The 120,256-nt window shown below is 41.4% G+C and overlaps 7 protein-coding genes and 2 non-coding genes across 10 annotated transcripts; 5 read left to right on the top strand and 4 right to left on the bottom strand.

The window, feature by feature from the left end:
- Positions 1-502: 502 nt before the first annotated feature.
- Positions 503-17,159, top strand: efcc1 (EF-hand and coiled-coil domain containing 1). Its single transcript, XM_056386819.1, has 8 exons — positions 503-1,611; positions 2,524-2,963; positions 11,703-11,851; positions 12,276-12,411; positions 13,901-14,057; positions 15,143-15,301; positions 15,849-15,918; positions 16,076-17,159. The coding sequence occupies exons 1-8, from the start codon at positions 934-936 to the stop codon at positions 16,207-16,209; spliced, it is 1,923 nt and encodes a 640-aa protein (XP_056242794.1). The 5' UTR covers positions 503-933; the 3' UTR covers positions 16,210-17,159.
- A 734-nt stretch (positions 17,160-17,893) lies between these two features.
- On the top strand, positions 17,894-29,182 carry cfap57 (cilia and flagella associated protein 57). Its single transcript, XM_056365365.1, has 21 exons — positions 17,894-18,348; positions 18,491-18,804; positions 18,884-19,143; positions 19,815-19,989; positions 20,076-20,228; positions 21,086-21,225; positions 21,860-22,025; positions 22,152-22,265; positions 22,356-22,568; positions 23,691-23,864; positions 24,007-24,168; positions 24,708-24,863; positions 25,147-25,240; positions 25,336-25,526; positions 25,626-25,799; positions 25,944-26,102; positions 27,231-27,374; positions 27,574-27,690; positions 28,096-28,230; positions 28,379-28,522; positions 28,731-29,182. Exons 1-21 carry the CDS (start codon positions 18,195-18,197, stop codon positions 28,902-28,904), a joined length of 3,513 nt encoding a protein of 1,170 aa, XP_056221340.1. The 5' UTR covers positions 17,894-18,194; the 3' UTR covers positions 28,905-29,182.
- Positions 29,183-31,315: 2,133 nt separating this feature from the next.
- On the bottom strand, positions 31,316-38,148 carry nuf2 (UF2 component of NDC80 kinetochore complex). Its single transcript, XM_056365376.1, has 13 exons — positions 37,935-38,148; positions 36,125-36,199; positions 35,804-35,880; positions 35,113-35,174; positions 34,924-35,021; positions 34,340-34,413; positions 33,295-33,388; positions 33,144-33,206; positions 32,882-33,019; positions 32,648-32,788; positions 31,969-32,144; positions 31,716-31,851; positions 31,316-31,604 (listed from the first exon to the last, which is right to left on the bottom strand). Exons 1-13 carry the CDS (start codon positions 38,055-38,057, stop codon positions 31,497-31,499), a joined length of 1,365 nt encoding a protein of 454 aa, XP_056221351.1. The 5' UTR covers positions 38,058-38,148; the 3' UTR covers positions 31,316-31,496.
- Positions 38,149-39,271: 1,123 nt separating this feature from the next.
- ap5b1 (adaptor related protein complex 5 subunit beta 1) lies at positions 39,272-43,885 on the top strand. Its single transcript, XM_056404339.1, has 3 exons — positions 39,272-39,543; positions 40,009-40,803; positions 41,480-43,885. Exons 1-3 carry the CDS (start codon positions 39,406-39,408, stop codon positions 43,406-43,408), a joined length of 2,862 nt encoding a protein of 953 aa, XP_056260314.1. The 5' UTR covers positions 39,272-39,405; the 3' UTR covers positions 43,409-43,885.
- An 879-nt stretch (positions 43,886-44,764) lies between these two features.
- On the bottom strand, positions 44,765-47,389 carry c2h1orf50 (chromosome 2 C1orf50 homolog). Its single transcript, XM_056404353.1, has 5 exons — positions 47,195-47,389; positions 46,622-46,737; positions 46,429-46,515; positions 45,959-46,090; positions 44,765-45,264 (listed from the first exon to the last, which is right to left on the bottom strand). Exons 1-5 carry the CDS (start codon positions 47,241-47,243, stop codon positions 45,079-45,081), a joined length of 570 nt encoding a protein of 189 aa, XP_056260328.1. The 5' UTR covers positions 47,244-47,389; the 3' UTR covers positions 44,765-45,078.
- A 932-nt stretch (positions 47,390-48,321) lies between these two features.
- Positions 48,322-62,774, top strand: p3h1 (prolyl 3-hydroxylase 1). Its single transcript, XM_056364944.1, has 15 exons — positions 48,322-49,997; positions 51,364-51,516; positions 51,821-52,010; positions 52,092-52,223; positions 53,996-54,135; positions 55,631-55,720; positions 55,829-55,881; positions 55,975-56,102; positions 56,494-56,621; positions 57,328-57,423; positions 57,611-57,761; positions 60,055-60,172; positions 60,272-60,347; positions 60,481-60,621; positions 61,839-62,774. Exons 1-15 carry the CDS (start codon positions 49,536-49,538, stop codon positions 62,340-62,342), a joined length of 2,562 nt encoding a protein of 853 aa, XP_056220919.1. The 5' UTR covers positions 48,322-49,535; the 3' UTR covers positions 62,343-62,774.
- A 1,898-nt stretch (positions 62,775-64,672) lies between these two features.
- On the bottom strand, positions 64,673-64,744 carry trnap-ugg (transfer RNA proline (anticodon UGG)). The gene has a single exon. It is a non-coding gene; the product is annotated as a tRNA-Pro (tRNA).
- Positions 64,745-65,963: 1,219 nt separating this feature from the next.
- Positions 65,964-66,035, bottom strand: trnap-ugg (transfer RNA proline (anticodon UGG)). The gene has a single exon. It is a non-coding gene; the product is annotated as a tRNA-Pro (tRNA).
- Positions 66,036-91,788: 25,753 nt separating this feature from the next.
- Positions 91,789-105,210, top strand: cldn19 (claudin 19). 2 transcript variants are annotated; one of them, XM_056399841.1, is made up of 5 exons: positions 91,789-92,568; positions 98,211-98,375; positions 98,724-98,808; positions 100,833-100,979; positions 103,680-105,210. In XM_056399841.1, the coding sequence occupies exons 1-5, from the start codon at positions 92,346-92,348 to the stop codon at positions 103,714-103,716; spliced, it is 657 nt and encodes a 218-aa protein (XP_056255816.1). In that variant the 5' UTR covers positions 91,789-92,345; the 3' UTR covers positions 103,717-105,210. The 2 variants fall into 2 exon arrangements, with proteins under 2 accessions (XP_056255816.1, XP_056255808.1); XM_056399833.1 differs by having other exon boundaries at positions 104,216-105,210.
- The last annotated feature ends 15,046 nt before the right edge of the window (positions 105,211-120,256 follow it).

The raw sequence follows: 120,256 nt of genomic DNA on the forward strand, positions 1-120,256 counted from the left end.
GAGTGCAGTGTTCTTAATAGGGTACTTTGAGCTCTTTAAGAGCTTTGTATAGGTTAGGAGAAGGATTTTAAATTCTAGTCTGGAGCCAGTGCAAAGAAGTTATGAAGTTAGTATGAAAGTTGCTATACAAATAAGGTTTATTATTATGATAATAATAATAATTATTAATATGGGAGAAATAGGATCTCTTTAGTTGTCAGTACATGTGCAGCAGCATTTTGGATCAGCTGGAGAGTTTTTCAGCATCTGTTTGAGGCAAGATGTGTCTGATCTTTGCAATGTAACATAGGTGAAAAAAAAAAGACAGTCCTTTAAGTTTGCATCATGTGGGAGTTAAAAGACATATCCTGGTCGAAGATAACTGAGATTTCAGATAACGAAGATTTCTCGTGGGGCTGCTGGAGCCCAGGACAGTGCCTTTACAGAGTAACTATTAGATAATGTGTGTCTGAGCTGTCTGGAGCCAAGTACAATAACTTCGGTTTTGCCTGAGTTTAATAGGAGAAAATTGCAGGTCATCCAGCTTGTGTTTTACCCCTACATACAGACCATGCTGTAAAAATTCTTTACTGAAAACAGTCTACCTCTGCTGCACACCCTATTAGTCTCTTGGGCATCTTACATCTTAACAAGGTTTAACCCAAGTGAATGACAAAAGTTTACACACCTGGTGGCAATTATACTCAGGCAAGCGGCAGAATGAGAGCGTTATAGTATGTGTATGTTACTGACTCATAGCTGGGACCCCTGGTTTTGGATTTTGGGGGCAGTGCTAAATTCAAATCTGCCCTGTCTTAACACACGCCTCGTTTAAGCTCCACCAGTCTGCCCCGAGTTTCTGCAGAGTGAATGAACACGAAACACACGGGATGCTGCAAGAAGAAACACGGTTACTCTTGTAAGTTTATGGAAATATGATGTTGCTCAGTAGAAATGATGGATGCGATAGACTCCACTGATCCATACAGCCGACCAGCGCGCAGGACACAATGGATCGTCAGCACTCTGGCTTACCATTACGGACTGGACCGGGGAGTGGAGAACGAAATTATAGTTTTGGCCACCGGGCTGGATCAGTATCTACAGGAGATTTTCCATCATATGGACTATCAAGGTGGAGGCAAAATCCCCTTGGAAGACTTTAACATCCTGTGTGAAGTTTTGGGACTGAACAAAGACTCGGAGGAAACAGAATGCGCCGGTGTTTTAGACAATTTACCCGGCGAGCTCACCTTCAGACACTTCCATGCCAAACTGTGCGGATACTTCAGCACCAAGGCGGGGTGTCAGTATGAGAATGGCCGGCTGCTGGTCGGGAAGGACAGCGAGCATATAGAGACTCAGATCCGCCTGAGAAGCCCTCTGAAGCGGCGAGAGAAGCTGCTGTCTGTGGGCGTGAGCGGCGGCTCCTGTCCCTCTGTGGAGGGACGGCACGCCTCCGGCTGTAGGGTCGGCTCCTGCACCAAGGAGTGCTATGAGGAGATAGTGGCACTGGAAGAAGCCGAGGACCGAATAACGAAACTGGAAGATGAGAATGCAAGTTTGAGGGAGCTGATTGAGGACATGCGAGCCGCACTTCAGAGCAGTGATGCACGCTGCCTGGCTCTGCAGGTGAGACTGCTGGTAATGCGGGTGTTTGCCAAAGTAGGAGGCATGGAGAGCTAAGTGGAAAACTCACTATAGATTTGAACGTGATTCTTGTCCATACATTTCTTAAATAGTAATATCATTTAGTTGGATCATACCAGCCCCCACAAAACAGATGTCATTAGGCACAATAGCAGTCCTTGTGTGAGGGAACTGCCGACTCCCCTCTCGCCAACCTGGTCTCAGGGGCATGTTCTTGCACAGGGCCCCAAGACAACCACTGCCATCAACAGTTGTTATTGATGTCTTGTAACTAAGCTATAAAGCGTTAATGAATGATTTACAACCATAGCCATTAGTTATAAGTTACAACCCCTTTGCAAACGGTGCCTCATTACAAGTGGTACAAGTTGTTCATGAATGGATTTTAGTCCAGATGCCCTGCGTCCCTTTACCAGAAGGTAAGTGGTCCAACAGTCCACTGGAGGAGTGCTGAACTACAGAAGTAACTAAAAGCACAAAGCAAGTGTCATTCTGGAGCATTACTTACAACTCATATACCCTTAATAAAAAGTGCCTTATTAGAAAGTGGCACTGAAACGAATGACCCCTTATTGATGCTTAACATTTACAGCTGCAGAATTCATGGTCTATGAGAAAGTGACTGTCACCAATGATGACTTACAACTGCTAACATCATAGCTGTTCAGAAGAGTTTATTATTGACTTGACTATTAATACTCATCAACAAGATATATTTTTCACAACCTGTTAGCCTAAAAACTGTTGGGTCACATTAATAAAGCCATGTGTTACTATGTACAAATCCTTAACACGAGGAGGTGCCAAATGCTGCACCTGCTTAGTCACATTTCAGTTCTTTTAGGTAATCTCTTGATCTAGTTCCCTCAGGTCACCTGTTAATCTTCTCCTCAGGTAGGACTATGGAAAAGCCACTCCAAACACAAACCAGAAGAAGGCTGTTTTGTTGCCCACCAGAAACAGGCTGCCCAGAAAAGTATGAGCAACAGCAACCTGAAAAGCAGCACCTACAGCAACCTGAAGGGCCTGCAGAGCATCATCCACGAGATAGAGCTGCTGCAGAGCTCCAGGGACCGACAGGTCGAGGAGGCTATGCTGTATAATCAGAGACTTGAGCAGGAGTTGTGGAGCTCTAAAGAGACTGTAGTCGCTCTGGAGGACTGCAACCGAACTCTCAAGAGGGAGCAGGTGGGCATGAGGAGGAAAGTGGAGGAGGCCCGGCAGGCGCTGTTCAGTGGGCTGGGTAAAGTCAAGGAATTGGAAGCCAAGGCCAGTCATGTGCCAACGCTGCAGAGACACATCCTCCAACTGGAATCAGAGCTCCTCTACTACAGGTAAAAAAAATGGGGGACCTCTGTGTTGTGTAGTATTTTAGCATCAGCAAAACACTACACAAATGTTTAGGCAACAGTATAACAACATCGTCACAGCTCAGAATGCAGACATTTGAATTGCCTTTTTGTTTCACTTAATTGATTTAGCCTCACATTGTGCTCGTAGTAGGTGAACTCTTGTTGGGAGGGGGAAGCTACAGTGGTGGATGCTAGGAGTAGTTAACCTAAAGGTGTCTTGTGGAGTTGTCTTGTAAACAAACAAATTTGGTTCTTGTATGCTAGCAGAAGAAGAAGACTTCTTCATTGCCTATTATTGGCACATTCCTAATTTTCTTGGTGTGTTACAGTTAATGTGCATAGTATGAAACCATTGCCTGCGTGTTCATGACCAAAACAGGGTTCCACTCATTAAACCATTAGCAGTAACAGTGGACAAAAACACCAGTAGTGCTTTTACATTGATAAAAGGAATATGTCATAAAGCTGTTATTCCTGAGCATTGAGTTACCACAATTTAAAGGCTACAGGTGCATCAATCTCATCCACACCTCTCACCAGCTTTCAGTTGCTATTCGCTTTCATGAATGTAGAAAAGCAGCTAGCTAGTCATGTAAAATAACGTCCACATTCTTAATCCCCACCACAAAGCCCATATGGTTGCTATTCCTCCAGCTGGTGGAAATAGCCTTCAGCGGGTACAATACCAGACCTATCTGTATTACCAAACAAGTCAGAGATGTTTGTGCTGATTCTGAGTCTGGGATCAGGCTAATGCTAGATGGCCACAGCCTAACCATGAAGACTTAAGTATGCTTGAAAGAAAGTGCTTGTTGGATCATGTCAACGTCTGAAACCACCAGTTCAACAGCTGATATGTTGCTACTATTTTTTGTAACTTTCATAAACCACCAATTCAACAGTCACTCCCAGCTTTATGCAGGTGTGAATGTAGGAAATATTTAACCTTTTCAATCAAGCTTTTCTTTTTCACAAAACTACTACTGTCACTTTTAGTGTGTTTAGTTCAACTAAATGCAACGCAATCAGTTTCTTTGAGGAGAGACTGTCCAAAAGTCTGTTCTGTTATTTCCATTTCTACAATTATTACAGAGAGTGATGGAGGAAGCAGTTTGACAGCAGGTTCTGAGTGTCATCGTTGAACCATTATTGCTCTTGCTTCTACACATGGTCAAGGATGCATCAGGTTAAACTAGTTTGTTTGAAACATGCATCGCAGGGCCATTAAGGACAGTGACCCAGTAATGGTCGAGTGGTGGTGGTGTAGTTGACAGTGGTGCTGGAGAGTTGCAGTCATGTCTTAAAATCCTGGCTACTGCCCTGCTGGAAAGTGAGACCACTGCAATTGCAACACAATGTTTGCAACTTGCGACTTTTTGGTATTGATTATTTTTTTATATTTATATAGAAAGGTTTCTTCAAATTTTCCTGTGATTTTAAATTGACATCATCAAAATAAATACTGTCCCATGGTCATACAGGGAGGGCATGGAGTAGACATAGCCTTTTTTTCCCACCACCGCATGAGGTCCAATCAGCTGTCTAACCCCGACCAAAACAATGTCTGGCTGTTCATTATGTCATGAAAAAAAACGGCTTGTTTTAGAAAGTTATTGCATTAGGGAGGCCTTTGTGGGTAGATGAACCATAATGAATTATAATTCCTCCTAGAATAAAATGACTCTGTTTACCTCTGGCTTCATGCCTGGAAAACTCTGCCATACTATTTATGATGTGGTTTACTATTCCAATTTTCAGCCTTGTTGTGTTTTAGTTTATTTAACAAGCATCGTGTGTGGCAGGTCTGTCCTGCCTGAGCTCCGCTACTGTTGGGAACTATTCATTTTGGTGGAAGTAAGGGTGTAATTGGACTTTTAAAGTACAAAGCCATTGGCTTAATGTTTATCTCTGTGTCTGTTGTCCCCGCTCCAACCATATAATCAGTGTCTGCAGGTCTGGCTTTCTTCGATAGCAGATGTCTCTGAATGGTTGTAACATCTACATGATGCTGTTATTATGGACTCTAAGCCACAGTCATGCACAACCAGACCCATATGATTGAAGTCCTCACTACTACCTGCCTGTAGGTGATTCTAAGTAACAAATTTAGCAGCCACAATACTCGTCCTTTTACCCTAAACTCCACTAATCTATGCAGACTGCGTTCCAAAGCCTTTTCACTGCCCTTCCATTGATACCCTAATGGCAAATAATTCAGCACCACAAAGGCTCTGACTTGTCAAGAGAGAGCTCCATTGAGTGAGAAGCTCAACAGACTGGCCTTTCTCATCAATCCCCACTCACTTCTTTCACTCCGCGCCCAAATGAACAATACCACATAGGCACCCCCGTCCTATGGATCTTAGCAACCAAGCTCCATGTATATTCCCACTGAAAGCCTCAACGCTTGTTCAGTCACATCTCATCCAAGGACACAGGAGAGAACACAGACGTTCCAGTTTAGGTTTTGTTCTTTCTTTTAGGCTACAATGCTTTTTTTGTCTTTCTTTACTGTGACTCTAACTTATCTTAGAAATTAAGTCATGACTCTTTCAACACACTGTCTCACTGTCAGATGTCTCAGATCATATGCGGTGGGTTTAAAGATGCAGTAATGTGTCTAGGGGTCTGTTGAAATGATTAACCGTAACTTTATCCCTGTGGCTTATTTCTAAACTGCTGTGACAAGTAATGAGATTAGCTTGGATGCTGCTGGATCTCAGAGATACAGGGCCGGGGGGGGGGGGGAGATCTGGCACTGCTTCTGTCCTGTGGATTCCACTCAAGCACAGTGATGATACAGATGGAGACCATCCATATGCATCCATATGATGTTGAAAGCACAAGTCCACTAACCTAAAACGACCATATAGGTTGTGTATCCCTACACCTCCTGAATTAGTGCCCTCTATAGTATCAGGCATGGTGGAGTTTCATCCTCATGGTTATAATAATAGACACACGGAGTGCACCAATGGCTGCATACCGGTGGCTACATACTGGTGGCCACATACCAGATCTTAATCGCCATGGTAACAATAATAAACACATGCTTAAGCTTATGGAACAGTTACAGTTTGGTTAGCTTTCAGCACAAGAACTACTTGGTTAGTTTTTGGGTTAAAATAAGTAAGGTTAGGGGAGGTTGTGGTTACAATAATAGATAGTCATAGATGAAGGAAACACACATTGACTGTTGGTTTCAACCAGGAAGTGAACAGCGGTCTCCCATGTCAAGGTTTTGTGTTTTGTCGACCCATCCATCCACCCCGACTTCCTCCCAACATCGAATTTGGTGCTCTCTATACAATTGCACCTTTCCTCTCGTCATAATTGCTATGGCCACTAGAGGTCGCTTAACAATAAAGCATAACTATGGGTCGTAATAAGCTGCTGCACAAAGAACAGTTTCCGGAAGCACTTGTAGTTTGAGCCCTAACCCAACAGGATTACCACCAACAACGATATATTGTTGATAATAATTTTTTTTTAATAATCTTGATTTTAAAGTAACACCTTTTCTAAATTTCTTGTTACTTATATGCCGACATATACACCACTACCAATATATCTTCAATATTTGTCAATATATTGGCGTGGCTGATTTCTTGATATAGTTTTTGTACTGTAAAGCTACACCCAGCTGTCAATTAGCGTAGCTGAAGACCGGTAACAGTTAGCCCAGCTCATTCCAAAAGTAACAAAATCTGTCTCTAGCACCTCTACTGCTCAGAAATAAACACTTTATATTTTGTCCAGCGCAAAAACCGAAGAGTAGAAACAACAAGTTGTGATTCCATGTGTTAACTGATAATCTGCAGAGGTGCTGGTAGGCAGGCTTTTGTTACTTTTGCAAATAGCCAGCCTCTTTCCCCATTTTCAGTATTGTGCTATGCTAAGCTAAGCTAACCGACTGTTGGCAGTAACTTCATATTTACTGCTTTTAATGGCCCCAAACTACACATCTGCAGGAAGTCTCAACAAGGAATCGATCACATATTTTTCCTGAAATGTGGAACTGTTCCTGTAACATGTGATCTGCATCTTGATTTCCTTTTTTGTGTTTTTTGTTGATGTACATTTTCCTCATCTTGAAAATCCGCTTTCAACTTTCCATCAACATCCCAGCACAAGTGAGTTTAAAAAAATGTGGTCGTCAGTATGAAACTTAAGATGTGTGGGTGTTGTTGCATAACGCCTGTGATTTCTTTGGATTGTGAGTGAGAACAGCAGAGGCTGAAGTTCAGATGGGAGCCGCGCCCTCAAGAGGAGTTGATTAGCACAGGAAAGTTTTTGTGTAACTGTGATCGTGTAAAAGTGTCACTTTTTGTTGTTTCTTTAAGTTGCAGAGAGTAAAGGGGAGTTTAAATCAGTCACTGGAGCCTTTAGAGGTCTGTGGGCCAGAGAGACTAGACAATAGGAAGCACAGCAAGAGGAACAAAAAGAAATGAGGGGGAGTAAAGCATACCATCTGGAGGAAGAAGCAAACACTCAACTGTTTGTTCATGAAATGACATTCATGTTTTTCATGCCCCTCAAGAGATGAATGGTTTCATTCAACTTTTCATCTTCTTTTTGAGCCCAAAAGAAAACATATAGAGTGGAGATACAAAATCGCTCATTAAAACATTTATAGAGTCCAGGGATTTCTAGAGAGCCCGCGAAGCACATGTGTCCTAAGTGTGCAATTTTAAAACTCACTTTTTGTTTTAACGGCACGCCTGCAGACTTATTCTCTGTATGCCTCTAACCCCTGGCCCTCTGAAGGCAGGCCTCAGGGGAGGCATAATCTCCTAGCCTTTTCATGCTCCCTGCATGGTGCCTGAGAGTGAAGGGAAGAGGAGGGTCTAGTAGACCATTTATCTGCCTCCGCACAAGAGCTGCAGCATTGTGTGGAGCAGGTGCTGCCACGACATTCCTACCCTTTAAATAATGTAGAAAGGACACACTCGTGGGATGTGTGGGACCCGTGGCGTTCTGCTGCTGCTGCCTTACTGTTTTTCTTGAACAGCCTTCAAAAACTCACATTGCCAAGTGGGCTCATTTTCACGTTGAACCACGGCCCTGCTCCCCCCCTCTCTGGTTTGAAGGTATGCTGACATCAGCAGAAATACATCACACACAAAATATCTTATAAACCTATGCCACCCACCCTTGTTGGACTTCTCTCGCTGTATATTGCCCTCTACTTTTAATACCCTCGTTTGTTTGACTTTGGGGGTTTCTTTGCACTTCGCTTGCAAAGGAAAGCTGAACCACCCTCTGTAAATGTTACAGGCATTGGTTTTGGATTAAGTCTTCATCTAATGCTATACAATAATCACATCCCTGTAGCTGCTTTACTTGTATCCCAGAACCACCTCATTGTACTTGAGAGAGGACTTGATTAATAACCGTCAGCTATGTAAACATGACCCCCTCACCTGTCTCCGTCATGCTACAGGGCACCAAAAAGAAATTTAAGTTCAAGCTCAAGTTTACAGCGTCCCCTCTTTTCTAACCTATTCAGAGAAAGGAGACTGTCATTGACCGATGACACCTGAAAGAGGAAACTGCTCTTTGGGGAGTGGAGGAGGGGGAGCAGTGATGGGGGGGCAGTGTGTTGATGGAAAGTTCACCTCAGTGCCGCACTGTGATAAACACAGGGACACCCAGAGGGAGGACTCTGGGTGTCCTGGCTGTAACAACATACAGCTGGAGTACCTCCCACAAGCCAAAAGAACATCTCTAGGCTTCTGCTAATAGGGCAGAATACAGGATCCTATTAATTAGAAATGCCCTGACATAGCACAATAGAGCTCTTCATGTATAATTTTACTCGTGTGTGTGTGTGTGTGTGTGTGTGTGTGTGTGTGTGTGTGTGTGTGTGTGCCTGTAGGGATGTTGTAATAATTAGGCCTCCATTATATAGGTTCCAAAATGCTTCCACATATATTTAACTATACCACTGCAGTTTCGCTGCCAAGAATTTAAACGTCAAGCCAATTATACACTGATCTAATTATCAGATGGCTTTTCCTTCATTGTGAAGAATAGCGTCCTATGTCACACCATATAGAGGATTCAGGAAATGTTCAGGGATTCCTTGAAAGGTCTGTTTCAAGTTTAGAGCAAAATTTGTACGGCTAAATTCTGCCTTGATTGTACACCTAGCTGCTTTATGACCTAATGCAGACAATAACTGTTTCACTGTTCTTCAGCTTATGAACAGGACAAAAGACAAGCAGCACAAAATGCTAAATGTTCCTCAAGGTGTGATATTTAAAGCAGCACTAATCAGTTTATTTATTTATCTATTTATTTTTCCATTTATTTTTATGTCAGTTGTGACATATTTACATTATAAAATCTTTATGGCTAATGTTTTAGCAGTTGAATGTCTATTTACTAGTCCAGCAAACACAGAGCAGCATTATCTTTCATTTGAAGTTGTGTATCTGTCCAGTTACTGTACATGTAAGTGCAGGATTCACTCTCCTTTTGGCTTTGTTTGGTCTCCACGGACTGCTGAAAAAATATTGGGTTTTCAGCTGCTAAACATTTGACTGTCTTCATATGCCAGGCTCCAACTGTGTCCGTTTACTGTATGGTGCTGAGCAGGTAGCATGGATTTTTTTGCTGAAAGCAGCTGCTGCAAATGTGTTTCAAGAGAGCTGTAACTTAACTGTTATCCTTCAAATGTGCCATGAAACCAAAACAAGGAGCTAAGCAAAGCTAAAAAGCTTGGAGACACATTAGCATTCATCTGAAGGTTTTTGTTCACTGGCTAATATAACTGTATTCACTCTGCTTTGCTTTGTTATGGTCTCTGCCAACTCCTTAGAGGAAATATCTAGCTAAATGGTAAACTAGCGGAGTCACTAACTTTATCTGGCTGTAATTTGGTGCTGGGCAGGCAGTTTACATTGATCAGAGCTTTTCCATCGGAAACACCTGCCTGATGCTACTGGAAACATAGTTAATGAGACTGGATCAAAACAGTTTGGTTTTGGAATGACACTGTGAAGTCTGCAGTGTATTTCACTTTCTCCCTGTCTCAGCAAAATAAGTAAATGAATTAATATTTTCATTTTGGCAGGTCAAACTCTTCCCATGCTGCTTTTGCATTTGGTACATTGGCAAGAGCTCTGATGCCTGTCTAATGAAACACTGATCAAATTTTGTCTGTTCCTTGCTGCATCCCACAATCTGACCACCATCCAGGATGTCTGTCTGGACTACTTTCAGGTGTTTCTGCTCTTCCAGTTTGAATTCCCATACTCAGCACCACCACTCAACACTTCAGTGTAGCTCATCACTGTCTAACCATGTAATGGGAAACCCTCTTTAAACAGTATAAATCTCAACCGCAGTCAAAAACAATTCAGAACTAGTTTTTGGGTGAAAGTGGGGAGGTCATTCAGTTTACTAGCCTCAAAAGTAAGGGTCTTCTTTGTCTCTCAAGACACAAAGCCATTTTTAACCTTCTATGCATGTCAAAGGCCTGAACAAGAGGCTGTGGCCTTGCTACAGTATTTGCTGGACATAGGCTGCAGCCTCTCTCCAGCCACTGTCAATTAAAGTGCAATTAGTCACACCAAGAGCCTGCATTTGAAAAAGCCCTCCACCATTCCACAGTCCGACTGTTTCCACAGCAACCAGCAAAGTTTTGTGTGTGTTCACGTCCATACACCATCCCCATGTTGGTGCAACTGCAGCTGCTGGCTCTCATGAACTAACTCAGTCTTTCCTCCACCATGGCCCCCACTAACTTAAACACGACGCTCTGATTGATTGCCTGAAATCATGCTGCAATTATTGACCTTCAGTGAGGTCAGACATTTCTCTCCAGTTTTGCACAAAGAAATCTAAAGTGGTACACAGATGCAGAGTATAATGTTGTCTTACAGCATAGTGTGCCTCGTGCCAACAGGATATAAGCATGAGGGCTCCGTGACTTTTTTTCCTTTTTTTTCAGAGTCAGGCTGTTGAAAACCTTTTTGAGATTTTCTTTTTCTTTTTTTCTTTTTTTTCTTCGGCAAGACATCATCATCTGGAAACACTTATTCTGTGATTTACGAAGGCCCCCTATCGGATTTCCCCCAACACAAAAGAGCAGACAGCAGGAGAAACCTAGAAAATTCAAACCATTACAGAATTGATCCACACGAACTGTAGTCTCATTTTTTTCGGCATAAATGTTTGAATATGTCCATGACATAAAAAACATGACATATAGACTATAAATGTTACATATCTTTTCATCTGCACATAAAAAGATGTCTAACAGAGCTTAAAAAATGTTCATGTATAAAAAAAAAAGTTTTTGCTCCAATTTTGTACCATCCAGTGTGCGTTTACCTCACATCTTGCAAGCTAACTCTGACACAGTAATAGCGCCATTCTTCCATTGACCCACTTTACCGTAAAATGCCTTAAAGATACAATGTCTGGCTTCAATTACCCCACCCAGATTTGGCGTACAACATCACAGGCCTCTATAAAATTATCATGGCGGTTGTAGATGTGGCTTAATACATACTGCCTTGTGTTACTTGATATGTTCTCTTTGATGTTGGGAATTGGTTTGGACTGAACGTTTCTCATCTGTGCATATTTGAAGAGCAATTTTAGCCCCTTGGTCAGTGTCAGAGAAGATTCGCAGCAGCACAGACGGGGTCATGTATGTACAGAGAACCTGCAGTCAAACAGCTGTATTGAACTGACTGTGCTCCCTTTCAGGTCAGAGGTGTCAAAACTACAACTCCCAAGCAGTACCAGGGCAGAGCAGCAGCTGAGTGTTGGCAGCAGGTCGGGCCAGAGATGCTGCTTGGATTCTCAACACGACCGCTGCTCCCCAACAGGGCGTGCTGTGACGACCCCTGACAAAAGTGAGATGTCTTCTGACGTAGAATCCAGTTCTTCTCTTACTGGAGAATTATCAGAAACCTTTTTAACACATAATTATGTCGGCCAAAGACACTTTCGCAGCAGCTGATGAAACGGAAAGTTAATTTCCCCCCTTCCACAATTTTGCAGCCAGTCTTAGATCTGAATAGATAAACCTATGATCATGAGCCCACTTTTCTTCTCTTACACTGCTGGCAATGATGATAATAGTGCAGAACAGAGAAGTTCAGGAGATCCTTTGTTCCCACTGCCATCAGGCTATACAATACCTCAGCCAAAGGAAGTGGACTAATTAAATTTTTATTGTTTATTTATTATATTTAATTTTATTATTATCAACAATGAGCTAATGTACACATCAATTTTGCCTAGGGGGATAAATAAAGTATCTATCTATCTATCTAGTGGAGGAGCAGCTGTTTCGTTCGGTGGAGGGCCAGGCCGCCTCTGACGAGGAGGAGGACAAATGGACCGAAGACCAACAGAGGCAGGTGGACGAGGTGAAGAGGATCTTGACCAGGCTGTCCTGCTGTGGGGAAAGGTACAGCAAGCTAGTAACACTGTTGAACACTGTTTTGTAGTGTGCCTCAATTTACTGATGTATGATAAGATAGGTAACTCTTTATATTACTAATTTGAAAAAAATGAAACATGGAACAAGATAAAAATATGTTTTAAACCTACATTAGTCATTTTTAGCCACCTGGAGTCAGAAGAAGTCCAAAACAAGCTAATGTTGCTACAGCTAACTTGTTATGTCTAATTTGTTTGAAAAAATGGCCTGAAACCGGAGATCCACTAATATTCAACACATGTAAGAGTAAAGTTAGTCCAGAGAAGGATAGAGGCATGGTGGCAGACAACGGACAATATACAATCACACTGTAATAAGGGATCAAAGTAAACATTGGGACGTACTGCTGCTTGAAGAAGCATTTGCTATTAGCAGATATAAACCTTCCTTTAACAGTGGTTTAAAATAACTGAAGTTTTTGTGATGTTGTGAGCGCTGTTTGTTCACTTGTTCACTGGTGTTTATCTGCTGCTGTTTCCTTGTCACGTCTGCCAGCTCCTGATTATGGTTTTCAAATGTTGGTAGATGTTTCATTTTCTTCACCAGCTTTCTCTGTCTGCTGTTTGGTGCTGGTCAGAAAGTGATAAGTTATTACAACAGTTGCCTTCTGCTGTTGTAAACAAGGTTGATGAAAAAGAACCACGTAGTAAATGTGCCATAAAACCAAAGCAGTATGCTACAAGAGGCTAAAAAAGCTCCATGGCGCCAAAGCATCAGGTGAAATTTCTCTGTTTGTTATTCAAAGTAACCGCTTTCACATTACACATATCTATTTGATTTACCGTTAATATAAAAACTGATAATAAAAGGAGCATTCTATTTTAATCATTAGGAGTTTTACTTTTTGTTTTTGTGTGGTCCCTGTATGCGAAGGTGTATTTGAATTTTGCACAGGTATTGTGGTGTCTGTCACCAATCATGGAAAACAGTGATACAGAGATGTGTCTACAGAAATAGAAATACATTGTTACGAAGGTAACTATGACATTAATTATTCAGCCATTAAACTGTTTCTGTAACTATTTATCCTAAGTAGATTCACAGGGGTTACAGGTTATCTACAACAGTGCTGACACATACAGACAACCACATTCACACTCGTAGTCACACCTACAATCAAATAAATGATCAAATATGGTATTTTATTGTGAAAGTTTAACCAGGAATTGGTGTTGATTCTCAATCCAATACGCACTTGAAAAACATCTGAAATGTCTAAAAGTAAAGCAACAGACTAGCGACCAGGCTGATTTGTACTAGTGTGCTAGAATTTTGCTATGTATTACAAAATTTGAATAAGAACGAAATCCACAATAAAACACTGCCAGCTCAGACTTGTGCTGAGACAGAGTAGTGAGACGAATCATTCTCCTAACATTTGTCAAAGTCTTTAATCCAGCTGCTGTGGCTCTGAGCCTGATAGACTTCCTTTTTTCTCTTATGTATTCTTGACCAGGTGTGACGACAAGGCATTCAAGAAGCTAATGTCCAATTTCGGGAGCTCGAGGAGCGAGGAGAGCTGCAGCGCCGTGGTGGAGCTCCTGGAGAGGGTGACCAGGTTGCATAAGCAGCTGGAGCTTAAGGAGAGCCAGGCAGAGATAGACATGGACCAGGTACAAACCACCACAGACCTCCATCACACCAGGGTGGGCCACTGCAGTATCCTCTGCCCTGCTATGCTGGATACATTTGCACTGAGCTGTTCTCTCTGGACAGTGTTCTGCCTTGCTTTATATCATTAAGGCTTTTTGTGGCTATGTGTATGGTGTTAAACTAGATTACAGAGGACTGGGGAAGGTTGTTATGAAAGTGGAGGGCTTCAAAAGCAAAACCACAGCTATTGGCATGATCTTACAGCTTCCACCTAACCAAACCACCAGCAGCGGCTGCAGAGCCTCCCACTGCATATGCATGTGTGTGTATGCTTTTGTGTGTGCGTGTGTGTGTGTGTGTGTGTGTGTGTGTTTGCAGCTGTTTCTCACTGGAGCTGACCACAGAAACACTCCCCCTTGTCCCGTGCGACACTGAAGAATATCATAAATTAAAGCTGTCTCGTTACAGTTGAGTAGTATTTTCACAACACAGGAAGACAGGCAGAAGGGGAACTGTGACGTAATGTGTTCCCAGAACGTCTCAGCACTCAGACAGGAAAAGTGAAAACCAAACAAAGTCCTGACTGTGAGGCTTTGTTTATGTGCAGGATGTGTGGGGTGAGACCTTTGTCCTTCAATATGCTGTGACGTAAAGGTGCGCTGCAGGGATTTCCAACATTTTTGGCAGGCAAACCTACAAAATATGGGCTGAAAAATCACTTTCTAACCCCATCATTTGACATAAATTTACACTGGATATATTTAGATTGTATCAGGATGTTTAGCAGGCCTATAGGGCCTAATATTTCCAAGAGTGACAAATCCACCTGCTCTCGCAAGTTTTAGAGGATAAGGTTGTTGGTATTATATATTTTTCTTATTTTAAACAAATCCCAAAGACCAAAACCAGCAATAACTTGATCCTGTGTGTGTGTGTGTGTGTGTGTGTGTGTGTGTGTGTGTGTGTGTGTGTGTGTGTGTGTGTGTGTCAGTGTCTCTGACTGATGTATGTATCATGACTATCATGAACTATGACGCCTAGCCTTATTCCAGGCAGGAGGAGGTGACTGTCCTTTAGTTGGACTGACCTGTGTCGTGTGTTTCAGATGAAGGATTCTTTGGTCCAGGAGCTTCAGCAGAAGGCCGAGGAGACAGAGCTGCTTCAGATGGAGCTGCAAATGTTGGAGACGGAGAGGGTTCGTCTGTCACTGGTGGAGGAGAAACTTGTGGACATCCTGCAGCTCCTGCAGCAGCTCAGAGACCTGGTTAGTCACAGTTTCAGCCTAACTGCGCTATTGAGTCTTAAGAAGTCAGTTCTGATAGTACTATTGAACTGAAGGCTTTGTGATATTCAGCATGTTTTTACCATTCTCTAAAGTCCAAAAATATTGTTTTGATTTTTAACACAAGAAAAGTCTTGTGAACAGCACTTAGGCTGGAACTCAAAGTAATGAAAATCATTATGCTCCGTTGGCAGCTTAGAGAAAAATCCACCCACACTCCACTGGAGTGATTTTTCATCAGAGAGAAACACAGATTAAAAGTATTCACTAGCATTGCTCAAGGACCCACCTCCATATAGACATTAACTTATTGACACTGTGACTTCAAAAGTCCACTTTGACCTGTTGAATCAGCAAGCAGATGTCTTACCCACCAGAGAAATAATAACAGCTTGATTAACGATCTGAGAGCAAATTAATTTCACTTGAACATGTGTGAGTGCCTCTGCGGCTGTCAGAGTCAGACTGTCTGTTAAAGTGCCTGTTAATTGCCTGATAGCCATCTGAGAATAGCTCGCTCTTGTTACAGAACGTCTCGCGGAGGTCTCTCGGGAAAATCTTGCTCAGCACTTTGGAGTCTTGCAGCGACCCACAACACGGTTAGTGGAGCTCACATGCCCAATAAAATCAATGCAAGTCCTGTGAAATGTGATAATGAAAACTTACAGTTACTCAGGGCAGGGAATTAAATTAAGATCTCGCCGGGCCTTGTAACATGATTCCCACAGCGGTCACATCTGTTCTGTTTTTGAACAGGAAAAGCCCACATTCTGGAGGTGCTCAACGCTCTCTATCATGAACTGGCTGCCTGTGAGATTCTGTCGACTGGTGGACCTCTGGAGCGAACACAGAGTCAGCAGTCGCTGAATGCTCTCATCATCTCCTGCTAAACAAGACTGCCACCTGCTGGGATGCTGTTCTAACAGCCTGTCTAAAGATGCCGGAAACTTTACCAGTGGTCCAGAAACAGGCTGATTGATGTGTATAGTGTATTATATTGTAGCTTATATACTCCTCAGACCTTATCATCTATAAAGGAATATTAGTTTAGAATGTTAATTATTGTAGTGAAGGGCTTTATTACATATAAGGTAAATTCTTGCTTAAACGTGTTTTTTCAAGAGCTTTTATTGCACTTAACTCTTTCATGATCTATACGGATTTTTTTATTTTTCCACAACAGAGTTCTGAATGTGAAAATGTTGAAATAAGCTAAACTTTAAAGGGGCATGAAGTAGTCTGTGAAATGTATCAACTTCCACTTGGAATTATAACATGCCTGATAGGGCTTAAAGGAAGCTGCATCTCATTGTATGTGCTTCATTCATCGGCATCTCATGATAAAATGTATCATAACAGGTTTACAAGGCTTTGTCAGTACAAACACATCTTCAAAGCACATTAAGAAATGCAGCCTATTTTTGACAACACACAATTAGTGTTCTTTCAAGTCTTGGGATGCTGGTTTATTTATTAACATCAGTCATGTTGGGAAATGCTACTGCACCATCAATGTACATGCCTCCAGAACATTCTGTAGATGCCCTAACACTAACCCAGTGATGCTCACATAAAACAGCAAGAACTAAAACATAAATCTATGTCCCACACAAGTGCAACCATTCTATTACATTATTAAATGCATTGTCAACGATAATCTATGGTTACTGCCTCATACCTGTTTCTCCGTATAATAAAGCAGATTCACCTTTAATTAAGTATCATTTCTGACACACGAAACTTGGTCAGTTGCATTGTCATTGCTGTCTTGAAATGTGGGCCTTAAATACTAAACCACTCACTTGTCACTGAGTCATGCCATTAAAGCCTTTGAAGTATGCATTCTGTATCATTTTGATTTATTATTATGTCTGAAAATGAACTGTCTAACTGTCACTGCTGCCAAGTCAAACAACCTGCTCCTCCTCCATGTAGCAGGCATAAAAAAAAAAAAACAACCCAGGATCCAAAATGTTAGGTAGCCTATCACACCAAGGTACCACTTTACTGAAGCAACAATAGATATCTGTTCTCCAAACATCATAACTCTACTCTGTCCACTTGTCAGTGTAGAAGTTGGCCTGTTGTTTTAGTGATCATTTTAATTGCAGACTTTCATACACTGGTAAATAAATGTGGAATTCTAACTATGTTTTACCAAGCAAAACTGAAATGTCAACTCATGTGGTGTGTCCACTCAATTACAGACCTCTTAAAATTGACAGTTTTATCAGATTATTTTTATAATCTACTGTCAATTTTTTTAAGATGATTTTGTATGTAAAATCTTGATATGCAAAGTACTACTCACAAATAAAGTAAAAAGTATACTATTTCCCATATATAAATCAGCTGTATCATATGATAGTATTTGATAATACTCAATTAATAACAACAGTTCTTGATGCACTTTACTTCTGGTCAGAACGTTTCAGCCTTTCATTAGTTGGTGTCAGTGCCATTAATGAGAGTTGCGTCGCTAGGCAACCCTTGAAATCTCGCGATCTCGAGGCGTGCCTTTAGAAAGCAATGGACACCAGAAATTAGCAGGCAAACTATTTTACAGTTTGTGGGGTCAAGGTAAACGCGGGGGGAAGTTGTTGTTTCAATGATTTTGTGAAAATAACACGTATTGAGCACCAACGACGGCAGTGAACGGTAGATTGGGAACTTTAAATGAGTTTCCAGGTTCTCGCGGGATTTCCTGGGTTGCCTAGCGACGCGACTCTAATCATACTAGCGTACCCATCCCGGAGTGTTTAGTCAGTCTCATATACTCTTTTGAATTAATCTCCGTCGGTGAAATAGTCTTTTGTGTGGAGAGTTTTGTCGTTTTTAATCATTTTTAACTTAAAAAACTGTAAACACTGTAAAAATGACAGCAGTTGCTCAGTCCCATTTCATCTTCGGTTTACGGACGGGAGTGACAAACAATTTGTGTTTCTTCGATGAGCAAACTGTCGTTTTCCCCTGTGGAAACAACTGTGTGCGCTACAACACCGTCCAAAGATGTCAGAGGTTCATTCCAGGTAGGCTGATTGATTGCTGACTGTTCCACATCATGGTGTTACACTTACTTAACATTTTGTGTAAAACAAAGTACTACTTTTAATTATTATTTTTTATTTAGTTATTTAGTTATTCACCTATTGGTATTTCTCTTTGTCTCAGGCTCAGAGAAAAGCCAGGGCATGCGTGCTTTGGCCATCAGTGCCAATCGGCGTTACCTGGCAGTGTCAGAGTGTGGTGAGAAGGCCACCATAACAGTGTTCGACCTGCAGCATGAGCAGGGCAGAAAGAGGAAAGTTCTGACTGCAGGGGATATGCTTGTTCACGAGTTTGTATACATGGCTTTCTCCCCTGATTCCAAGTACCTGATAGGGCAAACAGGTGGTCCAGAGTGGATGCTGATCTTCTGGCTTTGGGAAAAACAGAAAGTCCTGGCATCGGTGAAGACCAGTAACTCAAATAATCCTGTTACCCGGGTGAGTCATTCATACTGTGCCAGACCAGCCTACAGCTGATGTATGTGCTTAATATACCATTTTAATGATGTTTCCTCAGGTCAGTTTCAACCCTTACAACAACATGCAGCTGTGTGTGAGTGGAACTGGTGTGTTCAAGTTGTTCCGCTACTCAGAGGGATCCCTGAAACAGAGCAGCTTCCCAAAGGTGGAGGCCATCAACTTCCTGTGTCATAACTGGATGTCAGCGGAGCGGGTGATTGCTGGGACTGACACAGGCAGGCTGTTGGTGTTTGAGTCTGGAGACCTGCGAAGAGAAATCAAGACAGCTTCTAAGGCAGCACAGGAGAAGTCTGACAGGTCAGCTGCTAACTGATAGATTGATAAACTATACTGTTCTACCAAATCCTACCAAAACACCTTACCCAACAATTAATTGATTCTACCAACAAACAGGGGTAGAATTGAGTCATTAATCTAATGACTTGCACCTCAACTTTGAAACACTAATGACTCATGACTTCTCATGGACTCTTTTGACTTGGAATGACTTATCATGTTATAAAAAAGAGAATACTGAAAACAATAATACATTTTCTTCACAGTGGATATATTTTTAATCACATTGACAGCGGACAATCATGTTGGCAGTGCCACATGGACTTGCTGTAGGGCTTCAAGCAAGACTTTACGTCACTTGTGACTTGGCAAACAATGACTATGTCCCACCTCTGCTAACAAGTGTATCTTATTCCTCTTCCCTACAAACTATTAACAACACACCACTGAACACACATGAATCAATCCCACATGCTGTACACTGTCTTGCCAATGCAAATACTCACTAGAGCACCAAATGTGTATTAATCCACTTCTCAAAATACTCCTCAACAAATGCACCATTTCCTCCTGTTTAAGTGATGTTTGTTAAAAACTATGTAGACCAGTTGTTATAGGGGGAAATTAATGAGCCTCAGATCTGTTTGTTTTTTGTGAAATTGCCATTTTTAAATGTTATTAAAACTGTGCAGGCAAGCAGAGACAAGGAAGATCAAAGACACTGACATGGAGGAAGCCCCAACTGTCTCTCGCATCACAGCCATCCTGTCCTACTCCAAGGGCTTTGTGTGTTCTATGGGTCCTGGCACTGTCTGTCTTTTTGAAAAGACAGAGGAAGACAGTTACAGAAAGAGCAGGGAGATACAGGTAAAGCCTTTTGCTTACAAGCAACAGTGACACTGTAGGCTCTCTGTATGTTTCTAAGTCATCATATGTGTATGCTTTTCTGTCAGATTCCACCAGACAAATACAGTAATGAGGTGACCCGGGCTGAATGCCAGGAGATTGACACCATGTGCATCAGTCCAGCAGAGGAAACTCTGGCCATCAGTACAGACCAAGGACAGCTGTACAGCCTCAGCCTGTCCTCTGTGGACATCAACAAGGTAGTACTGCCACCTCCACCAGCATCACCACTGACTGTTCAAACCAACAATAGTGCTACATTAAAAAAAGAGATTCGAGACAACAAGATCACTGCATTGACACAGCCTGGGTGCTAACGCTGAGGGCTCTGGCAAAAAATGCAGGGTTGTCCAGAAACATTTTCCAAATTGCAATCTGATGTCATCTGAGAAGGCACTTTTTTGGCCAAAATCAAATATGTACAATTCTGCGCACATTCTTGGTAGATTTATCTTTATTGTCCATGCAACCATTAAGTGTACTCATTTATCCTTTAGAGGATAGTGGGTGCTGGAGCTGATCCTAGCCGACGTTGGGTTCTTGCTTACTTTTTAACATGAATGAGGTCATTCTGTTTACCACATGATTGTCAAGACGGAAGAGTAAAACAATTGTCATCATTCCAGAGTTGCAAAATCTTGTCATGGTGTTGTAAAAAGGTATTCTTTGTTTTGGTGTTTGATAAACCTTGAAATTCATGGATCTGTAACCCAAACCCAAAAATACCTTCTTGGATTGTTTTTCATCCATGCCAATGCAGTCCCTTGTATTTTTTTAAGCCAGTGCCATTTGCTACCAGAATCCTCACAAGGTCACTACTAACACCACGCTTACCACCTCTACCACTATACTAACTAGTCATTTAATTTTCTAATAGTCACTTGTTTCTTTCTTTCCTTATTTTATTCTTCTGTGTTTTACATGCCAGTGTTTGCCTTCATTCTCTTGCATTTCCTCTGTGGCACTTTCTTTCCCACATGTTGTGGACATCAGGACAACATTCTCTTTATCTAGATAGTTAGCCTGTCCCTGAGATGTAAACTCTATAACCTTTTAGGAAGAACCACTACATTTTGAGTTCCTGTCCCAATCCTTCCACTCGAAGTCCATCACTGGTTTATCCATCTGCCTTCGGAAGCCCCTCGCAGCCACCAGCTCTCTGGACCACTCTGTCCGCATCTGGAATTACGAAACAAAGTAAGCCCATTCTTATTGTGTCCGGTGTTCACTTCATTTCTATAAACGTATAAATAAAGAGGGTTGCTGTATTTTACACAGCATGTTGACATTTTGTGAGGCACAGAAGCATCAGTGAGGAAGGAGAAGAAGGAATAATTTTACAACTGTGTGTGGGTGATGCTCTGCTTGTAGGAAGGTGTCTTATCAAGCCCTGTGTTTCTGCAGTGTACACCAGTTAAATTTAAGACTTTTCAAGGCATTTTTAATATAAAAAATACAATAGAATACAACAGATACATAGAATACAATTCAGTAGCTTTTTCAAGGTCAAGGAAACCATCAATTAAGGTCTACATATTCTGTGAATTTATTCACATCATTTATTCACTTCCCATATAAGAAGCAGAAAATTGTTGAATGAATTAATGAATTAAAATATAAATAGATAAATATTTTGTTAACTTAAGTTTTTGCTAAAATCGGCTCTTTCTCCTGACAAAAGTAAACTAATGTTACTGTTTATGACAGGTGAGCAAATATATTCATTTCAACACTTTTGTAAATTAACTTAAGTGTTTTTTCAGACTTTTCAAGACCCTGTATATGTATGTAAGACATGCCACTGTTTTTCTCCTTTGCTGTGACTTGTCAGAGTGTTGGAGCTGTACAAGGAGTTCCAGGAAGAGGCATACAGTGTGGCTCTGCACCCCACTGGCCTCTTCATCCTCGTGGGCTTTTCAGACAAACTCAGGCTGATGAACCTGGTTATCGATGACATTCGCTTCTTCAAGGAGTTCACTGTGCGGGGCTGCAGAGAGGTAGGGAATATGTGTGTGTGTGCTGATTGTGTGTTCACTCAGTAAATCTGAATTGCTGATAGTGCAGCTATATGATGCACTCTTTAGCTCTGACTGTCTCTTTCACCTCCTTCCTCCACACCCTAGTGTGCTTTCAGCCACGGTGGCCACTTGTTTGCGGCTGTCAATGGAAATGTCATTCACATCTACTCTGTCACCTCTTTTGAGAACATCCTCAATCTGAAGGGCCACAATGGAAAGGTGAGTCAGACATAAGAATGTATTCCACAGCAGACCAGTGGTCATATTTGTCATTAACTGGACAGCTTCTTCTCTTTTTTTTTTTGGCAGATCCGTGCCATTGAATGGAGCCTGGATGACAGCCGGCTGGTGTCATGCGGGATGGATGGTGCAGTGTACGAGTGGAACACACAGACTGGCAAGCGTGAGTCAGAGAGCGTCCTCAAGTCCTGTAGCTACACAGGTGTGGCCTTTTCTTCAGACTGCAAGACCATCCTGGCTGTGGGAACTGATCTCACACTGAAGGAGATCCAAGATTGTCAGGTCAGTAGGAACAACACACCACTGGATCTCTTATATTGAGGTTGCATAAATTATATTGAGTGGAACAGCGCAATGAGCTTAATATAATGTTCATGTACAGGGGCAAGAAAAGTAAGTGAACCCTTCAAATTACCTCCATTTATGTATTAATATATGAACAAACACAATATATTTTATCTAATAACATCCAAATCAATGTATTGTTCTTGTCCAAATTGATCACATCATTCAAACATTGACAGTTTAGGCTGGAAAAAGTATGTGAACCCCTCAGCTAATGGCAGTAACAGAAAAGCTAACTGTAGCCAGGAGTTAAAGTTGTTGTGGGCTGTGAGAAATATTGAGCTGAAAGATGAAAATCCTCTGTAGTGTTGAGGAAAACCACAGAGTTGGGTGGTAATTCACCTTAAACATTACACATAATCATTAGCTCCATTGTTAATACAAAAAAGTTAATAAGAGCAGCTTTAACAAGTTTGAAAACAAAAACAAACATATTTCTCAACATAATATTATTTTTTGACATTTAATTTAGCTTTTCCATGAAAAAGACAGGTTAGTTTTACCTCTTCAACAGAGTGAGAAAGTAAAAATCAGTTTGCTTGAAGTGTGTACTCAGCTAAAGGTATGTAACATGTGACAAGAGGTCATGAGTTGACCCTGCTTGTTTTAAAGAGCCAAAAAGGTTTGGGAACCAGTGGTACAGGCTGAATCACTGGCGGCTTAAATGAGTGTCAGACCTTTACGTTTTTCTGTTTGACTATAAACAATTCATACTCTTTTTATCGTTTGCCAAAAAATCTGCAACATCACATATTAAAATGCAAATAATGCAGTTCAGATTATTTATCTGTAAAAATGTATCCACTGCTATAACACAAAAAGGAATAAGGAATTTATTGCATCACTATTCCAGTTAAGTTGAATAGTTTTCAGATATATAAAGGCCAGAGCCTTCTTCAAATCTGCATGAATAATATATACTAAACTGTAAATATGTAATGTGTTCTATTTGTAATTTAAGAAAAATAATAATAATAAAAAAAAGCTGAATTCATTATTTTTATCATCAGTGTGCAGGATTGTATTTTCTATTGTAAATCTCAGTCACATGCTCCACAGGTGCTTAGGGAGGTTCCTGCTGATGAGGTAGCTCACACTGCTATCGCAGTGTCTCACTCTGGTAGAGTTGTCTTCACTGGGACATACAGTGGAACCATCAGGGCCATTAAATACCCACTACCCATCCAGAAGGACTGGATCATGTACCAGGCGCACTGTTGCCCAGTTACCAAGGTGGGTCTCAATGTTGTTGAACACTGTGTACAGAAGTATTTTATTTGAATATTGGACTATTTTGAGAACCAGAAATGATCTGTCATGTGAACCATTATATAACTAAGAGAAAATTCCACTGTCTAACCTTGTACATCCTCAGATGGTGATCACATATGATGATCAGTTCCTGCTGACAGTGTCTGAGGACGGTTGTATGTCGATGTGGAGGATCATTGATAAGGAGGGCCGAGGACTGAAGAGTAACAGGCAGATCATCCACACTGAAGAGATTCTTGTCACCAAGTCAGACCTGGAGGAGAGGGTCTGTGTGTTTGCATTAGGCCATTTTACTTGCAATAGATTCTCCGCATTTGGTCTAGAACAGAACATAATGTGATATATATATATGTATATATATATATATATATATATATATATATATATATATATACTATTCTTGATGGATGATACCATGACAGCCCATAGCTATGGCTACAGTCCCTGAAAGTACTGTTTGTTTCTCTAGTCAGCATCCAAATAATTGCTATTTGTCAGTAAGATAATATGTTAGCACCATTTTATCATTTTAAACACAGCATTTTTATTTTGTTAGGGGGACACCATTTTTCCCAGGTTACTGTTTTAAAACTGAAAGTTTGTGCCACCGATGGAAAATTTGTTGTGTATTTGTTTCTGTATTGTACAGACAAAAATGTGTAAATAGAGTTTCACCTCATGCTTGCCTCAGAGCTTGATAGGTAACATAGAAGTAGACAATAAATGCAGAGTAGTTGGTCCGTACCATACAGGGACATCCGACATAATCATCCGGTTCTACGTTCCTGTCTGTCTGTGTTGCAGACGCAGAACATGTTGGAGCTGAAGATGCGTCTGGAGGAGCTGCACATGGAGAACGAGTACCAGCTCCGCCTGAAGGACATGAACTACAACGAGAAGATGAAGGAGATTTCTGACAAGTTTACCCAGCAAATAGAATCTCTGCAAACTACACAACAGGTCCGCTGGCCGCAAACCTACCAGCTCTCCAAACATACCTCATAATGCATAATTTATTTTTTACAGTTCAAGGTCAGCTTCTCGACCAGAAACCACCATTGCCTGTATTTAAGTACTATGACTTCTTGTATTAACATTACCTAATTTCTTCATAATGGAATAAAAAAAAGAAATATATTTGCCTGCCTCTATTGAGTCAGCACAGTTGTTGCTTTTGCTTTTGGAATGACTTGTATAAGTTAAGGTCTTTATTGTGTGTTCACTATATGTACTGTTCCTATAGACCATGAAGACAGAGATGGAAAAGCAGGAGCGTGAGCACCAGGACAGTTCTGCAGAGGTCACTCTCAAACATTCCAAAGAACTGAAGGATTTAGGTAAGAGGAAGACTGGATCAGTGTCAGCACAATGCAGAGACAGTGCATCTTTCTTTCTACAATGATCAGTCTGTCTATCTGTTTATGATACACAGAGTTCTCATACAGCCAGAAGCTGATTGTGGAGCTTGAGAGGTACCAGGATCTTCAGCATAAATATCAAAAAATGCAGGAGGACTATGAGAAGCGGCTGAAGTCTGCAGAGGAGAGCAAAATCCAAGCCCTGGAGGAGCTGACACAGAACTCTGAGGCCAAGCTGCAGGAGAAGACTCATCTCCTGGCTCAGGTCAGTCAGCGAGAGCAGGAGGAGGAGGTGGCAGAGCTTTGGGTGGGGGATGAATTTGGAGGGGCACTTTGATTTTGTCATGCTTTTATTTTGACACAGTGTCAGGAGGACGCACAGCAGCAGACCCGTGAGTTTAAAGAATTCATAAGGCAGGTAGAGGAGGATGAGGAGAGGAAGATCCATGACATCCAAATCAAGTATGAGAAAAAACTAAAGACAGAAAAGGAGACCAACATAAGTCTGAAGGGAGAGACTGGTATCATGGCACAGAAGGTGGGAAAACTTCCTTTTATCAACAGGGTTTTACTTTTAATTGAGTCTGTCAGTGCATGGATTCCGTGGCTTCTTATTGCATCTACAGCGTAAAAAAATGAATCATCTTTCCTCGTCTTTTCACCCTGTTTGTGTCTCACTCAGTTCTCCAGTCTTCAGAGGCAGATCGATGACAGGTGCTCAGACATTAACCAGCTGAAGCAGGAGCGGCAGAGGCTGCTGGGATTGATCCGCTCCCTGGAGAGTGACATCGAGGACCTGAAGAGGCAGATCGCCGGACATGAGAAGACCAACCAGGACAAGGTGGCTGTGATCAGAGCTTCATCGTTTTTTATTACCAATTTTATTATTAGATTAGCAAATTTTGGTACAGACCCACGCCTTTTCTTTTCGTCTATATCCAAAATGTTTTACTTTAAAAAGAGTGTTTTGAACATTGAGCCTTTGACATGGGGACATAGTGAGATTTTCTACTGAGAAAATTAGTGGGGTCATTACTCTGCTAATGTGTGCAGACCTATAGCTTCTTACTGGATATACTGTATACCCAGTTTACCATTCATGGCTTTCTATATAAGAGTTTGAACCTCAAATGTGAATGCACAGGTTCATTGTAATCATAAAATTAAATTAAAGAGGAAATATGTATTTCCTGTTGCCCCCGAGCAAGTGGCTGGGTTCTTTGTGAAACTTTGTAAAACTTTGTGAATAGTTCTTTTCCTGAATTGAGATACTTGTTTGTGTTGAAGGGAACCGGGCTACAGTGTACTGTTACTCTGAACTGATTACATCACATGTAGACTACAGCTTGTTAGAGACACTAGGAACAGGCGTGCTGCTTCTTGTGTTTTTGTGTTTTTAGAGAGTGTATCAAGGTTTTTGTGTCTCATTTTATTTTTAGCTTCGAGTAAAATTGCCAACTCGTGTTAGGTTGAGTCCTGTTTTTGTTGTATTTTGTTTTTGATTTAAGCAGCATCCGCTTGCCCTGTTCCCATCCTTAGTTATTCTCACCCTTTGATTATCTTTGTTGTCTGCTTACTACCTAATGAATTTTGCTTAACCAATTCCCATAGGTCATGTTGCTTGCGAGCTGGGTTGTAACGTCTAGTACGGGTCGAGCTCTAGAACCCCAGGATACATTTCCCATAATGTAACCTAAAACCTGTCTTCACTAGGTCATTTCTGCCTGTCTTTCAAACTCCATGCCCACTGTTTGTAACCATACTTATAGTCCATACAATATAGTCACCAAGCACCAGGCCATGATAGTCATCAGATTTCTTTTTCAGAAAGTTCCTCCAGAGAAACAGATGACATTTTACAGCTGTGTGGTCCTCAGCAGGATGAGTGAACTGAACTTGATGTAGGAAAATTGTGTCCTTCTGTCGTGTCTTCCACTAACAATCCTTCCACACTCTCATGCTCGTGCAGGATAAAACCATCTCCGGCTTGAAGAAGAAGAACCAGGAACTGGAGAAGTTGAAGTTTGTATTTGAATTTCAGTTGGAGGAGTTGAAGACGCAGACTGAGCCTCAACAAGACGACATCAGTAAGAAGAATGAGAGGATCCATCAGGTCTGTCTGTGTGTGTGTGTGTGTGTGTGTGTGTGTGGTGGTGGGGGTGGTGGGGTGCCTTCGTCTGAAAGCTAAGAGCCCCAGCACTCTATAGATGGTACTCCAGCGTCATCTCAGAAAACTGATACGTGAAGTAGCAAATGAACATTGAATGTAAAACGTCTGTGCAGTGCTGACAGTGATGTGCTGTCTCTGACAGCTGGAGGAGGAGCTGGTGCAAACTGACAAGAGCAACACTCAGCTGAAGCTCACTGTCTCTGACCTGAGGCTCAAACTGAGGACCAGAGATAAAGAGATACACAAGGAGATGCAGAAGGTCAGCACATACCCAACACTTACCTTCTGCACTGCAGCCAATTCACATGATGACTATATGCTAACTTTTCACTTTTAATACACTTTGATGAGCTTACTTTTTTTTTTATATTGTCGACTGTTGCTTTCGTCTGCTGTCATAGAGCTGAAAGGCAGATGTGTGGCAGATGTTCACTTTGAGCTGTATTAGTTTGAACGCTTTTACATTAAAAAGGTTCACATTTTTCAAGTCTATCTTTAAAGAATACTGGCATGCCCATGTGCACATTGAAAGAGTCAGTTGACTGCTGCAGTTGTTCCTCCTGTGCATACTAACAACAAAGTTACAGTATTTTAAGATGAACATCTATTTAACGTCATTTTATTTTGAAAATGAAACATTATTTAACATAGTTTCTGTGGCCAGGTGAGCGATCTGGAGACACATCTTCAGCGGTTCAAGTCAGATCTCCATAACTGTGTTGGCTTCATGCAAGAGCCAAAGAAACTGAAGGACAGCATAAAGATGATCTATGCCCGCTATGTATCACAGACCGATGGGGTGAGTGGTTCATACAGCAAATCCATTGAGAGCTAGGTGCAGGCTGTCATTCCTAGGGGAGTAATTCTTATTTGTAGTATGCTCTACAGTCTTATATACACTGAAGAAATGCAGAGAATACGCAAACCATGAGTGTGCTGTTTCCAAGGTGGAGAAAAGCGGCGTAGAAGAAGATGTTCTGAGGGCATTCTGTCGCCAGCGTGAACACCTGGAGAAAACTGTTAATAGTCTGAAGACGAGACTGGCCAAATCCACTGAGGAACATGAGAAAGTCTATCTCAAGATCATGAAGGTAAATAATAACACTGACTGTAAATCTGATCTGATCCCTCTAGTCAAAGATTCACTTCTTTGTTTTCATAAAACAAACAGAAAGAATCTCCATGTGAAACGCGTAAATAGTTTCTAACCTCTCTACATGGTAAAGCTCATGAAGCATTGTTTATGTGGTGCAGATCTGAGTAATGTTCTAACTAACCGAGTGATTGTCGTCTCTGCAGGACAATGTAACTCTGATTACTGAAATCAATGAACTGCGAAAGGAGCTGCGTTTGGTGAGGACTCAGGTTAAGGATTACAAAGCTCAGCTGGCCATATACAAGAAATCCAACAAGTCCCGTCCCAACTCAGAGGAAGGACCAAAGAAGGAGCCCGAATATAAAGACGTCAATTAATTGACGTCTTTATAGGAGCCGCACAGGGACACATACTGAGAAGTTCCAAGTCTTTGGGATGAACGGCAACGTTTTTAACTACACAAAAGATTGAAATTTAGACAAGAGCATAGAAGCAAGCTTATTTTGTTAATTAGAAGAATACCAATTTGTTTTAGCACTTTCTGGAATGGAAATTTGGAAAGTTTTCTCAAAAAAACAGACAAAAACAACTCATCATTTTAACCTGATTTACTTTGAAGACAAGCTGGAATAAAACGAAAAGTTTGAGTGGTGAAGATATTCGTATTAAAACCAATGTTCTCCCCACACACCTGACACGAGCTCCATCAGCAGCTTCTCCTCAGCAGTGTGTTTGGTTGGTATGCACAGACATTTCACTGCACTCAGGAAGTCACATGACTGGATGCTTTGTTTGTCATGCTTGTTTTTCTTATCGATATGAAAGATAAGATTTTTAACTTCTTCCTTTGATGGAAATGAAGCCCTCTCATCAAGAACTGATGTAGGTGTAGTGGTCACAGCCAACCTGAAAATTGTATGTTATTATTTCTGAATATAGGAGGAGAGCCAAGTGGGGAACCATAAAAAAGAATAAATTTGTGAAAGAATAAGAAAATAAATGTGGAAATATAAAGAGGAATATATAAAAGAATTTAAAAAATGCTTTTACCTGTCCATCAACTGGCTTTGGGCGGGCTTTCCTGCCCAGGCTGAGTAGTCACTTCCTGCATGAATCCAGCTTTGGCGGGAGCTTTTTCGTACGAGCAACAGGAAGTATACATAGACTGCACATGCACTGTGTGCACAGCTTTCCTTTTCCCAACTCTGATTTTAAACTGCCACCACAGTCAGGCCGGGGACACACTGCCTGCCTTGTGTGTGTGTGTGGCTGTGGAACATCTTGGTTTGCATTTCAGTGCCCATGTTAACAGGTCAGAGCAGCCATACTGCCTGAGACGTCTCACACCTTGTGGCTGCAGCGCTTCATCTAGAGATGTGGAGTTCCCAGCCAAATAAACAAAGAAAGCATTTGTTGATGTCATATTGACATCATACCAGCAACATTACATAAAAGTGAAACTTTCCTTCCCTTGTAGTTTTGATGTTTGAGCTGAGCTGTACCTGAACATGTCACAGACATGACAAAAAAAAAAAAAAAACACTTTAGCAAGGGGAGACAATGGAGGCCACATGTACTATATAATAGCAGAAAGCCAATGTAAGCTGTAGTTATGTCAATAATTTAACAGGTGAAGGGCAGTTTTTCTCTCTTTTTCTCTGTGTCTTGCTCTGAACGAGGGTAAACAAAAGGCAAACACTGCGTCTACTTCCTGTTGATCACACTAAACGCTCCCATCAAGGCTGAATTCATGTGTGCAAGAATGGACCACTCAGGAGAGCCGGCCCAAAGCCAGTTGATTGGCAGCTTGGCCCTTCAAGGAATAGCAAAAACAATAGGTAAGAGCATTTCATTCTTTTATATATTTCTGGTCATTTATTATTATATAATTTATTATTTATATTTTTATCATTTATTCATTCTTTTCACGGCACTCCTATGACATACACAGACTCGGTGAAGGGGCAGAGACATGATTCAAAATTATCTACGTTTTTTTTATTGAATTATTCAAAAAGAACCTGGAAGACGTCACTGAAAAAGAGACACAGTTGGAAATTAAGAGTGGAAACCAGAAAGAGATATAAAAGAATCTTTATTACAAAAACTACGACCACTGCAATGATATTGAAATATTTTACAATTAGAAGTTTTAATATATATTTATGTACATCCAATTTTCAAAACAAACCAAAACTAAACCTAAGTGCATTGAGGCTGGTGAATGCAGCATAGCTCGATAGAATGACATCACCTCACTCACCTATATCCATGGATTGCTGCTTTTATCATATTTTTTCAACTGTTTTGTTGCATCAGTCAGTGAGAACTGTTTGTTTCTTTTGAACTACAGATGAGTGGGGATGTATCGACCTGAGTGAAACACTGGGGTGTTCCCTCAGATGCCTCCAAAGTTCGCAGATAACTTTGCTTTCAGAAATATCTGACTGTGGTTCAGCCTTTTCTCGCACTAGCTCTTCTTCTGCTGTGCTGCCAGCTCAATTCAATCTAACTGTAGTTCAATTACTTTTTCAAATGAGAGACCCTATGATCATCTTATCCTGTTTGGTTTGTGAACGCAGCATGGATCCATGTTGTTACAGTAGATCGAGGACAGTTGATTTAATGGTAAAATGTCAGGAATTCTACGATTCACTTGAAAAGTAGATCATGGACGTCTTCAAAACTTATCACGACATAAAATCATGAGATCGCTCACCCTTAGCAACAATGTTAACATATGGCTACTGTCTTCAACTCTTTAATAAAAGACGTTTTACTTTGAGAGGCATGGAAGCATGGGATTTATTAATTACTGAAAAAAAGAAGATGTAATTACATTAAAAATACAAACTTTATTTTGAACATTTTAAATAGTAATGGTGAGAAAGACAAAAGGTTAACACAATAAAAACATGACAGATGAGTAGTAACAGTAATATAAATTACAAAAATGAAAAATGATCCATTTAGAAGTTCGCGGACATCTTGACAGTGTCTTGTTTCAGGTCCACGATGTGCATCTCAATTCTCCTGTGCAGATCGTCCATTGAAGCTGACAGGGTGTCGTACAGAGCCTGGACACAGAGAGATTAAACACGTTAGTCTCAAACCACGGCTGAAACTATGTTAGAAGCTGCTGAGTGAAGCAGACGTGCAGGAGATGGATCTTCTCGTCCTGACTCTACCTGAGCTTTCTCTGTCTCTTTGCTGCAGATGTCTCTCAGGCTTTGGATCTTGGCCTTCAGCTGCTGCGTCTCCCTGGAGATCTCTTGGATTTTGTCGGCCATCTCTTCGCGCTTCTGATGGATTTGGTTACACTGCCTGGAGAACAGTTTAGGTTTTAAAACATTCATATCGTCAAATTGTTTCTGTAAATTCCTTGATATTATCATGGGGAGCAGTAATGAAGCATGCTGGATATATCATGGCGTTAAATACCCCAAAACATCTTGAACGTGCTGCTCCTTCATCTCTCTCTTCATCTGTCTCCGGATGCTTTGCTTGGACTCTTTGTCCAGCTTCATGCCCTGAGCTCGCTTCACCTGGCCTTCCTCCATGCACAGGTTCTTCAGCTCCTTCTGCTTCTTCTCATATTGAGCTGTCAGCTCCTGATACTGCACACACACACACACACACACACACACACACACACACACACACACACACACACACACAAGCTTACATTACGCACAATGACGAGCTGTGAAAGAAGGTGCCCAGTGTTTCCACCACAGACTTACCACCATTCTGTGTTTGGACAATGTTAATTTTGGCACCAGGTGAAAGCTGTGATGAATCACCAGGCCCTCTCTCACTGACATTAGTGATCTTAATTAGAATAAGTAAAATCACTTATTTAAAGGTTGTACGCTGAAGCCCAAATCTACACTCACACCAGTATCTTCTGTCTGATACAATTCTCCTGATCAGCAGATTTTGCGTTTTTAATGTTTATATATTCATTTTGAAGGTTAAACAGGATGCAAGTAAGACCATTACTCCTCCATGAAACAAACTGATCATAACAGTGCTCAGGCTGATACGGTTACTGATCGAAGGTTTTTTCTTTTTTGGGAAAAGCAGATCTAAATACAGAACACTTGTACACTGTTCCTACCGTCTCCTGTCTCTGCTTGGAGTTGTTCATGCTGCTCTCCAGGTCCTGCAGCAGGCTGAACATCTGCTGGATCTCGGCCTCGGTGTGAGTCACACTCTGCACCATGTTCTGCAGCTCCACCACACGCTCATCTGTTTCCGTCTGAAATCAACATCATCAAAAACTCATTACACCTGGTTGCGTGTGTCGCTTCAACCTCTATCAACACATCGTCCTCGTTTCTTCTCTACTGACAATGGAGTTCTTGATGTTCTTCACGTTCTCCCTCATCTTCTCCATCTGACTCTTCAGCTCCTCTGGAGACTCCACGATCTGAGACTTGAGTTTGGTGACGTCTTCCTTCAGGTTGCTGATGTCCACCTTCATCTGGGCCTGTCACACACACACAAACATACAACACAGCCGTGACTCTTACTGCCTGTGTTTTTAATTTCCTTTCTGAGGAGGTGGGATGTCACACCAGTAGTTATTAGATATTCAGGTGACAGTCACATACCAGTTTCTGAGACTTCTCTGCAATTTTGGTTTTCCACTCGGCGATGCAGTCATTCTTTGCATTCTGAAAGGAGAGAGGTTTATTTCACTTTGACTCGCAGCTCCCACGACAACAGGTTTAATTATTGTGACTGTGTTCCATCATCACTTACCACTTCCTGGTATTCATGCACAGTGGTGGTCTGCAGCTCAGAGAGAGCGGCCGCCAGCTCGTCTGCCTCAGCCTGCTGCTCTGGTGGGATGGTCCTGAACAGCGACAAGACAAATCTGTATCCATCTCACTGCACAGTGAAATACTATCATCTCTCATGTCAGTGGAGGACATGAACGTTTTTAATTCTTTATGACAATGTCTTTTTGTAACGTTTGGTTTTGTTAAATCAATTATTTTGAGTTTAATGCTGCAACTAACAATTATTTTCAGAGCTGCAGTAATTTTTCAAGCAAAAAGCTGAACATTTCCATGTTCCAGCTTCTCACATGTGAGGATTGGCTACTTCTTGTCATTCTCTGTGGAAATTAACTGACTGTCTTTGGGTTTTGGAAAAAAACAAAACAATTTGAAGATGTCTCCTTTGACATTATGACGTGTGACAGATATTTTTCACACTTTTAAAATTAAGAAAAGAAGAAAAATGTAATCATTCATGAAAATAGCTTTAAGTTACAAGTTGTAGGCCTAATTATTATTTTCATTGTCAGATAATCTGACAATTTATTTTTTTCTGATTACTATACTCTACGTTTAATCTAGAAAAATGTCATAGTAAAACTGATCTGTGTTCACTGAAAGTTCCCAGAGGACAGGGTGGTGTCTTAAAGCTTGTCCAACAACCGTCCAGCGCTCCAAAATATCACATTCAAAAAAATGTGGTTTACAAACAAACAAAGCTGCAAATCCTCACATTGTAGCAGCTTGAACCAGTCAGTGTCTAGCATGCTTGATTATTAAATGACTTGCATGATTAATTGATAATCAAAATGGTTTTCATTAAAATAATCAATTAATCACTCTGACACTTTCTGTCAAAAAAAATAATAAATGTTTTTCAGGTTATCAAAAATAAATAAATAAAAAAACATGAAGATAACAACTCATCTGTAGATAAGTGAAGATACATCAACACAGATTTTTACAGCCACACAGCAGCAAAACAAAGAAGGAAAATCACATCACACGTCACATCCAAGACTTACGTCAAAATCTCAATCTTCTTCTCTGCTTCTAAATTGCCTTTGTTGTAAGCCTGCAGCCTGTCCATGTCTGCCCTCTGACAACAGAGAGACTAACTGTTACAATATGTGACACACACCAGGATAATGTTGACCAACCTGTCAGCAGTCACAGAAACAAACTTGTTGAAGAAAATCCTTATCAAGTCACCAGCTGGCCAACAGTGTTCTTTATAAAAATCTAACAAGACTTAAGCAAGACATTCAGCACGAATGTGTAATCAAGAGATTTCTCTACATTATAGTCTGAACTGTGTCCACATCATTTTCATAAATCACATTAAAACAGTTTACCAAGATATTTCTATTTAATGTAGCTCTATTATATATTTAGAACTTTGATTATATCTTGGGATGTCACCTCCAACTGTTGATCATGGCGAGACTGTGTATCACTTCACCCGTGTGTGCATGTATGGCCTCGTGCACATGCACGAGATAAATAAAACAGGGACCCACCAATACAAAACAGGGAACCTTTAAACCGTTTACCCTCGAGAGACTAAACCCTTTCAGAGGTAAGCTATAAGCTAGCCTTCATTACATACAAATTTGGCCTGCTTCTCCAAGATCATGTCCATCCTCTGCTTCCTGAAGTGAAGAAAGTTCATGATTGCACTAAGAACAGTCAGAGTCCTCTGTTTTTCTGGAAAGAAACAGCAAGACCATTATCAAAGAAATGGTTACAAGTGGTTGTGGAGATCTTTGGAAAGATGAAAAAAGAAACATTTACTTACTCGGGGCTAGAAGGTCATTCAATGAGAAGTCATACACCAAGCACATAGGCAGAAACTGCCGCCTAAAAAGATGAGGAAGAATGTTGCTTTATAGCTCCGTTCCCAGAATTTAGAGCTCCTGTCTATTCCCAGAGTTAAAAAGACGTCTGCTGACTGCAGAGCCTTTTCTTATCAGGCCCCTCTGGAACAACCTCCCTACTGACATCAGACTGTCTGACTCCGTTCAGACTTTCAAATCTAAACTTAAAACATATTTTTATGCCTTAACTTTCAGTTAGTTTCTTATGCTTTAATAAACTCAGTCTCAATAAATCAGTAAACTCAGAACAGTATAGTCCAGGTTGTCCTGCCGACGAGATCACTGTAAACTTTCTGAATATCACTGCATCATTCCAACTGTTTGTTTTTTCCCTCAAGCACATGAAGCGCCCAGGCTGTGTGCCTCTCTCTCTCTCTCTCTCTCCCTTCTTCTTCTCTATCTCCTTCCTGTTCCTCTCCGCAGGTCCTCCCTCCTCCAGAGCTGCAGAGTCTGGATCTGCATCTGCAAACCACCCACTGCCCCATGATCCTGTTCAACACCTGCTGCTAAACCTGCTAGAATTTTATACAATTAGTAATGATAATTGTTAATGTTATTAGCTGTCATTACTACATTACGGTGTGATCCTGTATATCCAGGGTTAAAACTCACATGCGCATGTAGACGCTCATGATAGCAGTCGCCCCCTCATGATTCACTGGATACTGAATGTTCTCCAGAAGTGGAACCTGTTTGAAAACAAAAAGCGAATCAAGCTCTCAACTAAAAGCAAGGACAACATGTATGAGGTGATAACTCTGATGGTGATGACATTGACCACTACATTATAATCTTACATAAATATTAGGTGTGACATTTAAAATACCAGACAAGCAGGAACAGACAAGACTGTTTAGCATAAACTTGAATTGAACCGTTGTTTAGTGTAGTGGTAGAAAGGTCTGGATGTAAATTGGTAAAGTCAGTACTCACCATAGAGTGACACTCAGGTCTGAAACGATACAGGAGATGCAACACTCTCATGTACAGCGTTTGAACTGCCTCTGGCTGTAAGAGAGAGTAATCAAGGGTTAAGTTAATGGCCTATAGTTTATATGAGCAGAGAAGACTGATGGCTGCGAAACAAAGCATCTCCAATAAAGGCTGTTATCTCATCTAGTCCAGTTCTTTGTCTCACAAGTCTAGCTACAGCTGGTTCCCACCCAGTCTCCAAGGTGTGTAAACCGAAACATAATTAAAGGATAGCTTTACATTTTTCTTCACAGGCCTATATGTACATTGAAAGACTTGTTGCTATTATTCCTCCTGTTTATATTGGCTGTGTAATGATCCCTTACAACAAGATTCCAGTGTAAGAGATGGGGGACAAAGTGCAGAGTCCTTATTCTGTGGGACAGTAACAGTCTGAGTTTAGGACTGCAACTAACAATTACTGTCCTTATCGATTAATCTGCAGATTGTTTTATCAACAAAGTTATCAATTAAATGTTTTATTCAACCAACAGTCTAAACTATAGCTGCAACGATTAGTCGATTAATTGATTAGTCAATTAACACAAAATTAATCTGCAATGATTTTAATAACTGATCATTGGTTTTAGTTATTTTTCAAGCAAAAATTCAGAACATTTTCTGGTTAAAGCTTCTCAGGTGTGAGGATCTGCAGTTTTTGCTTGGTTATATTTGATATGATATTTGAATATTTTGGGGTTTTAAATAAAACCAGCAATTTCAATACATTTTGAGTTTCTCCAGACTCCTGTCGAATCTGCAGCACAGGACATAATTATTGATTTTATTCAGTTTTCACAACAGAGTTTCATTATGAAAAGCTCTTACTGTGAAGGGCTAAACTGGCTAACATAACACAAACTGCTGTCCTCACAAAAGAGCAAAACAAAGTCACAGGTTCGGTCCAGAAAATACAGACACCTCATACGAGCAGAACAATTCCTTAATTTTGTTTACTGTAAAATTGCTGTTGATGTTGTATTGACAATCTGTTGCTGTAGTGATTGTGGTCTAATGGCTTTCAAGCATCACAGTATTATTACTGTAATTTCAATGAGAGTGTTTACATGTGCATTTGTATCCTGATTTTGAGCCTTATCTTGTTTTTGATTATATTCAGGGTTTGATGTTTACATTGAACATGAGAAACCTGGTTATTCATATTCCTGTATGCATGATCATAACAGTATCCAGGTTTGTGATTGTCTGCCTGCAGCGGTGTCTTGATTTCTCACATCACTATGACATGGTTCAGAAACCTGGATAAGGTATTTCCATGCCACAGTATCCTGGTTTCTCCTCTAGGTAGTATAATCAGAGTTCACAAAATGGGGATATGGTCCAGGTTTCTGGAACAGGCATGAGTTGTTTACATACACAAAACAGAAGCAGGATATTCCAACAACCCAATCATAATCAGGATCCTAGTGTTTATGTAAACACACTCAATTATTAGTGACGGAAATAGGAAGTTTGTGTCTTGAATAAAAACTGTGGTAAACTAATGCAGTGACAAACAGGCACAATCATCATTTTTCATTGTAAAAACTGAACGAAAGCAGTTGTAAAATAATGTAACAGACCTCGGGAAAAAAATGTAAATATCTCCGTCAAAGGGCGCTATTCACTCCTACATGTATTATGTTACATGTCTTTGACTTTGTTAAGGAACAAAATAATGCAAATGTATCAACATTTTGAATGGGGTTTAGCATAGATGATGTCTCTTCATTATGGATCATGTCTGGAAGCAGCAGCCAACGGACGTTACCTTCGGGGCAGGAGTCAGGTCGCTCTTGGTGAAGTGTTTCGCTTCTTGGCCGATGAGAACTTCTGTCCGGTAAAAGTTCACTATCGCATCCGCTGTATAAACAGGGAAGGTGTTTTCACTCATTGTCGCAACGTTCGTACCGACTGAAAACAGACAAAACACACAAAAAAGATTTCGGTGTCAACGACGGGACAAAATTGGCGCCTTAAAAATACTTCCTTGTTGTCAGTGTTGACAGCGGGTCTGATTGGTCAGTTTGTCCTTCTTCTGTTGTCAGTGAAATGATACATGGCTCACCAGCGCCCTCTGTGCCCCCTACGAGAACTACTACACTACCCAAATACTACCAAAAAAAATACTATAATTAGAGTTATAAAGGTTTATCAGTTAGTTCCATCAAATATTTAAGTTAATTAAATATGTTTTATTAGTTATCATATATTTGAGGGGCAACTACCTGGACTCTTATTTTTCCTTTTGTTTTGAATATATGTCCAATTGTTTAAGTATTCTAGCTGCTGTACTCGTTGTATTAGCATGGTGATACTCAGTACTACAGTCCTGCTGAATCAGATTTGAAGGAAAAATATGATGAAAGAATGCTACAGAGGGGATGAAAACCATATCCCGGGTCCAGAATCCTTGATACATTTATTATGACAATGTACAAACTGAATTACCTTTTGGGCTGGATTGACTAATTTTATAATCTGTAAAAGTAAAAATAATCTCATATATTCAATAATAATATCGAATATAAAAATATCATTACATAGGATATTATGAAAATACTAATTATGAAATTGAATTCATTGTTAATTTGATGATCCTTTATGGTAAATTTCATATACATAAATGTAAAATCACCAACAAATTTATTTATTGGATTTTTAATGGAATTTAGAGATTATATTTAGACCCTTGACCTTATTAATACTAAAAAAAGTAATAAGACTGCACTCTTTAAAAAGGAATAATATGGTATCTATCTATCTATCTATCTATCTATCTATCTATCTATCTATCTATCTATCTATCTATCTATCATAGTTTTATTGTATTGTAGTTGGATTTTTGCCTTTTATATATTTTTTTCATTATATCCTCTTATTGCCATTATATTTATTTTTATATTTTTTTACTACTTGTATTTCTTTTACTATCATTACCATTGTAGCACATGTTTATATTGTATGTAAATTTGTATGTGTTTGGGAATGTTTTCCAATAAAGGTTGGAAAGAAAAAAAAACTATATCCCTGGTGTACCCGCCGGAGCAGCAGGGGGCGCTAATGTAACACTGCCAGCACTAAATACGCACGTGACACAACACGGAACTCACTTGCCTGTATACATGGATGGATGTTTGCAACAAGAGCTGTGTGCCATTTTCAAGTAAAACATTACTGTATGCAATGACTTCGGGGTGAGCCAATGAGCCATTAATCTGCATTTTGGGATTTGAGCGATAATGGCGGTGAACTGGGCCGAAAGGATCTCCGCTTTCTCCGTCAGCCCGTCTCGCTTCCTCTCCGGGACAACCGCCGAAGCTTTCCTGGCAGAGCTGCTCCGTGAGCTGCGAGATGACAGAGCCAGTTACAGTGTCAAGGTAAAAATAAATAAGTGAAGAAAACAATGCTGTAGGATTTCTTTTGCACTAGTCATCAGTCTACAAATGCACAACCCCTTACGAAATGCTGTACGTGTTAAAAAGTATAAGCTTCTCTATATGGATAATTGGTTGTTTACCCAGTCTTCCGTGTTAGTAAACGGAATCTCATTGGGTTTTGGGCTGTTGAACAGATCACCTTGGGCTCTGGGAAACTGAAAGGAGCATTTTCTCTGTAGTCTGACAATATTTTCTAAAATTATTACTATAAATTGAATAATTGTAACACAAACAAACACATATATGTGTGTACAGGCTAACCCAAATCACTCAGCAAAGAGGCTGTATTCATCATTGCTTTTCATTTTCTAGTTGTGTGTTAAAGTAATCCTGACTGGTGTTTCAGGTCTCTAGTGTTGTGAACACCGATGGGTCTTTAATTCTTATCTTTTACCTCCACCTCAGGTCCTCCTCTTGTCCCCACTATGCGAGTACACGACTCTGCTGTGTCCCTCAGACTCTGTGGGTGAGGAGACAGCTCTGGAGCTCATGTCAGTATTCGCCCAGTGTCCTCCCAAATCCGCACAGTTTCGTTGTCACCTCCTCCTGGCCCTCTCCTCCGTGCTCGTCTGCACTTCCTGTGTGAGCAGCCGTTCCCGTGCATCTCAAGATTTCCTGGACCTGCTCCTTCAGATATCCCAGGACACTGGTGACCTCCACGGTGATGGCGCTCTTCATTCTCTCCGGGTCACAGCTTGTGACTGTTTGCAGGAGCTGGAAGCCTGCTCTCCTGGTCTTCTCTCCCAGCATGTCGAGCTCTTGAGTGGGCTCAGGCAGAGAGAAACCTTCAGGTTACACCAGGCCTTTGCAGGACTTCATACTCTGGTGTTGAGAAATGCTGTGTATCAGCTCACCCAGGAGAAAGGAGCCGGTGCTGAGCAACTAAAAGCTCTTCTGGGAGGGAATACATCAGTTGCATGGGAAGCAGCCCAGGACTCAGGCCTGATGAATAACAAAGACTCAGCCATCCTGTCCTCTCTCATCCTGGGGCCCATGGGTTCAGTGCCCACCCTCCACACTGGGCCTGATTGTAAGGAGTTGCGTTCAGTCCTGTCCTCCCTCTTGGAGGAGTCCTACCTCCTCACTCCTTTCTGTCAAGCTGCACTTCTACACAGACTGACAGAGGTGGTTGCCATGGTGCCTGGTGTCCCTCCGGCCATATTCAGAGCTCAGCTGCTGCGACTGCTCGGCACAAGCAAGGTTTGTGTCAAATGTATAATTCACAATACATATTGTCAACATTTCTCATAGGGACTATTTCTATCTATCAATATAACTTTACTGTGTAAAACTGTCCATAATCTGTTCTGTGGATTATCCTGAGACAAAACACACATTGCCGTGCACACCAGAGTTTCATATTTCAAAAACACCAGCACTTAAAACTGAACTCTCTGCAGGGTCAGATCCCTCCACTGATAACATTTCTCTTTGTATTCGGGCAAACTGCCCTTTTGAGTAAATTTTTCTTTGTTGAGATAATATGTTTATAAGACTGGGCATCTCTGTAGCACCACAACTAATGGTGCTAACAATGTACAACAATGTGACACATTTTACCTTAATCAAAAAAATGACAGCTCCTTTGATTTGGATATTGCACTTGGCCATGTTACGATTCGATTAAAGTTAAAGTTAAAGCAACTGGTGAACCTGTTTGTAAAGCAGCGTTTGCTCTAATAAAAATGTCAGTCAATAATTGGCCCTTGTCTATCATGTCGTGAACAACTATGTTCTGATGAAGTGGTTTTACACCGATTATTTACACAATGTAAATGCATGAAAAATGAAAACTGGTTTTAACGTCTACATTTAGACAGTGGTGTGCAATGACAACTATGGATTCATTCATAAATCTTTGTCCGTATCTTTTCAGGTCTGTCTCCTCCACGCCACTCTCCTGATGAAGTGTGCGTTCACAGACAGCCTGTTCAGCGCAGAGGATGAAGCTTTCATCCTCAAACGTCTGGTCGTGCTCTCCCAGCATCCCCTGCTGAGTACGCCCGAGAAGCTTTTCTACATGGACTGTATCCTGCACTTCCCTGAGAACCGTCCCATAAACTGCGGCGACGGAGACGAGTCGCTCCCTGTGCTGATGACTCCCCGGCTGGCCTCGGCTCTAGTGCCCACCGTGTTCAACGACAGCGCCACCATGCTGGCCCGACTCAACCTGCTGTGTCTGGTCTACCTGGAGGAGGGAGAGGAAGTGGAAGGGGAAGAAGGGGAGGAGGGCAGGGGGTTGGCCTACCTTTACGAACACGTCAGCTCGCTGCTGCACATTGTGAAGAACGGAGGCAGCAGAGAGATCGTTGTGACCTTCTTCAGGGCCGCCTTCCTCTTCCTCTCGTACTTCTACCACATGGAGCGCTACTCTAACAGCCTGACTGAGAAGCTGTGTGAGCTTTACCTCCACCACACCCACCTAGCCCCGCACCTCATCAGCCTGGCCGACCAGACTCAGGACCGGCTCTCTGAGTCGAACTGGGCTGTGGAGCTCCTCAGAGAGCTGCAGAGAGTCATCACTAGTGCACCGCTTACCCAGCTCACCTTGCAAGACCTCGGCTGGCACCTCAAGATGCTGGCACGCGTGGCAGAGGAAGGAAAAATCCCCCAGCGCACCACCCTCAGCTTTTTGTCCAGTGTCATCACTCCATCGTCCTCCTCGCTGTGCGTGAGCGGTGACTGGCGCTTGGGGAACAGCATTCTGGGAGTTTGCCGCCGCCTGCTCATCCACCCCAGTCTGGACTCGCTGCTTATCCCTCTGGCTGACGTCCTGCAGCATCTTGCCTGCCGCTACGGAGACACAGACATCCAGGACCATGCCCGTCTTTACTACACCCTCCTCACCACGCTGTCCCGGGAGAAGCTGGCAGGGGTGTTGGCGCAGGGTGCGATCGAGGGGGGGCGTCAGGTCAAGAAGCGATCGCTGTCGAGCCTCATGGCCGAGAGCGAGGGGCTGACGGGCGTGCTTACCATTCACCAGATGGAGAAAGCCATATTCAGTGTGGTTGAGGTGAATTCAGAGCCACAGACAGATAAAGAAAGTGTCCCAAACCAGAATGAGACACAGAAATGTCCAGATGATGTGAACACAACACTGGAAGTCTACCGGAGTCAGTTCAGCAACCCTGCCTTCGCCTCAGAAATCACCTTAAGCTACCAGCTGGTTCACACTGAGGCTCATGACTCCCGCTTCGATCAGCTGTTCAGCATCCGCCTGCACTTCAGCCTCACAGATGAGCACTACGAAGAGCTGAGCGACATCAGTGTCCCCTGTCTGTTCAGAGAGCGACCGTCGCCAGTGGTGAAGCTGAGACTGAAGCCGAGGCGGCCACACCCCACCACCCTCCGCGCCAGCGCCCTCTTGACCACCCAGGATGGGCTCTCCTGGCACGCCCTCCTCCCGGACATCCACGTGGCCTTCCAGCAGGCCTTCATGCCTCTGCCTGCTCCGCCGGCCTGGGGACGAGGCGGCAAACTAAACCTGTTTGAGGGATTATGGGATGAATTCTGCTCAGAGAGTGAGGACTGCGCTACCAGCCTGTTCTGCTGCCAGCTGAAGGAGGCAGCTCTGATTTCTTTGGTGGAGAAACACTTCCTCCCCTACCTCATCTCAGACTTGTCCCATAAAGAAGAGTTTAAAGTGCTTCTCTTCCTCCCTCCACAGTCTCACATGCTGCTGAAAATCCGGTCTGAGGAAGACGCCGTGCACTTTGACATCGCCACAGACAACTGGCAGCTTTTGCCTCACCTGAGCTCTTATCTACTGACACTTACATCTTCACAGGAAGACACTCACAGCTGAGTGTGATGCATCTCACTGGCTTGTTTTTAAATTTAAAAAAAATAGCTGACTTTTAACAAAATCACTTAACCTGTCAGCACTTTAATACATTTAATTGTACTGAAAATTAAATAACCAAAGACAGTTGATTTAAAATAAAGTTATTGCACTTTAATTTTCTTAATCTGGAATTAAACAAATGTGTGAAATTAAAATGAAATATTTTGTAATTTATTTACCAAAATCTCATTGGTTACAATCTGCAAATAAAAGACAAAATAAATAATTTACTCTGGGTTGCACAGAATCTCCCTGACATAAGACTCAACAGAAGTATCTGCACCTTATCACTAAGGCTCCAAAAAAAAATCGAATTTATAATCCACATTAAAGGTGTCGTGGAATATTTGAACTAGTCAAATGTGTCTTCACAAGTAGGTCCCTGTTTTTTTTAAATTAATTAGTTAATTTTAAATCATACACATGGTTCATATTCTGCCGTAGTTATTCCACTGATCAACAGCCACTGGTGGATACACACCAACAAACAAGAACACACGAAGAAGATGTCTGCTAAGAATAAACATGGATGTAGGGATGGATGGTGATCTGGCAAAAAAGATCATCACACGATCTGCATAATGTTTCGCTCTAATTTTATTGTGAAAATCATGACTGAAAGTTGTATCTGTCTGCTGCTCTGGCGCGTCTTTCGGATGTTTGTCTACTTGCCGCTACTCTTCACTAACAATGCTGTGTTCTGTTTACTAAATGTGTCACAACCAATCTTACTTTTTGCTTAGTTCATATGGAGTATCCATTTGTACAGCACTGTTTATTTACAAGGTGCTATATGTGAGTGTTTTGATTTGAAAGTTCAGCTGCTGCCCCGGCTCGTCCCACCTTGGGTTGCTCTGCCTGCGGCAGGTCTGTGGACGGACTGTAAAAACTGCAGCTGGTGACAGTGGTTCTGTTCAGGTGGAGAACTGGTTCATGAGCTGCTACACCAAGCTACGCTGCAGAGCAGAACAAGGACTGCTGTCTCCCGGTGCAGTTAGCGGGCTAGCTGTTTAACAGTTAAGAATGAGCTGGTTAGCAGCAGTTGAAAATTTAATATCTAAATATAGCAGCTCTTAATGACGAGATCTGTACAATAAATCTGAAAATCAGATCATATGCTAAAGTAAGATCGTCATACATCCCTACATGGATGTAAACGATGCAGAATATAAAGGTCTAAAAAGAGGAAGGAAATGCGCTAAATTTATATTAACATATTAATGTGTACATTTAATTCATTTTGTTCCCAAGGATACACGCACTTTGTTCTGGTGAGAACTGAAAAATGACTTTGTTTAAAATAAAAACTCCACAGGGCAGCTTTAACTCTCATCATATGTTGGTGAGAACCAACTGAAGTATCTGAGCTTTTATTTGGTAAAAGTGCCCATGCACAGGTATACTGGAGCAGCCTACTTTATGTTTAGAAAAGTATCCTTAAGGTTGCAAGTATACAAACAAAAACTTGTAATGCATTAAACTCTTAAGGCAGTATATGAAAGTCAATGAAGCATTGTGACATTGTGATATCAGTGATTCCCATCCATGTCTGGATTCATCTCAGTTCAAACTGATGTCCATTAAGAATATAGTTAATCTCCACCATGAGTCCTTTATAAAATCCCAGTCCTTTAATCAGCGAGGCCCTTGAAGTTTGGTTCTGTGTAAGGTGGTAAGGCCGCCTGCTTGCTGAGAAGTTTGTCCATGATGGCGATCTCTGCGTCCCTCTTCTCCACCTCGTCTACGGGGGTCCACGACATGTCATGTTGGAGTTTGAATGCACCAACAAATGTGTGAGGGCAGCTTGGGCCCCATTCCTTCAGAGAACAGCGCAAAGAAGGTTATGTCATCATGAGGTTTGTGGCATTCAGTACAGACTAACAAATATTTTTTCTTAAATACATCAGTTTACAATCCCAAGTGCTTCCACAAATTCTAAACCGGAATATGTGCGTTGGCCTCTTTCTAACCAACTTTGGCACAAGTTCAGCACAGAAATTTTATTTTATTTTTTTCTGTTTTTCTAATTTTCACCTCATAAAATGATCTAAACGAATAAATATTCTGGGTTTGGCTGTAGAGAAAAACATCTAAAAGCCTTCCACTACAGCAACACTATGAAAAATGAACTATTCTCTGGTATGTTCCTGAATGACAACCCAGTTATTATCTCTATGACACTCCCCATGTCAGTTACAGCTGTCAAAATTCCATGACCTGTGTGTACCTGCAAAACAAACGTAGCTTAACTTTAACCAGCTAAATCCAACCTAAACTGCCTGTGTTTTGGCCACTAGCTCGCTATCAGCTCCTCCTCCTCAGTTAGATGAACTTTGAACACCACACTCCTCCAGCTCCGAACATTACGAACACATGCTTTCAGGTGTTAGGTTTGGCATTCACGTGTATTATCTCCCTGAGGCGATGTTAAGTAACTAGTACTGTGCTGGTGTTTCGTATAGCTTCCTGAGCATATAGGGTGACATAACAATGATCAGTATAATGCCCAACCTTAGGAGAGATAATGGAGAAGTATTTCTGTCCAGATTGCCGCTGGTAGAGGTAGTACATGTTGCCTGGTTTTTTCACTATGTTACAGGCAGCGTGGTGAAGGTCAGCATCTCTTTTAGCCTCTTCTAAAACCTGGAAATAGAGAAGAAAGTAAGTGTTTTGAACTGAAACTGTTTCTTTTTACTACTGTTTACTACGGTTACTGCACAGTCATGTCAGGATGAAAAAAACAGTCAGATCTGAACATTACCTAATGAGATTTTGCATTATGATCACATGAGCATGACGAATTTGGGGTCTGCTCCTCTTCAACAGATAAAAATCCATTACATATGGCTCAAACTTGCCCAGTTTTTGCATCCTGATATGATTAGCTGCAAAAAGCCTACAACAATATTCCATAAACAAGAAGTGACTTCAATATTTGGGGCGTTCAGTGTGTGAACTGGTGTGTAAACTGCTGTTCTTACCTTTCTCGCTTGTTCCTGTAGGTATCTGATCTGATCAGCGATGACTGTCAGTTTGTTGGAAGCGTTGGCTTTAATGAAATCATCTCCCTGACAAATGCAGTAAAAATATCAGGACTATTATATTCATCCTCATCACGAGGTGTGTACAGCTCAATAGTTTGTATATAACTAGGCATAAGACCACAGTCCACACCTTCTGTACTTGTACTGCCAGGGCCACCAGGTCCGTGGGATCTCCCACTCTGTGGGTCTGGTAGGAGCTGACCAGTTCCAGCCCGCTGGGGGTGCTGCTGCTCTCAACCAGAGTTACTGCAAAAACACACAGGCACGGTTACATCACATGCAACTGAACCACCCCAAGGAAGAGATGCCTCTGATGTAACAACTACAACTGCTGCTACTATTATTACTACTATACTATAATAGCAGATTCTACCACCATTACCTATTAACTAATAATTATTCATATATGACATAATAATGTAATGACTGAAATTACATACTTCTAAACACAACCCTCATGTTTGGAATAATATTAACAAAAAACAGTCTCCCTAGTTTTGTACAGTGTTTCAGCAACTACCAACATTAATAAAATCCACATCAATGCACCTCTGGTAAATACTGTTGACGACTTCGACTGCTCTATAATATCGTACTACAGCGTGAAGCTTTAGTCGTTACACCACAGCTCAAGTTGCCACTGGTTAACTGTGCGGTTTAACATGAGGTTTGCAGCAGGTCCCCCAGTGACTGTAAACGTTACCTGTGGTGGTTTTGTCAGGCTGACTGGGAAGGCTGACCGTCCTGTCCATGCTGTCGTCTCACAGTGTTCACTACTAACTAACTCTTCTCGTGTGTGTTATCCAATCTAACCCTCTCCGTCAACCAGCTGCTTTTGTAACCAGCTAAAATTTGACCAAAAATACCGGAGGCTTGACGGGGTCCTGAATCTCCGCCCATTTTGCCTGAAATGGTAGCTGTAATTGTGCCTGTATGAAAACGTTAATATTAGAAAATTGAAAAAAGTTAGAAGTTATATAAAGTTTATCTATGGTTACGAATTTATGTTTTAGACATGTTATTTTACATCCTGACTAATTTTCACATCAACGTCTCTATGATGTATTCTGTAATCATAACATGGATTTGTTTTCAGGCACACCGACACAAGCCCAACCTCGCCACAGAACATTTAAAAAACAAGATGTGTCACTCTTATAAAAACGATTTTAAGAAACAAACAGAAGTCGGGAAACTGTCACATTAAACAGTAGCTGTGCTGTGACATTTTAAATAAGAACAGCTTCAAATCACGCACAAATCCCCTGACTAATAAAATAGTAGACCTAAGAGCCAAACCTATAATTATCTTCTTGTTTTCACTTACTTACCCACTGAACGTGCTTCTCCCATAATCCATTGCGAGCGCACCTACACGTATTTTATTTCTGAAAAAACGCGAGTACTATAAGTCCGTAGACAGCACTCTTCATCCACTATCACCAAGACAACAAATGAGGGAATATGCTTTGGAAAAATGTTGTTGATCCTTAGACTTTCACACTTCCAGGATCTACGAGGAGCACTGAAACTATGATGAAGCAACACTTTACCAAGACACGTTATGTTGGGGTTTCCATTAACTTGCAACTCATCTCTGTGATACCCCCAAATATGCAGAGGGATCTTAAAATACACACTGAGATGTCAGTTTAGTCACACCCAGCTAATACCAATGCAGTCTAACACGAGAGCCCCTCAATGAGCCCTACCATCATGACGGTTATGATGTTCAGTTTTTGTTGAAACTGTGTTAAAGATGTGTTTAATTCAACTGTTGGATGGTGTGTTGTCAAGATGAATGAAAAGTGCCACCAACAGTACAGTACAATAGTCTGTGTGACTGGTGCAGAAGATACTACATTTTAAACAAATAACGAAAAACCTACTGAAAACAGAGGCACCGCAATTAAGCAAATGGAAGGACACAATTATTGATATTTATGAAATGGAGATAATAAATCACAGTATTAGAAATCTAGCAAACTCTTTGACATGAGATGGAAGAGTATCCATTAAACAAATATTATACAAAAATAATATTGTTAAAAAACAAATAAATACAGAGAGAGGAAAGAAAGGGGGTCGGGATAGGAAGAGGGGAGCAGAGGAAGGAGAAAGGAATAAGAACAGCTATATGTTTAAAATTAGTTAAACCTGTCTTATTCGTTAGGCTATTATATTTTTCTCTCTCTTTTATTTTACTTTACTACTTATATTTGCTTAATTAATTTATCTTCCTAAATGTACGTTTAATCTGTTAAAGTATGTGTATGTATGTGCCTGTATGTATGGGTATAAACTGTAGATATCATGGAGTTGGTAACTCCTTCTGTTGAGAAATAATCACTGTAAGGGAATGCAATTTAACAAATAGAATACAAAAAAAGACTATGCTCATCTTACACTTTTGTCTGTATGTAGCCACGGAAGTTCCTTATTTCATGCAAGTTCTAACAGGCCAATGCCTCATTACCATGTTAAATACAGTGTTTGTTCTGCTCTCATTCCAGGTTTGGGATATGTGAAGTGAACAAAGTGCCACGTCTGAGAATATACATCACACACCAGCTCTGAAAGAAGCAGCTGGTGTCACAGTTTGTCCTGTGGACTAAAATTATTTAGACAATCAATCAGATATTTAACAGTTTCTCCCCGAGTTTTGTCATAATGAACTTCTGTTGCAAATAAAACTTTCTTTTATCAGGGAATCCATTCGGAAACCAGTAAAACAGTTATTTAATATATTTAATAATAAACTTTTATTGTATTCTACACTAAGATCAATCGTAGCTTCACTTTCCTCAATACAGGCCCACAGTAGGAGCGTCCTATATGGCACTATAATGATTTCTCCAAGTGTAGGACTAAAGGGGGGGATGACGGGGTGGGTGGTGTTACCGGGGGCTCAACTGTTCAAACCCCACCTCCAGCCAAGTTACTGTCGGAGGAAGAGGAGAGTTTCACCCCTTCTCTCTCTACCGGTTCCTGTAGTCTCCGGTCCAGGCTCCTGACCCGCTGCAGAGCCCTGACATTTTACCGTCATGGAGCTCCGTTATGCGCTGCTGTTTCTGTGCCTTGTTCTGCCATTGTGCACATCGGACAATAATCTGAGCAGCCACTCGGTTTTGGAGCCGTATGATATCCTCTTCGACACGGCGGTGGAAGCCTACTACAGGGGGGACTGGTTGTCGGTTATCCTGAACATGGAGAGGGCGCTCAGGAACAAAGCTACGGTCCGCAATGTGAAGGCTCAGTGCCGGCTCAGCTGCGCCAACCAGTCCGCTTTCGGTGACCCATTGGCCGGCTTGGGAGTTCCCATACCGGGGGCCGGGTCTGTGGAGGACCTGGGCTTCTTCCAGAAAATCCTGAAACGGGCAGACTGCGTGAACTCCTGCGAGACTCAGAAACTCGGTCCGCCGAATCTGCATCTGGTCAGTGAAGAAATTGAGCTGGAGTTCAAGAAGAGGACCCCATATAACTACTTACAAGTCGCCTACTTCAAGGTATATAAGTGAGTGCAGTAGGCGGTGAGCTATAAGTGGAAAATGGTGCTGTAGAGTGATATAAATGTTTTGTCCCAGTGTAGCTGCAGAGTGAAAAACTTCAATACATTTTAATTACGATCTCATTCAATCTTTAAGTCAGAGCTGATGTGGAGCTGGAGACTGTAAATACCCCAACCCCCTAAAACCAAGACAGCCATGCCACGTCTTAAGGTGGAGTCAGCGTCTGTCTGTGCAGTCTGACGCGAGGATGTAGACTTTGGGTTTAAAGGCCCAAACCGCTGCTCTCTAAACGTTTGCATATAAAAAACAAAGTAAAGCTTTGCTGGCACACTTGAGTGACTTTTAATACGATGGAAAGTTGTTTGCAAACTGTTATAATCTCAAACTTCCAATTCTCTTTGTACTTTTCATTCACAGTTTTCTTGGATTGTTATGTTTGTATTGGAAAGTCCGACTCTCCGGCAGAAACCTGAAAGCAGCAACATAATGAAAAAAGCTGGTGCAGAGTTTTATACTAAAATCTGTGCATATGTAAGAAATAATGTCAAATATAGCCTCTATGTATTTCCTTAATAATTCCTGTCATAACTGTTCCTTCATGCTCAGTGAACAAAAAAAAAAGAAAAGAAAAAAAGATAGCACAAAATGACAACAACATATTGTCAGGTTTACAAAGCTGTTGATCAGCTGTTGACATTAGTATGGTCACTATATTTCTGACTTCTCCAAACTTTGGCCATAGCAGCTACTTCTGTGGATCAAGCCTACTGGATCAGTGGTTCTCAAAGTGGGGTTCACAGACCCCCAGGGTTCCTTGAGGGGATTCATTGGAGTTCCCAGCAAAAATGGGAATAATTTAACTTTGGTCAATGGTTTCAAACAACCTCTGTAATAAAACATCTAAAAGCAAATATCAGATCAGATGGGGGTCTGTGGTGTAATTTGTGTCAGTTTAGAGGATTTCATCAGCTAAAGAGCCAGATATTTCTCCTAGGAGTTTGTGGAGACCAAAACAGAGGTGAAATAATATGAATATTATATTCGCCAGATCTGCTGGATGTTGCTCCAGGACTGCTCGATGTTTAAATATCTGTAAGCTAACATGTGAGCAATTACAACTTTGTGCCAGTGTTGTGTTTATGGCCTGATCTGCTGCTCCTAATTGATAGAAAAATGAGCTCATTCGGCTTTACCTCAGTTGACTGTTTGAGAGGCACATAGAAGAAGAAACATTAGAAATGTGACCACACAGCAGTGAGCCTGTAACAGAAGATCAGAGTCTGTAGGCTTTCTCTTCCAGGTGGTTTGCTGATTAACAAAAGTGTAATGGGAGAGGATGAGATGAACTTGTGTGTTGTTTCAGATCAATAAGCTGGACAAGGCGGTGGCAGCGGCCAACACCTTCTTCCTGGCCAACCCGGACCACATGGAGATGAAACAGAACCTGGATTACTACAGGATGATGGCAGGAGTACAGGCAGAAGACTTCAAAGATCTGGAGGCCAGGCCCCACATGGTGAGAGCGAACTCTTTCTCTGAGGACTTTTATAGCATGTTGGCCTCTTGTCTGGCATGTTGATTATAATAATCACATTGTTGTGTTTCTTTTTGTCCATTTTACTTCAGAAATCTCCTGACATACCTGCTGTGTTATTACTACTGTTACAGTGAATAACACATCAAACAGAACCTGAATTGAAAGGTGTACATACCTGACTAACCTAATACAAGTAAACCCAGACTAATTCTGACTATTACCTAGAATAGAAACATGTTTATATCACATAGCTCCAGTAACAATACACATACTTTCTCCTCAGGCCGAGTTCCTGCTGGGGAAGAGTTACTACAGCGACGACTCGTTCGGTCTAGCGGCCGAACACTTTGAAGTGGCCATAGACGAGTACTTCACGGCCGATAAGGAGTGCAGAGCTCTGTGCGAGGGAGCCTACAACTACGACGGATACAACTACATGGAGTACAGCGCCGACCTGTTCCAGACCGTGACAGGTGAGACTGTACATCTTTGTTCTTAAGAACGTAGAGAATTGGGTGATTGATTTAATCTAAATGTGATTGTGTGTGTGTCAGACCACTACACGCAGGTCCTGGGCTGTAAGCAGCACTGCTCCGTGGAGCTGGCCTCTACAGCTGGTAGAGACAAGCCCTTCGAGGATTTCCTCCCCTCACAGTTCAACTACATGCAGTTCTCCTACTACAACAGTGAGTCTCACAGCACTCTCTTCTTCAGCGTGTGTTTTTGTCCAGTGCCTCTCAAGTTATAATATGTAACTTTTCCAGATTAAAATGTCTAAAAATGATCATGTGTCAACTCACGATCGACTTTTATTCAGTTTTAAACCACATTTTTAAGATACACCTTTTGCATTTTGTTAATTTTCAACCAGAGATTTTAACCAGATGAAGGATTCTAGTCATCGGACATCTGGATCTTTTTTGCTTTAATTATCCCAGTCAACATGTGGCGAACTGAATAGAATGTAGGACATAGTTTTGAAAAGCTCACACCTGTGTATTTAAGGTCCTGCAACTCACAGCGCATGTGAGGACAAAAACCAAACCATGAGGTCTTCTGAAGTTTCTGTAGACCTCTGCAATAAAATTGTGGTGAGACATAGATCAGGGCAAGAGTATAAAACCATTTCTAAAGCGTTCAGTGTTCCTAGGAGCATATTGGCTTCAATAATAGTGAAATGGAAGACGTTTGGAACGACCAGGACTCTTCCTAGAGTTGGCCGACCAGTCATATTGAGTAACCAGGCAAGAAGAGCCTTGGTCAGGGAGGTGACCAAGAACCCAATGGTCTCTCTAACAGAGCTTCAGAAGTCCTCTGAAGGAGAGATCTGCCGGAAGTACGACCATTTGAGCAGGGCTCCATCAATCAGGCCTTTATGGCAGAGCAGCTAGACGAAAGCCACTTTGAGTAAAAGACATACGACAGCCTTGCTGGAGTTTGCCAAACAGCATTTAAAGGACTGTGAGAGCATGAGAGAAAAGATTCTCTGGTCTGATGAGACAAAAATTGAACTCAAATTGGGCAGAACACCAAACACCAGGCACCGCTCATCACCTGGCTAATACCCATTTCTCACAGGCTACGTCATCCACATATTGGGAGTCCTGATGCAGGACTATTAAGATGATAATCTTGAAATATTGATATGATATTTGTGAAAGTTCAACTCCTTAAACACTAGATCATTGCTCTAGAGAGGAGTCACCACTCTGTTGGGCTTGCTTGCTCTGTTGGGAACACGGGCGCAAGAGACACAGAGAAACATCACAAATCCAACCAGGGAGCACAGACACTAAATACACACAAGGGAGGCAGTAACTGAACACAGAGGAAACACATTAGGGTGGGGCAAACAATCATGAAGGAGGGAAACACCTAGACCCAGCCCTAGACGGGAAGTAAAATATCCACAAGACACACAAGGGAAGTTATTTCAAAATAAAAACAGGATATCAACCAAAAGTCCAAACATAAAGAGTCCAAAAGCAAGCACACAAACCCTAGTCAAGCTCCATAAACACTCGATCTTACACTTCCCATAATCCATCTTGTCTCTGTGTTAGAGTCCCACTGTTTGGTAAACATCTACATCTTTCAAACCCCACACCCTCAGATTTGGTTTATACATTTGTTTCCTCCCAGAACAAGCAGAGATAACCCAGATGACACGATCAGGGTTATTTCTCAGGCCTCATAAAATTAATTGAAAATGCCAGAAGACATTATACAGCTGTTTTTGTTCATAGGCCGAGTTGTTCTCTCCTGGTAAGTAAACTCATCTGGATGTGTAAAATCAGTGGAATGAACAACTGTTTAAAGAAAGCACAGTGCTCTTGAGTTAATACGATGATAATAATGCCAGTTAAAAACCCAGTGACAAACACAACAAATTGTATATCAGTACAATAACTCTTTCACACCTGCTGATCTCCTTCTTGCTTTTGCCCCCTCTCTGCAGGTGAGAAGTACGAGCAGGCCATAGAGTGCGCTAAGACCTTCCTGTTGTTCCGTCCTAATGATGAGGTGATGAACCAGAACCTGGCTTATTATTCTGCTGTGTTGGGCGAAGACAAGGCAGGAACCATATCAGCCAGACAGGTACAGTAGGTCTCGCTCGCATCACAAGGAGTAGAGGCTTTCATCCAAAAGCACCGTACAGTTATTTCTAGCAGAGTGTTATCTTAATCCATAACGATCGGCAGCAAATCAGCCTGCACAACATGAGCTTAAAGAAAATATAGTCTCCATTATATCTCAAACATACTCAAGGGCACAAAAGAGATATTAAAAAAGCACTGATGGTAATCTAAAGTACATAAACGTTTGCTGCTGCTTTTTAAAGAAGCAATTGGTAAGATTTTTACTGCCCCAGGCGCTAAATGTCCATATTATACAGTATTTAGTGTGTATAGTACTGTGTTAATAGAACTGCCAATCAATACTAATGAATTAGCTTTCACAGCTGAACCCACTTTAAACCCATTCCCAGTTTTGGAATAAAAACATTTCAAGGGTGTAGGTGTGGGTGAGGCACAAAAAACCCCCAAAAAGACCCTGTTTATGCTTCTTCCTGGTTTTATATAGATTTATAGTTGCTGGTTATGGTGCTTTTGCAAAGTAATTGGAAATGCAGCATAAATTGCTTTATTATTAATTCATCAACCCTACTTAAAAACACATTTTGTTTAATTTATAGAAACCTTTAGACTTAAAATTAATATCAAACCTAATTTTTGTTACTTATCAAGGATCTGAAGGCATAGACATTCTGTAATTCTGGCATAGACAATTTTCACAGAAGTTATTTTCACATGTGACACTGAAAAAAGCACAGGTATAAACTAGGGCTGAACGACTAATCGAAACATTATCAACATCGCAATATGGCCACGTGCAGTAACGGAATTGCAAGAGCTGCAATTTCTTTGATAAAAGTAAAGTGTCTGACAGACCACAGATGAAGCATGGTGTTACAGAACGGTACGGTAGCTAATTCCATCAGGCTGCTTCAGGTGCAGGGCCTTGGTGCTGTGCCTGCCGGCTCACTGTCACACTGTCATGTCTTACTGGGACCCATGAATAGAACTGATCCATTGTTAATGTCATTAGTAAAACCTGTGCGTTTCTTCTTATGACAAGTCATGTCTGCTGTGAGAAAAAGTGCTATTTTAGGTCCCCGGTTTGTGTCTGGTCAGGTAACTCTTCATCTCTCTGTCCCCATGTTTCCTGCCATCTCTCCATTGTCAGCTTTCCAATTAAGTCGTAAAAAATCACCGTAAAAATAAAGAAAAAAGGTCTATTGTTATTGGCAGAGACAGCAACTGTGGAAAAAATCCACGTAGCACTCAGTGCTTCTTTTTAAAGCTTATTCCTCTGAACACATGAGAACATTTGAATGCGATCAAAGTTCACTGGTACCTGTGTAAAACCTTTTTAGCAATAACCTCAGCACATATAATATAAGAAATATAAACTTAGTTAAGTTATTTTGCCCTAATAACATATCTCATGTACATATAGTGGCTTTTTTGCAGACAGTAGTTTTCAACAGATGTAGTCAAGGTATAACTGATTTTCTTTTTTTGACCCCCAGGTGGTGAAACAGTACATTCAGCAGTCCATACTGGAGAAAGAGCTGCTTTACTTTGGATATGAAGCCTTTGGAATCACCTTTGTAGATCCAGTGAGTGAATGAATCATATATTCTCCATCACATTGAGCTCATTTAATGCTATGCTGAAATATAAAGAGTGGTATCGGACATTTTACGTTACTGTCGTTTTGTATTCAGGACACATGGACTCCTGAAGATGTCATGCCTAAGAAACTGAGAGACAAGCAGAAGTAAGATTTTAAGACACCGCCACAAACACATGTACAGGGCAATTATGAATGGGCAGTTAAAGTGATGTTATGGCCTTTCTGTTTCCCCCTCAGAGCTGACAGAGAGACTGCAGCGAGGATCACAGAGGAAATAGGAAACCTAATGAAGGAGATCGAGACTCTGGTTGAGGAGAAGAAGAAGGATTCGTCAGATATGGCCAAGATAATAGTGCCGCAGGAAGGTAAACATGTCACCCAGACGGCTAGTCAACCAAATGTTTGAAATGTTTATTCAAATGTTTAATTCAAAATGATTTGCTATGTATGGTTGTGGCGGCACAGACCTGATCAGTGGAGCGTAACTTGATCATCTGGATGGTGGTTTAATTTGAGACATAATCGATTGCTTATCTTTGGAATCCCGAATGTTGAATCTGAATTTTTAACGCGAATTTTGGGATCAGAAAAAAAATCAGATACATTATTTCAATGAAAAAAAATATCAGTGCTAGAAATTCACAGGCTTTACAATTTCAAAATCTGGTGAGACGGATTGCCCCATAAGGATAAGCGGTATGGATAATGGATGGATGCATGTATGGTTGACTCTTGACTGTGACCTACCTCCTCTAGGTGGTGCTGTGTTGTACGATGACATCAAAGTAACCATGACGTCCAAGCAGCTGAATGGCTCTCAGCGGGTGTTGCTGGATGGAGTGGTCAGTGATGACGAGTGCAGGGAGCTGCACCACCTATCCAATGTGAGTTATCAGTGTAGTGAAGTCGCTCACATGTTGTTGAGTTATCTTTACTGCCATTACTACAAAAGTTGTTAGGAAATTTCTTTTGTAGTGGAAGTTAAAACAAGATGGACAGGGCAACATACAAGACTGCAGACTGATAAAACCATCACATAGACAAACACTAAAGATACACAAAATACTACATGTAATTACAGAGAAGACAATTAGTTAATATCATGTACTTTAAAGTGCCAACACCTTGTTCACATCGTAACACAACACACCACAGTTCAAGGATACAGAATAAAGCCATCAACCCACAAAAGCATTTCGTCCATTTTTAGAAATGCCTCAGTGCTTCGGTGTCAGGAAACATCACCAGTTATATGGCGACTAATCTTGCATCCCTCTTAAACTTGCACTAAAATGAGCTAAACCATGGGAAAACACCATTACTTTCTAAGCTTAAACTTGAAAATTTTGAAGTTATCACAACAGTTCTGAGAGTCTCATGCCAAACAGTTGCAGACTATAAAAAGTTAGTTTTTAAATGTCACCAATGTTACAGTTGTTTTTAGATGTTTTTGCATATTTGTGTAATTTTAAAACATATGCCTTTCTTTCCCAAAATAAAAAAAGAAGCTCTATCATGTCACCGGATGTCTGGTTGTCTTCTACGTTTGTGTCGTCCGCTGTGTGTGTTGACGTTGTGAATATTTTCCAGGCAGCTGCTCTGATAGGAGATGGCTACAGGGGGAGCACTTCCCCCCACTCCCCCAGTGAGCTGTTCCAGGGAGTCACCGTCCTGAAGGCTGTCAAGGTCTGTAGCTCTCCTGTGTCTAAAGCTACTGTTTGGTCAAACCTGTGATGTCCTTATTACGAAACAGCCACAATGTCCACATGCCAGGGAGTGCAACTTTTCATGAACACAGTCACATTTGAGTACTTTCACCCTCGTTGGTGTCGTCCTTGTACCTGCTGGTGAACCGTGTTTCCACCTCCCGCAGCTCGGACAGGAGGGGAAGGTCCCGCTGAAGAGCGCTCGTCTGTTCTTCGACCTGAGCGAGAGGGTGAGGAAGGTGTTGGAGTCGTACTTCAGCCTGGAAACTCCGCTCTACTTCTCCTATTCCCACCTGGTCTGTCGCTCCGCCATTGACGGTGAGTCAGACGGTTATGATATGCTGGTGATACACTGCTCTTTATTAAAAAAATCAGTACTCCTGTGTCCTCAGTGATGGGAGGCTGCGGATTTATCTTTTCTGTTGGTTCATTCATAAACTGATCTGTCACATCTGTTAGATCTATCATTACAACAACTTAAGTATTTTCAGGTCTTTAAAATTGTTTTCTTTTAAACAGTAAAAACAAAACCTGAACATGAAAAATTTCCCAACTCTCTTCACCCACGCTCCACCCATCCAATAACCTGATGTGCCAGATGGTTTGTTACACAGAACCTTCAGGGAACACTTTGTCGGAAACTGTTTGGAAAAGGGCAGCTGCTTTTAAAAAATACTTGGCAGGTGATTGGATGAACCTTCTGACCATCTAAGCGCTGAAGAAGAAACACACCTTCCCGTGGTCTGAGGAGCTTTGAAAGCTAGGTAGCATGTCAGTAGATGATTGCTGTTGTCTTTGTAAGGAAAATTTGTGCATAAAAGTCATGAATAGGAATAACAAAGCTGTCTCTTCTTCGTAGCGGTCAGTAGTTCCGCCCTCATAGGAGGCTGATTGGTCTGAACCACTGTATTTCGACCACAAGTGAATAGAGTTTCGGAGCCTGGAAAGATGGATTCTCACTTGTGAGAAGTCCAGCTGCCTCACAAGGTTACCCATCCAAACAAATAAATAAAAATAATAGTGGGAAAAAGGATCTATTTGTGTGTAGCTAAACACCCAGCCACCCATTTTCTCTCTAGTAATCTCACTACTCCTGAACAGGGATAGGTTTAGTGTGGCAAATGGATGTAAATACCACTCTGCCTATGAATCCCAATTGCTGTTGCTATTGAGAAGACTCCAGCTAGAAATCATTGACTGATGTGAGTGAGGTACAGCTTAAAACATGTGACCTACAGTATAGTACATGTTGACTCGAAGGACGTGATGGCAGGTTTATTGTTTATCTTGCTGCAAACCAGGTTGTGTGATTTGCACTTTGTTGCCAAAACAGATGCTCAGTCAATGTGACATGCTCTCTTTTTTTATTGTAAAATAGATCTACATTACATTACCTCACAATAAATGTATGTTTGTAGGTGCGTGTGTATTTTGACTGAAAGTAAAGGCTGACAAGCTTTGACGATGCAAAGAAACCTAACAACTGCTTGTGTGCCCGGTGTATCCACCTTGTCTTTGTGATGATTATTTGGTTGCAAAAAAGTGGTCAAAATAGTGGACCTGAATTTGATCTCTTCCAAAGTTAAAGCTGCATTAGTTGATTTTTACAGGCCAAGAGGGGGCAGCATAACACACAACAGTCATATGTTATCACCTTATAAACATGTTGTGGTGAATGTGTTGACAAACAACTGCCTGTTAACACATCCAGCAGACACTGAGAATTAGCCATTTAGTGTTAGTATATATCATTATATATACTAGCATATATCATCGTTGTTATATATCATATTATATATAGCATTAGCATATACTATAAGTAGTAATTTGGAATTCTTTTTGCTCTAAAATATCAGACATTTTAGCATTTAAATCCTTTACTATCATCACCAGCTAGTTGCTAACTGCTGCTAGAAACAAGGCTGATAAAAGCAGAGTTGGTGTCTCTAGAACAAAAACATTGCATGTTAAAAAGCTCTGTGATAATTGTCTGTAGCTATGTCGCAATGAGTGATCCCAGTTCATGTTACACACAGTCATTTAGTCCATTGTCAGTGGAAAAAAAAAGATCAGCTTTAAAGGAGCTATTTATAAGTTTTGCTATTGCTACATGGCTAATGTTAGCATTAACAGCTGTTTACTTACCAGTCTAGGAGAAACGTTGTGAGTTGAGCATCAAACTTCGTTCCTTTACTCACCAACAGCTGTCTCCAGTGCTGGAAAGCAACTCCAATGTTAACTTGTCTCTATCTGGTCTTTTCTTCTACTGAAGTTAGCATGCTAACTATCTATCTCTCAGCTAGCGTCTAGTCACTTTCTAATAGCGACTCACTGTAGCCTCCAGTTTGCCCTGAAGACGCAGCACTGCTCAGAGGTCATATTATAACGTCTTGTCTTGTTAACGCAACCATGGCCGAAGCTCTTGTCAAGCGACAATCACCACCACCTACTCCCAACACGAAACCACATTGAGCGGCAGAGAAAACTAGCCCCTTTAAGAAATCATCCAATTTGACTTTGCACTTTTACAGTGCTCCTGGCAGGTGGTGGCGGTAGTTGTGTGATTATGGCCTAAAACGTTTCAGCTTCCCTCTGTATTGTTGTTATTTAGAGAAGCAGGAGGACCGTAAGGACCTGAGTCACCCTGTTCACGTGGACAACTGTCTGCTGGTGTCCGAGGTGAACGAGTGTATCAAGGAACCTCCTGCATACACACACAGAGACTACAGGTGAGCACATGCACACAAATACACTATGTCTAGTCTAACCATCAACCACACAACTGTGATAATGAGCACCCACATAACATCCTAATGTCCCCCCTGCAGTGCCATTCTTTATTTAAATGATGACTTTGAAGGAGGAGATTTCATTTTCGCTGAGATGGATGCCAAAACAGTCACGGTAAATATTCAACTGTTATTTCCACAATCTGCATTCAACACCACGTTACAATACTTATTATGTGTGAATAAAGGCAGCTGTACATTTCAAGCTTGTTTTATATTGCATGTTCTGTATTTTCGGACTTCTCCAGGCTGAGGTGCGTCCACAGTGTGGCCGTGTGGTCGGGTTCGGTGCAGGGAAAGAAAACCCCCACGGTGTCAGAGCTGTCACTAAGGGTCAGAGGTGTGCTGTAGCGCTGTGGTTCACACTGGATCCTGCTCACGAGGAAAAGGTACGGATGATCTCTGTAGATTAACATCAGTATTCTTTACCAGCAGCATCGATAAGTGTGTAAAGTCAGAAAATTTAACTCAATGTACTAATTGTTTTGCAGTAAACTCCAATTCAAATTTACATGCAATGTAATAATGTGCCACACTGCTTCCCCCCAGTATCTCGAAATATTGCTTCTACAATTGCTTCATTATTAATAGCTAAAGAGTTTACAGAAGACAGAAATTAAGAGGGTAGATTACCTAGTTAAACCTTTTTATATCTTAATGGAAAAATAATTTTCACAATAGCTGCCAATGAGGACATTATAAGTGGATTTAGCGTTTCCCAGATTTATGAAAAATGGAACAAAATGCTGAATTTTGAATAAAAAAAGTAAATAAATTGTCAAAAAAAATAAATTGGTAAATCAACTGAGCTCAGGCCCAGCTCTGTGTCTGCTGATGGAATTGAACACGGCAATATTTTGACCTATCCCAAAAAACGAAATAATGACAACAAATATGGATTAGGCCAGATGATGCAGCAGCCTTACATGTATGAAACCAGATATCCAACTGTGTGCCATAATGAAACCACAGGTTACATGGGTGGACTGCAGGAGAGAAAACTAAATTAATAGTATCTCAATTGCTCTATCAAAAAAGTTCGACTACCCTCCCTTCAGCAAAGAGAAACATTATAATACCCCCCCACCCCCCAGTGTATAGACTTGTCAGCACTGTCTCCTGCTTTGTTGCATTTTCAAAATGTAACAGCAGTCATATGGATTAGGGTTAAAGCAGCATTTTATCAGACCCATACAGCACAGTGTAACATGAAGTAAACTAACACAATCCTTGTCGTCACACAGTGCCTTTAATCTAAAATCTAACTTAATACACACAATGGATCATTGCTGCTGCAAAGAAATATAATGGTTTGTAATTGTAAAAGAAACACGGCTGCAGTTAATGATGTTTTATTTTTTGACTGGCAACAGGAATTCGAAAGAAATGAGCAACTGTTTTTCCTGCAGGAGAAGTTTTCTGGAAATACACACCTACAGTAGATAAAATGAAAAAAATTTAAATTACACAACCCCCCGCCCCCTCCTTGTGTTACTAATCGAGCATGAATAGACCTTTTGTGTTTGCCTCTGGTTCTGGTATTTTGATTCCTAATTGGATTATTATGCATTCTGTTTCTCCTCACATGTTTCCATTGGTTCTGTAGGAGAGAATCCAAGCTGCGGATATGCTGAAGATGTTTTCCACACCTGTGAATGCCGAGTTCAGTAAGAAGGAGGTGACAGACACCTCAGAGCCCCAACCAGTAACACCAGAGCCTCCATCAGATAAAAAACAAGACGATAAACCGGCAGAGCAGAAGCCGGATGCACCAGCCGACACACAGGCCGACAAACCGGCTGACACGCCGAAGGACAAAACAGAGAAGAAACCAGTCAGCAAAACAACAACTAAAGGCACTAAAGCCAAAGCTGCTCCGAAAGCAAAGGCCAAAGCTGGAGACCAGGCAAAGGACAAGACAGCAGACAAAGGCAAACCTGCTGCAAAAAAACAGACGGTTAAAACACAAGCCAAACAGGTAGACAAAAAGGACAAAAAACCAGCTGCAAAAAAGACAGTAAAAGTCGTTGCCAAGAAGGACTCCAAAAAAGCTAAAGCTGACGGCACGTCAGCCTCAGACTCTCAGATCGAGGACAAGGACGAGCTGTGATCAAACAGCACCTGGGACTGTGTATGTGCTGTCTGTTTTTCTGTTTGCTCCAAGGTCTTCTCTGTGGGTGGTTGAATGGAAATGGATTGAAAGTTACTAAAATGTTGTTTGCCTTTAAAGTTATTGGTTGTTGTGGATGATACCAAGGGACTGCTGTTTTACCCGGATTTCACTCACAGTTTTAATTGAGTACTTTTTTTTTATAGGTATATCCTTGTTGACAATCTGCAAAAGTGCCCAAATAACCGCCTTCGTTTGACATTCAAAGCTTTGTATCTGTATAGATGGGACATATTTTCATCTCGGTTTTCAACCTGAATTCCTTTTATTTTCTCTTATTTGTGATGCCATGATGTGAAAGCGCGGGTGGTCAAAAGAGGGGGGGCAGAAGTCAACTGTGTGAATCAATGAAATAAAAGTAATGTTTTTAAATTCTGCAGTTTTCAGACAGAAGCAAAATATCATGCAGCGCTCCAAGCTGACACTGGGTGGCAGCATGGAAGCACCAGTCATTTGTCACAAACCCACTGCTCATTTAACAAACCATAACAAATTCACTTTTGATTGAAATCCTCAGGTAGTGAACTCTGGTATTTGTGAAGTCCTGCTGCTGTCCCGCTGTGATTAGTTTTAAACCGGAAATATTCGAACCTCGAGTGCTCATTGTTTGTCACATCACTTGAACTTTGTCGAAGCAAAGCAGCTGTCTTTTTTATTAATCTTAGTGCCTGCAAGGAAAACTGGTCGAGTGTGTGCAGACTTTATTTACTTTTCAGTTTGCTACAGATTTGGTCCATTTTGTAATTTTGTGTGTGTACACACATATGAGAGAGAGAGAGAGAGAAAGAGAGAGAGAGACATTTACTCAAGCACTGTACTTTTAAGTCTTTGTATTTTACTTCAGTGTTCCCATTTCACTTCACCTCATTCTTAACAATTCTTACTTCTTCAACATTATCATTTGACAGCTGCAGACTAGATCATAGAAAGAATAGAAATTTCTATTGTCACCCAACAGTATAACATTGTGTCGTCCACTGGGTCATAGAATATAATTATTTTCTAACTTATTTAATACCTTTTAATTCTAAATACTAATCAACATTTAATCGCATTATTTTCATTTTTAAATAGGCTGTTGATTTCTCCCCAGTGATTATATGATCAGAGCTGACATTTAATATGCTTGGATGTATTCAGGTCCACTCACACATTAAGACACTGATCCCGGTCCGGTCAGATCTTGGTTTCTCAGGACTGAGTAGTCCTGTCGAGGAGTAGTACAACAGCGGACCAGACAGTGCTATTCTGGCTCTGAACTATGCAGGAAGACACCACACAGGCAGCAGATGTCCACAAGTTGACCTCTGATAGGATACGCTGTTCAGCCTATAAGAATGACACCTAAGTTTTCTTCTCTGACGGCGACGTCTCTTGTACAGCACCACACATCATAATATGGAAATATTCCAAAACTGACAACCAGTCAAAACCTTTTATTCCACACTTGTGTTGACATATAGCACATATTTCATATTAGGACTATCTATACAGCAAAGATACTACATCCAAACATGACTGTAAACCTAAGCAGCAAGTGAATAAGCCACATTGCAGGTGGAAGATCCGTTGCAAGGCCTTTGATGAAAGTTGTTAGTGGTGACAACTTTATCATGTGGGCTGGAGGTCTACATGGCTGCAGGAACAGTCTACATCGCACCTCTGCTGCTGCAGGCCGGCATGGGGGAAAGCTACGTGACCGTGGTGCTCGGTAAGTGAATGAACCATACACACTGGGTGACCATGGGTGAAAAGGTATGATGTTAACACTCATTATAGTATCAAGGAAACATTTTCCCTCTAAACTCCTTAGATCGTTGCATTGAAATAACTACTTGAAAGTCTCCAGTATTAAAATAAAAATAGGTATAATGGTGCTCCATCCCACCAGTGCAGTTCCAGAGACTTGGAAGAATCAACACCAAAGCAGATTGTACAGCATGTGGAGGGCCAATACCTTACTAAGACAGTTTGTGTTGTCTCTGCCAGTTTGTAGCATCCACATTACACCGAGGTAGTTGATGGGGCAGGTCTGCTTTGATATACTGCATTGTGATTTTCTTACATTGCCAATGACCATTGTTGTACAATTCCAAACAATGGGCTCGTCCAGGATTTGAACGCGGGACCTCTCACATCCTAAGCAAGAATCATACCTCTAGACCAATGGACTACACATATTGCATAATGTATGTTGCTTTGATGCACTGTATTTACAGACATTCCTTCTTATGTGTATGAATTGCTAATGTCATACTGTTCAAGATAATGGGCTCGTCCGGGATTTGAACCCGGGACCTCTCGCACCCAAAGCGAGAATCATACCCCTAGACCAACGAGCCACTTCTGCCTGAATTTTATCTCAAGTAAAAATCTCAAATTCTGAGCACACTTACTGCCGTAAAGCACTCAAAAGGCTTCAGAGAATGATGGTGAGCATTCAGTAGTATGATCTGGACAGAGTGTATGTACCTGGTTAGAAAAAAACAGAAGTTAATGGATGCAGGGCTTAAAGTTAAAAAAAAATCCTGAGCCTGAAATGTTGTTTTATTTTTGTTTTTTTTTTGCAGAATGTACAGATTCACTTCTCTTTAACAGCATGCGCTTTTCACCATTTATTTAAAAAATACTATATGTCAACAGTAACAGTGCAACAGCTCTAAAGAGCGAGCAACTTTGAAAAACTTCTGGATGATTGTAATTTTGAAAAAAAGATTTGCTCATATACAATATGTGCTTGGCACCATTTTCCCTCTATTCTCCATAAAAGTATGTGCAATGTAACAGACAACTGTAAACAATACTGCAATACTATAGCAACGTGTAAGTGTTTCCTTCTGAAAAACAGAAAATGGGAAATAAATAAATAACTAAGATTAAAAAAATACAGTAACATTGGAGTGCTTAAACAACTGGTAAGCTGAAGTTTAAAGTGAAATGAAGAAGGCCACTATCACTTATTTCTTCATTCTTTTTGGGATGTAAACAAGGAAGTTGTGAAGGACAGATCATGTTCAGCAATGAACGTGCACACATGTATTTTTGTATTTTTTACCGCTGGGGGCAGATAGCAGCTTCCTTGAGCACACCGTGCAGAAACAAGCACTCGGCTCCTTCAAGCTGCTGGATCCTACACTGCCAGAGTTGCCAAGACCCGCCCCTCTCTGCTTCTGATTGGCTAGTAAAGTTGGTTAGGTTCAGTGTCTGGTTAGGTTGAAGAGAGCTGTGTTCCTCTCACACCATTGGTAGGTGAACTTTATTACCTCGAACATGATAAAGTCACACAACAAATTCCCAAGTGTATTGACTTCATTTTTCATCTATTCTCTCACAGTGTTGTGCCGGAATCTTTAAGCCCTGTGGATGTAACTCCAGTTTTATGAGTATGTGTTTAACCAAAAGTGTAGCTATTAGCACGTATGAAATAGAAAAACATTAGATCCTAGTGTGTCAGGATAGGAAATGACCAAAGGACCCACTTGATATGTTTATATTTTCATCTGATATAGAGTTGCATTTGAGGAGTTTGTCAAAGGCTGTCAAAGTGTTTTTACAACTAATGGGCTCGTCCGGGATTTGAACCCGGGACCTCTCGCACCCAAAGCGAGAATCATACCCCTAGACCAACGAGCCGCTGGCCATGAACATCTAAAGAAAAATAACAAATTCTGAGCTGAGTTTTAAACTACGACATGAACCTTTTACACAGAGTGTGGTTGTGGTTATTTATTATCTTTCAGATGTCTATGAACTATTAGCATTTTCACTAAAGACACATTTCTGCTCCATTTCCGATTGTTTCATCTAAATATTTGAAGAACTATGTGAAGGCCTAAAAATGGAAAACAATGAGACTTTAACAAACAGTTAGAGGAGAGTCACAAATCTCTGTACAAGTCAGTGAAACACACAGGAGATTAGGAAGACTTTACCTAACAGCTTATAGAGGAAATAGAGCAGGCAATATTTACTAAGTGATGGGCTAATTTAATTATTATTGTTTAACTTTTATTAGTATGCACTATGAGCTAATGTGCACATGAATTTACCCTAGTGTCTATCTATCTATCTATCTATCTATCTATCTATCTATCTATCTATCTATCTATCTATCTATCTATCTATCTATCTATCTATCTGAAGTATCTCAAAAGTGGATGATACCCTGTTTGGGAGCCTAAAGTCAAGACCACCGGGCAAACCTGAAAACTCCACGGCCAAGTCTCAAGAAGGGGAGACTGTTCAAATCGTCACCAATGACAATATGAATGAAAGAAAATGCCAAATTGAGAGACAGCAGATTCGAGAGAACCAGGAGAGAAAGAACCTGGAAGACCTCAACGCCCAAGGAGCAGCGGGAGGAAGAGGTGAGAGCCAGTCTGAGGGGCCCAGCAAGAAAAAGCTGAAGACCACCAGGCAGAGCAGGAGGAGCTCCGTGCTTGTCAGAGACACGCACAAGAGGAAGCAGTGCTAAGGTCAACAGTCAGACAAAAGGAGGAGGAGGAGAAGCTACGTCAGAAAGTGCTGCGTAAGACCATCCACCAACAGCTGTGGGAACGAGGCCTCTCAGCCATGTCCAAACGCATAGAGAGCGTCGACGCAGCCGACCAGCTGATCATAGAAGACCAGCACAGACATACGCGCCTCAATGAGATGAAGGAGGAGATGCTGATGGGCTGAGGGCGATGGGAATCCCTGAGAAATACTGCAGGAAAGTGGCAGTGTTTCCAAGAACCTACACACAGAACCAACAGTGACAGGAACAGCAGAACCTGCCGATCAGGTACAAACAGACCACTGAGTCTGACCTGAGGCCAACCTGCCTCCCACCCATTACAAGATAACCCAAAGCCACCGTCTGCTAACCCCAGCATCTGCAGCATCATCACACACCCGCCTCACACCCATCTGCAAAGCTTTTACACTGAGGTCCAAGCACCAATGATCTGGACCAGCCTGATGCTCCCCGTCCTGTCATCCCCACTTCCTTTCCTTACCCTAACCCTTGAAATTATGCTAACTCTGTTCTGTATGCTCACACTCAAAGCCTCATGTGTTTAATATGAAAGGAGACCCTACCATTCCTGTGCTCTGAAAGACAGTACAGCAGGAAAAATGGCTGTAGTGCAGGGGCTCCACCAACATACATAGAGAGAGTTTTCATTAAATGAAGACTTGCATTTCAGAGCTCTGCCAGTGACTATCTGTTTTATTTTATTTTATGTGTTTAAAGACTAATTTAAGTGAATTTTAACAGGTAATTCTGCTGATGTGAAAACATTTTCTCATGTAAAGAACAAGAGATTTAATGCATTTCTAAGTATATTCCCTATGCAATTGGGATTCATTCCAAAGTAATTTTCAATTTGTTACCTTTATTTGAAAGTACAGTTATTTAGTGTATTATCGAAGTTTGCATTTAGAAAATTGGGCATCCCACATAATCTTCACAGTCTTTAAGGAAGACTTATTAGCAACTTTCCAGCTAAGCCTACTTTACGTTACATCCACACATAGTCTAATAGAAATCCAATTCAAACTCAACAGCTATACACTTTCTATGGACATTTAAGTTCTCAAAAGATGTCTGACACAAGCACTGAAACCTGCTATGAAAATGCCAAATCTGCCGCTCAACCTGAAGTTAGAGATGCTGAATCTACAGAGGTGGAAAGACTACGAAGAAGTGAGAAAACTAGAACCCTAATAGAAAAGGCTGAAGGGTGCACAACACAGGCACTAGGGTTGGGCATCTCTGGTGCAAAGGCCAATATGAAACGTATCTCGAAACACTGTCAACAATCCAATGTTATAAAGATACATATGCAGCAACTACCCACACAATACGATTCACACCCCCCAATCACGATGCAATGTGATTCAACACAGCGCGATTCAATGCTATACATTGTGATTGAATGATGCAAAGGAATAATATTCATATGTAGGAATAATGCTACACAATTCAATGAGTTTATTTAATAATCAACTAAAATTAAGACCTTTCACAAACTGGCCTTTTTTTTCACAAATTTGAAAGTGTTCTTTGACTGTCAGTTACTGTATTTGAACAAGTGGAGCTGTTAGCCAGTGTGGCATGGAAAAAATTTGCAATACTTTGCTGACTGTCACCACTCTGGGAGTAGTAGCCATTACTGAATCTGAACCCGAGGCAGGGGATGTCGGTTTACTGACAGAAGCCTCCACGGTCATACCACGTCTTCCCTTCAGGTGAGTTATAAAGTAACGTAGTGTAACGTAACGTAGGTCTAGTTTAAGAGGAATAAAAGTATAATAATATCAAATTATAGGGTCAGTCACATTTCTAAACAAATGAATAAAACGTAATAATGTAATAGATCAGATTTTATTGATGCAAACATTTAATAACTGATGCACCTCGATTTCTTACCAAAATTGCATTGATTCACAGCTGCTCTACCGATGCACTCACATCTTGCCCGTGCGTGTTCGTATGTCGATACAAATTGGTTAATCTTCCCATCCCTAGTGGGCACAGAATTGTCTATGAGAAGTGGTGTCCACCTCTGCCTCTAGGTCATTAGCTTGTTGAGGGGTGCTGTAGTTATCTCCCAGGAGCAACATCATGGCATTGACCTGGCGTTGTACGACTTCAGCCTGAGCAACAGACAGCGCTGCCTCATCATCGCCCCCCCTGTAGAGCCAGGCTCAGTTTCAACATCAGTGGCCACTTCCACAGTAGCACCGATTTTCAAGAATTACAGCGAGGGTTTAGTACAGAGGGGATCAGCGCTGGTTTGGTCACCCGTTCCTCCGTGTTAACCTGTGGTGACCAATATAGCCTAATTAATGTCATTATTAATTCATAACAGAACAGGCTATGTCAATAATAATACTTGAATAGGTATACAGTGGTATGAAAAAGTTTAGGCACCCCTCTGAGGCTGCATAATAATTTACTCCATCTTCACAGAAAATGATCACAGTGGCATGCCATTCATTTTCTAATAGAAGCTGAGTACAGGGGTATTTTCCAGACAAAGATTTTTAGTGTAGCAATATTAAGTTGTATGAAATTAAATCAGACGTGGAAAATAGGCTGTGCAAAAATTTGGGCATCCTTGTCATTTTTTTTTATTTGAATACCTGTAACTACTTAGCACTGATTAATTGGAACACAAAATTCGTTTGGTGAGATCATTAAGCCTTGAACTTCATAGACAGGTGCATCCAATCATGAGAAAAGGTATTTAAGGTGACAAATTGCAAGTTGTTCTTCTCTTTGACTCTCCTCTGAAGAGCGGCAACATGGGGGCCTCAAAACAACTCTCAAATGACCTGAAAACAAAGATTGTTCAACATTATGGTTTAGGGGAAGGCTACAAAAAGCTATCTCAGAGATTTCAGCTGTCAGTTTCCACTTTGAGGAACATAGTGAGGAAATGGAAGACCACAGGCACAGTTCTTGTTAAGGCCAGAAGTGGCAGGCCAAGAAAAATATCGGAGAGGCAAAGGCGAAGGATGGTGAGAACGGTCAAAGACAACCCACAGACCACCTAAGACCCAAAGACCTACAACATCATCTTGCTGCAGATGGTGCCACTGTGCATCGTTCAACAATTCAGCGCTCTTTGCACAAGGAGAAGCTGTATGGGAGAGTGATGCAGAAGAAGCCTTTTCTGCACACACGCCACAAACAGAGTCGCTTGAGGTATGCAAAAGCACATTTGGACAAGCCAGCTTCATTTTGGAATAAGGTGCTATGGACTGATCAAACAAAGATTGAGTTATTTGGTCATAACAAGGGGCATTATGCATGGCGGCGAAAGAACACAGCATTCCAAGAAAAACACTTGCTACCCACAGTAAGATTTGGTGGAGGTTCCATCATGCTGTGGGGCTGTGTGGCCAGTGCCGGTACTGGGAATCGTGTTAAAGTTGAGGGTCGCATGGATTCCACTCAATATCAGCAGTTTCTTGAGAATAATGTTCAAGAGTCAGTCACAAAGTTGAAGTTACACCGGGGCTGGATATTTCAACAAGACAACGACCCAAAACACTGCTCAAAATCTACTCAGGCATTCATGCAGAGGAACAAGTACAATGTTCTGGAATGGCTATCCAAGTCCCCAGACCTGAATATCATTGAAAATCTGTGGGATGATTTGAAGTGGGCTGTCCATGCCCGGCAAGCATCAAACCTAACTGAACTGGAGATGTTTTGTTGGGAGGAATGGTCCAAAATACCTTCATCCAGAATCCAGACACTCATTAGTGGCTATAGGAAGCGTGTAGAGGCTGTTATTTTTGCAAAAGGAGGCTTGACTGAATATTGATATGATTTTTCTGTTGGGGTGCCCAAATTTATGCACCTGTCTAATTTTGTTTTGATGCATATTGCACATTTTCTGTTAATCCAATAAACCTAATTTCACTGCTAAAATATTGCTGTGTCCATCAGTTATTTGATTGATCAAAATGAAATTGCTGATCCAAACATCCAATGATTTATAAATGAAAATAATGGAAATTGTCAGGGGTGCCTAAACTTTTTCATACCACTGTATATTAACTCAATAAATGAAATAGCCTATCCCTATGCGTGTCACTGTTCAGCCGTCATCCTTGGCTGGCATCAGGTGTGTGTTTAGGAGGCTGAGGGTGATGGGGTAAATGTTGGAAATTGACCTGTCCTTTTCTGTGGACATGGTGGTGGTCGCACATTTTAAGGTCTGCAACCCAGGCGTAATCTCCTCCTTATCTGCCAGTATTCATCTAGGATCGCGAGGGTTCTGGCTTCTTGCAGCTTTGTTACTGTTCGGTTGGACGGAACAGCTGTAACTTGTTTGGCTTCCAGTGCCTTGCATGCAGGGGTGCTGTAGCTGAAATGCCTGACAAGCTGCCCAGCTGCAACGATAACCCGATTCACAAACACATTAAATCCATCATTTACTGACAGCTGAAGTGTATGTGCAAAACAGGCAATTGAGTCCCAGTTCGCCTGCCCGGGAGAGTTAGCAGCCATGATGTTGCATGCATTGTCGTGGATACATGCAGATGCTTCCCCAGTAAGTCCCCAAGTCTCCACCGCATCAATTAGTTAAGCTGTGAGATTTTCAGCCGTGTGTTTGCCTGGCATACTGTGATAGTAGGACAGCCAATTTAACTTGGCAGTCCTCATCGATATAGTGGCATGTAATTGTCACGTAGTTCTCGGTTGGCAAAGCCGTCCAGCAGTCGGTCGTGAGAGCCACGAACTTAGTGCTAGGAAGTTGCTTTTTCAGCTTTTTTTCCTCTGCAAAATGGGCTTTAATTCGACAGGTAACTGTCTGTCTTGATGGGATTTGGTAATTAGGCTCAATATAGCCCAGTAGCTCCTGGAAACCCTCGCCAGAGACCACGCTGCTGGGCAAAATGTCTTTCTCCACCATTCAAGAGATTCTCTGAGTTATCCCCTCAAACTGCCTCGTATGGCATCTTCTCCCTACTAACACGGAGAGAAAGGTTTGTTGGCCTCCATCATCCGATGCTTGTGGATGTTGGCTTCGCAGGTGATATTGCATTGTGCTAGTAATACTGCTATAATACAATACTGCATTGCATAGAAACCAAAACACCCACAAAGTCAAACCCTTCAAGCAAAGACACTGTCTACCATCACCACACAGAGTAGAATCTGATCATGCGTCTTTTGCAAAAGAACAGGACATGTTCTCGCCAAGTGCAGAAAGTTCAGTGAATAGACAGTACAAGATCGCGTTCAGTTTGTGCAGGCTGAGAAGCTCTGCTTTGGAAGTTTGAAGACTGGTCATCACTCAAGAAGGTGTTGATAACAAAAGTACATGTGAAAACTGTCAGAACATCCAACATGTTTGCACGATGACAAGTTCAAAGAAAATCAAAAGCCACCAAAGAGAGACAACGACTCAACTGCCAGCAGTTGGTCCAGCTCTGGGCTTCATCCTTATACTGATAACTGACTCGGTTAGTGATACGACAAGGCCTTTTTGGTTGACATGCCCCTTTATTTGGAAGCATAGGATGCTGCAAATCATGCCGCAGGCCTGGTGCTTGGCTTATGTCCCCACAGCGCAAGCTTCCTGCAGTCTACAGTGTCTACTACAGCTGCACATACTTGCACCTTAAATTGTGCCCAAGGTAAAAATCAGTCAATTAAGATGTGAATGAGCTGCTGTCTGGATCAAAGACTTGTTTTGCAGTCACAAAGCAGGTGTATAATGAAATGTGTAATTGCAAAATTCAATACATTACAGTAGCGCTGGTGTCACAATTTAAACATCAATACATTTTAAATACAACAAAAATGATGTGCCTTAGTTCACAGAAGTAAAACATTAGAGTCTGTGGAACAAAGGAGCTTCAACAAAGTGGAATCTCAGCATCACAGAAAACACAAAACAGAACAAATTTGATCAAATGTGCAGATGTAACAGATTTGGTGAGAAAAACAAATATGATCCCTGCTCAGCGACCACAGTCCTGTTCTGTTAATGGATGAGGAACAAAATCCAAGGAGACATTCATCATCTATTGTATCAAGAGCCTTGTATTGAACAGTCGACTATTAATAAATAATGTGAGTTGTTTAGGAAGGTTTTATGAAACCTTCATGTGGAATTCTGAATAGTCACTAAGTTTACTCAAGAAAAGAAGAAAAAAAAAAGGTTTGCTGAGCTTATCATCTATGTCTTGTGTTTTTTTATCATCACACACTTTTGAAGCTGTACTTATTTATTATTTATTTATATAAGATGTACCGCGTACCATTTCAAAACTAACAAAAAAGATGACATGATGAGTTTGATGAGATTGTGGATTAGAGTGGGATCATAGGAGCGTCATTGTTGAATAACTCATTTTTATTTTGGATTTTGGATTCCTTCAGTGTCTCCTCCTCTACAAAACAAACACACCTGGTGATTAAAGCCCTTAAAATCACTGAATAAATCAATCTCGAGGATCAGTGTTTTTTCAGGTGCTCTTGGCTGGACACAGGAAGTCAGGAGGGGCAGCGAAAGAGGCTGTTTGCTCAACTTGAGATCTAGACGTCCCCAAATCCTTCATCTACTTAAAGGTTATAAAAAGTGACGGTCATGTGACTTGAAACAGTAAGAAAGTAGTCGGCTGGAAATGTTTTCATGTCCGGACATCCGACCAACAGCTGGCATTTATGGAGGCGAAAGTGGACTGGGCACCTTATGCACTTTCTACTTCCTGTTTTAGTTCATTTGACAGGATGTTTGTGTGTTGTTATCCAAAGTTCAGCTAATGAGCTGATAACACCCAGAGGTCTCTGCTGCAGGAAGGAAACCTGCAGCTTTAAAACCAGGTTATTCTCTGCCTGAGATCTATTAGCAGCTCAGTGATCTGAACTCCCAGAAACACTTTGTACTATATACACATACTGTGGTTATGATTTTCTATGTAATGTGTTATATGTTTGTCTGTCTATGCCAGGAGGTGCATGTATGTATGAAAACACAGTATACCACTTTTTTTTTTGGGTCAGGCTATTTTTTATGCACAAGGTCACAAACATAGACAAACTACTGTCACACTGTAAATAAGTCATGGTTAAAGTGTGAGGCCTGAGCTTTTTTGCTTGTTTTAAAGCTGATCTTACTTCATGTTGTTGTGCTGCATGTGCAGACTGTCACAGGGTTATACAGTTTGGAAATTCTCCTGATCAAGTTTTTTTTGGATCTGATCCTGAATCTTCGAGTCCATGTCATTTTAACCTCTGGTCTGGAGGTATTTTCACAATCCTCAAAGAATCTTCTAACCATCTGGATGAAAAAAATATTCCATCCTTTGCACAATAAAAAATTCTTTAAACCATTTCCCAAGTGTTGACTCTGTGTTATCCAGGTAGCCAGCTGCTATCATCTGATTCTGAAGCAAATGCAACTGAATATGTGTGAACAGAATATTTTTTCATCCAGATGTTAAAGAGTCTTCAGGGTTTCTGGAAATACCTTCAGAACAATAATAAGTGTTTTCAAATGACTGTCTCTGATTTTCAAACATTACCAATCTCTTGAAGACTCATCTCTTCAGAGAGCACCTCCTCTCCTATCACCCTAACATGCCTAAATAGTACTTACTATGCACTTTCAGTGCACTTCTTTACTCGATCTTCATGCACATGATAGATATAGTACTTAGTATTTACACCACGCTCTCCTTGTAGGTTTCCTAAAGCCAAAGGTAATGACTGTGAGTACATACAATCAGTTTACTTGTGAAGCTTCTGTCTTGTTGCAGGAATAGTTTAATATTTTGGGAAACACACTTATTTGCTCTTTCCCTGAGAGTTAGATGAGAAGATTGATATTAGTCTTAATTCTTTATGTGCAATACAACGGCTCCTGTTTCTGGTCTATATGCTAAGCTAACCATCTGCTACCTTCATATAGACATACGAGTGTTGATCTTATCCCAAAAAATGTTGAACTATTCCTTTAAAGTGGGTGAAAAGAAAGTTAGGTTAGTGTACTGTTGTTAAAAACTTTATTGGCTTGTGCCGAGATTGAGGTACGACAAGAAAGGCCATCCGCCGAAATCGACTGACGGTTGTAACAGTTATGTGGAATGTGTTGTGACCATTAAGCTTCGTGGCCCATCCTATCCCAAGACTCATTACGCACCAGTTATGAAAGCAAACAACAGAGAGCCAGAGGATTCAACTTTTAAATGTAAGTACCTCTGGCTGTAAACAGAGTCAATTATTAATCTTTGTATTGTATATTTTTAAGCCATGGGGTTTCAATCTTTATAAAAGTTTTCCAAAGACCAGAAAAGCATTTTCTTCTCTGGATGACGTGACCGCTGTGTACATGCACTGTACACGAACTGCATCTCGGGAACGAGGATGGTTGCTAGGTTGATGCAAACGCCGTACGGATGTACACAAGTTAATAGGAAAACTGAATAATTAACAACATAAAAGGGAGTCTTTATTTTCACACATCAAGATATTTTGTGATTTTGTGCAGCAGTTGTTGGTCACTTGTCAGCCTTTGTTCTCAAAAGTAATAGCTTTTTAATCTATATATTAACTGATATAGTAGCTGCGTAATGACTGATTCACTGATATGACTCTGTAAGTGATTTTTCATAACTACCCCCAGAAATCTTTTCTTCAGTTTATTTTAATTTGGTGAGTCATTTAGCTGATAGGTGATGGTTTCTGTCATCTGTGTGCCAGCAGCGTCTCCTCCTGACTGAAGTTCACCAGCCTGTTTTCTGCTCACAACAACCACATTCATTTAGTTAATGGCTTACACTGTCTCAGTGGTAAAATTATAACTCTGACCTCACGTCCACTGGGTTGACGGTGGTGGCCGGAGATGGTGCAACCTGCTCCCCTTCTCCCACCGGTCCCTGAGGGAATGAACCATCCTGGACGCCCCTCGTCGTCGTCTCTCAGACTCCCCACATCGTCATTGTGTGTTCAGTATACTGTATGCTAAATGTGCAGTGACATTTTTCCACATTTAAACTAAATCTTTCTTTAAAAAAAATTCCTTTTGATTTATTTCATCTTTTTCAATTCGAATATCTGGGACAGTAATGTATTTAATGAAAATACATGGGTTCTGTGACACCTACATATGTGGACATTGAAATTCTGCAGTGTTGTGGAAATCATATCAATATTCTATTGAACTCTCTCATAACAAAGAGCCACACCATGCAGTCTGGCAGAGAGTTGTCACAAATAAAAGAGCTTCACTTTTACAGTCTATTACTGTCTTTCACTCGCTGGGACTCTGTGAAAAACTGTCTTTTCAGTTTTTATTATTGTTATTCATATTTTCATTTTATGGTATTCTGTTTATTTACTTTTTAAAATAGTTAGGAAATAGGAAATAAATCTTTCATTCATTTGTTCTGTTTGTTCTTTCTTTCTTTCGTTCTTCGGTTGGAACAAACGTGGTGGTGTACCTCCCGCAAGCTGAGGTGTCAACACCATACCCCTGTGTTCTGACTCAAGGAAAAGACCATCAGGGCTTTTCTTCTTGAAAAATAAATATCTTTTCTAAATTCCAGAATAATTGTGTTGTACTTCATATACGTATGATTTGCATTTCTAAATCTTGGATATATTTTGTAATAGTAAAATCTGTAAAAAAAAGACTTATAATGCACATCTAGTAAACGTATATTTTAAGTCATTTTTCACAGATTTTTACTGTAACTAAACATGGAAATAATAACCTATTTACGAGGGAAAATTAACCCAACATTAGTTACTATGACCCAACATTTGGATAGAAATAAGCAACTAGTTTATGTGGTAGAACTAACCCAGCATTGCACTAAAAATGATCCAGGATTTGGATAAAATTTTTTATCCATCCTGCTGGATTAAATTGACACAGTGTGTAGTTGGTGCAATAGTTACCCAGCAGTGTTGTTAAAAAACTATCCCATAATGGGTAGTTCTTAACACAGCATTTTTTAGTGTGTAGAAGCCGTATTACTTGTCCATGAAGTCCACAAGCATAGCATTTGTGAACGTGCAGTGCCTGATCCAGATCCGCCGTTTGCTCGTTCTCATAGACCTGAGGCACGATGGGAGTGACACTACTGCACGTATTTAGTGGGCTGCATAACTTGGAAGTAACCTGGACTTTTTCAGATCTGGGATCCAGGTCTTATAGTACATCCATGTTTGCGATGCAACAGTAAGGGCCGGCACAGCCTGTGACACTGGGCGAAAATCTTCTATAGGCTAGACCGTCTCATTTTGGTTCGGCCTTCACGTACTACTACGGCCACAGAGGACCACACCTTCGGAGACCACGTCCCCCTAAAGATGCAGCCTCTGAATCGGAACACAGCTTGTGTCTGTCTGCTGTTTCATGCTGAGCAGGTGGCGTACACTGGGTTTGCAGAGTTTTTTTTCTGAAAAATGCTGCTGCTGCAATGACTCTGCTACCCTTTTTACACCATATTTAGAGTGTATAAGTAGGTTTTTTGAACGCATATAATCCCACCAAAAAGGCTGAGTTTGCCTGAGAGGACAGCCACAAGTCCAGGGAGCACAGTCGTTATACGCCGTTAGGAGCACGAGCACACACAGATTCAAGAGTGAGCTGTTAGCTGCTGTGCAGACTGGTAAAACAGATAAGTTGTGTCTCATCCCTGGGTTGGAGCTTCTGTAAGTGTCGGAGCCTCCGTGAGAGACACTTCGATCGGTGATTGAGTGGTTTTGAAACTTATTTTGGGGCTGCAGCTCACTCTTGCGTCCCCAAGTGCAGTGTAGCTGCGTTGTTTCTGGTGTAAGATGACTGTGTTGGGCAGGTGACAGGTGTGTCTGTGCTCTAAAAGACGTCAGAGCACGAAAAATAGATGAAAATTGGCGTGTGCGCGTGGTTGTGTTTAAATCAACGCCAAGCCATTTGACCTAGGAGTGAATGTCGATTATACCTTATCCCATTGCAGAGAAAAGCCTGATGTTAGTGGGTCTTAGCGGGTTTTTCGACCAGTGTGAGGCTTATGAGAGTGAGCCAAAACTAAAGTCACCATAAAGCTCCGTAAAACCAAGAGGCCCAACAGGTTCATGTTATAACTGTCTTTGTTCTGACATTGTCATTTGATATATTGTTATAAAAATATGGCTGCCTCTAGGTTTCAAGTGTCTCAGAAGAAAAAAGCTCAAATGAACAAAAGTCTTAAAAAATAAACATAATTTTAAGTATGAGAAATATACTGTACACATATTTTTGTATTTGTATAATGATCCTGTGACCCCTCATTTATTTTTGGTCCCCAGCCCCAGATTTGGAATCACTGGTCTAAATGCAATGGAGCAAAAAAGCATAAATTATCATCCGCATTTCAGCTTGAAGAGACATTAAAAGTCCAAGTCTGGATGATCCTATTCAAAGTGTAAGGAATATGTTATTATTTCTCACATAACCACATTTCTATTTATTGTGGGTAAACAGTCCATGGTCCCTTTATAAATGTCATCTGCTGCACTGCTATGGTGAAGTCGTGTGTAGGCTGCTATGACTCTGAGATATGTGATGTGATGTCTGTGTAGGTTTAGCATGTGGATGAAGTCATGCCAGCACAGAGAGGCCATCTGGACGCACACACACACACACACACACACACACACACACACACACACACACACACACACACACACACAAATGATTATAATAACTGTAGAGTAAGAGTGCGTGACTGCTTTGTTTCTCCCCAACATATAAAGCCCATGTACAGACTGCATGTGTGTGTGAGTGTGTGAGTCAAATGTTAAGTGAAACATTCCTTCAACTCTGTTCAAACACTGCAAATCTCCACACGACACCCACCCATCCACCAACACGAGTCCACACACACACAAATACACACACGCACATTAAACAAACAGAAATCCTGTCAAAGGATCAGACGCCATGTTGGTTTACATTCAGAAAATGCTACGTTTTAGTTTGACTGAGTTACTGTGATTAATGTGAACGGGTGATGGACTCAGTCGTCATACATAAACCAAATCTCAACCTCATACAGCACAGAAAACATGAACAGGACCCCTCTGCTTTGCTCCACTGTGTGTGTGTGTGTGTGTGTGTGTGTGTGTGTGTGTGTACTGTCAGTGCTTTCTTTGTATCTTCTTACTCTTGTTCGATTGAAAGGGGCAGAGACAAACACACAGGCCACTTTGTTTTTCTGTGTATTTGTGGCCTATGGATTTGACCATTGTTTCTCTAAAAGAGTGGGAGAGAAAGAAGGGGGGTTGGGGGGGGGGGGTGGTCAGAGTTTGAGAGTACAGTAGACAACGGAGGTCTAGTCAGTGATTGGTACAGCCATCTCTGACTGTTCTGTTCTGCCTACAGCCACAAAACATTTCCAATACAAGTCCGAATTTCTTCGTTTTTTCCTCTCTAAACACCCCAAAGTGTCGACTATGTGTGTATACGTGCGCGTGTCACATGGTTGGCTCTTGTTGCCGTGGAGACGGAGGTGGCAGGTTGGGGTCGGGCACAGCGGGGCACAGAGCTGAGATTAACTGTGACTGTGACTCTGGGGTGAGGAGAATAAAACAGCAGGCTATCAGGGACCGACGTGACCTCGGTCTCTCTGCTCCTCCGGCTACTGGCGGCACATCCAAAGGAAACTTTTCATTGTCCAAGATCAGTCTCTTCACTTATCTCTGGAAACCCATGCTCAGCGCTCTGGGAGATGTGTCTGTGTGTGTTCTTGTGTGGTATTGTGCCTTTACTGAAGTTTTTTTTTTTTTTTGCAGGAAGTGGGTTTTATTGATCCAGATTAATACAGTTTCATTGACAACTTTTAGTAATTGACCTTTAGATACCCCGACAATCATCAAACAGGCTCCCCCTCACTCTGTGACTGTGGGGTGTTACAGTACAAGACAAGGTCAAACTGTAGCTGTCAGTTCCATTGCTGCTGCCGGTCCATCTCAGGGCTGTCCGGCCTCTTGTCCAAAACCAACCTTGTGTTAGCAGGACAGAGGGGTGTATTGTTGTGGTGGCTGTTCTGACGGATGCCTGGCCGATGACTTCAGCTCCACCATGAACTGCCTCCTTATTCTCCTATAGGACTAGGATCACAGCCGTGCCGGTCTGGGCATGGGACCACAGCTGAGAGGGAAGCAGTGGTCCAGTAAGATGCTGGGCATGTATATCTGTGGAGGAAGACACATCTACAGTATAGATATGGCGTCTGTATGGGGTTAGAGGAAAAATACTTCCGTCCAGTTTTTGAAGGTTTTGCTTGTTTATACTCAATTATAATAAAATGCCTCAGCATACATTACTGCGAGCGGCCACTACTTTACACATATTAACAATTCGATTGGTAATTTCACATGTTTAATCCACTTTACATCACTATGTCTCAGGATAGAGGGTTTCCTGTTCTTTGTTGGGAAGCTCAGAGGCAAATTCCGTTATCTTTTGAAAATTGACTGGACTTCATTTGGCTTCCTTAATTTCAACAGCACTGTCTGCTAGTACCTGCACTACCTGACAATTATAAAATGACAATGACATTAATATATGAAATGAAATAAAAATAACTAAATGTTTTCTCTGATGCATTGCTGTTTGTATGAGGAAAGTTTCAAGCAGGGCAATATTTAAGTGGTGAGAATTTATATATACTGATTGGAACAAGGAATTTAGCTTAAAGAAACGTGGTAATATAGCTACTGTATAGCTACAGTATATCTATACCAGTATATGTGTATGTGTGTGTGTGTGTGTGTATGTGTGTATTACATATTATATGCATATTTATATATGTATATACGTGTCTTAGTAAGGTGTTGGGTCACCAGTTGGCATTGATTCTGGTGGTGAAGAGCACTGTGTAACACACTGGTTCAAAATCTCCCATAGATGTTCAATATTGTTGAGCTGTTGTCAAGGTGAAGGTCACAGCATATGATTCACATCATTTTCATACTCATCGACGTGATGAGTACCCTTTGGATGGAGGCATTGTCATCCTGGAAGAGACCACTCCCATCAGGATAGAAAAGGTTTTTGTTTTTTTTTCAACTTTATTTATTGTCATTTTGTTCAAGTTTACCAACATCTTACAACATGCAGCACACACGAACCCCTGTCCGCATACACACACCCATACATTAAGCAATAACCCAAACAGAAAAAACACCCCCCATTAAATATGACAATTATCAGACAGCCGTCAGTTGTCATTGTTCCTTCTTGACCATTTGGTTATTTGCGGTTGTCCATCATTTTCAATATGTCCACACACAAAAGGTAAGAATTACTCCACTGATCCTGAAGGCGAGTAACACCACGCCGTTTCCAGTTGTGTGTAACAACCCTCGTCTGTGAATATTTGACCTTAATCAGTACCAAGTTCAATAAACATGCCCCTCCACTGAGTAAGATAAACAAAGGGAGAACAAAGATAAAAAATTAATAAATAAACAAAAAATTAAATTTAGAGGCTACAAAAGCTTCATCATAGGAGAAAAGTTATTGCTCAGAACTACTTTGTACTGATTTGCATTGACCCCTCCCTCTGAGAGATCAAATGAACCAAAACCACAACATGATTACTACCTTGTGTACTTACTGACCTTACTGACCTACAGCTAAAGGGTCACACAGGAACATTTGAACATACATATCACAGGTGTACTCAGCCTGTGCAAATTTGAGAAAGAAATATTGTGTATTTCAAATGATCATAGTTCAACATAAAAGACAGGTTCACTGGTGTTTTTTTTAAACTTCTGAATGTAGAATTAGTTGTGGAGCTGGCCTGCAATTAAATTTGATAATGTTAGCATGTTCCAACCCTGTGTTTTAAAAGGAGACCATCCCCTGTGGTTTACATCTGGATCAGTGATCATGAGTTGTTCAACAGTGCAGGTGAGGATCTGGTAAAAGTCATGTTTCTGGCAGGGGATTAGCCTGAATGTTTGTTTAGCATTGTGTGGAGGAGCTAATGGGCCTGAATAAACCACAGCGCTAACGGCCCAATGACATTTTTATAAGGCCTCATAAAACAGGATGTAGAAATAATGATTCTTTATGAATTCCATGCACTCCACATTATCCCTTAAATGCGCAATTTCACTGTGATGGAAAGCAGAGGTCCAGCAATCATTGTGTGTGGAGGGTTCATATACTAAGTGAAATGTTAGCCTGTGAGAAGGCATTAGCTGCTCTTTGGGGAGCAAGATCACAGTGCTAGGGGGTTTTTCAGGGAGGTTAAAAGCCACATTGATATATAGCTACTCCACCTTATTTTCCTTCCTACCTATACCTCCCTCTTCAAATCTCCAGCTCTGAGCCCGTAGCTAGCTGGCCAGCACCCATAAGCTCCTGGGGGAACAGCAGTGATTCTTGGAGGCCCTTTTGTCCCGTCGAATGAAGACTTCTCCGCTGGTTGTTATGGTGAAGGCAGGCCGGCCGATGCTTGGCTCACTGCCACCTACTTACAGAGAGACAGATGGGAGAATAAACTCGGTGGGAGGGAAAGAAAGGAGAGGATCTAGAGAGATGAAAGTCATGTAGGAGAAGATGTTAGCGTGGGGACAGATGACAGAACAGCAGCATAAGAGGAAGAGGTGTTTTTTAACATGTGACAAAAGGTGCATGAGTTGGTGGGAAAGTCAGCAAAAAGCGGGAAGTGAACGAGACAGAGAGGGAGATTCTCCTTCACAAGACAGCAGGTACATGACACATTTTTGGAATAGCATCCAATAAAAAGGTGCTAAAGAGTGTGAGAAAGGTTTTGTAGACACTAGTAGCTAAATGCTTCGCTAACTGCCTCCGGCCAGTGTTAACACCTTGTCACTGGCAGGATGGAGCTGGCTGACATTTATCCACTTCTTTCAACTCAGGGGTTTTAGTCTGTTGTATTTAGGGGTTGTTCGTTTTTATCTTTGGTAAAATCTCCTGTACTTCACTGGACATTTTCACTTTGTCCTGTTTATTTTTGCTAAACATTTATATCATGCTAAATGGTGATTCTGCAATAAAAGTTCATTAAAATCAAATTTAATATATAGATTGAATTTTCTTATTTTCTGGACTCAACCATTAACTCACTTCTTCTGTTTCATCTCCTACAATTCCTCAAATCACAACGTAACCTCTCTCTTTTGCAGTTTTTGCAAGCTAACATAGTAGATCAGCAACTACATTTTATTTTTGCAAATTTGAAATTCTGAGAGATCTCTGGAAGCTCCACTCTGTTACTACGGATAGGACAGACCACTGTCAGCTGTGGAGTCATAGGAGTGCCATAAAAAAGAATAAATCTGTAAAAGAATAAGAAAATCTATGTGGAAATATAAAGAGAAATAAATAAAACTTTTGTTTTTACCAATTGCTTTTGCTTCTGTCATGTTGTTTTTGCTTTTACCTAAAAGCAATAGGTAAAAACACTTTTTTTAATTGTGTTATTTAAGTCTCTTTATATTTCAATTTTTTATTTACTTTTTTTTTTTTTTATTCATTTCTGTTTATATATTCACATTTATTTTCTCATTCTCTTACAGATTTATTCTTAATTTGGCACTCCTATGACTCAGTCATCCTCCCACTGGAGTGTTAAGCTGTGAGTGTTTACATCCACCACATAAAGCAGAGCTCCTGACCCAGGATTGGTGGACGAAGAGAAACGTGCTGGTTTCGAGCAGGTGGCACATATTTGAATTTAAGCAGTGAAGGATTTGACCTACTTCTCATGTGAAGAGAAGGAAAGTGAAGGTCAAGAGAGAGAGAGAGAGAGTGGGGTAATTTGGACATTCAAGATGGTAATAGGTCCTTAATCATTGGTGAAAAGTAACTAATTACATTTTCTCAGGTGCTATACGTAACATTGTTCTTTACTTTAACACTTCCACTATATGTTACTTTATACTTCTCCCTCACTGCATGGGAAATAATGTTGGCTACTCTCTGCTCCATACCATTCGTATACAAACATATGATGATGGTATAAAATATGATGCTTTGTTACACATTAATCTACTCAACAGCTTATAAAGGAGTCAGTATGAGCTTCACTTTCACCAGCTACAACCTTAAAATGCTTCTTATTGTGCATATTAATGCATTAGTACTAATAATAATACAATAGGCCATTGTGTCAGTGTCGTTCAGACCAACTTGAATTTAACTTTTGAACATGAGGCAAATTCATTTTCTGTCTGAATCTGAGACGCCTGAAAGAAATATAAACTGGAAATAAAGTTTCTGAATTTGCACACCTTGAAAGTGACAATATTACAGTACAGTGAATTCAGTGGTGTCTAAATTTCAACACTACGTATTCAGAAGAGATTACATTTCAAAATTTGGTATTTGGTTACTGATAAATAATTGTAATTATAATGGCATGGATTTGCTTCCATGCAAATGGAGGTCACAGGATCAAAGCCAATCCAGCTCTGAAAACTGAGTAAACTGTAAACTGTCGAGGAAGACCATGAGATGTGGTTGGGAGAGCTCGTCAGTAGACCTTACATTAAAAATAAGCATTTTTGGTTTAGGGTATGATACATCTTTTGAATAATTCAACCATCTCTAATTCCTCCTATGTTACCACCCTGCTGTAGATGTATGGACTAGCACACCAGGCAGCTGCTGCGCACAGCTGTAATCTTCTACACTTAGCTACATCTGCAGTCAGAAGCAGTTTGGACTTGTAAAATGATATTCTTATTTATATACTGTACCACTCATCAAAAGCATATTTGCTTGTTGTTGGTTTGATTTCTTGCTGCACTGAAGAAACTGTACTTGAACCTATGTTGAGTAAAAGTAGTAATAATACTGGCCTTGTGACATAGCTGTGAAGTGAGGGCTGAGGAGGCGGCATCAGAGGGTTGAGTGTGAAGATGGAGGGTATGTGACGGAGGTAGCGGTTCAAGGGGTGGAGGGCTGGAGCAGATCAGGGGTGAGGGGGCTGTTCAGTGTTTGGTTAAGGCCAGATGGCAGGAGAATGGCGTCTGTAGCCCCTGGTCTGTGTGCCGTGTAGCGAGGGCTGGGAGGAATGCTCGTCTTTTCTTTACTCTCTCTCAGTGAGTGGAGACTCAGAGGACTGCGATATAACAGTGGATTAAGTCCCACATTCCCTTTTTAATCTCTCTATAGTCACCCTCAGCTGTTCACCCTCAGGCCTCTGCTCCTCTACCTCCCACTGCCTGTCTGTTGATGTTGGGCTGGCATACAGCACACACACACACACACACACACACACACACACACACACACACACACACAACATGACCATAGACACGCACCATAACCCCATCACTCTGAAATTCTCACAGGTTTTGATCTCAAAATTCAGTGAAATGGGTTCAAGTAAAATTAAATGACTAAAAAAAACAGATACAATGTGTCAATTCTGTTAAATCAAAACCAAAAACCGGAGGTATTAAAAGAAATGATACTGTACACCTGCATGAAGTTGCTTGGCAACTGTTAGCGACATAACACAGATAAAGAATTAGCCACTTCTTGTGTAGCAGGAGTGGTGCGGCTAAAGTCACTCAGCTGATGCAAGCGTGGATTCAGAGCTCTGCCTGAACTAACACTATGCTCGTGTTTAACGCTTAATTAACAGGATTAACTAATCTGGCTAAACTGTTTGTTTTCAACCAGTATGATCAACTGGCTGCTTGGGTTTCTTGCCAGTCAGACTTTGTTGTAGCAACATCATCATGTCCCCACAATTACTTCCAACTGACACCAACTGATGGTCACCTGCATCCATTACAGCTGCCTTATGGAACTGACATTGCAAAGAAGGAGGACAGTTTTACACGTCAGATTATACTAACAGAATATTAGTAAAAGAAGCTGTTTCCTTGGTGCATTTACTGAAATCCAACATATTCTCCTAAATCCCTGAGAGTTTACCTCCAGCTGGGCCTATTCCAGGGGTACAGAGAGCTGCGCTGCTACAGAAGAGGTTTCTCAGGGGGGCCACTCCAGACAAGCGCTTTCTGTGGCCCCCGGTTAAAAGACGTTATTTTCCAGAGCCCTGGCTGAACCTTATGTTACAATAAAGCTCTTTCCAGCTCTAGATAAATGCACACCCATAAGAGGAGCCCTCTCTACCGCCACCAGCACTGTAGCACCTTTAAAAGGGGTCCTGCTCTCCTCTTTCTTTCTTTTTTTTTTTTTTTCTCCTCTCCCCCTTCATGCCCCTGATTTTCTTCAAGGGTCAGATCAGCACAGTGCTTTCAGGAATTCAAGGAACCGGATCGAGCCTGGTCATGCAGGTGCAGGAGATTTGGTTCCAGCAACTGTATGGTACAAGAGGAGGCGGGTAACAAGGTGCCAAGAGGCGGAGGACAGGAAGGGAATGAAGGAGTGAAGACAAAGACCTGCGAGAGAAAAGGCTGTAGTAGCAGATAGTTTATGTTTGTATTGTGGATAAAGAGAGGCAGACTGTGGGAAGATGGGCAGAGACAGATAAACTAATGTTCATCATTGAGAGTCAAAGCCAGTCAGTAAACCTCACTTTGTTACAGTTCACATCGTGGAAAAAAACCACGTCCATTTTTTTTAATCGATCAGTTTGAATCTTGAATCTCACACAATGTTCCTGAACCCCACACACAACTAATCTACATACGGCAATAATGTTTATACTCACGGCCCATTCGCTAACATTTTCCTCAGCTTTTAACCACAGATTACTGTCTTCTTCAGTGGATGGATGTAACTCCATCTTGCTGGCTGCTCATTCTCCTCGATGTACCGGTACGAGCGAACTCCATCCACAACTGTTCAAACTTCAAACACTACCCACACGGTCTAATCCTGAATGACATTGTAAAATTTATGTTATATTCATTTGCAGTCCCTTCACTGACTCTGGTGACAAGCTAGCGTGATTAGTAAGATTTGTCGTCACTGTAACTGTGAGGAAGTTGTGTACGGCTGCCTGACATCTATCCATGAGATAACCGGTGCTGTATCCAAAACGCTTCCTCACATTACTTCTCAGCTAGTTTGGTGCAGTGATATCTTTTGGCATGACTCACTGATTTCCTCCATTAAGAACAATAAGAGGCCAGTTCACTAACACACATCAGACTGACTGACCACATTTTATGAGAGCTCATTGACACAGTTAAGTTTTATTTGACCATTTTTTACGGATCAAATATTTTTCCCACATTAAAACAATAGTATGAATTTCAAACACAAAGTGACACCACTAGTACGACATGTACTGATGCAGTTATGTATAAAAGGACATAATTTCTGAGAAATGTGGTTTCATTCCTGCTGGGGTCAAACAGTGGCCTGCAGCAGGGCCACAGTATAAACTGTAAAAGTAGTATGGAGGAAAACAGAGGGAAAGGTCATGAAGGACAAAAGAAGAAATGGGGAACAAAGGGGAGGAGGAAGAGGAGGGAAAGCCTGCAAGGGCTAATTAGAGTGATAATAGGGTGCCAGAACATGCAGAGGTAACTGGAAGGGGTCGACGTGACGGTATATGGAGAAGAAGGAGGGGATGGTGGGGTGACAGGGAGGAGAGTGGTGGGAAAAGGACGTGGGCCTTCCCCACCCTGTGGCGATGCTGCGTAATGAAGGGTGGGTCTCTGCAGACTTAAAATCAGCAAAATATCCCATGGACCTGAGATCAGCCTCCGCAAGAATAAATATATTTTCTCAGGAATACAGATCTCATCTGTGTACATCTATCACACGGCTACTCATGCAGTCACGCAGACAGTGTGTATAATCTGCTTCTGTCCCTCCACGTCGATTCTAGTTACAGTAGGTCTATGGCGATGGGAACCCCTGGGAGGTCCTGTGTCGTTGGGAACTCTCGCCTCTTGTTAGCCACTACATGGGTACGGTCTTTGATCAGCTCAGCTGACTCTTAAGCTCAGCTTAGTGCGGCAGGGGTCTGGAAAATCTGGGGAGAGGGAGAGAGGTAAGAGGTGGGGAGAGACGATGGAGAGAGGGAGTAACTGATGGCACCCACTGAACCATGTATCCTCTGGTGAGGAACTGGAAGGAAGACGAGGAAGGAAAGATGGAAAGGTGATGGGGGGATAAACAGGTTGCAGGGATACTGGGTGGAGAGGATGGAGAAAGGAAGGGTCTCCTCCCACTCCTCCCCAGGCAGTTGCATGCTTCACGATCACCATCAGCAGAAGGTGCTGACCCAGTAGCTGAACCAAAGCCGCATGAAAGCAGGGTCAACCATGGTGAGTTTAGGAAACAGTGGAAGAGAAGAATTCATAGAATGCACTGGCTCTGTGTGTCACTAAATATTCAAGACATTCACAGAAAGTGCTCCCATCAACCTCTCACAGTGGTTTTAAGATTTAAGTATCCAAAATGACATAATCAGAGCAATTAGGACATCAATCAACAACAATAACCTAACCAAACATTTAACTCTCCAACAGTTTTTCTCCTCCACACTCTCCATGTTGTTTTTTGTGCGTTTGCTTTGGAGAAAAGACGCCCTGTTCAACTCCGTAATGAGCAGAGCCAACAGTCTCTTCAGGGGCACTTGAGCTCAACCAGAGGAGCTCTCCTCAGGGTGCAGCCATACATTATTCATTTCTGTGCTTAGTTAGCATTCATTCAGACGCAACCTTCTCATGTGGGCTCTCTGGGTGAAAAACATTAACAGGAGAGGTTTGACGTACTGTAATTAGTTGCTGGAGAATGCTACAAGGTCTCTGGGAATACTGCTAACTCATGTACAAGCTAGCATCCCAAGTGATATCAATTATATAGTATCTTCCAGATGTATGACTGTATACAAATTTGCTTCATGTGACATCAAAGTGAAGCTGCCTCACTGAATAATCCCTACGTGTTTCTTCAAAAAGACTAATCCACAACCTGCCTGTTGTGTTATGTAACCCCCCCCCCCCCCCAATACTGTTTACATGTCCACATGTGTCTCATGGTAACCCTGACAACACCAGCTAATCTGATAGGCCCCTGATGTCTTAATTGTGCGTGCTTGGGTATGAGGCTGTGCTAACCACATTTGCTGGTTTCCTGTCTGGGGAGAGTCATATCGAAGAGATAAGAGCTGAAAGCTGTGAAAGGGTGTATCCACACTGGTAATGGTGGTGGAGCCAGTACTGACAGTGCAGGGATCTCACACAAGTTGATGGACTATTTGAACTACAACATGTTCACCAGTTTACTTTTATTCAGTTAATTCGGAGGCAAGATTTCTTTTACCCAAATTTACAACTGTTTTGAACCCATGAAGTGAAAGAAACATGATGATTCAGAGACATGTTCTACTGAGTTATGTTTTAGTTTCAAATAAAAAAGAAGAATGCACTTTAAAGGTCCTATATAGTATAAAGGTAGATTTCCATGTGTTGGTTGATGATAGAGGTCTAGGTTCTATATTAATACAGTGAAAGTATCAAAGCCTCAGTCCACAGAGAAATGCACACAGCCTGTATTCAGAAACTGAGCCTTAAAACCAGCCATCAGGACTTCTGGAACTTTGTGATGTCACAACAAAGCAGTTACTCCATTCAGCCACACCCCAAGCCCCGCCCACCTGGACCCACCATCCAACCTTGCATGATTTGGTTTCTCTGAGTGTGTACCTGAAATGTGCTATATTTTTATTGAAAAAAAAATATAGAGAATAGTGAACCAATCAGAAGAGAGACTCCTCTCTTCTGATTGGCTCACTGACCTTGTTGTTACTAGAGCTCCAGAGCGAAGCCTGAGAAAGGAGATGTAGAACTACATTGAGATAGTTTTTGGTTCTTAAAACCACAAATATATCTTAAACACTTCAAATAAAACACTGGAAAAGAGGAAACAGGAACAATGAAATAAATCTGTGAGTGTTCTCGAAATATCAGGTCTGAGGTAGAAAAGACACCTTCATACTTCAGGGACACCTGGTATACCTGAAAAACCTGAAGAAGGTCTTTGACCGAAATTGAGCAAGTGAAGACCATGTGTGGGTGTCTGTTCAACCTCATAGTCTCCTTCACCTACGCACCTTTCACAAAGACTATTCAGGTGTTCAGGAGATTTTCTATTTCAGATCTGAGAATATGAATAATTTTACAAATGATCATATGCAGAACATGTCCTGTGCTGAGAAACACACATATATGTGTAATATCTGAAGGCAATAACAAACCGGTTTTACGACTGGCAGCTCTAAACCAACAAGCAGTGAGAGTTTGACATTCAAAACTTTGCTCATTTGAGTTTTTCACTTGAACTTGCACTGCTTTAACTCCACCAGTGGCAGTTTGTTGTTATGATTCAAAATCAGAAAGACCTCTAGAAGCCCTGTTGAAGCCCCCGCCCCACTCCACCCACTCCACCGGACCTGAGCACTTGTTTAGCTTCTCTTTCATCTCTCCTCGCCTCCCGGGCTCAGCTGACCTCTGTGCTCTGACCACAACTCACCCCATACGTTGAAGCCCCTCATTAGACACTGCGAACCTCATCACACAATGTTTGCACATATACGTACACCCTGAATATTCAAGGCTACGAGAAGAGTGTGGCGGAGAAAAGGTTAGAGGATTAAAAAAAACTGGGTTGGTTTGAATCTTGGTAAGACCTCCATGTATGGGTCTTTGTGTATGTGTGTGTGTGTGTGTGTGTGTGTGTGTGTGTGTGTGTGTGTAGCTTGTTGCTAGATAAGTGAGGTCACATGCATGTTCACATGGTGTTTTCTTGATGTTAGGGGAGATCAGGTTGAGGTTCAAGTTCAAGGCTGAATTGGTTTGAGACGTAGGAAAAGAAACAGAAACAGAAAACACAAAGAAACGAGTAAGAAAAACCGAAGGTGGAGAGAAATTACTGTGAATTACATCAGAACAATTCAGAAAACCACCAACACTCTCTTGCTTCCATATATCTGTCATTATGTTTTTATTTATTCTTATGAGAATTTACATTTTTTACAACCAAAGTCTGTTGAAGACAAACTGTGTGAGTTCAGGCGAGAACATGCTTGCTGTGTGGACAGGCTGTGTGTGAGTGTGTGTGTGTGCAAGGTGGGGGTGAGACATGTCTCTTACAGATGTGAGAAAACGACGACGTCTCTGAGAGAGAGTGTGTTGATGGTCTAATTGGCAGAATAGAATTATTGAGTTAGTCTGAAGTGAGGCTAATTTAATGAGCTGAGCTGAAGGAGAGCCGCGCAACTGTGGGAACGCTAGGTTTCTGCCCCCCCCCCCCCTTTCCACACCAACAAAAGCCTGGAGTGTGTCTGCGTTTACAGCTCGTAAGGATGTACAGTCGGGTGAACTCTCGCTCTCTCTCCCTTCATTTGTCGGGGGTTGCCATGGTGACGGGGGAGGCTTGCCTCAGCAGGCCCATAATTTCTAGAGAGCCTGTCTGGATGTGACACTTCCCTTTCAGGCGGCCATTGTTTGATGCTGATTTACGTGTGTTTGTTGCACTTTACCACCACCTTTCTCCACACCTCCAGCGGGGCGGCAAAGTTTTAAGGGATCAATGCATCCCATACCTGAACAAAGCAGCACGCTGAAGCTTTGTTGATGGGTTTGACTGAATGGTTAAGATACAGAGTCAAAATCCTTTCTTTTTTCAAGAAATGCTTGACCGTTTTTCATCAACAAACTCGTCATTCTGACTTTACCTTTTGCTCTTTTCCCCCCTGAGCCACAGCTTTTGCTTTTCCTTTCCTTCTCTGCTTGAAACAGTGCTTATTTTCGCAACAAGGCCATCCCTCTTCCCTCCTAGTGGGCGTTCCTACAAGACAGAAGAGTCCAATCACAGGCCAGCCCTTTCCCCCATCTCTTTGTGGTCAGCCTGTTAAGGACTTTTTGTGTTCACGTTTTTTTTTTTCTTTTTTTTTTTTTTTTTTCCTTTTACTTTTTTTTCTGCCACCCCTCACTGAGCCACTTGAGCCTGGAGCAGATGGAAAGATTGTAGTGGGGCGAAAGTAAGCGAGCAGCAGAGAGACAGAGAGAGAGAGAGAGAGAGAACTGGAAGAAGCCATGCAGAGAGTGAGGCAGCCCAGCGACGATGCTTGATGAGCTAAACCACTGACCACCTCCAAGATTTTCTTCCACTTTGACTGAGCCCAAGAGAGACCAAGAAATCAGACAGGACAGTCCTGAGGGGAGACGTCCACTCATCATCCCAACTCACGGGGCCAGAACAAGCCCAGGACGTGGAGAGAGAAAGAAAGAAAGAGTTAGAGACAAGGAGTAAGAGGGGAGATCTACAGATGAGAGTTAAAGCAGAGGGGCAGAAGGAGATGCTCAGAGGGACCAGACAGTGAAGGGAAAAGTCAAATAAGTAACAGGATTGCTGCAGGTGTGTCCACAAAGCCTGCACAAAGCGAGGGCCACAGCAGAGTCCCGCTGAACAAAAAGCTGTTGCCAGTAAAACAGAAGAGACAAAGAGAGAGGTCAGACAGACACAGAGAGACAGAAATAAGACGAGGATGGCCAACTCAGGTCTCCAGTTGTTGGGTTATTTCCTGGCGTTGGGCGGCTGGATCGGCATCATCTCCACCACAGCCTTACCCCAGTGGAAGCAGTCGTCGTACGCCGGCGATGCCATCATCACGGCTGTGGGTCTGTACGAGGGGCTGTGGATGAGCTGCGCCTCGCAGAGTACAGGACAGGTGCAGTGCAAGATCTTTGACTCCATGCTCTCGCTGGACAGTGAGTACAACGTTCGAGTTCGGTTCCACAAAGCCTGAAACTCTCTAACTTGTTCTTTCTCTCCTCACACTGATGAAATTCAAAGTATTTGGTACAATTTCTTTTTGAAGGATTATATGCTCATTCTGTGAATTCATGATTATTATCATATTTCAAACATGATATAACTAAGAAAGTATGCAAAATCCTCAGTGGGTTGAATACCTTATGGGGAAGCTGTGCAGTGACTATAACTGTGATTAAGTGATATTCACTGGCTAATTTGTCAGATGATGAAAAAGCACAATTAAAATTCAAGTAAGCCAATAATCCTCTCTTAATGCATCACCAAGGAAGGTTCTTCTAATTCTTTTAATCACACTATTTTTTTTTTTTTTTTTTACACTTTTTCTTTTTGGCTGCCTTCCTTTAATTTTCTTTAATAATAGTCTTTTTGATAAGAGAGTCGTGTGTGAGTTTTCATCAGCCACTTTCACTTAGTCTTCCCGAGTTTTCCCAAGAAGTGTCTCCGGTGTTGTGTGTCGTAGCTGGCCCATTCATATTAATCAGATCAGAGATCAGATAAGGAAAACAGCTCCCCGAGCCCCCTCCATGTGGGATGTATTGAATTCAGACTTCTCACTTCAAATGCTGCTGTTCACGTCTTTAATGAAGTTCAGTTCTGTCTCAAAAGTGTAAAACATCATGAAACGTAATGTGTGAGGAGTGGGAGGGGGTCAGGAATGTGGGGTTCAGACATAAATTAGCTCAGAATATGAGCCTCCTGTCATCTCCAATCTGTAAGCAGGACCCAGCGACTCATAATTAATGGCGCCCAGATTAAATGAATCCATTCATCTACTGCCTGCTTAAATCATCCTTTTATTCCTTCATTAGAGATTCTAATGAAAGGCTACGGGGGGGGGGGGCGGGCTCGGCCAGAAGCCATTCTCACTAAACGACTGAACACGCCAGTTTGTGTGTTTTTCTCTGTGGTCTGGGGCTGATGTGTTCGTGAATCCTGCTGTGGCACACTTACTCTCCTTGGACAAACAAATGAGGCACTTTGCAAACATTTTGGTGTCTTGGTTGACTCATTATATCAAAACATTTTCTGTGGTGTCCTGTGTGACAGGGTGGGGTGGGGGGAATGGGGGGGTGGGGTGGGGGGTCCGCGCTGATCTCCCATCTCCTTTGGTTCGTTGCAGCGATAAGAACAGCGTATTGTCCTTGCGGATGAATAGGGGCTGTGAGGAGAAGAAAAGGGCAGTGTTGAGCCAAACACCAGAGATATTCCCAGAATGTGCTCTGTCTTCCCCACACGCGCACATTGTTCCATTTGTCCATTAACACACCCAGTGAGTGCAGAGTCAGACTGGAGACCAACACTGAGGAAAACCTGTGCAAAGAGTTAAATACATGATCCTCTGAATCAACACTGAAGGGGAAAAGTCGTGACCGAGCATTCTTGATCAATCACAGGTTTATTCAGGCGTTTCCCCCAGACAGATTATGAAATGGAGCAGATCAGCATTCGGTCATGTGTCCGGGGTCCGAGAAATCTGAATCCTGATTGAACACCCCTATGGCGTTGGTTTGATCCAGTAGTGAGACTGGTTCCGAGTTGTGAGGGAACTCTCCTCTCCTGGCTACATTCACAGCGGGAGCAGCATGTGATAGTGGCTGTAATTGTTCACCAGACTGTGCTGCACTCTACAGATGCTGCCAAGCATCTGTAGAGTGGGAAACTGCTGCAGGTCTGCTGAGCTGAAAAAGGAGATGATGATGATGATGAGGAGGATAATATACGGTTGGGAGGACTGGATGGTAGTGCTGAAAGGACAGCTCTGGAAAAGCAGAAATGCATGATATTAAAAACACCTTGATTTGCACCTGCCAATCAGTTCTGTCACATTATATAATCACCTTAGTTTCACTTTAATGTTAAAGACATAGGTTATAGGGTTTTTTATAGATGACTTTGTGTCCGATACATTTTGGTAAAAGGGTATTTCTGCTTGCTGAATGCAGCTTGAGATTCAACAGGTCAATGTTAATTTAACAACATTACACTAATGTGTATCTCTCTTTATGCTCCTTATAGTTAATTGAACACTTTAGATACCTTGGATCAGCTGTCTAAAAGGCCTGATCTGCTCCATCAGTGGACAAGCATCAAATCAACACATAGTCTTCCTTGCAATACTCCCCTGACCCCCCCTCTCCTTCCTTTGGCACTAAGGCCCCCAAGCCCATTGGTTTCTACTGAAGATGAAAATCTTTAAATATCACTATTACATACCACCTTTTTTTTATTTTTTATTTTTTACAACAGGCTAAGTAATTAAAAAAGTAAAATAAAAAACAGCTAGGTGCTGTGGTTTTAGGTCAGGTGTCTGATGGCTGAATGGTTAGGGCGCATAACACCTAAATGCTCAAATGCCCTGAATCTTGGCCTGCTGGACCATCTGCTGCACGTCTCTCCCTGCATTTCCTGTCTGTCTCTATCAAATAAAGGCAAAAAATGGCAAAAAAATGTGTCAATCAAACACGAGTAAATAGTAATGCATTTGGTTGGGACTGTTTTCTGCCACAGATTGATACACATTCAGTCTGGTAGTGAGTGGTTCTGGCAGCAGGACGGTTTGTGTGGGATGGCCGTGTTCATTGATTCTTTCTCTAATAGTTGGACAGTGGATCTCTGTGGCACAGAGGATATATCAGGTTTTAACACTTGTTAGTCAGATAATCACTCATTGGTGATTTGGTCTTTTCTTGGGGTTTTGTTGATAATAAGAAAAATATAGAAAATAACCTGTTATCTTTTAAGACTGGAAAAGGATCCGTGATGAGTTGGGGCCCAGGCTCAGTCAGGATGAGTAGTGCCACCACAATGGTAAATATACACTGTAAAGTTACTGTCCTCCTATCCAATAAGAGAACGAGGGGTGTGATGTGTATCTGCTCACACAGTAAGCAATAACAGCACAGTCTTTCTGTCTGCCTCATCTTTTAGCTCTAAGAGTTTGATCTTGAGTCAATGTTGTTAGGATACTGTCCTTTGTACTTAAAAGTGGACTAACTAAGGGGAAGTTGGTTAAGGAAAATGTTATTTTTACTAATTGAATTGTGGTAATACAACAGAGAACATCATGTTAGTGTGTTTGTAATTTGAGCTTGTGGAGCTGGATGGGGAAAGGGCTGGAGATGTTAAATAATGTATAGTTTTATAGTTGAGTTGTGAGTGGGCAAACAGATATTACGTATGGAAGAATCACAAGTGATCTCACAATGGGACCTTACAGTGCCCACACACACACACACACACACACACACACACACACACACACACACACACACACACACACACTCATTGAAAGCTTGTGGCTGGCACTGCCAACCTTGGCATTGGAAAGAGAGGGCAGAGTGGGTGAGCGAGCCCTTCTGTCTCACTTTTAACCTCTCATTCACCCCAAAGGCCCCCATATGTCCTTCTGGTTTGTCACCGACTGAAACTGGTCAGAGTAGTGTTATTTAGCATGGGGGGGGGGGGGGGGCTAAACCCCCGCACACCCTCAGAAGAAAGGAGGAATGCTCAGAGTGGATGAAAGAATAAAAAAAAAAATCAAACCACCCTCTGTTGAAGACCATTCAGATACTCCATCAAAAGCAGCTCTGGAGCCATAAATCAGACTTCAAAGACTGTTCCATCCTCTTCCTCCCATCAAGAGTCCCCTCAGGTCAGCCTCTGAAATGGTACATCACTGCTGCGCCTTGAATGATGGGGTGTGTGTTTCTGTCACAATGACAAATGATGACTTTAGGTTCCTACTCAGACTGTTGCTCAATAAGAAGTGATTTTATTTTGTCAAACATGTACATTCACTTTCTATTCGATTCTATTCTATTCTAAAGTAGAGTAGTAAGAATGAAATTCTGACCCTTACAACAGACAAAAACTTAAAGGTCCACTTACTCAGTTACTTTAAAGGGCTTTGAGGACTATGAAGTGTGGTTGAAAGCTCCAGGAAAAAGCTAAACTGTTCTGAAGCATGAAGAAGTAGTTTGACAATAAATAAACAAATAAATAAAAACATAAACTCATTGTCCAGTAATTTTTTTTCCCCCTAGAACTACAAGATACATTTTACATCTTACGGAAAGTTGAATCTAGTTGAGCGTGAAAACAGCTTGAAAAAACTCTCATCAGCTGGAGTGTGAGATGCAGTTGAAAGCTAGACAGGACTAGTCATTGAGTTAAGACTATAAATTACCTACTGTGTTAACTATTCTATTTAGCTCAACTATTCTGTTCAATTCTGGTCTGATCTGTTTGAGTAAAAGTTCATCCTTTACTTTGAAAACCAGGAGGTATGTTGAAAGCTCTGGACATAAAGAGAATTAGTAAGTGGTCCTTGAGTTATGACTAACTATTACTTATATTAACTATTTCTATTTAGCCAAACTATTCTGTTCTGTTGTCATCTGATGTATTTGAGTGTGAATTCTTTCTTGACCTTGAAAACCAGGAGATATGGTTGTAAGCTCTGGACAAAAAAACAAACAAACAAACAAACAAACTAGTAAGTGGACCTTGAGTAAAGTTGTTACTCTTTTTTCTCCTATTCTTTTTGTTCTTTCTGCTCCAGTCTATTTGCTGCTGTTGCATTTGTGGCTTTGACATCATTTGATTCCTGCCTCCCTCCTCCGGTGTATAAACACTGGCTTACACTTCAAGTCAATGTTATTTGAAGCTAATGTCTGTGACCTTGTCTGTTACACCTGTATGAAAACCTCTGTTGTGTTTACTTTAATTACCATATTTGTCAGCTCTGTCAGATATCAGAATCAGGATGTTGGGAATTTGCATGTTTTCTCTCGCTGCTGGGATTTTGACAATCCCCTCGCCTGTTGTAAATAAGACACACTCCATCAGTATTTTGACAGTATCATTAAGTGCTTTTTGTGCTAACATGTGTGTGTGCGGCTGTGTTTGAGGCAGTAACGTCTGATCGCTGTGGCGACAGCCCCGTGAAAACAATCTTGCTTTGTGACAAAGCCACACTAATCCCACTGTGTGAACCATGTAAAGCAGGCCCTCCTACAGCTGCTGTGTGTGAGAGAGGGAGCTGTGTTTCATCTGTGCAGATATTGTGTACTCATACATATGTGTGTGTAAATATGTGTAAATATGTTCCTCCCACTAAGTTATGTGTGCGCCGAGGCCTGTGTGGGCAGCGCATTAGGCAAAACCACAGAGGAAGGATCTGGGGAAGATCTGGTGGATCATTTAAGGTCTCAAAACTTGGCCACGACGGTCGCTTGTGGACAATAAAAAGCTGGAATTGCTCTGCTCTGGAAAATGGGACAGTGGTGGACTCTCCTTAATGAGCTTTCTGTATAAATGCATGTCGTTACCAATCAATCCTTCATGGCGTGTGTAGCTTCATTCCTCTATAATTATCACTTCTATGTCTAGAAATGTCCGTTTTATTCCAGATGATGGACTGAAAGATTTGTTTTCTCATCTCCTCAACACTTTCCCTCCCTCTTTTTTCTTTTTTTTTTGTCCCTTACTTTCACTTCTTCTCTTGTATCTCATCCACCGCTCTGTGCGCCCCCTCTGCGGTCCCTGCCTCCTTCCTTTCCTCTTCTTTATCTAGTCCACATCCAGACATGTCGGGCCCTCATGGTGGTGTCGGTACTGCTGGGTTTTATGGGCATGATCATCAGCGTGGTGGGCATGAAGTGCACTAAGGTGGGAGATAACAACCCAACCACCAAGACTCGCATCGCAGTGACCGGAGGAGCTCTCTTCCTGCTCGCAGGTGTGATTTCTGCTGTGTGCTGTGAAGGTTTTGTTTAGCTTGCAACTAAAATTATACTGCAGTATGTCCTGCAATTAGTGCATTTAGCGAGATTGGTTTGACATTTTTCTGGCCTGAATCTTTCACCAGGAGTCTTCTGGGTAATAAGAGTTCCTGCTGTAAACAGGAAGTGGTCATTTCAGAGACATTAGCCACTGATCTCAGACAAACCATAACCGCAGGGGATCATATTAAGTAAACAAGGATTCCCCAGTTCATTTGTGTGCTGTTGTAGCTGCGGTGAACATTTGCAGGCTTAATTGGCACACATAACTCATTCAGTTGTTTGCATCTTTTCTCCTACCACAGGTCTATGTACACTGGTGTCCGTGTCCTGGTATGCCACTCAGGTGTCCTATCAGTTCTTCAACCCAAATACACCACCCAATGCCAGGTATGTGGCTCACCTGATGCCAAACTCTTCATCCTTTAATCACCACAGATGAGAGGTTATATTTATGCCTTTCCTCAAAAGCTGTCAGGAAACATTGTTATCAAGATTTAAACTGAAAAGTGATAAGCACATTTTTTATAATATGGTGTGATGGTAAATGTTACGCATTCTTATCAGCCTTCTGAGCCATCATCAGTATCAGTATTGGCTGAGAAAATCTCCTTTTTTGCATAGTCTACTGTGTATTTGACTAATTTGAGGAAGAATATTAAAATTTTGCCAGCTGCCTCATGCAATCCAAAAAACATCAAATTAATCACTGGAGGTTTGGTCTTTAAACTAATGTGTTTGAATAGCTACTGTCATATATATGATGTGGGATTGAGTTGCTAATGGGGAGATAACACTTTCAGTTTGATCTGTTACGCCACTGAGATGCTCCGCAAAAACTCCACAAACACATAAAAGTTCATAAAAAGTTTTCTGAAAAGAACAAATATCAGGCAGATTAAACAAATAATAGATGAAAAAGTTCAGCTTCATTTTGCATATAAGACCACAACAAAGTGTTTTGCAACTGTGTGATTTTTTTTTTTTTGAACTGATCTTGAAAAGAAGATGGGAAATGGAAACAGACAGAAAGGCGAGACGCCTGCCATCAAAACAATGACGATCTCAGTGTTTACAGAACAATTAAAAAGTTACTGAGGAAGTTTTCTTTCATTTCTCTCTCCCTCTCTCTCTCTCTCTCTCTCTCTCTCTCTCTCTTTCTCTCTCTGCTGCTTCCACTTCCTCTCAGTCTTCTTGTTCATTAACATATTTGACAACTTCAGCCCTGTTTCTTATTTTTAGACAAGTCAGAATCTGGCTGTGTAACATTTGTTCTACATTAAAAGTAATATTGACACTAGAAACAGCTGGTGATTGCTTGCTGTATAAATGAACTCTGTAGTTGCAACAGTTGCGAGGCTTGTGTTTGACGGTCAATGATGGTCAGTACCACATACATCCCAAACAAGGCCACTGGAAAATGGCCATTCGACTTCATGTTTGGCTACAGCCAAAGAACCAAAAACTAAATCAATAAAGTCAACATGTATTTCATAAAGCTAATGGCTGGTGAACATGGAAAATTTGAATTTGAACATTTTTCCAACAACTCCTTCAACCTGAACAAATATACAGGTCGTATGACCCATAGGAGTGTCTCCTCAAATAGCGCCCCTATGGTGGCACAATAATATACACACCGACTGTACCAAACAGCGGCGTACCTACCTTCGTCACCATGGTTACTATAATAGTGGCTTGGTTAGCTTTTGGAAACGATCTTGATTTGGGTTAAAATAATTACATCCTCAACATTAGACGATCTTTGTTGTCATGGTTACAATAATAAACACACGGACTGTACCAAACAGTGTCACCATGGTTACTATGGTTACTATAATAATGGCTTGGTTAGCTTTTGGAAAAGATCATGATTTGAGTAAAAATAATTTCTGCCTCAACATTAGACAATCTTTGTTGTCATGGTTACAATAATAACAACGTGGTTAACATTGTTGAATGGTCATGGATAATAGAAACAACATAAACTCCTACCTTCACACGGGAATCAAACACCGCTCTCCTGTGTCATATTCATCCATCCACCACCCCCTCCTGATGTGGCCTCTCTTTATACTACCTCACCGCACTTCTCCCTTTGTTACTCATCATAACTACTATGACCACCAGATGTTACCTATAGCAACAAAATGTAACTATTGGTCATAATAACCTGCTGCACAGATGACCTATGGGCTCATTTTTAAAAATAGGACAGTGTTCATTTTTCAGTTTTTGGGAATCCATCAGTTTCTGTACCTAACCATAAGATGAGGTTGTTTTGATCCATGCCGTTATTAGCTGTTTTGAACTACTGTGTTGGGACAAAATGTTGAAATGACTCTAGGTTATCTACCATTGATTAAAGCCTGAATACCTGTTCACATCCTCTTCCTCCTTTGCCTCCTCCACAGGTATGAGTTCGGCTCAGCTCTGTTCGTGGGCTGGGCGGCGGCCAGTCTCACGGTACTGGGCGGCTCCTTGCTGTGCTGCTCCTGCTCCAAAGATGACATGCGAGGACAGCAATATTACCGCCAATCACAGCCTTCCACAGCCAGGGAGTACGTGTAAACCCCACCCCCTTCCAGCAGCCACCCAAACAGAGAGCAGAGGACACACTTGGCACCCCCCCCCCTTTTTACTCAGATTATGCCTGTTAATACAAAACCAAAAGACTATCATGCATGCAATCATGTAGTACTCAGACACTGGGATCCATTTGCAGACACAAGGACTCACACATACCACATACAGTGTTACACACAGACACATTATCAACAAGTAAGATGCATTTTTGTGGCTAAAACAAACTACATACTTAAATTTGTGAACATACAACCTACATATTTGATGTCAATCATCCAGTTCACTGACATAACGATAAGCTTGTATTGTGAATGGAAACCTCTTGTGCTTTAATGTCATTATTTAATCTACTTTAAATTAACGTGGCTGATTAAATCTGACCCGAAAATCACTGAGTCATCCACTTTCTGAAAGACAAAATGTGTTTCTTGCTACAGCAGAACTACATTTCAAGTGAATCGAAAAGCAAAATAAAAGCTGCATCACGGCAGATACCCAGACAGAATGGACACTGAACTTAGCATGTCCTATGCTTCCTGGTTGGAGCTGCATCTGTGTTTTGCCTCCATATTGCATTGTGTACTCACACTCCACTGGTGCAGTTAGGTTGTGTAAAAACCGCTGTTCAAAAACATGGAAAGGTTACTGAGCAGCTCCTCTGCCTCTCCCTCAGGAACTCAGGTCATGATCAGAGATGACACTGATTCCTGCTGCTCAGAATAAACACAGAGGACGTGAGCTCAGTAGCTATAACCCTGATGAAGACTGCTTAGGTGTGATTAACCAAAATAACTGAGGATAAAGAAGCAGGTGTGTTAGGTGCTCTGTGTAATTAAGGCCTCAGGCGGCAATTTTGTAACAGCTGAGCAGCTTCCTCATTTTAAAAGAAGGTGTAGTTCCTGTTTTACGCAGCGGTCAGCTGACGAGAGCGACGTGCCGAGACACGATCTGAACTGCAGCAGTGGAGATAAACTGTTAGTGAAAGGCGTCTGCTGAGATTGTACTGAGTGTGAATGCTGTCGATGATCATTTCACCATTTTATTCAACACTGAGAGAAAGTGGAGGTTCTCTTTGACACATATCATCCCGCTACGTTTACTAACACCATTACTCCACATTCATACACACCGTCATAGACTCTCTGGTATAACCAAACCAATGTCTAAGATCTAAGCTGTTCTTCGCTCACAAGTATAATCTGACTGGGGATCATAAGCTAAGACGTTAGCACAGTATTACACATTACTTTACAGTGGACCGTAAGCTGACATGATGCAGTAAATAAACACAAATCATGTCGTATTTAACTTCACTGCAGTCGACACAGTTTGGTTTATTACACATAGTGACTCCATGGGGGTAAATGACAATAGGCATCTGCAGCAGTTTTAAAAATCTGCGCCATATAAGAGCCTGTAAAAGCTCAACAGCAGGTCTAAATTGGCTCTTGAGATCCCTGTTGATGCTCCCACGTGGCTTTGCTCTCATTTGTGTTTCTAAAAGAGCTGGTCCATCACTGTTCCAGATAATAAAGCCATTAACTTTTCTTAGAATAGGTCCCAGTCGCCCCGTTTCCCGGTCATACGGACTCACTTCTTGGTAGACACTTGTTTGTGGAGTGCTCTATTATTGTCAGATTGTGGGGGGTTGGGGGGTGTGGGTGGGTGGGTGGGTGGGGGGGGTTCTATAGGAAATTCCTTTTGCCCTTTAAATAAAGGGAAAGGTCAGGCGTCACTGGTATGTCAGTAGCAGCTGTGTTTTGAATGAGGATTGCTCAACAACAAGTCTGGTAGAACTACCTGTAAAGCTATGTCCAAAGATAAGAAAAATGTACATTTAAAAGAAGAGTTTGACATTTTGGGAATTTCACTTATTCACTGTGTTCCCAGCAGTTACATCCATTCATTAAGGGTACCATATTTTACACTTTTCCTGTGTTCTATTTGAAGTGTTGATCCATAAGAAGATATATTTTTGGTTTTAAGACCCAAAAACCATCTCAATGTAGTTTTACATCTCCTCTCTCGGGCTTCTCTCTGGAGCTCTAGTAACAACAGGTCGGTGAGGGAGCCTCTCCTCTGATTGGCTGACTGTTTTCTGTTAGCTTAGCATTGCATAAAGACTGCAAACAACGAGCCTGGCTCTTTCTAAAGATAAAATGTCAAAATTATTGAGCTATAGAGGAACTCATAGGTGGATTTTGTTACTTTTGGCTTCAGCTAAACCAGCTGCTACACTTTTTAAGCTAAGCTAAACTGAACTTCCCGTCTAATTATTGTCAAGAAAGTGAAAGTGAAAACAGTATTTCCCTAAATTTCAGTTTCTTCTTTAAATACAGCTGATGAACTAGCAGCTAACTTAAGTTCAGCCAGAGAAATCTGATGTAATATGTTGTTGTCACCATTACTAATACTAATACTCGTATTCGGTACATGTAATCTCTTTGATGTGTAGATTAGAAGCCAGCTGACATGTAGCATCACCTCCCACGCTCCTTCTCACTGACTTTCACTCCCTCTGCTAACATCTTTACAGTCATCAAGCATCTCACCGTCTTCCTAACACTTCATAGTTGTTGTGAGAATCTGAGAGGTCTCTTATTGTGTCTCTTATTTCCCCTCCTGTCCTCTAATCCTGTTCTTCTCCGACTGTCTTCTTCTCTCCTCTAATTCAGGGCAGAGTTGTTGAGTGAAACTAGTTTCCCTGACTGATCAGCCCTCGCCTTTTTATCGAGGACTGTCCGCCTGTCCAACCACTGTCTTCCCATTTTTTCCCCGTTACCTCTTAGACCCAAATTTGGACCTCTTGTAGCAGAACATTTCCCTTTTCCTCGGTACTACATCTGCACCTTATCAGTTATAATGGGAACTAAGATGCACTCTCTTCTCCCATTTTTCCCCCAACCTTCTGAGCCTTTTCTGTAAATATGGACTCTGATCAGATCTTTTCTTTAAGAAATGAGGTGGCCACCTCCATTTCAGCCTGTAAACACTCTATTGCACCTCCCACACCCACCCTCTGCCCCACTATCAGCTGAGAGTTAACAATGAGTTGAAACACTTTGTGGTTTTGTTTGTGCTGATTGATGACTTCACTTATATCCTATGACCTCTGGGTGTTTTTGTAAATGTGTCTCTTCTGGGTTTATTTTGTCTCCGCTGTGACTGTACTTTGACTGAAACGTGTCTTTTTTTCCCTTTTGAATTGCAGACCAAATGTTAAAAGTACCCCACCAGAGAAAAGGGAGCAGTACTTGTAGTTTGGGAGAGTCTTCTGGCCTTACCATGGTTTAGATTCTGTCAACAGACAAAAGCCTCTCACTGAGGAACTCAAAACAGACAGACACCACTAGAGAGAGAATTTACGAACAGCAACCTTTCAAGTATATTGTGGCAACATAAATTAGAGTCTTTGTTGAAATGAAATAAATTGTTTTGGGAGAATTAAATGAAATAGTTGTTTCAGGGGGGATTGAGAAAGATGATATGCTTGTCTTGTCTGTTTTGCTGACTTTGGGAGAGACAGTCATTCAGGGTATGTTTTCTATAACATGTTAAAATGCCCGGGTGTATGTACCACCTGCTCTATTCTTTTTTTTTTTTTTCTTTTTTCTTTTTTTTTTTTTACTACATATATAATATTTTACTACAGTGCCTTATAACACATGTTTGTTCACATGTATGTTTTTGACCACACAGATTCTTCATAGTCTCACGTCCCATCTGAGGGATGTGAGTCCATAGTTTCCTCTGCCAGCAGTTCTATTTACCTTTTTTTCTATTGTGGGATTTCTGAAAATGAATGTGAAGCTACTCTACAGTACCACTTAAGAAACAACAAACACATACATACGATAGATCTTCAGCATAATGCCTTATGCGCTCTTTGTAAGAAGCTGTGTGGCTGTTTCCAAGTAGCCTGGATTGAGGATATACCCAGTACATTCATTTTGTTTTGTTAAGTGCCAATATGATTTTGTGTGAATGACAGAGTCGTTGTATTTTTGACTCTAAAGGATGTACTGTACTGTGTGCTGTCTCCTATACTAAGGAACGCCTGTGTTCAAATGCCCTTCTGATGCCTGCATTTATTTACCATGCCATTCCTTTCTCTAATATTTACCTCCTCCATGTTGTGTATCATCTCATTTACAGTATACCCCTGTCTGTTTCTTTTAGAATAAAGTAAACAGCGACATAAAAATATTTTTGGCTGTGAGTCAGTGCTTCATCAGTTGTTTCCTGACTTTTTGCTCCCTCCACTCATTCCTCCTCTCCAGCTCAAATACTTCTTTTGCGCCCTGTTGTTCAATAATTGCAGATGTGGAATTCCACTTCTGCTCCACTGGACTGTGGTACATTCTCAGGGGTGGACTCAAAAAGTTAACTACCACTGCTACAGCTCACTACAACTCATGAGCTGGGAATGAAGGGTTAGCTTTTATCTGGATGGACACGGTTATGTGAACTTCACATCCCCACTAGTGAAATTGCTGTAAAAACTTTAAAAGAAACTTACAACAAAAAAAAAAAAAGATTATTAAAGGATCACTTCAGATTTTACTTAAAGTTTAGTTGAAAGTCCAACTGAAATTAAATAGCACCATGTTTTGTCTGGTACAGCATCTCCTCTGTAAATAACTAATCCTGTGTATCCAATAGGGGGGATTTTATATTTTCTAGCTATTATATGGTATCACAATGGCACCCTGTGGTTTTGCATTAAAGGTCCCATATTTTACATTTTTCCTGTGTTTTTCTTCTGATTGGCTGACTGTTTATTCACCTGCAGATTTCAGGTAAATAGAGAAACCAAATCTGGCAAGGTTGGATGGTGGGTCCAGGTGGGCGGGGCTTAGGGCATGGCTGAGAGCGGTGACATCATAAAGTAGCAGAAGTTCTGACAGCTCGTTTGTGAATACAGGCTGTGTGCATTTCTCTGTGGACTGAGGCTTTGATACTTTCACTGTATCAATATAGAACATAGACCTGCTTTATAATAGATTATCAGTAAGTCATGGAAATCTCACTTTGTACAATATGGGACCTTTAATTCAACAGAATGCTGTTTGCAGGTGTGTGGGAAACAAGGAAGACTCAGCTATTTGAGTCTGTATGTGTGAACAGGTGGTTACACCGGAGTCATAGGAAGGAATCTCCCCACGACAAGTATATAGAGAGGAAAGGATTACAGAGACCAGTAGCTTTGATATACATATGGATATATGTATTAAGAAAGACTTGCAACCTCTTCTTTAAGGAAACCACAAAAGCATTCAAATATCTTGAACATAAGGATGATTTGAATGCATCAAATCGATGTAAATCAGCTCAAGCAGATCATAGAAAGCCTGGGACATCAGTTTCAAAGCTGCTGTCATAGATGGAGAAAAGAGAGACAGACGGTCCATGAGTTTGTATACAGACTTAAAATAAGGCAGTTTGAGAAAAACGCACACTGAAGACAGCAGTGGTGGGAACAGAGTACGGACGTGAAATCTCACATACAGCTGACATGTAGAGATGCTCCTACACCATATGACTATACAGTCTGTTCCACAATACTACATACATACTAAGACTATCATGCAAAAACACATTTGCTCCAAATGGGATGCATATATAAAGAGGCATTTCACAACAATATGGCACATTCACAAAACTCCCATCAAAATTAAACACGTATATCAGCATCTGTCGCTTGTGTTTTTCCTGCTAAGATCAAGATGAAAATATGTTTTCCTGCTTCTTAAAAGAGATATGATATGAGATATCAAACTACTTGCACACACTATTATTATAATTGATACGAAGAGCAGAGGTTTCTGCCGTGATGAACTTGATGAACTGAAGCTTGCAGCAGAAACCAAATCGTTAGCAAACACAGGAATGTGTTTTCCCACTTCCCACTCTCTGATGGATGATGTGTTACACATGCGTTTGATTGGAACTTGCACATTGTGGTAATTTAGGAATGTGAGGTTGGAAACTCTGTCGTTGCTGAACTGTAAACACAATTACAACAATAAAACATGTTTTCATAGAGTCGCTTGTTATTCATATTGAAGGGGAAGCGAACATCAGCACTATATCAAACAGTAGCAGTGACTTCAACAACTATTCCAGTGATTGTCTACACCTAAAAATCACCAAAGATCTAATATTAGCATGTGGATAGAAGACTAATAAAGAAAATTTTGATGATTTTGTCTTGCAAAGCTTTAAATGTAAGTCTTGTAGTCTGAGGGAGACCGTGGTGACATGATGTCGCCGGTTTGTGCTGGCTGACTGTGAGCGAGTCTCGGTTGCGTCGCGATGTCATCACTGATACGAGACACGCTCCTGACTGCCAACACAGCTGAGGTCAGAGAGCAGAACACGCTTCCCACCATCAACCAGTACGAGAGCCCAAACTCAAATGTGATCCCCGGCGTCCCCAGAGTCACCTGTCAGAGAAGGGAGATGCGGTAATAATGAAGTAAGCGCATTATTTCTTACTTGCCTTAAAGGCATGAAAACTTTCTGTCTGTGATTTCCCACCTCCTTCTCTCTGCGATGGTATTATTAGAAATTCAGTGAGTGTGACGAAACACAACGTCTACCTTGATTTCTTGGTTTTTTAAAACTTCTTTGTGAGCACCATTAACTCTGTGCTACAGGCTTGTATCCACTCGCTCTCTGAGACCTTCTCTGTGAATTCCTCTGCCTGCTGGCAACACTTGTTAGTGTCTGTAACTGGTCCGCAGCGCTTTCAACTTATTCTAGCTCGACTTGGCAGGTTTGTCTCTCAGCTCCACAGTGTGTCTGCCAGCAAAACACTCACACACAGCTGATTCAGGAGCTGAGGACGGGATTTTATGTAGAATAACTCATAAATTGTAGAAACCAGAACTTATCACGACTTCATTGTTGCACTTAAAATCCCTTAAGCATGTGTTAATTGATTTGTTGGGCAAGGTTTGAAGGTGTGTTTCTGTTCAGCCGAAGTGTTCCCAGGGAATACCAAAAACTGATGAACCCCGCTTGGACGCGCTTGCATGGATGTATTAGAATGCATCCATATGCACTTGTTGTTCAATCCTTTGTGACTTTTGAAGTTAAGAGCATTGATCAACAAGTGCGTCCCAGCTGGGATCCTCACTTTTTTTTGTGTCTCCTGGAAACACTTCTGTTGTTGTCTGCGCTACTTGCAGCGTTTTTTTGTATTTGGTTGTGTGCAGCACGTGTGTTGTCAAATTGATGAAGATGTTTCCTGAATTTGTTTGTGTTATGTCTATTTGCATGTGTTTTCTTAAGTTGCAGTGCATTGAGCTCTCATGGCCACCGTAGCTAAATGCTCTATGTTCACCAGGTAGTTGCTAACGGCATCTTTTTGCTGCTGGGCCAGAGTTTCATCATTAAAAACTGTTACCTGTTCTATCTGGAAACAACGCTGATTTGAGCAGTGAGAGCGTACCGAGATATTTAAATTGAAGGCTCTGAAACCAAAACGATGAGCTAAATATGCTAACTCTTTAGAACCGAGAGGAACTCTAGAGCCAAGTGATACTCCCTCTATGAGTGACACCATTTTACATTAGCCACACAATCATAGAACAGCCTATAAAGTCATCATGTTAGCTTTGTTAAATGTTAGCTTGTTAGCATGGAGCCATACAGGAAGTGTTAGAGTTTGAATAATATAACATGATGGAGACGTTTGTGTCTTTTCCTGCATATGTTTGAAACGACTAACAAGTCTGTTCTCTGAAAATGATTAGCATTTAGCATGACTAGCATTATTCCTATTGTCGCTAATAGATATGAAAGAGAAGCTGCTCAGGTGTTGTAACTAATGTGCAGTAAGTATATCTGATTAGTGTGGCATTACAACACATTAATGCAGAGTTAATGATGTAGTATTGATTCAATCACTTTTTATTGTTTTGTTTCAGGTTTTTAGTTTCATTAGCAATGATTTACACCTGAAACTCCCACAAATGAGGTTAAGAGAATAAACTCAGTCTAGTCTTGATTATTTTATCACACATAGTTACATTCTAGTTCAATTTAAGACAACATTAAATAAATGGGTTTAAATAAAAATGTTGCCACAGCATTAACATGCCCATAACAAGCATCTCGAAAGAAAAGCAATGGGATTTGATTTGTTTGCTAATACAATTAGAATTGTCAGTAAAATATTGAAATATTATGAGTAATTCAGATCTTTAACAAAGAGTGTGATAAATGGCTACAGTACAGTATAAAAATAAATATGAGCTCAGTGGCAGCTCGACAGGAAATGAAGGTGTTGGTTGGACAACAGTGGGTCATATTCTGACAAAATATGAGCGACACATTATGAATGAAAGTCAGTTTTCATCTTGGCTGCAGTGAGGGGAGGAATTTAAAACCTCATATGATCTCTCAGTGTTGCTGAGTCGGGTAATGAAACCTACTTCCTGTCTGTATCTGGTGTAAGTCGTCACCCCGTACCACAGCAGGCCCACTGCACCACACACACCTGAAAGACACACACACACACACACACACACACACACACGTTTTAAACCGACCCACAGATACGGCAAGAGTCAGAAATCGAGAGTTATGAGCGTAACTGACAACACACTTAATTACGTGGAGACGTGTTTGAACCAGAGAATGATATGAATCTAAAGTAGTCCAAAACCCAAACCGCAAACCAAACAAACTGCTTCTGGCTGGAAATGATTAGGGCTGTTATTGAGTGTAATGAGCGGCAGTGCCAACCTCCACACAGACAGAGGGCGCCAGAGACCTGCAGCAGCCTGCCCTGAGCTGGCACACTGGGAATCATTGTTGTACACCCCAGGCTGGGGATCATAATGAGGACGGAAAGCAAAGACAGCACACACATCCCCACCGACGCTAGTCTCATAGCCAGCATGTCAGCTGTGGAAGGAAAGACAAGAAAAACACACACTGTCAATATGTGGACCCCCTTACCCACAGGACTCAGAGGGATCAGCTGTGTTGGTCATGAAACATCATGTTCTTTCATTCAGTTTTCATGCTTTTTTTTTTTCATTCTAAAATGATCATTGTTGATAGATATGATCTGTTTATTCATACAGTAATAAAAGCATTTAACTTTAGGGACAAACTGTACCAGTAAACTTTTCACTGTTGTGTGTCTCTGCTGGACTCTCAAGCAGCTGCAGCCTCAACACAAACGGCCCACAGCTAAACAAACTGCCAAAGAGACATCCAGAGAGCTGCCTTGATGAGAGGAGGCTGATTTGTGGTGTAATGGGCTTCACAAATTGCTGCACGGACATACGTGTTTTGGAATCCAACATGGCCTAAGAAAATGTAATTCGAAAACATAAAAAGTCTGAAGGGGTTGCTGCAACATTTGAACATATTTGATATCAGAATATTCTCTATATCATTGCTATTAATAATAAATATAATAATAATAATGTAATTGGCACAATCAGATGGTTCTCTTCTGTCTTTTAAGATTATCTAGATTTTGTATGGTTTGTTTGGAGCAAATATTCAAATGAACAAAGTGAGCTGCTGAAGACTTGTTTCCCCCGTTTCCCGCACGACCGTCACCAAGTGTTTGCCGTTTAACCTCCACAATAGATTATAATTTCTGGTTTTTCCTATGTGTGCCATGCATTTAATAACCTCACATACATTTGTTTATTTATTTATTCATTTTGAAATTACTCTGTCTTTTACGCGTGTGAATCAACTATGTCGTTGTTTTACGGCTTAAGTTTTTGTCGAACATAAGACAGAGATAAGTGGCTAACCAGTGTAAAATAACACAACGCAGCTGCGCTAATCGCTCACACAGCGTACATTTGAATAAAGTGACTAAGTCCTGCAGCAGCAATCATTAGACGCCTCTGCAGTGATATTTGTGGAAGATAATATGACTGCTATGGATGTGTTATTGTACCTGGCAGATGCTCCATGTAAGACACTGACACGTCACAGGTCCTCAGACCCACCAGGCTGTCATGAACACACTCTCCCCACAGGCCTCGACAACGCAAGCTCAGACCCACGGAGGTCAGCTGGTCTTTAGCTCCTTGCTGGATCAGGAGACACATGAGGGGAAAAAGTGATAAGGTTTAGGTAGGGAAACCTTCCATGAGTGGTGTATACACCACACGCTAAAGCACAAAGCTCATCGGTGCATCACTGCAGTCACACAGACTACACAGTAGTGCAGCCTAGTGGTTACTGTACACTCTCTACATACCAGGATTAGCACTGATTGCAGATATACTGTATGTGTGCGTATGAGAGCAGACACATGTTCCTACCCTCCAACAGTCCTTTCCAGCAGCAGCGATTAGCAGCAGCAAGCTTGTCAGCGCTATCAGCAGCCCCAGGACCTCAGTATGTCCTCTGCTCATCCTGTCCTCTAGTCAGCTGGTGGGAAAAAAAACATTAACAACTTTCTTCATAAAAAATAATAACTACATGAAAAGTGACTTTGCAAATGCTGAACAAGTGCAGGTGATTTCTGGAAAGGCAGATGTTTCAGTGACAAAGAGAAGCAGTTGTACGCTCAGATGGAGTTTGCAGCATTAGGGAAATAATGAGTTTTAAATGGAGTTAATGACCCGTACACTCAAGACACCTCATCAGCACATATTTAGATCCTTTACCCAAGTATAAGTCATTCTGAAAAATCCTTCATTAAAAGTGAAAGATCTTTATTCAAAATCACGTGGAAATAAAAGTACATTAACTATTATCAGCAAAATGAACTTGATGTATTAAAGTGGGAGCACTCATTCTGCAGAAGATCATGTCCTCTGTAATTTGACTACAGTATTTGTAGGGTTCAGTAATCTGATGAAAAAAAATGATGAAAATAGTATTTAGATCCTTGACTCAAGTATAAGCAGTAATACAACAAGGTAAAAATACTTCATTAGGCATGAAAGGTCTTCATTCAGAAACCTGTGGAAATAAAAGTACATTAACTATTATGAAGGAAAATGGAGTTAATGTTTTAAAGTGAAAGAAAATCTTAATCTTAATCTAAACAATAACTAGTAACTATATCTGTCAGAAAAATGTAGACAAGTAAAAAGTACAATATTTCCCTAGGAAATGTAGTGGAGTAGAAGCATAAAGTATAAAAGCATAATATAGAAAATGGAAAATACAAGTATCTCAAATTTGTACACAGTACAGTTGCATATCAGAATTATAATATAGAAGTATAATCTACCATAATGTAGAAAGATAAATATTTGTGAACAAAAGAAGAGAAATTGTTGTCAAACAGAATTATGGACATTTCCACAAGATGAAGTAAAACGACAGGTCTGCTATAACTAGAATTTAGTATATAAAAGAGATAGCTCTTAAACAACTTCCATAACTTCAAGATGGATACTATACTTATGTTTTCAAAGAAGTTACATTATCTTTTAATGAGCAAAATTTCTTTAGCTGTTGAAGTTATCTCCTTGTGTGGTGAAACAGCCTTTTTTTTTAATTTCTTGAAAAAAGAAATCAAAGCAGTAATCTTGCATCTGTCATGGGGGTAATGAACAGTGCTGTGTAGCTATTGAAAAAAAAAAAAACACTTACCTCTTAGAAAACACTTTATTTCAAGGACTGACTCTCAAAGTGTGGCTCTGTTCATTTCCCAAAAAGAGGAGTGGGAGAAATTTGGTGCAAAAGCAAAGCCTCAGACTGTGTGTGCACACGACGACTTTGCCCTTCATCAGTTCTAAATGAAGTGGTGTAGGCCTGTGTGAGTGCGGTTTGGCAAAGGGCTGAAATTAAGAATCTAAACAGATTAACCACGCATGACCTTAATAACCGCACTATGACTTTCCATTTTGCTCTCCTCTCTCTTTATCCTTTGAGAAGTTTTCCCCCACGTCTCTCAAAAAACATCTTTCCACCCTCAAAACTGAAGAAAAAAAAAAGTCTAATTTCAAGACATCTTCTGCCATTTAGGACATCTCAGATGTGGTGCAGAGATATTTGTGTCGAGATGACAAGATAAAAAAAAAAAAAAAAAAAACCATTTAGATGCATCACAGACAAATGAGGGAGCTTGAGAGACAAAGAGACAGACGGAGAGACAGACAGAGCCATATTGAGATGTTCAGATGGATTATTGTGGAGTGAAAATGCCAGCGGGCTCCGTGCCAGCCGCCTCCGAGCTGCTGCCGACAGGCTGAAGGGGGCAGTGTTTGTCTGCCTATACTGCAGCAAGCCTCACTGGAAATATTTGAGTTGTTAAACAAAAAAAAAAAAGAAAGAAAAAAAAAGGAAAAAAAGAAAAATGCTCTTCCATAATTACTTTCAGTGATGTATACTGAATCCAGAAAACTCTCTGCATATTAATATGGAGTATTAATAGGTTTCACAATAATTAAAAGTGCAAAAAAAAAAAAAAAGAATTGACGAAGATTAGTTCAGGTCTTATAAATAAATGTGCTTTAAGAAAAAAAAATGGAGGATGTGGTTATGAGAGTTTCTGCTGGGCCAGTCATTAGTAATGGAGTTGAACACAGTGACAAGTATGTGTGTGTACACGTGTGCGTCATTCCGGTGTGTTCTCGTGAGTATTTGCAGTGTGTATATCACTTGTGTTTGCCATGCAAGTTCGCATGACTTCTCCGCCTGGCTGTGTCGGTGTGTGTCCTTCCTATAGCCCACGGTCTCGCTCCATCTCCACCTTCTCCGCGTCCCTCCCCTCCATCTCCTAACAATATGGCTTAAAACCTCATAATCACTTATTGATTCTTCATCATCATTACCGCAGTTAGCGTCGTGTATGAGGCCTCATCTGAATGGGGGGAGGCTGAGGCAGAGCTGCACGGGACCATCACACCCCCCCCCCCCCCCCCCCCCCCACCAAACGCCCCCTGCCTTTGATACGAACAAGGTCAGAGGAATCGATCCCCTTTAATCAGAGAAAGTTTCCACAGGCGCTGCTAGAAGAACACTAGTGACGTGCGATACCGCTGACTTCCTTTCCGGTCCAATTCCATGTCAAATCCAGGCTGGTATCGCCAATACTGATAAGATACTGATGAGATACCGATGAGATACCGATGAGATACCAATATGACACAGATACTTTGGACAAAATACACAGGAATCGACAGGTTCCATAAACTGGCTGTTTCATATAGACTGAAGTGAATTAAAATAAAATAAATAGCTCTGAAATACGTAATATAATAAAAAATAAAGAAATCACAATCATAATAAATGAGTCAATATCTACATTTTGAAATAATCTGTCAGGTGTCAGTCCAAACAAATGTGACTGAGTTAGTCACTGACTGTACACAGACCTACGTTTCATAAAATTAGTTTTTTACCTGCGGAGTAGATCATTTAAAATGGATAAAGAAGTGTACATGTTAAAATATATAGTATTGGCAGTAATACAGCAATTCAATTTCAGCATCCTGGACTTTAAAACTTATGAATATTTTATTGAATTGATGTGCAGTGATCCCAAGGACACACATTTCCCTCCAAGCTGAAATCAAAAGTTGCAGCCCTGATCTTGATTTGTTTGTTTAGTCACTTACTTCATAACCTTATCTATTTAATTGATCTATTCCGATTTGATTGAAATGTAATTATATGGTTTTAAGAATGCGGGGATAACCTTCGGCCTGGACAGATGTGAATCACCTTCACAGCTGCTCTCCCCCTCTCTGTACCTGGATAATGCTGCCACTGCCAAAGGACTCAGTCATTGAAGTCTGTCTCGGCCAAGCACATTCTTTTCTTCTTCTTCAGACCGCCACTGCATCACCTCATCACATTCTGTATTGTGATAAAATCTCAGCTCCTTAACAAGGTTTGTGGTGTTACCACAGTCCCTCACAGTCCTCCCGCACACATCACGTACAGTGTTGCTGCTGTTCTGAGAACTGAAAAAGTTCCACACAAGACTACATTTACAGTCAGCCATCATCCCTTTCAGTGATGTTCAAGGATTTCGCTTTTATAAAGCCGTAATTCACATGCATGATAGGAGAAGTAGTTCCGATCAGCTGGGTATTATTTAGACTAGTTCCTGGTAGGTGTTTTCTACTGTGTCCTTGTTGATGTTAAAATACACATTTACCCCAAATTACTAAGTGTAGATATTGATCTTCTGATTTGATCCCAGAACAGAAACGTTTGAGACAGCATTTCAGGATCAGTCCGCACAGCGCTACAGCACGCGGTCCGGAGCTTCTTGGTCCATACAGCTGCATACAGTGTGTGTCTGATGGTACAAGACCACACATGGAAATATATCAGGTTGTCCTGTCATGAGGCCCTTCCATTGCACGTTGTTTTGCAGTTTGAAGGACCAGAAGATACGATACTTCATCAATCACTTTAGAGCAAGACTATGCTGCTTTTGAAAAGAAATAAAGAATTTTTCCCTTCACAAATGAAAAGTTGAATTCATCAGTAATAAACACAGTACACTTAAGGGTTTCCACTCTACAGCCTTTCTTGTTCTGGTATGACCAGTAGCTTAAAGTGGCTAATGTTAGCTAATGTTAGCAAACTTAAATTTGATTTGACCGGGTAACTGATAGTACAACTGAATCACTGCACTGGCTGTAAAACTCTTCTCAGTGTGTTACTGCTGCACTACGTTTACCATCATCCTGTGTTATGTGTCGAAAAAATGGAAATCAAGAATCACTTTTCTGAATCGGATCATTCATTCGGTTATGTTCAAAGGTTTGTAAGTCACTGACTGTGCAGAGATAAGCGTTCACATCGCTGTTTTACACCAGAATTTATCACATTCTGATTGTTTTCATAGCGTTTGGTAATAAAAAACACGTCAAACACCCTTTTGTAATGTTTTCAGTGTGGTAGATGTTCTCAGGTCTGCTGCTCAAGGGACTACAAATCAGACACGTTGCCCCGCGTATAATGGCGACCCCGCAGTCTCTTCCTCTATGTGCCCCAATCCACCAAACTAAAACCCTTAAGAGAAGCACATGCTGATGACATATGATGCATGTCGAAACTCCCGGCTTCCAGAACCTCACTAATTGATGTTGTTTCTTTAATCCAACAAAACAATGAGTTGAGTTCTTTGTAGTTTTTAAACTTTACTTTTCTTAATGGTTAAACAAATGAGATATTATATGTCAATCACTGAGCTTGGTGCTGGTAGGTGGGTTTTTTTGGCTCTTTGGACAGAGCCTGGCTCTTTCCCATGCTTTCACTCTTTAAACTTAGCAAAGCTAACCTCTAGCTTCATATTTAACAGACAGATATGAGATTAGTATTTTCTCATCTTTTCTTCCAGAAAGCATATAAGCATATTTCATCGAATGCCAGACTTTTGCTTTAAAGTCCCTTTAAAGCCATCGGTCAATTAATGACATTTAAATTCTTCTGATGATTTAAGATTTGGAGAAAAATTGTAAAATTGGGAAAAATGGAACAGACTAGGTGCTGCTGAGTCAGAAAGTTACAAATTGTGCACATAGACTTTAATATCCACAGAAAATACTACAGAATTATTCGCTACGTATATGATAAATGAGCTGTCACAGCTACAACCAAAATGCTCACTACAGAAGATTTTATCCTGCATTTATTTTTGTCTTCATTAGATTTGACTTTTGGACAACACGGTGTCTGTAAAGACAGAACATCTCATGCCCAAACTCAAAAAGTCTGGCTGTTGAGGAGAGCCAGAAGTAAAAAAGCAGCTCCATTAAGAGGAACCTGGATGGTAAAACCTAGTGCCAAACTCGAATTACTGCCTCGCGGTTGTATCCCTCCACTAACCAGCTAAGTTTCAGGAAATACAGTCCCAATCATTTCTCCTTGAGTTACAGCACTGAATAATGGCCTGAAGTGTTTTTGCAGAACATTATGATGTCACAGTGAAGTTGACCTTTGACCATTTGGATATAAAATGTCATCACTTCATTATTTCATCCTATTAAACATTTGTGTTAAATTGTGTCATAGTTAGTGTGTGAATTCATGGTTCATGGCACAAGTCATGTTTTGTGTGACCTGTGACCAACAATCTGTAATCAGTTCATCCCTGAGTCCAAGTGAATGCACCAAATTTAAAGAAATTCCCTCAAGAGAACTGAGATATCGTGTTGTCAACAATGGGACGGGACACCGTTGCCGGTGCGGCGGCATAAACAACAGTCTTTGAGCGCCTCCCCTCCCATCAACCACTGAGAACCAAACAATTAGAGGATCCAGAGTGTAAAGTCATGAAGTCCTCTAAACTTTCCCAATCCAAACAGTTATCTGTCACTGCTGCTTGCGGCTGTGTTGCTTTGGGCAGCATCACAAATAAAGCCATCTCTGCATCTGTTCTGTTGTTTTGCTGATCTTTGAAGTCCTTCCATTGAGAGACAACAGTACTGAAAATTCATGCTTGCTTTTCCTTATCATACTCCACTGTCTCTGCTTTGAGACTTTCCTGAGATCTAATTCAGTTTTTTTTTTTTTTTTACAACAGAGATGGCTGAAGGCAGGGCTGCGCCTGGCACGCTACACTGCACCTCTACAATCCAAAACAGCCTAAGGATTTGTGAATAATTATCTAAATTAGCCTACACTTGTCGAGCTGGACCGCAGACTAGGCCTCTCTCTGTTCCACCTAAAACACAGATTGAAAATAAAGCAGTATTGTCTCACCCAACTGTTACCTGCTGCCAAACTCTGAGCGATGCTTTCACAGCGAAGTTGGCTGAACTCAGGACTGCTTTTCATTTCTTCCTTCAGGTTTGTTGTAACGCAGACTCGGAGGACTCCATCATTATATTAACTGCACACAAGTGATTACTTCCAGCCGCAATCACCAGAATCAAACGTTGGCACGCATTCATGCACAGATGCATGCGCTCGCACACACACACACACACACACACACACACACACACACACACAGAGGCACACACGCATATGCAGAAATCCAAACCCAGTTGAACCCAGAATAAGTCAGAGATCCAGTTAAAAGTGTGTTTGGGAGACCTCCACAGCTGCACGCCCAGCAGCTGACAGCTGGAGTGCTGTGTGATAGAGAGTGTTTGTCACAGTGTGTGATGTGTGCCCGTGTGTGCATGATAAGCTGCGAGTGATTATCATTGTTGTTGTATCACAGTTTATCACACCACGGGAGAACAGTTACACTCACCTAGCCATGTTTTCCCTGGAAGCATCATCCTTCTGATATGCACACACACGCTCTCACACACACATACACACACACACACACGCGCGCGCACACACACACACACACACACACACACACACACATAGGCGTAAAACTTAATCTAATCTGTGTGTTTTCTCTCTGCTGCAATAATACAGCGGCCTAATTGGCTCTGACAACTTGGCCAACTCAATTCCAGCCAGTCTCGTCCAGAATGCCTCTCTATGTCTCTAATTAGGTCCAATCAGCCCAAGTGATATTTATCGATTCACCTCATCCCTCTTTCTCTCGCTCTCTCTCTCTCTCACACACACACACACACACAAACACTCTCTTTCTTTCCTTCACACCGGGCCCCCTTCATTCTTCCTGTGTTGCTTTCTGAAGGAGACTGTGTTCCTCCTCTCTTCAGCTAATTTTAGTATGAGTAAAATAATTATGATTGATGCAGGTGCCTCTTCTTCCTTCAAAGCCTTTTAAATAGATAAAGCCCCACCACCACCGCCACGTCCAAAAAAAGAAGCAAGCAGCTAATTAGCGTGCGAGGATGAGTGAGGAGAGAGGCCTTATCGAGCCGTTATCAGTTCGCCTGCCCCACAGCTTTAAACATCATATTAGATATCTTAATCGTTCATTCTGACAGGGGCGTCAGGGACAAACTTTCTCATTTTCCTGGCCAATTGATGTGCTCTATTTTTCCCCCTCTGGTTCCTAACTTATTTTTTTCCCCCTCCTTTTCTTTTTTTTTTTCCGAGACACACAGACGTCAGCTACGTGTCAGGAATGCTCGATGCTTTAATTCATCTAAACAACCTTTTAGCCGCTCTCCCAGTGTAATGCTACGTTTGAGAAAGTTGTGCGTGCGTCATTTCAGGAGTATTGACGTGCCAACCTCGCCGCTGAACACACGTCTGCAATGACATTGGAGCTGATGGTTGTTTTCTCCATGTCGGTGCCGGGACAATGGCCAGATGCAGACAAAAAGGGAAAAGGCCAAGAGAGAGATTAAGTGCATACACAGTGTGTCAGAATGCAGCACCGGCTACAGGGTTGATTAAGGTAAAATCATTTTTGTATCTGAAGTTCATCTAACTCTGATCCAAGCCTGTCACACTATGTGCCACAGTCCTGGGTGGCCTATTTGTTCTTTTGGTTTCTGGACCTTCTGCACATTTCACTCATTCAGGTAGGATAAAAGGAAATCATTTTAGGAGAAGTTTCAAAGCCTGCAATTTTATTGTTTTGGTTCAGTTTCATTTCATCCTCATCGACCTTAGGCAGCTTTTTTCTACAAGAAACCCACTGTGCACCACCTGCTGGGTCCCAAACAACAGACCAATTAGGGGCTAGCTGGTGAACTGGCTGAGTCTGGCCCATATACTTCCATGTCTGGGCAGACTCTGGCTGTGATCCTGCGGTTCTGGCTGACAGTCAGAAGATTTTCTGTGTGTGCACCAGAATTGGTCCGGATGTGGAAGTAGCATCTGACAGTCATGCTGTATATGGGCCAGATTTGGGCCGTGCAGCTGGGCGTATGCTGGGCCAGAAGAAGACGAGCATGTGACCCAAATATGGGCCGGATTTATTGTGCTATCTGGACTGGCGGAGACCAAAACAGAACTAAAAGGAGAGGGAATATTGGATTTGTTAGGTGACCAGAAGCATGACTTTACATTAATGTGTGTGATGTTCAAGTTGTTGTGGAGTTCTGTCTCTAGCTGGACACAAACATAAGTAGTGCAGCTTTAAAATGGCTTTGCTATTTACAGACTCTTGCTGTGAGCTTGCCACACCCACAAACCACCATCTCAGTGTGTGATTCAAATGGACCAAACTGAAACACACCTTTTCATGACAGTGGTTACTGACCCTCTCTTAAATTCAGCCCTTGTCTCGTGATTTTGTGCTGCCAGTGCTACAAAGTCTCTCTCCTGCGTCTTGCTGCTCTCTGCCTGGACATCTTCACCTTTCTGCACTCCTTCCTGTCTGTAGAAGAATAAGGATTATCCCCTTGAACTGACATTAAACATATCAAATGTGCAATATAAAGGACTAAAATCTCTGCCATGG

The sequence above is a fragment of the Seriola aureovittata genome, chromosome 2, assembly GCF_021018895.1.
Source record: "Seriola aureovittata isolate HTS-2021-v1 ecotype China chromosome 2, ASM2101889v1, whole genome shotgun sequence".
Taxonomy (NCBI): Eukaryota; Metazoa; Chordata; class Actinopteri; order Carangiformes; family Carangidae; genus Seriola; species Seriola aureovittata.

What these genes read in the sequence shown, in the direction of transcription:
- efcc1 (XM_056386819.1), top strand. Translation starts at nt 934, where the DNA reads ATGATGGATGCGATAGACTCCACTGATCCATACAGCCGACCAGCGCGC. An exon ending in TCAGAGCTCCTCTACTACAG is followed by an intron (nt 2,964 to 11,702) that starts GTAAAAAAAATG and finishes GCTCCCTTTCAG; the next exon opens with GTCAGAGGTGTCAAAACTAC. An exon ending in CTGTCCTGCTGTGGGGAAAG is followed by an intron (nt 12,412 to 13,900) that starts GTACAGCAAGCT and finishes ATTCTTGACCAG; the next exon opens with GTGTGACGACAAGGCATTCA.
- cfap57 (XM_056365365.1), top strand. Translation starts at nt 18,195, where the DNA reads ATGACAGCAGTTGCTCAGTCCCATTTCATCTTCGGTTTACGGACGGGA. An exon ending in AGTCAGACCTGGAGGAGAGG is followed by an intron (nt 24,169 to 24,707) that starts GTCTGTGTGTTT and finishes TCTGTGTTGCAG; the next exon opens with ACGCAGAACATGTTGGAGCT. An exon ending in TACACAAGGAGATGCAGAAG is followed by an intron (nt 27,691 to 28,095) that starts GTCAGCACATAC and finishes TTCTGTGGCCAG; the next exon opens with GTGAGCGATCTGGAGACACA.
- nuf2 (XM_056365376.1), bottom strand. Translation starts at nt 38,057, where the DNA reads ATGAGTGAAAACACCTTCCCTGTTTATACAGCGGATGCGATAGTGAAC. An exon ending in AAGAAGATTGAGATTTTGAC is followed by an intron (nt 33,389 to 34,339) that starts GTAAGTCTTGGA and finishes GTCGCTGTTCAG; the next exon opens with GACCATCCCACCAGAGCAGC. An exon ending in AGAACATCAAGAACTCCATT is followed by an intron (nt 32,789 to 32,881) that starts GTCAGTAGAGAA and finishes TGTTGATTTCAG; the next exon opens with ACGGAAACAGATGAGCGTGT.
- ap5b1 (XM_056404339.1), top strand. Translation starts at nt 39,406, where the DNA reads ATGGCGGTGAACTGGGCCGAAAGGATCTCCGCTTTCTCCGTCAGCCCG. An exon ending in GAGCCAGTTACAGTGTCAAG is followed by an intron (nt 39,544 to 40,008) that starts GTAAAAATAAAT and finishes CCTCCACCTCAG; the next exon opens with GTCCTCCTCTTGTCCCCACT. An exon ending in GACTGCTCGGCACAAGCAAG is followed by an intron (nt 40,804 to 41,479) that starts GTTTGTGTCAAA and finishes GTATCTTTTCAG; the next exon opens with GTCTGTCTCCTCCACGCCAC.
- c2h1orf50 (XM_056404353.1), bottom strand. Translation starts at nt 47,243, where the DNA reads ATGGACAGGACGGTCAGCCTTCCCAGTCAGCCTGACAAAACCACCACA. An exon ending in GCCTGACAAAACCACCACAG is followed by an intron (nt 46,738 to 47,194) that starts GTAACGTTTACA and finishes GTGTTTTTGCAG; the next exon opens with TAACTCTGGTTGAGAGCAGC. An exon ending in TGGCAGTACAAGTACAGAAG is followed by an intron (nt 46,516 to 46,621) that starts GTGTGGACTGTG and finishes TGCATTTGTCAG; the next exon opens with GGAGATGATTTCATTAAAGC.
- p3h1 (XM_056364944.1), top strand. Translation starts at nt 49,536, where the DNA reads ATGGAGCTCCGTTATGCGCTGCTGTTTCTGTGCCTTGTTCTGCCATTG. An exon ending in CCTGTTCCAGACCGTGACAG is followed by an intron (nt 52,011 to 52,091) that starts GTGAGACTGTAC and finishes TGTGTGTGTCAG; the next exon opens with ACCACTACACGCAGGTCCTG. An exon ending in GCAGTTCTCCTACTACAACA is followed by an intron (nt 52,224 to 53,995) that starts GTGAGTCTCACA and finishes CCCTCTCTGCAG; the next exon opens with GTGAGAAGTACGAGCAGGCC.
- cldn19 (XM_056399833.1), top strand. Translation starts at nt 92,346, where the DNA reads ATGGCCAACTCAGGTCTCCAGTTGTTGGGTTATTTCCTGGCGTTGGGC. An exon ending in AGCTCTCTTCCTGCTCGCAG is followed by an intron (nt 98,376 to 98,723) that starts GTGTGATTTCTG and finishes CTCCTACCACAG; the next exon opens with GTCTATGTACACTGGTGTCC. An exon ending in CAGCCTTCCACAGCCAGGGA is followed by an intron (nt 100,980 to 104,215) that starts GTACGTGTAAAC and finishes TTTGAATTGCAG; the next exon opens with ACCAAATGTTAAAAGTACCC.